Source organism: Rattus norvegicus, chromosome 9, assembly GCF_021556685.1.
Source record: "Rattus norvegicus strain SHRSP/BbbUtx chromosome 9, alternate assembly SHRSP_T2T, whole genome shotgun sequence".
Lineage (NCBI taxonomy): Eukaryota > Metazoa > Chordata > Mammalia > Rodentia > Muridae > Rattus > Rattus norvegicus.
The window spans coordinates 18,840,369-18,984,547 of NC_141542.1; the positions used below are offsets into that span (position 1 = coordinate 18,840,369).

General features: G+C 42.6%; 3 protein-coding genes, 1 long non-coding RNA gene and 1 pseudogene across 20 annotated transcripts; all 5 read right to left on the reverse strand.

The window, feature by feature from the left end:
* Positions 1 to 34,629: 34,629 nt before the first annotated feature.
* LOC148003396 (disks large homolog 5-like) lies at positions 34,630 to 63,038 on the reverse strand. Of its 11 annotated transcripts, XM_087568585.1 has the most exons (6): positions 62,624 to 63,038; positions 44,640 to 44,774; positions 41,904 to 42,063; positions 40,440 to 40,571; positions 39,587 to 39,770; positions 34,630 to 35,420 (listed from the first exon to the last, which is right to left on the reverse strand). In XM_087568585.1, the coding sequence occupies exons 2-6, from the start codon at positions 44,707 to 44,709 to the stop codon at positions 35,415 to 35,417; spliced, it is 552 nt and encodes a 183-aa protein (XP_087424711.1). In that variant the 5' UTR covers positions 44,710 to 44,774; positions 62,624 to 63,038; the 3' UTR covers positions 34,630 to 35,414. The 11 variants fall into 11 exon arrangements, with proteins under 11 accessions (XP_087424711.1, XP_087424720.1, XP_087424717.1 ...); XM_087568594.1 differs by lacking the exon at positions 44,640 to 44,774 and having other exon boundaries at positions 62,853 to 63,038; XM_087568591.1 differs by lacking the exon at positions 44,640 to 44,774.
* On the reverse strand, positions 50,092 to 51,302 carry LOC148003397 (reticulocalbin-1 pseudogene; annotated as a pseudogene).
* Positions 63,039 to 67,997: 4,959 nt separating the features above from the next.
* LOC148003398 (uncharacterized) lies at positions 67,998 to 73,411 on the reverse strand. Its single transcript, XR_015629347.1, has 2 exons — positions 73,169 to 73,411; positions 67,998 to 69,607 (listed from the first exon to the last, which is right to left on the reverse strand). It is a non-coding gene; the product is annotated as an uncharacterized LOC148003398 (long non-coding RNA).
* A 7,026-nt stretch (positions 73,412 to 80,437) lies between these two features.
* Positions 80,438 to 101,563, reverse strand: LOC148003399 (disks large homolog 5-like). Of its 5 annotated transcripts, none has more exons than XM_087568599.1 (7): positions 101,379 to 101,558; positions 91,941 to 92,209; positions 90,416 to 90,550; positions 87,677 to 87,836; positions 86,219 to 86,350; positions 85,367 to 85,550; positions 80,438 to 81,224 (listed from the first exon to the last, which is right to left on the reverse strand). In XM_087568599.1, the coding sequence occupies exons 5-7, from the start codon at positions 86,308 to 86,310 to the stop codon at positions 81,219 to 81,221; spliced, it is 282 nt and encodes a 93-aa protein (XP_087424725.1). In that variant the 5' UTR covers positions 86,311 to 86,350; positions 87,677 to 87,836; positions 90,416 to 90,550; positions 91,941 to 92,209; positions 101,379 to 101,558; the 3' UTR covers positions 80,438 to 81,218. The 5 variants fall into 5 exon arrangements, with proteins under 5 accessions (XP_087424725.1, XP_087424726.1, XP_087424723.1 ...); XM_087568600.1 differs by having other exon boundaries at positions 101,383 to 101,534; XM_087568597.1 differs by lacking the exon at positions 90,416 to 90,550 and having other exon boundaries at positions 101,383 to 101,563.
* A 14,391-nt stretch (positions 101,564 to 115,954) lies between these two features.
* LOC148003400 (disks large homolog 5-like) lies at positions 115,955 to 139,530 on the reverse strand. 3 transcript variants are annotated; one of them, XM_087568630.1, is made up of 6 exons: positions 139,493 to 139,530; positions 138,987 to 139,339; positions 123,210 to 123,369; positions 121,747 to 121,878; positions 120,895 to 121,078; positions 115,955 to 116,748 (listed from the first exon to the last, which is right to left on the reverse strand). In XM_087568630.1, exons 4-6 carry the CDS (start codon positions 121,836 to 121,838, stop codon positions 116,743 to 116,745), a joined length of 282 nt encoding a protein of 93 aa, XP_087424756.1. In that variant the 5' UTR covers positions 121,839 to 121,878; positions 123,210 to 123,369; positions 138,987 to 139,339; positions 139,493 to 139,530; the 3' UTR covers positions 115,955 to 116,742. The 3 variants fall into 3 exon arrangements, with proteins under 3 accessions (XP_087424756.1, XP_087424755.1, XP_087424757.1); XM_087568629.1 differs by lacking the exons at positions 138,987 to 139,339; positions 139,493 to 139,530 and adding an exon at positions 124,098 to 124,290; XM_087568631.1 differs by lacking the exons at positions 123,210 to 123,369; positions 139,493 to 139,530 and having other exon boundaries at positions 138,987 to 139,160.
* Between the last annotated feature and the right edge of the window lie 4,649 nt (positions 139,531 to 144,179).

Genomic DNA, 144,179 nt, shown 5'->3' on the forward strand with positions numbered 1-144,179 from the left:
GCAACATAAACTCATGGATTTTCTAGAGAAACCTTGCCCTTACCTCCCAGTACTACATTCCTTTGATGTGCTCCAAAGGATTTCAAAGCAGATGAGTAGTTTTGCCCACAATCACTTGAAAATCTAACTTTAAAGGTGTTTTTGTGTCCTCATTTTTGGGGGTTGCATTTCTAAAGGACTTTATTGTCCTGCTTCTACACCATAACAAAAAGAGACCTGCAAGCTCCAGGCCTGTACCATTTGTTACCCCTGTGAAACAGGACTCACTTGAACATATTTCCACTCCTTCCCCACACTTCACAAGATAATTCTGTTATGAATTTTTTGAAAACTGAATAAGTTAATAAATTAAGTGTCCGTTTGCTCTACACAGCTAGATGGAGATGCCAAATGACTGGGCAGCTGTATTTCATGTTTCATGGATGTAAAGTGAACTCTTAGAGAACGTTTCTCATGAAACTTGGAAATAGAGGGAAACACAGGTTCACTACTGCAAACACACACACACACACACACACACACACACACACACACACACACACACAAACACACATACACCCTCACACACCCTCCTATATATAAAGTCCCATACCGAAAAGACTTGAAAAATCACCCAGCATTAGAAAAACACAGCATGAACATCAACATGCTCAGCCACTGCTGATAAACACACACACACACACACACACACACACACACACACACACACACACACACACAGACATACAGAGATACACACTCGCAAGCACAAATGAAAACATTGCTGTTACGCAGCACATTTCCTGTTGAGTGAGGAATTAGTGGGAACAATGCTGTGTACAAGTCTCTTTGACTCAAGCAAGCTGTGCTGCCCTGGCCTGTACTCATTTCCACTTCAGGAAACCTTTCTATGCAGATACTTGCTGGTCCTACAAGTAAGTGACATGTTCTGCACAGATAGCCTAAACAACACATCAAATTCCCAAGAGAGAGATTCTAGGAAAAGACTCCATCAAGTGCTATGCTGACTCATCATAGGCCCCACTAAAACTAACCTGTTTCCTTCATAGAAGACCTTGGAAGCATCAGAGAAGACAGTGTCTCATGGTCATTTACCAGGAACTTTTCATCACATTAGATTTCATGTGATATTAAAACAACCTCAATGTCAGTCAGAAGGAGGCTAAAGGAATAACATACAGTGACTTTTCTGAAATGCAGCACTGTGTACAATATTGAGAGGGAATCTATCCTGAAAGAATGCAGTGACCATGATATAGTCATCAGAGCAATGTCAGAAGAGGGATGCACTCTAAGATTCCATGCAAGATCATGGTGAAGCCCATAAGACAAACCAGAGTCTTCCCGGGGGATACCTCAGTTCAGGTAAAGTGAAGAAATCTAATCCTTATTTTTAAAATAAGTGAATGGTTTAAGAATGTGTTGAGAAAATAAGAGAGGGGGCTCCACCTGGAACTGGACCGGTGATGCAAAGACTCCTACTTCCAGCACAAAACAGGAAGCTTCAGGTTTGTTGAGAGACCTAGGCTTAAAGGACTAAGTTGGATAATGACTGGACAAAATTGCTTGTCATTAACTGGCCTCCCCGCATGCTCCCTAAGATGCAGGTCAGCACAGCAATGTACCTTTCTTGGTGAGAATTGGGGGTACATACGGATAACTTTGTTCTTGAAGTCTCAAGTCTCTCATGCCAACCCTCAGCCTTTGAGAAACCTTTTCCACATCCTTGCTCTTCTAACCAGCTTCAGGTTGTAGGCCCAGTTATGAACTCTCCAGGAGCACTCAAATAAGACAGGACTGACATGCTGCTCCTCAGGCTCTGTGGTTACCCAAGATCTATGAAGCATGAACTCACCATCTTCATATAGAGGGGGAGGGGGGTGGAACAACAAAAGCCACCACAAATGACAATGAGAACCATTTCTTTGCCATTTCCACCAGGCTCTCCTCCTTGAAAACTACATACTTCCTGGAGTCTCACACAATCCCTGAAAAGAAAATGAGCTCCAGGCTTTTTCTTCATCCCTCAAAGCCCTGTTCTAGTCTAAAGAGGGACTCCCACATAGCACCCTCCACACATAATGGCATGTAGTGCTGTGCTGTGTGATCAACCTATCTCCCTTAATAAACTGCAGATTCTCAAAGAGCAAGAGCATTTGCTTTCCAAACATGCAGTTTCCTGAAAAGGCGCTGTCTCCACAGAAAGCCTTGTAAACCATCACATGAATGAACACTTGGATGAGACCTAGGTCAGGACATGGATCAGTCAATAGACAGTTACATTGGTTTGTCTATGTTTATGGTAAGACATGAGGACACCCTGACCCTGAGGCCTAACCCTACCTGCTGTTGCTTGGCTCTGGGGTCACAGATGTTCATTCCGGCCTCTTCGCAGAACCTCTTTATCTCCTCAGAGGATGCTGGCAGTTCAGTCTGCTCCACCAGCTGTTCTCTCTTCTCATTCAGCAAAATCTGTATATTGTTCTCCAATTGAGTTTGTTCACGCAGGAGCTGTGAGTGCCTGATGCTGAACCACAAACATAAATGGTAAATCCCAGGCAGCTTCTATTTGCCTGTCACTCTTGCAAGTACAATTATCCCTTCAAGGGTCCTCATCCCCAGAAATCCCCAGACTAGAAGAACATTATACATGTTAGCACCAATTAGAGGAGGTCAAATCCAGAGGACACATTCCACATGAATCAAAGTATTTCTGAAAATCCTGACACTAAGACAGTTTATATAAATCAAGGTAGAAGAAATGGTCCATAAGGGAGCTCATATGTCCATAGTATGCTGAAATCATCTACAAGTAGAGGTCAAATGCCCTCTGAGGGAGGATAGAAGACCCAATAGCTCTACAATCTATCCATGTGTTTCTCATGGATCATAGACATCCTGTCAGAGTCCTAGAGATTCAGAGTTGATTGATATTCCCATCATGGTGCAAACCTTTTCTATCTAGAGGATCCTTAATGGGGAAAATAACAATTGGAGGGTCTTCTACACCCTTCACATGTAGGAAAACTGAGTCCAAGAGCTACAAATCTAAGACCCTTGCCACAAGGCATGCTTCTTGTTAAGAGTCAGACACTACAGAACCAGAGCCCTGACTTTGGTTCAAAGTCACACAGGACAGAAGTATTCCCTGCCTAGTGCTGTGTTCTCATCTCTGTCAGCGACTCACCGGTAAGAACTGTTCACTTGTATGAGCTCCTTGTACCTCTCCATGGCATCACTTATTGAGTTGGTCATCATTTGCATAGCCATCATTCTCATCTCATGTTCGGATTGAAGTACTGGCAATTCGACATCCAGCCTGGGTTAGGTCATGGCCAAAGGAACAAATAACGTTTTGAACTCATGATTTCAGAATTAGGTGAAGTGTAAATAAAAAATATATAATAAAAAAGTTCAAATTCAAGGAATGGTGGAAGGGAAGAAAGTGGCAACCTCAAAAACCAGACCAAAACCCAACAGTGAGACTCAATCCACAGAAAATATTTCCATGTAAATAAGCAAACATTTGTTTTGAAATAAGGACTCCTTGGAATCCTGGGAGATATGGTTCTGCAAAAACTCACTATATAGGAGTGGGCAAGGCTGAGACCGGCCTATTTGGGAATAACAACGGTCAAGACCACAGTGACCATTTCTAGGTCACAATAAACAATCCCTGGATAGTTAAAAACATAAAAAACTAAAGATCAAAGCAGGTGACACAAATTAGGTGAAATCAGACTGTTCTCTCGATTACTTAAACTCAGTATGCAACACATACTTGCTCCTTCAAAGTATTTGTACTGGTTAAGTTTATTATCCTGGGCACAGGACAACAGAGCCACGGGACCAATTGGAGGGACCTGACCTTCAAGAGCTGGCCAGGTGAGCATGATGGAATTGACTAGTTCAGGAAGAAGATTCCTCCAGTCTGTGCCACAGCTTTGGGCCCAAGAGAAAGCTGTGATGACATTTCTCTTGTTTTGAAAGCAGGTATACTCAATCCTTGGTTTCTATCGTTACATGAATTCCCAGAGGGCATAACTAAGTTTGACAGGGAAGAGGATTTATAGCACCTCCTCCCCTCAGGAGAGTCCAGTGTGCCACCAAGGTATACAGAAGGAGCAAAGTGCTCTGCTGAATATGTGGGCCTCCACATACTCATCACTATCATGACCTGCAAACTGTTGATCAAAAAATCCTCAGACCCCATCGAAGGTCCCAGACGTCCTGATCCTGAGTAAAACACCACATATACTTCCACATACATACATACCAACCCATATCCAAAAACATGTAGAATGCCAACTACATGCATGGAGGTGCCATAGAATCAGTGTATAATGAACAAATTCAGAGGAAAGAGTGATGACATGCAGGCATTTCATTCACACACACAGTTGCAGCAAGTGTGAGCAGGTCCTTCCAGCTGCTGACAGAACCAATGCCTCTCCAACCACCTCAGGCTCAACTACAAAACAGGTTGACCCTAAACACACAGCACCTAGCTTACCTCACAAGCCAATGCATGCCAAGGCTCTTTAAAATCCAGGATGAGAGGTGAAACTTCTCGTGCTATGAGGAAATCTGGGGTTAGCAGAGAGAGAGCACAAGTGAGTGAACAGGTTACTGGGCATAATGACTACCTGTGGTCCCAATCATCATAGATATAAAGGTCCAGGATTTGATAAAGTTCATCCCTCTCGAATTGACACTTCTGGATTTCAAATTTGAGTTCCTCCAGTTCCTTTAGACACTCCTCTTGCTTACTGATGACATTTTGGGATGATGCCTTCCTACCAAAACCTGTAGATAGATAAACCCAAGTGAATTTGCATATTTGATGGCCCATGGGAGGAAAAGACCATTCTGAATCCCAAAAGGCACTTGAGGAGGAGGAAATGATAGAGACTGGGTGAATCCCTGAAAGAGCAAAAAAGCTATTTTCAAGCTGGACTTTAAGCTATGTCCCTCTTCCCAACCTCTAATGCCATACACATGCCACACTCACTATTACAGGAACCTTCACCCTGAACAGTATAACCTGACTGATACATAAACATCTGGGACATTGTTATCTCATATCAGATGTGGTGCAGTTAATCCTGGAGTTCATAACACTTAGCACCATCAAGCTCTAATCATGTGTGTTCCAGACCAAAGTGTGTGAGAACTCAATTCATGACGAGGGGTGCATCCTTCCTTGTTCTCACCATCAGAGACTTGTGTAACCTACAGTAATCTAGAGGATGAAGTGCTTCAACTCCCAACCATGGATGGTCACATTGTTAATCTCACAGTGCCTCCTCCTGCCATTCATTGACACTCACAGTTAAAAAGATTCCAGAAAAGAAACTGAAGGATTACCACTTTCTGGCTTTCTCTCAAATTAAGGATGAGGAACTCCTGACTCTTGGTTTGCCTTTGAGAAATTCCAAGGCTCCTGCTTGTAAGGCCTAGTCTTAGAAGGCACATGTCAAAAGTACCTCCTTGAGGATGTTCCCCAACTCTGCCCAGGACTCACCAATCCTTCCCCAGAATGATTTCCTCCTTCCTGTTCCATTAGAGAGGGGGTCAGCTTCCCTCTGACCTGGTGTGTTCTCTCCTTGATCTCCCCTTTTCTTCCAAAATAGCCTGAGCAGCTGGCGAAACATGTCTGTTTGTGAACCCAAAGGGAACTGAAGGAATATCCCAAAGGCAGTTGGTGTCACCACAACACTGGTGACATCACAGAAGATTCTAGGGATCTCTTAGATACAATAGATTGTCCAGTGAAGTGCTTACTGATGATGTCACTGGAAAGTTCTATGGCATACCTACTAACCAGCTTTCCCCACACTGATGAATTTCTGTGGGGACCCTTTCCTCCAGTCGCTCATGTGTCACTGGGAATACCATTGGGCAACCTCTATTTCAAAGCTAGATATTTCTTTCTGCATAATTGGAAGTCAACAATGCTTTTGCTGGGGAGAGTTGCTTACAACCCTGAATTGGAGAACAGATTTTTCTTAGCACCCAAATCTCTAGGGACCAAGGAGGAGGGAGATTTTTCTTAAAAGTAAATCTACTACTCGAGACAATGCATGTGAAACATGTTTCGATTCCTAAGGTTTTCCCTTTTTCTGGAGGCCAATATATTTCTTCTATACCTCTGAGTGTATAAAACCTGGAAATATTTGCTTACTCTGCAGTCCTTGACAGCTGACATTGTTTCCATTTACATATCCATGTATTTCACAAAATCAATGGTCTATAATCCTATTTTTTTGCAATACAAACTCCTTTTTCTTGGAAACATAGGGATCAACTACAGGGCACATATAAAATAATAAATTTCTGTCCCTTTTATATATTAAGAAGGACATCCTCCCTTTCTCAAATATAACAAGACAATTAAATTGGACATCAGTGAGCAAATGTCAACCTGGACCTTGTGTTACTACATTGTAACCACATAGCCATCCCTTCTCCATTATCATTCTTCCTGAATAGTCAAGTCTAGGCATGAGAATATTGGGGGCTGCACCATGATCTTTTACTTCTAGCAAACATAAGAATCAGGAGGATGGGAAGGGAGTGGAATGGCCTGAGGTCAGGTTGAAGCTCAATTTTAATGGGTCCATAAGTTCAGGAGGGTGTCCATTTGGCAGTGTGATATATGGATTCTGTCTTCTTATCCTAGGTGTCATAATTCCACCTGGATGTGTGCTATACTGCCACCCCACCTCACAGATGTAAGGGTGAAAATCATGTTTGACGTTTCTGGGAATATCTCTGTCTTTTACTACCATCTGGAGTTATACCACATCACTATGCAAAGCTCAGAACAGAGGGGTGCAGATGTGCGCGCCTTAGAAGTTGAGGATCTTTTCTTCTGATTAAGGCACTTATTTGTCTTATGTAATTTTTCCCTTGCTCTTTTACTAATGGTGGCTGACTTCTTTCCTGGCCTGAGGTAAACTGGAGTCCAATCTTTTGGATTACCTAAGCTTCTATTTTTGAAATGACAGGCCCACCAAGGGTCCTACTGCATACAGAAGGTGTGAATAAGTCTCAGGGGCTGGAGTAAGTTAAAAACATCTGTGACAACAAAGAACTGATTAAGAAAAGAAGAGCCCAGCTGCTCATCAAGATCACAGTTGTATGAAAGTAAGAAAATGTGAATAAGGCATCAGGTGAAAAGATAAATTAATTAGGAGGTCACAGGCCTAGAAGGGTTATCCTTTGCTCTCAGTGGAGCTGCCATTCTTTCTGCCATTCCTCGCCCTCTGCCACAGGACCAGAGACTTCCCCAAACAACTGGCTGGCCTTGCTCAAAGACCTGACAGGGCTTCTCCCTGTAGAATAGGACATGTAGAGTCCTTGAGGACTCACCAAGAGGTCTCCTCCACACAGGTTCCTTGTTGTCAAAGGGAAATGGTCCTGCAGAATCCTGCCATGGCATCAGGAATTTCAACCTGGCTGCTCTTGGTCCAGCTCACTGGGTGCAGGCCTGAGGCCAAGAGGTATCCGGGGAAAGAAGCAGCATGCACTACCTCACAGCTCTCTCTTTGTTGGATGCAACTGCTAGTACTGTGATAGGATTTTTGTTTCTTTGTGTGTTTATTAGAAATACCTACAAAGCTGATTAAACTTGTAACATGCCTTCATACCCAGAGTCCAGAATGTTTTTACATCGTTGTTGTTCCTGTTTTATGTTTGGATTTTGTTTTTTAATCTCCTCAGGAAATTTCCCTGTGCTGAGAATGTTAATCACAAGCTCAGGAGGGATCGATTGTTCAAGTTAGGCAAACTTTTGTTCTCACCATCCACTCCACAGATGATGCCATTACTTACTTTCAAATAAGAAAACAGTCATAGAGAAGTAAATTAACCGGTAAGCTATCACAGAAGAAACACATCATGATTGTGGAATGGCACCCCAGTATTTGTATTTCCTAAGTAATTTTTAATTTAAACTTTTTTATTGGATTTTTTGGGTACATTTCATTTTTTTTTAAATCCTTAAAGGTATATTTTATTCCTCTTGTCCAATTTACAAGGTGGAATTTCACCCATGATTGTTAGTCCAGATGGTTTGGTCAATGGCTTAGACATCACCCTGGCCTAGTTTCCTTGGCATAAGCTGAGTTAGAAGCAGACTCAAAGGTTCAGGACCAACAAATAATGAATTCCACTACATCTGGATCCCTAGCCTCACACCCAGGAAGGGACTGGATTTCCATTCACTATTTAAAAAAAAAAGATGCAGTTCATTAACATGTAAAAAAATTTCTCAAGTATATTAAAGTGTTTACCATGGTCATACAGTTTTTCAAATACCTGGCATTCATCTTTTTCCAAATCCTAAAATTTCTTTCTTATTCACATTTTCTTTTTTTAATTATTTCTTAGTATTATTATCATTTTTTAAAATTTTAGTTTTTTTAAAAGATATATATTTTTATTTACATTTCAAACGTTATTCCCTTTCCCAGCTTTTGCTCCATAAGCCCCCCTACTGTCACCCACACACCTATGGTCACTTGATTTTTGACAAAGGAGCCAAAACCATCCAATGGAAAAAAGATAGCATTTTCAGCAAATGGTACTGTTTCAACTGGAGGTCAACATGTACAAGAATGCAGATCAATCCATGCTTATCACCCTGTACAAAGCTTAAGTCCAAGTGTATCAAGGACCTCCACATCAAACCAGATACACTCAAACTAATAGAAGAAAAAGTGGGGAAGCATCTCGAACACATGGGCACTGGAGAAATTTTCCTGAACAAAACACCAATGGCTTATGCTCTAAGATCAAGAATCGACAAATGGGATCTCATAAAACTGCAAAGCTTCTGTAAGGCAAGGGACACTGTGGTTAGGACAAAACAGCAACCAACAGATTGGGAACAGATCTTTACCAATCCTACAACTGAAGAGGGCTTATATCCAAAATATACAAGGAACCCAAGAAGTCAGACAACAGGGAGACAAATAACCCTATTAAAAATGGGGTTCAGAACTAAACAAAGAATTCACACCTGAGGAATGCCAAATGGCTGAGAAACACTTAAAGAAATGTTCAACATCTTTAGTCATAAGAGAAATGCAAATCAAAACAACCCTGAGATTTCACCTCACACCAGTGAGAATGGCTAAGATCAAACATTCAAGTGACAGCAAATGCTGGCGAGGATGTGGAGAAGGAGGAACACTCCTCAGTTGTTGCTGGGATTGCAAACTGGTACAAGCACTCTGGAAATCAGTCTGAAGGTTCCTCAGAAAATTGGACATTCCACTACCTGAGGACCCAGCTATACTTCTCTTGGGCATATACCCAAAAGATGCCCCAACATATAAAAAAGACACGTGCTCAACTATGTTCATAGCAGCCTTATTTATAATAGCCAGATGCCCTTCAACAGTGGAATGGATACAGAAAATGTGGTACATCTATACAATGGAATATTACTCAGCTGTCAAAAACAGTGACTTTATGAAATTCACAGGCAAATGGAGGGAACTGGAAAATATCATCCTGAGTGTGGTAACCCAATCACAGAAAAACACACATGGTATGCACTCATTGATAAGTGGCTATTAGCCCAAATGCTTGAACTACCCTAGATTCACAGAACACATGAAACTCAAGACGGATGATCAAAACGTGAATGCTTCAGTCCTTCTTTAAAAGGGGAACAAGAATACCCTTGGCAGGGAAGAGAGAGGCAAAGATTAAAACAGAGACTGAAGGAACACCCATTCAAAGCCTGCCCCACATGTGGCCCATACATATACAGCCACCCAATTAGACAAGATGGATGAAGCAAAGAAGTGCAGGCTGACAGGAACCGGATGTAGATCTCTCCTGAGAGACACAGACAGAATACAGCAAATACAGAGTCGAATGCCAGCCGCAAACCACTGAACTGAGAACAGGACCCCAGTTGAAGGAATCAGAAAGGACTGGAAGAGCTTGAAGGGGCTCGAGACCCCATATGAACAACACTGCCAAGCAACTAGAGCTTCTAGGGACTAAGCCACTACTCAAAGACTATACATGGACTGACCCTGGACTCTAACCTCATAGGTAGCAATGAATAGCCTAGTAAGATCACCAGTGGAAGTGGAAACCCTTGGTCCTCCTAAGACTGAACCCCCAGTAAATGTGATTGTTGGGGGGAGGGCGGCAATGGGGGGAGGATGGGGAAGGGAACTCCCATAAAGAAGGGGAGGGGGAGGAGCTAGGCGGATGTTGGCCCGGAAACCGGGAAAGGGAATAACATTCGAAATGTAAATAAGAAATACTGAAGTTAATTAAAAAAAAAACATGCAGTTCATTAACATGTAAAAAATTTCTCAAGTATATTAAAGTGTTTACCATGGTCATACAGTTTTTCAAATACCTGGCATTCATCTTTTTCCAAATCCTAAAATTTCTTTCTATTTCACATTTTCTTTTTTTGATTATTTCTTGGTATTTATCATTTTCTAAAATTTTAGATTTTTTTAATACATATATATTTTTTATTTACATTTCAAACCTTATTCCCTGTCCCAACTTTCGGTACAGCAGCCCCCCTCCCGTGCCCCTCCAACATATGTATGGTCCCCCAATCCATGCCACTTAGAAACCCCTTCCCGGACATTCCCCTGCACTGAGGGTCCAACATTGTTAAGAACAAGGGCTTCCCCTTCCACAGGTGCCCCAACAAGGCTATTCTCTCCTACATATGCGGTTGGACCCCTGGGTCAGTCGATGTATAGTCTTTTGCCAGTGGTTTATTTGGTTGGCATTGCTGTTCTTATGGGGTTGCAAGCCCTTCAGCTCTTTGAATCCTTCCTCTAATTCCCATAAAGGGTGTCCTGTTCTCAGTTCAGTAGTTTACTGCTAGCTCTGACGTCTTTATTTGACATGCTCTGGATGTGTCTCTCAGGGGAGATGTATATCCGGTCCCTTTCAGTAAGCACTTTTTAGCTTCATCAATCTTACCTAGTTTTGATGGCTGTATATATATATGGGCCACATTAGGACAGACTCTGAATGGCTGTTCTTTCGGTCTCTGCTTTAGATTTGGCCTCCATATCCCCTCCTATGGATATTTTTGTTCCCCATTTTAAGAAGGAGTGGGAACATCTGCACTTTGGTCATCCTTCTTCTTGAGCTTCCTGATATCTGCAGATTGCATCTTGGGTAATTCGAGGTTTTAGTCAATATCCACTTATCAATGAGTGCATACTGTCAACGAGGGGTGTTGAGTACCTGGGAGAGAATGGGGGACTAGAGACTCGAAGAAGCACTACAAGACAAGAGTCTGAGCAAGGTGACAATTTTATTTTTCTCCAAGGCTGAATTTGTACCATAAATGGGTAACAGAGAGAGGGGGGAAGTCAGAAACATTTACCCACACCAAGGACACAATATTCGTGTGGTCAGGGAACCGGCTGATGTTGACAGGTTGTCAGAAAGGTCACAGGTTTGTCATATCTATTAGTCAGCAGGATGTTGGTTTTTCAGAAAGGTTACAGGTCATGACATTGGATATCTTAACGTCACACGTTATCATATGATTTTTCATCTTGACCAGCACATTTGTATTAGTCTTCTGCAGCTGGCTGGGGATTTTCCATGAACCCAGTCATACTTAATGCTAACCATAATAATAATATCAATAATGGAGGGATTGGAGGCCATCGCTCCCAACAGCATACCAAGTGTGCTTTTCTGTGATTGGATTACCTCACTGTGGATGATATTTTCTAGTTCTTTCCATTTGCCTATGAATTGAATGTAGTTATTGTTTTTGATAGCTGAGTGGTACTCCATTGTGTAGATGTACCACATTTCTTGAATCAATTCCTCCGTTGAAGGGCATCTGGGTTCATGCCAGCTTCTGGATATTATGAATAAGGCTGCTATGAACATAGTGGAGCATGTGTGTTGTTGTATGTTGGAGCATCTTTTGGGTATATGCCCAGGACAGGTATAGCTGGGTCCTCAGGTAATGGAATGTCCAATTTTCTGAGGAAGCCCCAGACTGATTTCCAGAGTGCTTGTACCAGTTTGCAATCCCAGCAACAATGGAGGAGTGTTCCTCTTTCTCCACATCCTCGCCAGCATCTGTTGTCACCTGAGTTTTTGATCTTAGCCATCCTGACTAGTGTGAGGTGGATTCTCGGCGTTGTTTTGATTTGCATTTCCCAGATGACTAAGGATGTTGAGCATTTCTTTAGGTGCTTTTCAGCTGTTTGATATTCCTCAGCTGAGAATGTTTTATTTACCTCTGAACCCCATTTATTAACAGGGGTGTTTGGCTCTCTGTACTCTAACTTCTTGTGTTTTGTGTATACTTTGGATATTAGCCCTCTATCAGATGCAGGATTGGTAAAGATTCTTTCCCAATCTGTTGGTTGCCTTTTTCTCCTACTGACACTCTCCTTTGCCTTACAGAAGCTTTTCAGTTTTATGAGGTCCCCCCATTTGTCGATTCTTGATCTTAAAGCATAAGCCATTGGTATTTTCTTCTGGAAATTTTCCTTAGTGCTCATGTCTTTGAGACTCTTCCCTACTTTTTTCTATTAATTTTAGTGTATCTGGTTTGATGTGGAGGCCCTTGATCCACTTGGACTTAAGCTTTTTATAGGGTAATAAGAATGGGTCAACTTGCATTCTTCTACCTGTTGAACTCCAGTTTAACCAGCACTATTTATTAAAACTGCTATCTTTCTTCCATTGGATGTTTTAACTCCTTTGTCAAAGATCAAATGACCATAGGTATGTGGGTTCATTTCTGTGTCTTCAATTATGTTCCACTGAGCTGCCTGTCTGTATGCCAATACCATACACACTATTGCTCTGTAATACTGCTTGAGGTCAGAGATGGTGATTCCCCCAGAAGATCTTTTATTGTTGAGTATAGTTTTTGCTATCCTGAGTTTTATGTTATACCAAATGACGGTAAATTGCACTTTCTACCTTTATAAAGAATTGAGTAGGAATACTGATTTTGATGGCATTGAATCTGTAGATTGCTTTTTGCAAAATGGCCATTTTTTACCATATTCATCCTGCCAATCTATGAGCATGGGAGATCTTGACATCTTCTGAGATCTTCTTCAATTTCTTTCTTCAGAGATTTGAAGTTCTTGTCATACAGATTTTTTACTTGCTTGGTTCAAGTAACAGCAAGTTATTTTATAGTATTTGGGACTATTGTGAAGTGTGTCATTTCCTTAATTTCTTTCTCAGCCTGTTTACCCTTTGAGTAGAGGAAGGCTACTGAATTGTTTGAGTTAATTTTTCACTCAGACAGTTTTCTGAAGTTGTTGATCACGGTAAGTAGTTCTCTGGTGGAATTTTGGTGTTGCTTAAGTAGACTATCATATCATCTTCAAATATTACTGTTTTGACTTCATCCCTTCTAATTTTTATCCCTTTGACCTACTTTCATTGTTTGATTGCTATGGCTAGGACTTTAAGTACCATATTGAAAAAGTAGGGAAAGAGTGGGCAGCCTTGTCTAGTCCCTGATTTTAGTGGGATTCCTTCAATTTTCTCAGTTTAGTTTGATGTTAGCTACTGGTTTGATGTATTTTGCATTTTCCTATATTTAGATATGGGCCTTGCTCTCAGCTGAATGGTTGGCTGCAAGCATCTGCCTCTGTATTTGTCATGCTCTTTACCACACTCCTTTGAGCAGATCACCACAGAGCAGCGAAGATGTATTGTCTTGGAGTGATGATGTATAAACAAATAGATGATTTCTTAATTCCTAATGATGGTTCTATAAGAATTCCTTTAAATAGATTAGTAATTTTAAGCTTTTATAATAGGACTGCTATTATGTTTTCTCTGGTAATCAAAATTGCATTGAGAACCCTGCCATTCTTAAAGTGTCATGAGTGAATTGCTTCTGCAATACCAAGCAGGCATTTACAAATTATAGCCCATCCTAAGAGGGTATAAACCAATTAACCAAACTTCATAAAAAGAGAACTAATGATTTACTATAGGTGCAAGGACTGAACTAAATAATTGACTGGATTTTCATATAGGTAATTTCACTTATTCTTTTCTCATAAAAATTACAGCTTTTAACTCTCCATGAATGTGCAGAGCCAGTAACAGATGGTGACAGTTTATCCTGAGGATTAACCTTCATGGATATGCATGTAAACATTCTCTGTCGTAAACTGATTATCCAACTTATGATTTGAATTCCTGTGCAAACTTGTGGTGAACTTTTCACCATGTGTTGCTGTGTTCAGAAAGATATACAAATGCTGAGGAGAAAGAGAGAGAAGCTTTTTAGACAGAACTGAACTGAAGAGAACAGAACTCAAGAAGAACTTAGAAGTAAAGGCATAGCGTTGAGAGTAAGGCATTGAGAGTAAGGAGATTATTGTGTCATAAGAGCAAGAGGAAAGGAGATAAGAAGAAGAGAGCCAGGAGAACCTTCTAAGTCAAACTTTATGGAGGCAAACTTTTGTAGAAACTTTTAGGAAAACTGAAGAACTTAGAAATAAAGGTTAAAATCACTGCTCTTCAGCCTTCAGCGAGGCTCACTGGCTAGCCTCTGTTCTTCAGTCAGGCTCACTGGCTAGCCTCTGCTCTTCAGTCAGGCTCACTGGCTAACCTCTGCTCTTCAGTCAGGCTCACTGGCTAGCCTCTGCTCTTCAGTCAGGCTCACTGGCTAGCCTGTCCTCTTCAGTCAGGCTCACTGGCTAGCCTGTCCTCTTCAGCTGGGCTCACTGGCCTATGGGGCCCTAGCACATCGCTTATCCATCTGCTCATGACTGCCTGACCACAATGACAACCTGGCTGCACTGACTTCTTAAAGTCATTCTCTAGAAAGAGCACAGGAAACCAAAGACAAACACCATAGGGACCTTTTCCATTGGCTTTGCTTAAGCTTAAGTACTTTCATTATTTCTTTAAAAAAGTGAAATATAATTTCTGCTTTTCACATGGCCAAGAGAGCTGAGCAGTAGTCATTGCTTTATGGAATTTGGTGCGAAATCAAAAGATTCCTTTATTCTATTACGATGTTATCTGTATGCTGTACGATGTATCTTTAGAAAACACAACACCAAATTCCTAAAATCTAGATGATTTAAGACATCAGCTCATGGAGAAACTCGGGCCTGGTCGAAAGGCAGGGTGGGAAGGACACGTGTGCCCACTCCCTGGGGCAGACAACACTAGGAGGCGCGACACCGGGAGGCGCGAGGTGCGGAGCTCCTGGCTCTGCCCACGCCTGTCAGTCCCCTCTCTGGGCTCTGCGGAGGCCAGGGCGGCTTCTTTGGGCCTCCAGGCTCACCGTGACCAACCCGAGGCCATCACAGCCGGATCTTCCAGGTGCCCCAGGCTGGAGGCTTGGGCATGGCGATTGTGGTTGCCACTCTCCTAGGCTGGCTCAGCAGGGCACAAGCCACCACCTGCTGTCCTCACCTGAAATCATCCTGACAGGGCTGAGAGCTCACATCCATCAGGCGAGCCTCAGGGCACGGGGCCATGGTCTTGGCTCTGCACCTTGTTGCCAGCCCCTCACACATATTGCAGCATCACACATATGGCTCCTTCTACCAACCGCCACTAATTACCATTTGGACATTCCATCACAGTGTTCTCAAGAAGAAAGATGCAAACAATCACGAAAAGAATGAAATTTAAAATCTTTTTTATCAGATTGGAGAGATGGCTTGGTGGTTAAGAGCGCTGCTTCTCCAGTGCTCCCAAGTTCAATTCCCAGCAACCACATGGTGACTGACAACTATCTGTAGTGGGATCCAATGCCCTCTTCTGTCTGAAGCTCTCTTCTGACATGCAGGCACACTCGCAGAGTGTTCATGTACATAAATAAATAAATCTTTAAAAATAAAACCTTCTAATCAGTTAATATATCTACATCTAGAAGCTAGAAAAGGGTTACAGCAATATTAAAAATAATTCAGAAATGGTAAAGGGATGTACGAGAGTCACAAAATTCACTGGGCAAGATGGTGTATGCCTGGAATCCCAACACTCACAAGGCTGAGGTAGGTGGATTGCCTTGATTGCAAGGCTAGACTAAAGTGTGAGAACTTGTATTAGAAAACAAAACAATTGGGGAGGGGATGGAGAGAGAGACAGAGAGACAGAGAGACAGAAGAGACAGAGAGACAGAGAGAGACAGAGAGGGAGACAGAGACAGAGGGACAGAGACAGAGAGAGACAGAAACAGAGAGAGACCTCGATGTCATTAACTGCACTGATGACAAGCTACTGAAGAATGTGAATGTCTCCTACCAAGCACTGAGATAATGCCAATGACAGAATGGGTTTCTTATTAAGATATCATAAAATGTAGATGGAAAATTAAAGGAAGGTATAATAATTAAAAGAGAAATCAGACATTGGAAAGCCTAAATTTAGAAGACTGTATATGTTGAAGTCCTAGGGGATGGGATGGGACGATGTGGGGGAGAGAATAATCAGAATAAATTATATATGCATATAAAAGATGTTAACTAAGAGCAACCAATTAAAAGAGAAAAGCAGGTTTATTTTACAATGAAATTGAGTTCCCATATGACACTATGTAACATTTTGTAAATTGATTATATGAATTATCTGCAATAAAAAATTAATTGTTATTAAAGATGTGGTTGTGTTCATCTTAATTACAAATGTTTTAAATTCTTTTTATTTATTTGCTTATTTATTGATTGATTTTTTCAAGATAGGGATTTCCTATATGAACCAGGTTGACCTCAAAAAAGAGATCCACCTGTCTATACTTCCAAAGAGTTAGGATCAAAAGTGTATAGTCACACATGAAAGTTACATTCTTAAAGGGATAAAAAAAGTACAGTTATAAACTTGGTACAATTATTGAACAGTGATCAAGTGAATGGAAATATCAGAAACACATTTAAGGCATTAGGTCACTGTTGTTAAAAGGATCTTGAGCAGCATATGTAATTCAAATCATCCAGGAGACACATTTTGAAAAAAAAAACAAGAAACTGGGTAAAATGATTTAAATATTTTAATCTATTAAAAATTGTAAAGTGCATTCGATATGAAAGCTGTAAGTGATATTCTTCACATTTTTGCTTATATACCATCTTCAATTTTATGTGCATTCTGCAAATATTGTCCATGTTTATTCAGGCTCTTAATATTTCCCCATGACTGATAACATTCACAGAAATCATATTGAGCAAACTGTATATGTTGACGTATAATAGAATTGTATTCTACACAGTACAGCATAGAAATATGTATACATAACTTTCCATATGTGTGTATATACATATGTAAATGGCTCAAGAAAATGAGTATCCCTTTATCATTGTAGTATTATTGTCATCAAAATCCTGAGAACATTGAAATGGCATCAAATAGTGACCAGATCGGCAAAAAAATCCACAAAATAAAACTCTTATAAAGAATCTAACAATACTAGCAAAAGATGCAAAAATATTAAAGTCTCAATGTAATAAAAAGCCCAGATGAAATATTGTATAATATTTTCTCAACTCTAGGATAATGTATTTTTGTAAAACTATCAATAAAAGGCCTGAATTTTGAAGAAATCAAAAGTAGTACAGTATAATTATGCAGTGGTCAATAATGATGCATACCATTTTTACATAACTGCATAAACTGTCTTTCTTTTGTTCCGTGGTCTACCGTCGAACTCGGATAGATTTATGGGGAACCATTACATTGTAGACTTAAACTGGATTAATTTCGAGGTGAGTAAGTCATATTTTGGTAAAGTTGCTTTAAAAATAAACCTTTTGATATTAGTACCGCAAATAATTCTCCCTGAAGGAAAAACCAGACACCAAGAACCTAGACCACTGCTGTCCAGGAGAAATTTCTAGATGATAGAAATATTCTATATCTGCTGTGCTTCTGGCTATGGATTCTGGCTGGCTGTGTGCCTCCTGGTTTGCCTGCTGTGACTAAAGAGGCAGATTTTAGTTCTAAGTTTAGTTCATCTCAAATAGCCATGTGTGACCAGTGGGTGCCATTTGGACAGTGTAGCCACAGAAAACTGAAGCAGTGTAACCAAAGACTCACCTAGGAGTCAGTTGACCTCCTAGAAGTGACTTGGGAAAACGTTGGCAATGATAGCCTCGTGGGGAGCTCAGCTTCACCAAAAGCAAACTGTGAATCCTTTACTCTTCTGCAATACTCATAATGCAACTGGTCTCACACCCACCCCAACTCTCACCAAAGACACTTGAGAGGGAGCTGAACCCACTGTGTGCTTTAGATTTCAGTTTAGAAAGTACTTCCTTCAAAGTGGAGCAGACTTAGATTGCCAAGTCCTTTGTGTGGCTCCAGGGACTTGGGCCTGACCAGTGGTGAGGAGGAAATGAAGAATGACATTGGACACACATACATGGGGAAGGCTGGGTCCGTGGGCTGGAGAAAATGCAGCATCCCAGAAGCTCAGCATGTTTATTGTATAGAGTTGGCCAGGAAGCAGGGCTGTTGCACAGGGCAGCAAGGAGGTGGGCATTACATGCAGATAAACAAGGAGGGGAGGACTATGCATATGCAACTGATAAGGGGCAGATTTAGCTAATCTCAGTAGGAGCAGTCTCTGCAGGGAGCAGTCTTCAGGCTATAAATATCCAGATGGGGCCAGGGAGAAAGGTAGAGTAGATTTTTCTGCACACACTATCAACACCATCCTGAGAAGGCATTGTCATGTCTCTGAGCCTCAAGGGGTATGGGGGCCTTTGCCTTTTCCCCATGGATAAATGGCTTTGGGTCCAAGGCATGGTCATATCATGTTTACAGCACACATGCACTTAGGGCTGTACTTCCTCAGGGCTTCCTCTGCTCCCACAGTGAGATCTCAAAAGAAAAACAGAAACCAAACAAAAAAAAAATGTGCTCAGTGAACTGGTTAATTCCCTTAACTGTACAGATCCAGTGTCCTAAGTCTAGGACTTCCTCCAAGGCTACAGAAAATCCTGTGGACCTAAAATAAGCAAACAAACAAACAAACAAACAAAAAGAAAACCAAAAAACAAAACAAAAACAAAAAACAAACAAAGACCCTTGCGCCCCCCCCAAAAAAATGAATGGGAGAAAAAATTATTAAAGGTTTTCATAGAAAAATGTTTAAGAAAAACACACGGGAATTTACTTAATATAGTTAGTGTCCTGAGATGTGAGGCCCACTCACATCATGCAGCATTTGGAAGTCTCAGACAACTTAACAGAAGAGGACTCCTAAATATTCTTTGTGACCACTCTCCACATACTACTCACAGCTTAATACTAACCTTCATAATTGAGTTGGGGACAGTATTCACCATAGCAGATAATTGAAGCATTAGTGCACACAGACACAGACACAGACACACACACACACTCATACACACACTCACACACACACACACACACAAAACACACACACTCACACCTGCATACACACTCACACACATACACACACAGACACACAGACACTCACACACACAAGTACACACACATACACACACACTCACACCTGCATACACACTCACACACATACACACACAGACACACAGACACTCACACATACAAGTACACACACATACACACACACTCACACATACACATAAAACACACACAAAACACATACAAAACACACACACTCAGGAGCACACACAAGAGAAATGTATATTCTATGAAGTTTCTTGGCATATTTTTATTTGTAATCCTCAATGCTTTAGTATTCTTGGTTTTGCTTAAAGGGGGGAAAAGTCAGGCTTCATTTTCCCCCTTTTGAAATGACAGATATCTGTGTGTTAAACATACTCTGATGGCTGTCCAGGCTGCCTCGGCCTATTTGACAGCATCCAGGTCACCTTGGTCAGGACAGTGGTTGCTCTTCTTATTGGCAACTGGTTTGCATCACAAGAGTTTTCCACATCCTTACCAATATTAGAAGTTTGGTGACAGAAGCAGCTTGAGAAACAGTAAAATTATTGTGGTGTTGTCTTTCTGGAGGACATTAAAATTTACATGGTTTGCATATCACTTTTTTTTCTTAGCATTTAGTCCTGCTTTAGTGTTGTTCAAATGTGGCCATGCAGCCAGCATCCCTTTGCTCCAGGCTTTCAGCACCCCATTCCCGTCACTGATGTGATGCATACTTGGTCCCAGAGATGGACAGCAGAGGGATTTGACACACAGCGTCCACTCTGCTCCACTGCTTTGCTTTTTGTAAATTCTTTACAATGGCTATTTCTTGATTTATTATTAAATAATAATAAATCTTGACTTTTCTTGACATTTTGAGATAGGATCTTATTAGGCAGGGTAATTCTGTACCCTAAGGTCTGGTTGCTTCAAACAAGGAGACCCTCATGTATACTAGATTTTTTTTTTTGCCTCCTAAGTTATCCCTGATTGGTTAATAAAATCCCTACAACACGGGCTGGGCAGAAGAGAGGGGAGAGAGCAAAGTTGCCCTTGGCTTGGGGGCTCAGGCAGGGTCCATGAGGAGAGGGAAAGGACATGGGAGGAGAAGGAAGGAGACACCACCCCATAGGGTAGTTGGATCATGAGTGTATTGCCATGTGGGCCAGTCTTGTTAGAACAGGCGTGGCCCAGGCAGAGCATGGCAAGCAATACCTCAGGGTTATTGACAGGGAAGCAGAAAAAGTAGCACAGAGGGTTGATGTCTGCCCAGTTCTAGTATTTTAAAGCTCATTGTAAATCTAAAAGTTTTGTGTCTTTTATTTGGGAACTAAATGATCTACGGTCGGGTAGAAACCCCCTTATAATATTTACTGTAGCAATGGCCACTCAATTATTGTGGTATTTTAAATATAACACACATTGAATTTCACAATTCAGATGCAAGGCTTTTTATGTTTCCAATGTGACTGTACACCTGAGGTCATGTCTAGGTATAGAGACAGAACATGGCAGAAATGCCTAGAACATTTTAAGGTCATCACACTGACCACATGAAAGCCACAGGCTATACAGACTATGATGGATGAGGAGAAGGCTTAGTGCTCTCTGGGAGTCCCCTTCCCTAGACTTGGGATAAGACTTCCAGTAAGCCAAGACCATATTCCTCTTTCATTTCTCAAGGAGCCAGGGGTAGACCCAGATACATGATTTATTGCCTGCAGGGTTTTTTTTTTTTTTTTCTGCAAGCGCTGCCCTGTTTGAGGACTTGTCAATGGTAAGCACTGTCAGAGGAAGGCCAGCATATGAATTCTGTATAACTCTGCTCTGACAGCATGTAGCACAATCCTATCAAGTACTGGAAGCCTTGCTGGAAAGATTAATCAACCTCTAGGATCAAAAGGAAGCAACCCGAGGGGCACATGGTTGTAAATCAAGTCTGAAACCATAGCCCATTATGGAAGTTCATCTTTGGATCTTATATCAAACAGCGTTAGCCTCTAAAAGAAACACAAAATTAAAATGGCAAGGTGACGGGTAATGACCCCATAGCAAGGATATCTAAGTAATGTGGAAAGATCCCAGTGCAAAGACATCTAGCAAAGATACTTAAAGAGTGTACCCCAAAATGGGGAGCCCCGTCTCTCGCTCCAATCGCGGGCTTGGGTGCCCTCAGGAATCACGAGTAGCCATTCTTGATGTAACAGCAAGAGGTAGCTTTAATTAACGAGATCCCGGGTCTTAGCGGGATCCCGGGTCGAGACATATCTCACACAGGAGACAGAGGAATCGACCCCGAGACTCAAAACTCGGGGGTTTATATAGGGGAGGGTAGGGGCATTCGCGAGGTTACACATGATTGGTCAATTCAAATGGTGCACAGTTACTTTCAGTGTGAAATTACATCAGCAAGGAGTACGTGCTCTCTAGCAGCTCGGCAGGCAGGTAGGGTGGCTCATCTCACTCAGGCGGGTGAAGGAAGGGGAGGGGGTGGCTATAGATAGTCAATGTCCTTGGGGCTGATAGCTGGTCCGGCAAGTCCTATCTCTGGCTCTCCCTCAGGCACGTCCGGCCCTGAACATCCGGACTCTGACAATGAGTATCCTTTTTAAAACTCTAGTTCTACATTCCCTTCTCCTTTTTTGTTAATAGTCCTAATCTTAGAACTTCATGGAGAACTCAGCTTCATCTAGCATAACAGCTTGGTATTGTTGTCTTAACATGAGGATTCTAATCTGGACACTATCTAAGCCTATACACCAAGGTCATGACTAGCTTTTAGAACTTCTAAGCTTGTACAGACTGTGATCCCTGAGGCACGGTCCCAAGAAGTATTAAGAGTACTAACATATGCATTGTTACATCATTTGTAATGGAAATCAAGCCTATCCCACACCTATCTTGATAGAACCCAGGACAAACATGACTGAATTTCCCTCTAGGTCCCAGCTCTCAGCCCCAACATATAGTACACGACTGGTGAGGGCTGAGAATTGACAGCTGTCAGGGTGGTCAGCAGCACCAGGTATGGTCCTTTCCAGCGAGGCTCGAGTGTCTGGGCTCAGTGTAGCTGCAGTCTCCGACCTGGAACTGATGGGATGTCTCAGGGGTCTCCAGGGCATAGGCTGCTGTCAGCTGTGAGCAGATTTCTTTCTGTATCACCTGTAGGTCTTTTAGCCTTGCAAACAAATCATTATTACTATGGCACTATGACGTGTTGGTTCAGTAACATCATCTAATACAGTCAGGGGGGCTGAGGCCCCATATAAGATCTCAAAGGGGGTAAGGCTGAATCTGGAAGGGGTATTTCTTGCTCTGAAGAGAGCAAGAGGGAAGGAGTGTCACCCAGTCTGCGCCAGTCTCCATGGTTAATTTAATTTGGTCAGGGTCTCTTTTAGAGTTTTATTTATTTACTCTACCTGTCCTGAACTTTGAGGTCTGTAGATACAATGTAATTTCCAATCGACCTCTAAATACTTGGCCATACCCTGGCTTACCTTGGCAACGAAAATAGGGCTGTTGTCTGACCAGATCACCTTGGGTACTCCAGACTGGGGGAAGATTTCTTCCAGTATCTTCTTGATGACTATCGAGGCCGTCTCTTGCAGTTGTTGGCTTCACCAGGGCATCCAAGAGATGGTAAAGGCATCTGAAGTGCTGATGTGCTGGGGGGTAGAAGTTCAGCCATCCCAGATGACATCGTGTTGTCCACCATGGCAGCACCCACTTGTCTCTGACCTTCATTCATGAAGAGAACTGTTCCCGTTTGTGGACAAGGTCCTTGGCTTTCAGCAGGGGTCAATCAGCCAGTTGCACAGGTCTTTCCTCCACCCATGGGCTTCTGTCAGTGCTTGACACTCGTGCTGTGGTGGCTCCAGGTCTGGATTGGGCAGCAAGGTGACCAAATTGTCCCCAACCGGTGGAGAACCTAGTACATGGCAGCTGACCGTGGTCCCATCTTTTGGGACACTCTATTTAAAGGCAAAACATCAGCCACTCTATCACAGTTTAAGTCCTGGATTGGGTGATAATTGCCAGTGCCCGGCTGGCAGGAACGGTGTGTTCCAAGCAGAACAGCGCTAAACCACACACCTCCCAGCATCAGGTACTGGTGCACTGAGACAGGTCTTAAGCTCCACATTCACAGTCTGTAGATATGCATACACATGGCCTCACCCAGCGATTTCAGCCCACGCAAGCCAATTTGGAGAGCAATTTTCTCATGAGCAAGGGATAGGGGAAGTCAGGGATGACCATGAATTAGTGGGTGGGTTACCCGGCCCACGCCAAGGTCCACTGTTCTTCGGGCAGTCCATAAGTATTGTTCGTTGCCAGGAACCCCTTGCACTCAAAGTCTTTGGATATTGGCCCACTGGGGGGCATAGGAGCACAGAGCATTGGGTCCCTTTCCAGCACTCTAGGACCAAGAAACTCTCCAGTGGCCCCTCTTGTTCTTTCTTGGGCAGTCCCTGCCCCAGTGCCCTTTTTCTTGGCATTAGGCACACTGATATTTAGCCAGGAATTCTCTTCTGTTGCCAGGTACTATCTTCCTAGGTTCCCTAACTACTGTGGCCAGTATATGTTCCTCTCTCATCTTTTATCTAACTTTAGCTCTCTAACTTCTTCTTCTTTTTGTCTCTTTTCTTCCCTAGCTTCCTGCTCTTTTTATCCTCTTTCTTTCTTTCTTTTTTTCAATCTCTCTGTCTGCACCTTCTTCTACAGCTATTTTTCTCTGCAACTTACAATAACTCTCTCAGTGACTTAGCTTAACCCTTCAAGTTTCTGTAACTTTCTCTTCATATCCTTTCCTTATCTTAGCCAAATTGGTGGGGCATTTTCCAGCCCCTCAGAGACCCACCCTTGGAGCCTGGCGGCAGACCTGGAGCACTCCCTACCTTCAGGCGTCTGAAGAGAGCAGGCAGAAGTGAGGGCCTTCTATCCGTGTCTGGAACATTTTTTCTGGCCTCTAGTAGGATCCCGTCTTTCCTCAGTGGTAAAGAAAACCTGTAACAGGTACTAACAAGCATGAAGAGGGCAAACAGCATTTAGTCACACAGCTAAACCAGGAGGCCTTCTTGGACAAAAAGCCATTGTACAAATAAGCACAAGCTTTGTCTATGAAACGGAAAGGTGAGCAGAGAGGCAGCAGATCTGTTATCGACTATCTCTCTAGACTTAGATTTTTCCCTCAAGGAGTATAACCAAAGGATGGAGAGATGGTTAGAACCTGGGTGCTAGATGCCAGGTGGCTGACAAAAGAATCGTAACCAATTCACCTGGGGCTATCAGGACCTCAGTAGCAGCCCTTTACCAAACTGTCTCACTGGGTTTAAAGGCCCATGGAAAAGAAAACAACAATCCTGACCTTGGCCACCGCCTGATAAGGCAGGCTCCCTTAAAGAACTTCTCTAAATGAGCGCTCTCCTACTGTGAGCAAATGTCAGAAATTCCTTTCTTGTTCTTGTTTTCCTTATAGTCCTCTCCCACCTCGCTCTCAGCCTTTTCACATAGTTCCTCCTGTAGCATTTCTAACACAGCCTCTCTCTCTCTCTCTCTCTCTCTCTCTCTCTCTCTCTCTCTCTCTCTCTCTGTCGATAGCCTGTTGACAGCATTTCTGATCTTTTAGGCAGCTACTCACTAACTGTCAAAACGGCTGAAACTCTGCCTTTAAGATTCCTTACTCACAAGCAAAATTTAAATCTTTCTCTAGCTTATCTCAGCTGCCTGCGAGCACAAGCACAGATAAAAACACTGTTTTAACAATTAACTTTGGCTATCAACCAACACACCGCCACTAGAGCAGGGTCCATAAGATTAAGTTTCTTACTCACTAAGCATTAAGGGGACCAAGTAAAACTCTTCGACGAACAAAGCAAAACATGATTTCAAACACAGTCGTCGGTCCAAGATTTTAAACACAGTCAGATCTTTTTGACTGTCAGTTGCCGGGTCCTCCCTGCAAAATTCAGCTCGTGGAACGTTCTCATGCGTCCCAGATCCTGCGCGATTGGGGCGTCCCCCTGTGCGCTTTCTAAAAAGGAAAAAGAAAAAAAAAAGACTATTTGGAGTAGGAATCCTTCATCTACTCACAGGCGCCTATTCGGGGTGGGGAACCTTCTTCCACACGAGCACAGGGCAGGAATCCTTCATCTGCCCAGACAGTGCACTCTCAAGCTAGCTTTCTACGGAGTGGGAATCCTTCTTCCACCCGTGCACAGGGCAGGAATCCTCCTTCTGCCCAGACAGTGCACTCTCAAGCTAGCTTTCTACGGGGTGGGAATCCTTCTTCCACCCGTGCACAGGGCAGGAATCCTTCTTCTGCCCAGACAGTGCACTCTCAAGCTAGCTTTCTACGGGGTGGGAATCCTTCTTCCACCCGTGCACAGGGCAGGAATCCTTCATCTGCCCAGACAGTGCACCAAGACCTTAAACCGGTACTGAAAAACACAGACTACAAGACTTAATTCACACAAACTCACACACAGCAGCCGCTTTCCAGCACTCACACTAACGTACCTCCAAGTGGCATTGGTGTTTCCGGGGGGTCACGCTCAGATCCCGGACGAGCCCCCAAATGAAAGAGCATACCCCAAAACGGGGAGCCCCGTCTCTCGCTCCGATCGCGGGCTGGGGTGCCCCCAGGAATCACGAGTAGCCATTCTTGATGTAACATCAAGAGGTAGCTTTAATTAACATGATCCTGGGTCTTAGTGGGATCCCGGGTCGACACGTATCTCACACAGGAGACAGAGGAATCGACCCCGAGCCTCCAAACTCGAGGGTTTATATAGGGGAGGTTAGGGGCATTCTCGCGGTTACACATGATTGGTCAATTCAAATGGTGCACAGTTATGTTCGGCGCGAAATTACATCAGCAAGGAGTACGTGCTCTCTAGCAGCTCGGCAGGCAGGTAGGGTGGCTCATATCACTCAGGGGGGTGAAGGAAGGGGAGGGGGTGGCTATAGATGGTCAATGTCCTTGGGGCTGATAGCTGGTTTGGCAAGTCCTATCTCTGGCTCTCCTTCAGGCATGTCCGGCCCTGCACATCCGGACTCTAACAATGAGTAACCTTTTTAACTCTAGTTCTGCAATACATGTCCATGAAGCTTTCACCAAGAATCCCCATTCTGTGTTCTAAAATACTATATATATATATACACACACACAGTGAATCCTCATTTATGGTCAGCTATGGGGATTGATTCTCTGGGAACCTGACTTTGAGATAGAGATAGATGTATAAATGTGTTTGAAAAGTGCCCTTGGGGACCATGGCTGTGACAAAGAGGAGAGAAGAGGATGGGGCGGAGAGCACTCTGGCTCTAATGCAGTCACAAGAGTATGCAGGCAGCCCTGTGTGGGGCTCAGGAGCTGGCCTGACCCTGAAGTCTTAGCCTGCACTGGAACAAGCAGGAGGCCCGGCCTTAAAGTCCCCATTGGCTAAGGACGAGGTTCCTGGTCAGAACCTAGTTACCACATTGTAACCGCATAGCCATCCCTTCTCCAATATCATTCTTCCTGAATTTCCAAGTCCTATCATGAGGATATTTGGGGGTCCACTCTGATCTTTTACTCAGAGCAAACATAAAAATCAGGTGGATGGGCAGGGAGTGGAATGGCCTAAGGTTAAGCTAAACCTCAATTTTAATGGGTCCATAAGTTCAGGAGGGAGTCCATTTGGCATTGTCATCTGTGGCTTCTGTGTCCTTATCCCAGGTGTGCTGACTCTGTGATAAGATGCCACCTCAACTCACATATGTCAGGGTGAAAATCATGTATGACTTTTCTGGGAAGAACTCTGCCTTTTCCTACCATCTGGAGTTATACAACATCTCTATGCAAAGCTCAGAAGAGAGGGGTGGAGATTGTGGAGGCCTTAGAAGTTGAGGATCTTTTCTGATTAAGGCACATATTTTTTCCTGTATAATTTTTCCCTTGCTCTTTCACTAATGATGGTTGACTTCATTCCTGGCCTGAAGTAAACTGGATTCTAAGGTTTGGATTAGGGAAGCCCCTCTTTTTGAGATGATAAGCCCAGCAAGGGATCCCACTGCATACAGGTTCCTATTCCCAAGGAAGTTGTTGCTGCAGAATCACAGCATGGGGGCAGCAGCACAGGATATCTCCCAGCTTTCTCTCCTGCACCTGCTGCAACTGTAATAAGGCTGTTTGTTTGTTTGTTTGTTTGTTTGTTTGCTTTTTATTGGAAATACCTAAAAGCTGGTCAGAGTTAATACATGCCTTTAATACCAGCACCCACAAGGTATTTTTGTTTTTGCTTTTGTTTTTGTTTTATTTCATTTCATTATTTCTGTAATTGTTGTTAGGATTCTTATTGTTTTCTTTGGTAATTCCCTCTACCTCTTCACTCTGTACCCAGAATGTGAAGCCCATGCTCTGCATGGTCCTATTATTCATGTTAAGAATTTTATTCTTACCACCAACACCACAGATGATCACATTATTTACTTTCAAATCAGGAAAACAGGCATAAAGAAGAGAGCTATGTTGTTTGGTTTCAGGTAACCAGCCAATCAGGAGTGTAGGATGGCTTCCCAATGTTTTGGATTAGGTAAGCTTCTGTTATTGAGATGAAAGGCCTCTGTTGAAACCTCCAGTTGAGTAACAGAGAGCCTGGAAAGACTGAAAGAGAGGTTGCACCTTGAAGGTGAAGGCTGGCCCTTCAGTGCCTCTGCAGCCTGAGGCAGAGTTCTGTTGTGAACACAGGAGCACTTGGCCAGAGATCATAGGGGACTGCATTTTGGTTGAGCCCTGAGACCTGGATGAGCAGAGGCCTCCACAGTCCTGATAAAGGGAAGCAGAGCCACATAGATGTGAGGGAACAATGGATCTTTGAACTGCTTGTTCTCCACCTCATTTATCTTGTATACATAATATATGTAAATGACAAGGGCATCCTACTTTATCACATCTAGTCTTTCTATCTGTTAAAGCATGTGCAAATGTAAATACAGTAGAGTTAGTTCAGCAATACATTGTATCCCATTTTGTTAAAGAACTTTGTTTTATTTCTATTTATATATTTTTTCTTTTTCACTTTACGTTCTGCTCACTGACTACTGATACTTAATTCCTCTCCCACAATCCTTCCCCAATTCTCCTGGCACAGTCTTCTCTGAGTGTATGAGGGCCAACTGTCTCAGTACCTCCCTTCTTTAACCAAAGCCTTTCCTGGGGGCATTGGTGAGGATGCTGGTTTTGAATGCCTAGGACTTGGCTTTCTTCATGCTCCAATTTGCTGGCTTTTGGAAGTTTGTGAAGAAATGTCTGTGAACTTGGTCCTTCATCCAGATGGTACACAAGAGGCAATGGTTTTGTTAATATTTTTGAGAGTATATTTCAATCAAACCTATCCTACTAATATCCTAACAATAACAAAGGTAATGGGAGGCTACACATCTATTCCCTTAGTTTTCAGTTCTTCTCAGAGCAGCAGTGTAGAAGCCCACAAAGCTGGCAAAGTGAAGTGAGGTCAGGCAGGGGTCTTAAGAGCACAGTCCTACATTCTTAGAGTAACTCCTAGGGATTTACCATATCCATACACCCGTAGCTCCATATGCACTGGACCCCAGGGAAGTGCTCAACATTCATTGCTTTTGCCACGCAGTTTGCCACAAATGTTAGAAATCTGAAAAGTTCAGGAAAATTGAAAGTGTGAATAACTCCCAGTGACTGGAGTAAGCTCAAACAGTCTGTGACAACGAAGAAATGACTAAGTATCCAAGAAACAAGACGCTCACCAGGATCGTAGTTTTATCCCAGTAAGAAAATTTGAATAATAAGTCTTCAGGTGAAAAGATAAATTAGGAGGTCATAGACCTAAAAGTTTTATCCTTTGCCCTCAGGGGAGCAGCCATTCTTTCAGCCTTTCCTGGCCCTGGGTCACAGGATCAGAGTTCTCACCTGGAAGCAGGGTTATCTGGAAGGCAGATAATACATATCCACAGACTCCCCTTTGGGTACAAACTGATAGGCAACTTCAAGGCTTAAAGTCATTCTCTCTCTCTCTCTCTCTCTCTCTCTCTCTCTCTCTCTCTCTCTCTCTCTCTCTCTCAGCTTGAGGCTGCACACACGCTGCATTCTTTTGTACATTCCGGTTTTTTTATTGCAGTTTTCTTTTCTCAAACTCCCACAATCATGTACACGTCTGTTCATTACCCTTTCATTCTCACACACACTCTTCATACACACCTCGTACATATCTCACACACACCACATGTACTCTCCTGTCACATACACACACATAATCTTCACACACACCTCACACATATCTCACACACAGCACATGCACTCTCCTGTCACGTACATACACATAATCTTCATACACACCTCACACATATCTCACACACACCACATGCACTCTCCTGTCACTCACACACACAGTCTTCACACACACCTCACACATATCTCACACACACCACATGCACTCTCCTGTCACTCACACACACAGTCTTCATACACACCTCATACATATCTCACACACAGCACATGCACTCTCCTGTCATGCACACACACAGTCTTCATACACACCTCATACATATCTCACACACAGCACATGCACTCTCCTGTCATGCACACACACAATCTTCACACACACCTCACACATATCTCACACACACCATATGCACTCTCCTGTCAGGCACACACACACAATCTTCATACACACCTCATACATATCTCACACACACCACTTGCACTCTCCTGTCATGCACACACACAATCTCCACACACCTCACACATATCTCACACACAGCACATGCACTCTCCTGTCACGCACACACACAGTCTTCACACACACCTCACACATATCTCACACACAGCACATGCACTCTCCTGTCATGCACACACACAGTCTTCACACACACCTCAAGTTCTCTCCTCACTCATTCTCAAATGCTCTCCTCATGCTCTCTCCCTGGCTCTCACATTTGTTCTCAGACTCGCTCCCTCATTAGCTCCCTCATTAGCTCCCTCATTCACTCTTCACATTCTCTCTCCTCTCACTCTTCACATGCTCTTGTCATGCTCTCTCATTCGCTCTCACATTTGTTCTCACATTAGCTCTGTCATTTACTCTCTCATTCACTCCCTCATGGTCTCTCTCATTTACTCTTCACATGTTCCGTAGCCTTTCTCTTCTCCCAGTCCTTTATTAATAATCCAAAGGCGGGTAGAAAAAAGAGATTTTATAATCATTGCCAAATCAAATGCAAAGAATGACTACATCTCACCAAGGACTAAGAATTACAACTGTTCTCCAAAGTTTCAGGCTTGCCCTATACCCAGGCCTGTGGCCAATATAATAATAATAATTGTAAACTTATCGTGATTTAAACTTTAACCATTTACTTTTATACTTCAGAGTCCAAAGCTCCGAGATCAGCTAATTGAATTTCATGTGACACTCTAATGATAAATGACATAGGCAAAACTGCCAGGCAGTGGCCAGAAAGAATCAAGGTAACTCTTAGCACACTAATTCCACTAGCTTTCTGTTCCTTGCACACAATGACTCTCATAAGGGTTCCAGTAGTTAGACTTAGTTTACTAGTATATTATTTTATATATTCTATACTTCCTTAACCAGTCTATAATATTATGTAAAACTTACTTCCTAACTTCAATAACTTTTTCCTTTCTTAGGGTCCCAATGTTGGTTCTAATTCATTTTCTCTTATTTTCTTCAAGCTGTCTTTGCAAGTAAAACCCTAATCTAGAACTACAATTCTGCAGTTATTACATTTTTTTCCAAGATGAGAATACACAGTATCCACCTGGGCCACTAGGGCTGTGCTGTGCTGTGCCCCTATGCATCAATTTCCAATTGTCTAAGAATCATAACATCAAGGAACATCTAGTTTCACAGAATTAACCAGAGCAGAAGGAGAAAGAAGTAGGAAAGTCAGATATAATACAATAATTGTGCACACCAAGGCCAACTGATAGGCAGTCACACACAAATGAAATCTATAAAGCCGTTGTCCAGGGCTAAGGTTTTGAGAAATGGAAACAACCAGTTTTTACAAAAAGCTACTGCGGGCTACTGCGATGTCCCCATTGTATGTTGTCCCCAGCATTAGCCAGAACTCAGACAACAAAGGGAGGTCAAAAGGATACAGATTGGAAAGGAAGAAGTCAAAATATCACTGTTGCAGAGGATAGGGTAGTATACATGGGACACCCCAAAAGTTACAACAGAGAACTCCTAAGCCTGATAAACATCTTCAGCAAAGTGGCTGGGTATAAAATTAACTCAAACAAATCAGTAGCCTTCCTCTACACAAAAGATAAACAAGCTGAGAAAGAAATTAGGGAAATGACACCTTTCATAATAGTCCCAAATCATATAAAAATACCTCAGTGTGACTTTTATCAAACAAGTGAAAGATCTGTGTGACAAGAACTTCATGATCTGAAGAAAGAAATTGAAGAAGATCTCAGAAAATGCAAAGATCTCCCATGTTCATGGCTTGGCAGTATGAAGATAGTAAAAATGGCCATTTTCCCAAAGTGACCTACAGTTGCAATGCACTCTCCATCAAAATTCGATTGCAATTCTTCATAGGGTTAGACAGAACAATTTGCAAATTCATTTGGAATAACAAGTAATGCAGGATAGCTAAAACAATCCTCAACAATAAAAGGACTTCCCTGGGAATCACCATCCTTGAACTCAAGCACTTTACAAAGCATTAGTGATAAAACTGTATGGTATTGGTACAGAGACAGGAAGATAGACCAGTGGAATAGAACTGCAGACCCAGAAATGAACCAGCACACCTATGGTCCCTTGATTTTTGACAAAGGAGACAAAAGCATCCAGTGGAAAAAGGATAGCATTTTTAGCAAAGGGTGCTGGTTCAAATGGAGGTCAGCATATGGAGGAGTACAAATCATCCTCTTCTTATTGCCCTGTGTAAAGCTTAAGTCCAGGTGGATCATGGACCTCTACATCAAACCAGATCACTCAAACTAATAGAAGCAAAAGCGGGGAAGAATCTTGAACACAAGGACACTGGAAAAAATTTCCTGAACAAAACACGAATGGCTTATGCTCTATGATCAAGAATAGACAAATGGGACCTCATAAAGGTACAAAGCTTCTGTAAGGCAAAGGAAACTGTGGTTAGGACAAACCAGCAACCAACAGATTGGGAAAAGACCTTTACTAATCCTACAACTGATAGAGGGCTAATATCCAAAATATACAAGAACTCATGAAGTTGGACTGCAGGGAGACTAATAACCCTATTAAAAATTGCAGTTCAGAGCTAAACAAAGAATTCATAGCTGAGGAATATGGAGTGGCTGAGAAGCACCAAAAGAAATGTTCAACATCTTTAGTTATGTGGGAAATACAAATCAAAACAACCCTGAGATTCCACCTCACACCACTCTGAATGGCTAAGATCAAACACTCAGGCTATAGAAGACGCTTGCACGGATGTGAGAAAGAGGAACAATCCTCCATTGTTGGTGAGATTGCAGACTGGTACAACCATTCTGGATATCAGTCTAGAGGTTCCTCAGAAAATTAGACATTGCACTAGCGGAGGACCCAGCTATACCTCTCTTGCACATATACCCAAAAGATGCTCCAACATACAACAGGGCACATGCTCCACCATGTTCATAGCAGCCTTATTTATAATAGTCATAAAATGAAAAGATCCCAGATGCCCTTCAACAGAGGAATGGAAACAGAAAGTGTGGTACATCTACACAATGGAGTACTACAGAGATATCAAAAACAATGACTTCATGAAATTCATAGGCAAAAAGAATGAACTAAAACATATCATCCTGAATGAGTTAACCCAATCACAGAAACACACACGTGGTATGCACTCATTGATAAGTGGATATTAGCCCAAATGCTCAAATTCTCCAAGATTCACAGACCAAATGAAACTCAGGAAGGATGACCAAAATGCTGATTCTTCACTCCTTCCTTTAAAGGAGAAGAAGAATCCCTATTGAAGGGATAGGGATGCAAAGTTTAAAACAGAGCCTAGAGGAATGTCCATTCAGAGTCTACCCCACATGTGGCCTATACATATACAGCCTTCAAACTAGATAAGGTGGATGAAGCTAAGACGTGCAGGCTGATAGGAACTGGATATAGATGTCTCCTGAGAGGCACAGCCAGATCATGTCAAATACAGCGGTGAATGCTAGCAGCAAACCATTGAACTGAGAACTGGACCTCAGTTGGAGGAATTACAGAAAGATTGAAAGAGCTGAAGGGACTTGCAACCCCATAAGAACAACCATGCCTACCAAGCAGAGTTCCCAGAGACTAAACCAGTACCCAACCACTATACAGGGACTGTGCCATGGCCTCATCTGCATGTGTATCAGAGGATGGTCTTCTTGGGCACAAATGGAATGAGCAGCTCTTGGTCCTGCCTAGGCTGGGAAAGTGGATGGCTGGTGAAGGGAATATTTTATAGCAGAGGTGGAGGGCGATGGTATTCGGACTTATTTCTGGAAAACAAGGAAGGAATAACATTTGAATTAGAAATGAAAAATATCCAACTAAAAATCAACAACAACAAAATGGTATTTTGAGCTTCGAATCAAAAAAAGCCACAGTCAGGAAACAGAGAATTGTATGCCTCTGGTTTTCTTCAAATATGCTTGAGGCCCAGGTAGGTTCTGGGCCTAGGCTGAACCAAGAGGGTTCCTGCCACTGACTGCTCCTCTATTCCTGTTTCCAGAGGCACCATGCAGATTAATATTGGGCCAGAGATGTGGGAAGAGCTGGTCAGAAGTGGCTTTATTTCCTGTGGTCTCAGGATTATCTGCATTCCAGGGTGTTCAGCATTTTCTGCCCCAGGATTTGGGTGCAGGGTTCCCGATGGCTTTAAACTCCCTTATACCATGTTTATATGTCCTGGGAGGTATTACAGAAAAATTAATGTTTATCCTACTAATTTGGTCAAAACTCTCATCGACAGAGTATAATTTAGAGGTAACTATATATTTGACAGCAAGCATACACAGTGGGTAATGTATGCATGATGAAGTTGAAATTCAGAGTTGGAAACACAGTGCACAGTGACTGTATAAATGCCTGGGAATCTCAGTCTGACTGGGAAGTGATTTGATGCCCAGTCCCCATGAGAATGCAGAGATCCATCCCTCCCTGATAGCTGTGGGACTTCAGATGTTGACACTAATGATCAATAAAGAAGGTTCTTAAGAGTGAAGAGTTTGAGATTACCCCTTTATTGACCAGAATACATCCAATTTACTGGATAGTAACCAGATGCAGGTAGTCAATATATACAGTCTATATCCTTATCAAAATAGAAAAGCAAATGAACAAAACAACAACAGATAAATAACAAATCTTCAAATGAATAGAAGGAAAACCAAATAACCAAAACAATTAAAAATTAACCAAACTTTAAATAGAGGAATTGCACTAAGCATTTTTTGCTGCTCCTTTTGCAGAATAGACTTATAGCCTGTGGCTTGCCTTGGAGACATAGTAGACAAGCAGTTAGTGATGGTAACAATCTTTTCGAGAGGAGGGGAAGTAGGTCTGATTTGTTGGAGTGGGGGTATTAAGGAAAAAGCCATCCAACACTGAGTATAAATGATATTACAGACTTTGTCACAAAGTCTTTCCAATATTGTGAACTGATCTACATGAAACTCTTCTGGGTGACCCATCAGGACAAGTACAAATTTACACGTGCACGGTCTTTCTGGATGACCAGCAGCTCTTGATTGATGTGCATCAGCACTTCTCTGCGTCCCTCAAAAAGTGCACACTTGCTGGAGAGAGGCAAGGTGAAAATACAGCGTATTCAATCCAAAGAAGTTAAACTAAAGGAGGAAAATGCAGTCCACAATTGCTATGGACATTACAGATGAGACGCAATAGTGGTGTATTTGCTGTGCACACTTAGTTCTCCTCCTGTAGCTCTTCTCTCCAAGGGAGATCTTGTCCTGGTCTGTGTCATGTTCGAGTTTCTGCTGGAGAATTTCAGACCTAGCAGAGCAAGGGAATAAAGATTTAGTGAGTGGTTGTCAATTCAGCTCTCCCTCTTACATCAGCTCTATTCAGTTGGATAATCCAGCATGACCTGTCAGCTGAGGTCAGTCCCTGCGTCCCCAAGTGTCCTAGAGTACCTGCGCTTGGATTTATATCTCACCTTTCAAACTGCTAGAATTTGAACTGTGGACTATGCACTGTACTGGGATTAAGAGAAAAATGAGCATTTTTCCCACTGGTACAGGTATATGACACTGAATAATAACATTGTAGCTATGTCTGAATCTGAGTTCAAGAGAGGTATGAGCAACCTAGAATACCATGTGGATTCCTTCTGGAGAACATGCCCAGAATTGAGGTGAAATTTCTGATTATGTCAGCACTGAAGGAACCCGTCTAGTTTCCATTCGTAACCACTGAATCTGCAAATACACAGAGAAGCCATCTCACTTCAAATTCATGCTCACCGCACAGATCTTGTAATCACTGAGAATGTGCTCCATGCAAATCTTCCCAGCGTACACATGGACATTAAAGGTGATTGTGATGTAGAAACAGAACAGCACCCCTGTAAGTCTATGGCTAGTGCAAGGCAGTTTGTGAGAGGACAGAAGAGAAAATGTCCTCAGATCTTTCCGGAGAGATCACAGGAAGAAAGGAGTAGAACATAGCAAGAAATCCAGAGGATCATATATATATTGTTTCATGGGCAAAATTCACATGAACTGTACCAGAACAATACTCTGAGTAGCTCTTTAACTGCCTGAGGCTGAAATCCAGGTGGGTTGGTCATCCACCCAAAAAGGGTATTTATATAGGGAAGGATATTCAAATGGCCTCTTCCAGCCTATGTTCCTACCTGAACATTAATGCTTAATGTAAAGATTCCCCAGGATTCGCTGGAGGCATAAAAAAAATGTTGAGTGGAATATGTACATAGTGGCCAGAGCCTATAGACAGCTCAGTCAGTGATGTGCTGTCCTCCCATAAACCGTCATAGACTCAGGGTTCTTTCCCCATTAACAATCTGGCTTAGCAAGTCCCAAAGGCTGTGTAGAGCTGTCTTGTTGCTCAGCAAAGGATCATATGTTGGTGGTGGACTAGACTCTTGTTCTTGTTCACTCTTTCAGACTTTCCCCAAAGTGTGCAACTTCTTCTAATCGGAGCTGTCTTTACCATAGCCTGAGTGACTTCATGCCCAAAGCTAGAATCATAGGAAATCTCCATAACCAGGATCCAAATCAACAAATTTTCTCCCCGTAATGTGATTGTTCCACAGATAATTTGAATAAGTAAGTAAAAGCTTGCATGGATTATCTCACACTGAATCAGAATCTATGGAAGGGCTCCATCGTATGTACACTTTTACTCCTTGGCTGATGGACGTCTGGATAGATTCTCCTTCAAGGTTACTCTGGGACCACTACAACACTGATGTGCCCTAGTTGCAATGGCAATACCTACTCCTTGTTGTGGAATCACTGGGTTAACTAAAACTTCTGTTCCACTTTCTGAACATGGCTTCTCATAGGGCTACCTGTTCTTACACTGTCAGACCCATTTGAAGCTCATCATTTCTCCTAACCCACTGAGGCTGAAATTAACTGAGAGAAAATGATGTTGATCGACAGCACTTGCAGAATGCTACACAGATAACATAGAGGAGCGCTTTGGATTATCTGTGCACCTAAAGGGGTTCCTGAAACTGCCCTGTTCTTGCACCACAGCATAGCTATGGGACTTTTTCTGGATGACGATACAATTTCAAGCAACTCAAATTCTCAATGAATAAAATCCAAGCCAAACTCCTAGGGGAAGTTGTAGTGTGCCAAGGTAGCTCGAAAGAAATGGTAGCAGGCAATGTGGAAAGCAACCTTGGAGAAGACACAGTGAGTGACATAACCTTCCAGTGGGCTTTCACAATTCACAAAGAACAGAGAAGCAGAATAAACTCATGGATTTTTCTAGAGAAGCCTTGCCCTTACCTCCCAGTACTCCATTCCTTTGATGTGCTCCAAAGGATTTCAATGCAGATCAGTAGTTTTGCCCCTAATCACTTGAAAATCTAACTTTAGAGGTGTTTTTGTGTCCTCTTTTTGGGGGTTGCATATCTAATGGATTTTATTGTCCTGCTTCTACACCATAACAAAAAGGGACCTGCAAGCTCTAGGCCTGTACCATTTGTTACCCCTGTGAAACATGATTCACTTGAACATATTTCCACTCCTCCCCCAGACTTCACACGATAATTCATTCTGAAATTTTTGGAAAGAATAAATTAGTAATTTAAGTGTCCTTTTGCTGTACAGAGCTAGATGGAGAAACCAAATGACTGGGCAGCTCTATTTCATGTTTCATGGATGTAAAGTGAACGCTTAGAGTACTTTTCTCATGAAACTTGGAAATAGAGGGAAACACATGTTCACTACTGCAAACACACACACACACACACACACACACATATATTCACACACACACATATACCCACACACACACCACACACACACACACACACACACAAACACACACACAAACACAGACACACAGATACACACTTGCATGCACAAATGAAAACTTTGCTCTTATGCAGCACATTTCCTGTTGAGCGAGGAATTAGTGGGAACAATGCTGTGTACAAGTCTCTTAGACACAAGCAAGATGTGCTGCCCTGGCCTGTACTCATTTCCACTTCAGGAAACCTTTCTATACAGATACTTGCTGGTCCGACAAGTAAGTTACATGTTTTGCACAGATAGCCTAAACAACACAACATCAAATCCCCAAGAGAGATTTCTAGGAAAAGACTCCATCAAGCTCTATGCTGACTCATCATAGGCCCCTCACTAAAACTACCCTGTTTCCTTCATAGAAGACTTTGGAAGCATCAGAGAAGGCAGTGACTCATTGTCAGTTCCCAGGAACATTTCATCACATTAGAGTTCATGTGATATTAAAACAACTTCAATGTCAGTCAGAAAAAGGCTAAATAAATAACATACAGTGAATTTTCTGAAATGCAGCACTGTGTACAATATTGAGAGGGTATCTATCCTGAAAGAATGCAGTGCCCATGATATAGTCAGCAAAACAATGTCAGCAGAGGGTTGCACTCTAGGATTCCATGCAAGATCATGGTGAAGCCAATAAGACAATCCAGAAACTTCCCGGGGGATAACTCTGTTCAGGTAAAGTGAAGAAATCTAATCCTTATTTTTGAAATAGCTGAATGGTTTAAGAATGTGTTGAGACAAATAAGAGAGGGGGCTCCACCTGGAACTGGACGAATGATGCAAAGACTGCTGGCCAGCACAAAACAGGAAGCTTCATGTTTGTTGAGAGACCTAGGCTTAAAGGACTAAGTTAGATAATGACTGGACAAAACTGCATGTCATGAACTGGCCTCCCCGCATGCTCCCTAAGATGCAGGTCAGCATAGCAATGCAACTTTCTTGGTGAGAATTGGGGGTACATATGGATAACTTTGTTCTTGAAGCCTCAAGTCTCTCATGCCAACCCTCAGCCTTTGAGAAACCTTTTCCACATCCTTGGTCTTCTAACCAGCTTCAGGTTGTAAGGCCCAGTTATGAACTCTCCAGGAGCACTCAAATAAGACAGGGCTGACATGCTGATACACAGGCTCTGTAGTTACCCAAGATCTATGAAGCATGAAGTCACCATCTTCATATACAGGGACATGAGGGGAGGAAGAACAAAAGCCACCACAAATGACAATGAGAACCATTTCTTTGGCATTTCCACAAGGCTCTCCTCCTTGAAAACTACTTACTTCCTGAGTCTCACACGATCCCTGTAAAGAAAATGGGCTCTGGGCTTTTGCTTCATCCCTCAAAGCCCTGCTCTAGTCTAAAGAGGGGCTCCCACATAGCACCCTCCATACATAATGGCATGTAGTGCTGTGCTGTGTGATCAACCTATCTCCCTTAATGAAGTGCAGATTCTCAAAGAGCAGGAGCATTTGATTTCCAAACATGCAGTTTCTTGAAAAGGGGCTATCTCCACAGAAAGCCTTGTAAACCATCACATGAATGAACACTTGGATGAGACCTAGGTCAGGACATGGATCAGTCAATAGACAGTTACATTGGTTTGTCTATGTTTATGGTAAGACCTGAGGACAACCTGACCCTGAGGCCTAACCCTACCTGCTGTTGCGTGGCACTGGGGTCACAGATGTTCATTCCGGCCTCTTCCCAGAGCCTCTTTGTCTCCACAGAGGATGCTGGCAGTTCAGTCTGCTCCACCAGCAGTTCTCTCTTCTCATTCAGCAAAATCTGTATATTGTTCTTCAATTGAGCTTGTTCACGCAGGAGCTGGGAGTGCCTGATGCTGAACCACAAACAAAAAATGGTAAATCCCAGCCAGCTTCTATTTGCCTGTCACTCCTGCAAGTCCAATCATCCCTTCAAGGGTCCTCATCCTCAGAAATCCCCAGAATAGAGCCACACTATGCAGGTTAGCACCAATTAGAGGAGGTAAAATCCAGAATCCACATTCCACATGAATCAAAGTACTTCTGAAAATCCTGACACTAAGACGGTTTATATAAATCAAGGAAGAAGAGATGGTCCATAAGGGAGCTCGTATGTCCATGGTATGGTGAAACCATCTTCATGTTGTGGGGAAAGCCCCTCTGAGGGGTAGTTGAAGACCAAATAGCTATACAATCTTTCCATGTGTTTCTCATGGATCACAGATCTTTAAATCTCCTGTCAGAGTCCTAGAGATTCAGAGTTGATTAATATTCCCATCATGGTGCAAACCTTTTCTATCTAGAGGAACTTTAACTGGGAAAATAACAATTGGAGGGTCTTCTACACCCCTCACATGTACGACAACTGAGTCCAAGAGCTACAAATCTAAGACCCTTGCCAGGAGGCAGCCTTCTTGTTAAGAGTCAGACACTACAGGACCAGAGCCCTGACTTTGGTTCAAAGTCACACAGGACAGAAGCATTCCCTGCCTAGTGCTGGGTTCTCATCTCTGTCAGCGACTCACCGGTAGGAACTGTTCACTTGTATGAGCTCCTTGTACCTCTCCATGGCATCACTTATTGAGTTGGTCATCATTTGCATAGCCATCATTCTCATCTCATGTTCAGATTGAAGGACTGGCAATTCGACATGCAGCCTGGGTTAGGTCATGGCCAAAGGAACAAATAATGTTTTGAACTCACGATTTCAGAATAAGGTGAAATGTAAATAAAAATATATAATAAAAAATTTCAAATTCAAGGAATGTTGGAAGGGAAGAAAATGGCAAACTCAAAAACCAGACCAAAACCCAACAGTGAGACTCAATCCACAGAAAATATTTCTATGTAAATAAGCAAACATTTGTTTTGAAATAAGGACTCCTTGGAATCCTGAGAGATATGGTTCTGCAAAGACTCACTATATAGGAGGGGGCAGAGCCTGAGAGCTGCCTGTTAGGGAATAACAACTGTCAAGACCACAGTGACCATTTCTAGGTCACAATAAACAATCCCTGGATAGTTAAAAAAATAAAAAAACTAAAGATCAAAGCAGGTGAAACAAATTAGGTAAAATCAGACTGTTCTCTCTATTACTTAAACTCAGTATGTTCCACATACTTGCTCCTTCAAAGTATTTGTACTGGTTAAGTTTATTATCCTGGGCACAGGAAAACAGAGTCACGGTACCAGTTGGAGGGACCTGACCTTCAAGAGCTGGCCAGGTGAGCATGATGGAATTGACTAGTTCAGGAAGAAGATTCCTCCAGTCTGTACCACAGCTTTGGGCCCAAGAGAAAGCTGTGATGACATTTCTCTTGTTTTGAAAGCAGGTATACTCAATCCTTGGTTTCTATCATTACATGAATTCCCAGAGGGTATAACTATGTTTGACAGGGAAGAGGATTTATAGCACCTCCTCCCCTCAGGAGAGTCCTGTGTGCCACCAAGGTATACAGAATGAGCAAAGTGCTGTGTTGATCAATGTGGGCCTCCATGTACTCATCACTATCATGATCTGCAAAGTGTTGATCAAACAAATCCTCAGACCCCATCAAAGGTCCCAGACGTCCTGATCCAGAGTAAACCACCAACAAATATTGCCACATACATACACACCAACCCATATCCAAACACACTTAGAATGCCAACTACATTCATGGAGGTGCCATAGAATCAGTGTATAATGAACAAATTCAGAGGAAAGAGTGATGACGTGCAGGCATTTCATTCACACACACAGTTGCAGCAAGTGTGACCAGGTCCTTCCAGCTGTTGACAGGACCAAGGCTAATCCAGGAGGCTCAGGGTCAAGTACAAAAGAGGTTGACCCTAAACACACAGCACCTAGCTTATCTCCCAAGCTAATGCCTGCCAACTCTCCTTAAAATCCAGGATGAGAGGTGAAACTTTCTCGTGCTATGAGGAAATCTTGAGGTAGCAGAGAGAGAGCTCAAGACAGTGAACAGGTTACTGGGCATAATGACTACCTGTGGTCCCACTCATCATAGATATAAAGATCCAGGATTTGATAAAGTTCATCCCTCTCGAATTGATACTTCTGGATTTCAAATTTGAGTTCCTCCAGTTCCTTTAGACACTCCTCTTGCTTACTGATGACATTTTGGGACGATACCTTCCTACCAAAACCTGTAGACAGATAAACCCAAGTGAATTTGCATATTTGAACCAATGGGCAGAATAGATCATTCTGAATCCGAAAATGAGGTTGAGGAAGGGGAAATGGTAGAGACTGGGTGAATCCGTGAAAGAGCAGAAAAGCTTTCTTAAAGGTTGATTCTTAAGCTATGTCCCTGTTCCCAACCTCTAAAACCATACACGTGCCACACTCACTATTACACAACCCGCGGCACTGAAAGTTATAATATGACTGATACATAAACATCTGCGACATTGTTATATCAGATGTGGTGCAGATCATCCTGGAGTTCATAATGACTTCATAATGTTTAGCACCATCAAGCTCTAACCAAGTGTGGTCCAGCCCAAAGTGTCTGAGAACTCAATTCATGACTAGGGGTGCATCCTTCCTTGTTCTCGCCATCACACACTTATGTAACCTACAGTAATTTAGAGGATGAAGTGCTTCAACTCCCAAACATGGATGGTCACATTGTTAATCTCACAGTGCCTCCTCCTGCAAATCATTGACACTCATAGTTAAAAAGCTTCAAGAAAAGACACTGAAGTCTTACAACTTTATGGCTTTCTCTCAAATTAAAGATCAGGAACTCCTGACTCTTGGTTTGCCTTTGAAAAATCCCAAGGCTCCTGCTTGTAAGGCCTAGTCTTAGAAGGCACATCTCAAACCTACCTCCTTGAGGATGTTCCCCAACTCTGCCCACGACTCACCAAGCCTTCCCAAGAATGATTTCCTCCTTTCTGTTTCACTAGAGAGGGGGTCAGCTTCCCTCTGACCTGGTGCGGTCTCTCCTTGATCAACACTTCCCTTCCGAAATAGCCTGAGCAGCTGGCGAAACATGCCTGCTTGTGAACCCAAAGGGAACTGAAGTAATATCCCAAAGGCAGTTGGTGTCACCACAACACTGGTGACATCACAGAAGATTCTAGGGATCTCTTAGATACAATAGAGTGTCCAGTGAACGGCTTACTGGTGATGTCACTGGAAAATTCTATGGCCTACCTACTAACCAGCTCTCCCCACACTGATGAATTTATGTGGGGACCCTTTTCTCCATTCTCCCATGTGTGACTGGGAATACCATTTGGCAACCTCTATTTCAAAGCTACATATGTCTCTCTACTTCATTAGAAGTCAACAATGCCTTTGCTGGGGAGGGTTTCTTACAACCCTGAATTGGAGAACAGATTTTTCTTAGCACCCAAATCTCTAGGGACCAAGGAGGAGGGAGATTTTTCTTAAAAGTAAATCTACTACTCGAGACAATGCATGTGACATGTATTTCGATTTCTAAGCTTTTCCCTTTTTCTGGAGGCCAATATATTTCTTCTATACCTCTGAGTGTATAAAACCTGGAAATATTTGCTTACTGTGCAGTCCTTGAAAGCCGACATTGTTTCCATTTACATATCCATGTATTTCACAAAATCAATGGTCTATAATCCTATTTTTTTGCAATAAAAACTCCTTTTCCTTGGGAACATAGGGATCAACTACAGGGCATATATAAAACAATAAATTTCTGTCTGTTTTATATATTATGTAGGACATCCTCCCTTTCTCAAATATAACAAGACAATTAAATTGGACATCAGTGAGCAAATGTCAACCTGGACCTTGTGTTACTACATTGTAACTACATAACCATCACTTCTCCAATATCCTTCTCCGTGAATAGACAAGTCTAGGCATGAGAATATTGGGGACTACAACATGATCTTTTACTTGTAGCAAACATAAGAATCCGGAGGACGGGAAGGGAGTGGAATGGCCTGAGTTCAGGTTGAACCTCAATTTTAATGGGTCCATACGTTCAGGAGGGAGTCTATTTGGCATTGTGATATATGGATTCTGTCTTCTTATCATAGGTGTTATAATAATTCAACAAGAATGTGTGCTATAATGCCAGCCCACCTCAGAGATGTAAGAGTGAAAATCATGTCTGACCTTTCTGGGAAGAACTCTGCCTTTTACTACCATCTGGAGTTATACAACATCACTATACAAAGCTCAGAAGAGAGGGGTGCAGATGTGCGGGCCTTAGAAGTTGAGGATCTTTTCTACTGATTAAGCCACTTGTTTTTCCTATGTAATTTTTCCCTTGCTCTTTTACTAATGGTGGCTGACTTATTTCCTGGTCTGAGGTAAACTGGAGTCCAATCTTTTGGATTACTGAACCTTCTAATTTTTGAGATGACAGTCCCACCAAGGGTCCTACTGCATACAGAAGGTATGAGTAAGTCTCAGGGGCTGGAGTAAGTTAAAAACGTCTGTGACAACAAAGAACTGATTAAGAAAACAAGAGCCCAGCTGCTCATCAAGATCACAGTTGTATGATAGTAAGAAAATGTGAATAGGGCTCAGGTGAAAAGATAAATTAATTAGGAGTTCATAGGCCTAGAAGGGTTATCCTTTGCTCTCAGTGGAGCTGCCCTTCTTTCTGCCATTCCTCACCCTCTGCCACATGACCAGAGACTTCCCCAAACAACTGGCTGGCCTTGGTCAAAGACCTGCCACGGCTTCTCCCTGTAGAATAGGACATGTAGAGTCCTTGAGGACTCACCAAGAGGTCTCCTCCACACAGGTTCCTTGTTGTCAAAGGGAAATGTTCCTGCAGAATCCTGCCATGGCATCAGGAATTTCAACCTGGCTGCTCTTGGTCCAGCTCACTGGGTGCAGGCCTGAGGCCCAGGGGTATCTGGGGAAAGAAGTAGCAGGGACTACCTCACAGCTCTCCTTTGTTGGATGCAACTACTAGGACTGTGATGGGATTTTTGTTTCTTGTGTGTTTATTAGAAATACCTACAAAGCTGATTAAAGTTGTAACATGCCTTCATACCCAGCGTGCAGAATGTTTTTAAATCGTTGTTGTTCCTGTTTTATGTTTGGATTTTGTTTTTTAATCCCCTCAGGAAATTTCCCTGTGCTTAGAATGTTAAGCACATGCTCAGGAGGGATCGATTATTCAAGTTCGGCAAAGATTTGTTCTCACCATCACTCCACAGATGATGCCATTACTTACTTTGAAATAAGAAAACAGTTATAGAGAAGTAAATTAACCTGTAAGCTATCACTGAAGAAACACATCATGATTGTGGAATGGCACCCCAGTATTTTGTATTTCCTAAGTTATTTTTATTTTAAACTTTTTTATTGGATTTTTTTGGGTACATTTCATCTTTTTTAAATCCTTAAAGGTATCTTTTATTCCTCTCGTCCCATTTACAAGGTGGAATTTCACCTGTAATTGTTAGTCTAGATAGTTTAGTCAATGGCTTAGATATCATCTTGGCCTAGTTTCCTTGGCATAAGCTGAGTTAGAAGCAGACTCAAAGGTTCAGGACTCAACAAATAATGAATTCCACTACATCTGGATACCTAGACTCACAGCCAGGAAGGGACTGTATTTCCATTCACTATTTAAAAAAAAGATGCAGTTCATTAACATGTAAAAAATTTCTCAATTATATTAAAGTGTTTACCATGGTCATACAGTTTTTCAAATACCTGGCATTCATCTTTTTCCAAAACCTAAAATATCTTTCTTATTCACATTTTTTTGATTATTTTTTGGTACTAGTACCATTTTTTTTAAATTTCAGGTTTTTAATAGATATATATGTTTTATTCAAACGTTATTCCCTTTTCCCAGCTTTTGGTACATAAGCCCCCCTGCCGTGCACTCTCCCATATGTATGCTCCCCCAATCCATGCCACTTAGAAACCCCTTCCCGGACATTTCCCTGCACTCAGGGTCCAACCTTGTTAAGAACAAGGGCTTCCCCTTCCACAGGTGCCCCAGCAAGGCTATTCTCTCCTACATATGCAGTTGGACCCCTGGGTCAGTCCATGTATAGTCTTTTGCTAGTGGTTTATTTGGTTGGCATTGCTGTTCTTATGGGGTTGCAAGTCCTTCAGCTCTTTGAATCCTTCCTCTAATTCCCATAAACGGCGTCCTGTTCTCAGTTCAGCAGTTTACTGCCAGCACTGACCTCTTTATTTGACATGCCCTGTATGTGTCTCTCAGGGGAGATGTATATCCGGTCCCTTTCAGTAAGCACTTTTTAGCTTCATCAGTCTTACCTAGTTTTGGTGACTGTATATATATGGGCCACATGTGGGGCAGACTCTGAATGGCTGTTCCTTCGGTCTCTGCTTTAGATTTGGCCTCCATATCCCCTCCTATGGATATTTTTGTTCCCCATTTTAAGAAGGAGTAGGAGCATCTGCACTTTGGTCATCCTTCTTCTTGAGTTTCCTGAGATCTGTTGATTGCATCTTGGGTAATTTGAGGTTTTGGTCAATATCCACTTATCAATGAGTGCATACTGTCGATGAGGGGTGCTGAGTACCTGGAAGAGAATGGGGGACAAGAGACGCGAAGAAGGACGCCAAGACAAGAGTCTTATCAAGGTGACAATTTTATTTTTCCCCAAGGCTGAATTTGTACCATAAAAAGGGTAACAGAGAGAGGAGAGAAGTAAGAAAATTTACCCACGCCAAGGACACAATATTCGTGTGGTCAGGGAATCGGCTGATTTTGACAGGTTGTCAGAAAACTCACAGGTTTGTAATATCTATTAGTCAACAGGATGTTGGTTTTTCAGAAAGGTTACAGGTCATCACATTGGGTATCTTAACGTCACACGTTATCATATGATTATTCATCTTGACCACCACATTTGTATTAGTCTTCTGTAGCTGGCTGGGGATTTTCCATGAACCCAGTCATACTTAATGCTAACCATAATAATAACATCAATAATGGAGGGATTGGAGGCCATCGCTCCCAAGAGCATATCAAGTGTGCTTTTCTGTGATTGGATTACCTCACTGTGGATGATATTTTCTAGTTCTTTCCATTTGCCTATGAATTGAACGTAGTCATTGTTTTTGATAGCTGAGTGGTACTCCATTGTGTAGATGTACCACATTTTTCGAATAAATTCCTCTGTTGAAGGGCATCTGGGTTCATTCCAGCTTCTGGCTATTATGAATAAGGCTGCTATGAACATAGTGGATCATATGTGTTGTTGTATGTTGGAGCATCTTTTGAGTATATGCCCAGGACAGGTTTAGCTGTGTGGTCAGGTAGTGCAATGTCCAATTTTCCAGGAACGTTCAGACTGATTTCCAGAGTTCTTGTACCAGTTTGCAATCCCAGCGATAATGGACGAGTGTTCCTCTTTCTCCACATCCTCGCCAGCGTCTGCTGTCACCTGAGTTTTTGATCTTAGACATCCTGACTGGTGTGAGGTGGATTCTTAGGGTTGTTTTGATTTGCATTTCCCTGATGACTAAGGATGTTGAGCATTTCTTTAGGTGCTTTTCAGCTATTCTATATTCCTCAGCTGAGAATGTTTTCTTTAGCTCCGAACCCCATTTATTAACAGGGGTGTTTGGCTCTCTGTACTCTAACTTCTTCTGTTTTGTGTATACTTTGGATATTAGCCCTCCATCCGATGCAGGATTGGTAAAGATTTTTTCCCAATCTCTGGGTTGCCTTTTTGTCCTAATGACACTGTCCTTTGCCTTACAGAAGCTTTTCAGTTTTATGAGGTCCCATTTGTCGATTCTTGATCCTAAAGCATAAGCCATTGGTATTTTGTTCAGGAAATTTTCCTTAGTGCTCATGTCTTCTAGACTCTTCCCTACTTCTTATCCATTACTTTTAGTGTATCTGGTTTGATGTGGAGGTCCTTGATCCACTTGGACTTAAGCTTTGTACAGGGTAATAAGAATGGGTCAACTTGCATTCTTCTACATGTTGACCTCCAGTTGAATCAGCACCATTTGTTAAAAATACTATCTTTCTTCCATTGGATGTTTTACCTCCTTTGTCAAAGATCAAATGACCATAGGTGTGTGGGTTCTTTTCTGTGTCTTCAATTATGTTCCACTGAGCTGCCTGTCTGTATGCCAATACCATACAAACTATTGCTCTGTAATACTGCTTGAGGTCAGAGATGGTGATTCCCCCAGAAGGTCTTTTATTGTTGAGTATAGTTTTGCTATCCTGGGTTTTATGTTAACCAAATGACGGCAAATTGCACTTTCTACCTTTATAAAGAATTATGTAGGAATATTGTTGGTGATGGCATTGAATCTGTAGATTGCCTTTGACAAAATGGTCATTTTTTACCATATTCATCCTGCCAATCTATGAGCATGGGAGATCTTTCCATCTTCTGAGACCTTCTTCAATTTCTTCAGAGATTTGAAGTTCTTGTCATACAGATTTTTTACTTGCTTGGTTCAAGTAACAGCAAGTTATTTTTTATTATTTGGGACTATTGTGAAGGGTGTCATTTCCCTAATTTCTTTCTCAGCCTGTTTACCCTTTGAGTAGAGGAAGACTACTGAATTGTTTGGGTTAATTTTATACTCGGACAGTTTGCTGAAGTTGTTGATCAGGTTAAGTAGTTCTCTGGTAGAATTTTGGTGTTGCTTAAGTAGACTATCATATCATCTTCAAATATTAGTGTTTTGACTTCATCCCTTCTAATTTTTTCCCTTTGACCTACTTTCATTGTTTGATTGCTATGGCTAGGACCTTAAGTACCATTTTGTACTTAAGTAGGGAAAGAGTGGGCAGCCTTGTCTAGTCCCTGATTTTAGTGGGATACCTTCAATATTCTAAGTTTAGTTTGATGTTAGGTACAGGTTTGATGTATTTTGCATTTTCCTATATTTAGATTCAGGCCTTCAATTCCTGATCTTTCCAGGACTTTATTAATGAAAGGGTAATGAATTTTGTCAAATGATTTCTCAGCATCTAATGAAATGATCATGTGGTTTTGACTTTGTTTATATGATGAATTTCGTTGATGGACTTCCGTATATTAAACCATCCCTGCATCCTTGCCATGAGGCCTACTTGACCATGATGGATGATTGTTTGGATGTGTTCTTGGATTCAGTTTGCAAGAATTTTATTGAGCATTTTTGATCAATATTCATAAATCAAATAGGTCTGAATTTCTCTACCTTTGTTGTATCCTTGTGTGGTTTAGGTATAAGAGTAATTGTGGCTTCATAGAGGGAGTTTGGTAGTGCTCTGTCTGTTTCCATTTTGCGGAATAGTTTGGACAGTATTGGTATGAAGTCTTCTATGAAGGTCTGATAGAATTCTGCACTAAATCCATCTGGTCCTGGGCTCTTTTTGGATGGGAGATGTTTAATAGCAGTTTCTATGTCTTTATGAGTTATGGGGTTGTTTCGATGGTTTATTTGTTCCTGATTTAACTGTGGTACCTGGTATCTGTATAGAAAATTGTCCATTTCCTCCACAGTTTCCAGTTTTGTTGAATATATGTTTTTGTAGTAGGATCTGATGATCTTTTTAATTTCTTCAGATTTTGTTGTTATGTCTCCCTTTTATTTCTGATTTTATTAATTTGGATACACTCTCTGTGACCTCTGGTTAATATGGCTAAGCGTTTATGTATCTTGTTGATTTTCTCAAAGAACCAGCTCCTGGGTTTGCTGATTCTTTTGATACTCGGTTTTGTTTCTTCTTATTTGATTTCAGCCCTGTGTTTCATTATTTCCTGCCTTCTACTCCTCTAGGGTTTATTTAATTTTTTCTAGAGCTTTTAGGTGTGCTGTCAAGCTGCTGACATATGCTCTCTCCTGTTTCTTTTTGCAGGCATACAGAGCTATGAGTTTTCCTCTTAGCGCTGCTTTCATTATGTCCCATAAGTTTGGGTATGTTGTATCTTCATTTTCATTAAATTCTAAGAAGTCTTTAATTTCTTTCTTATGTCTGCCATGACCAAGTTTTCATTGACTTCAACTTCCATGTATATGTGGGCTTTCTGTCCTATTTGTTGTTATTGATCAGCAGCCTTAGTCCGTGGTTTTTTGATACGAGGCATGGGATTATTTCAACCTTCCTGTATCTGTTGAGGCCGGTTTTGTGACCGATTATATGGTCAATTTTGGAGAAGGTACAATGGGATGCTGAGAAGAAGGTATATCCTTTGGTTTTAGGGTGGAGTGTTCTATAAATATATGTTAAATCCATTTGTTTCATAACCTGTTAGTCTTTCTGTGTCTCTGTTTAATTTCTATTTCCCTGATCTGTCCATTGATGAAAGTGGGGTGTTTAAATCTCCTACTATTATTGTTTGTGGTGTAATGCATGATTTTTTGAGCTTTAGAAAGGTTTCTTATTGTTTAGAGACACAACTGCTATATACTTGACAAATATAGCAATCGGCCAGAATAGAAAGCATGTGACTGTTGGCCACATGAGGATGAGTTTCTTTCAAAGATCATCATGATTTTTGGTAAGATCTTCCCTGTAATTGGTGGCATGGCTTCTCACAAACATGGTCCAGTTGTCTAGAATCTCCTCCTTGGTCAGCATCTCATCCTTGTTTTTATCTGACTCATACACCAGATGCTGGGCCTCAGCCTGTGCATGGTCATAGTCCTGAGGGAGGATCCAATGGTGAATCTCATCCTAATCCAGTTTCCCATCCTTGTTCAGATCTGGGAAATCATTGAACTGCTCCCCAGACAAAACCCAGTCGGTCTCAGGGCAATTGTCCTCGTGAGTAAAAGATGTCCACAATGTACTCATACTCGTCCACAAAACCATCCCCGTTCTTGTCGATATTCTCCAGTGTTTCCAGAACTACAATCTCCTTCATATGTTCTAAATCCTCTTAGTGCAGAAAAGCAATGAACCCGTCCTGAGTAGCTGTCAGGTCACCGTCAAGGCCTTAAACCTCCTCTCATCTCGTGGAGGAAACTTTTTAAAGTTGTGATGATCAGAGCTATCTTGGAATTCAGCAAGGTTTCCCAGGTAGTAGCCATAGGTAGCCTGCTTGTATTCTTCCCAGGAGATTTTTCATCTATGTCCCTATCATAATCCTTCCAGAGTTTAGCCACATTTTGGTTGATGTATCTTTTCTGTACCTGTTTGATCCAAACTTTCAGATCCTCAGTAGTAACAAGGTTGCATTCATCACTGTCAATTGGATCAACAATTTTCCCCAGCCTCTCCTGCTCTCGTCCAGGATTAGCTATCAAAGGTCTTGGAGTCCTCCTTGCCCAGGAAGACCTCATGATCGTACAGGAAGCTGTGCTTATGCTCTGGTGGCCACTCGCCCTGCTCTGAATTGGGACAAACCATGTGCTCCTTGCTCATCATGCTCTTGGCATGAACGCCAGGACCAGTGCCAGCAGCAGCCCATGGAGAGTCCCAGGCTGACACCATGCACCACAGTCGCGATCAAAGGGAGGCAGCAGGGAAGTAGGGGCTCAGAGCAGCTTATCCGCTGTCCCTTCCCCAGAGAGGGCTTTTGTTACATTTCGAATGTTATCCATTTTCCTGGTTTCCACAAAACCCCTTATAAAAACCCCTCCCCCTTCTACTGTGAGGGTGTTACCACACCCACCCAAACACCCAGGCCTATCTGCCTCCCTGTTCTGGTTTCCTCTACACTGGGGCATCAAGCCTTGACAAGACCAAGGGCTTCTCCTCCCATTTGTGCCCAAGAAGGCCATCCTCTTCTACATATGCAGCTGTAGCCATGGGTCTGTCCATGTGTACTCTTTGGATGGTGGTTTCGGTCCTGGGAACTCTGGGTGTTTCTTAGTGTTGTTCTTATGGGACTGTAAACCCCTTCAGCTCCCTCAATCCTTTCTCTTACTCCTCCATTGGGGACCCTGCTCTCAGCTGAATGGTTGGCTGCAAATATCTGCCTCTGTATTTGTCATCCTCTTTACCCCACTCTTTTGAGCAGATCACCACAGAGCAGCGAAGATGTATTGTCTTGGCCTGATGATGTACAGACAAATAGATGATTTCTTAATTCTTATGATGGCTCTATAAGAATTCCTAAAATTAGATTAGTAATTTTAAGCTCCCTTATAATGGGACAGCTATTATGTTTTCTCTGGTAATCAAAATTGCATTGAGAACTCTTCCTTCTTAAACTTTCACGAGTGAATTGCTTCTGCAATACCAAGCAGGCATCTACAAATTAGAACCCAATCTAAGAGGGTATAAAGCAATTAACAAAAGTTCATTAAAAGAGAACTAATGATTTACTATAGGTGCAAGGACTGAACGTAAATAATTGACTGGATTTGCCTATAGGCAATTTCACTTATTCTTTTCTCATAAAAATTACAGCTTTTAACTCTCCATGAACATGCAGAGCCAGTGACAGATGGTGACAGTTTATCCTGATGATTACTCTTCATGGATATGCATGTAAACATTCTCTGTCGTAAACTGATTATCCAACTTATGATTTGAATTCCTGTGCAAACTTGTGGTGAACTTTTCACCATGTGATGCTGTGTTCAGAAAGATATACAAATGCTGAGGACAAAGAGAGAGAAAGCTTTTTAGACAGAACTGAACTGAATAGAACAGAACTCAAGAAGAACTTAGAAGTAAAGGCATAGCGTTGAGAGTAAGGCATTGAGAGTAAGGGAATTATTGTGTCATAAGAGCAAGAGGAAAGGAGATAAGAAGAAGAGAGCAAGGAGAACCTTATAAGTCAAACTTTATGGCGGGAAACCTTTGTAGAAATTCTAGGAAAACGGAAGAACTTATAAATAAAGGTTAAAATCACTACTCTTCAGTCTTCAGCCTGGCTCACTGGCTAGCCTGTGCTCTTCAGTCAGGCTCACTGGCTAGCCTCTGCTCTTCAGTCAGGCTCACTCTCTAGCCTCTGCTCTTCAGCCTGGCTCACTGGCTAGCCTCTGCTCTTCAGTCAGACTCACTGGCTAGCCTCTGCTCTTCAGTCAGGGTCACTGGCTAGCCTCTGCTCTTCAGCCTGGCTCACTGGCTAACCTGTGCTCTTCAGTCAGGCTCACTGGCTACCCTCTGTTCTTCAGTCAGCCTCACTGGCTAGCCTCTGCTCTTCAGTCAGGCTCACTGGCTAGCCTGTTCTCTTCAGTCAGGCTCACTGTCTACCCTGTGCTCTTCAGTCAGGTTCCCGGCTAGCCTCTGCTCTTCAGTCAGGCTCACTGGCTAGCCTCTGCTCTTCAGTTAGGCTCACTGACTAGCCTCTGCTCTTCAGTCAGGCTCACTGGCTAGCCTCTGCTCTTCAGCCTGGCTCACTGGCTAGCCTCTGCTCTTCAGTCAGACTCACAGGCTAGCCTGTGCTCTTCAGCCTGGCTCACTGCCTAGACTCTGCTTTTCAGCTGGGATCACTGGCTAGCCTCTGCTCTTCAGTCAGGCTCACTGGCTAGCCTCTGCTCTTCAGCTAGGCTCACTGGCTAGCCTCTGTTCTTCAGCTTGGCTCACTGGCTAGCCTCTGCTCTTCAGTCAGGTTCACTGTCTAGCCTCTGCTATTCAGTTAGGCTCACTGGCTAGACTCTGCTTCTCAGCTGGGCTCACTGGCCTATGGGGCCCTAGCACATCGCTTAACCATCTGCTCATGACTGCCTGACCACACTGACCACCTGACTGGTCACCCTGACTTCTTAAAGTCATTCTCTAGAAAGAGCACAAGAAACCAAAGAGAAACACCACAGCAAACTTTTCCCATGGGCTCCTCTTTAACCTTAAGTGCTTTCATTATTTCTTTAAAAGAGTGAAATATAATTTTGGTTATTCATATGGCCAAGAGAGCTGTGCAGTAGTCATTGCTTTAGGGAATTTGGTGGTAAATCAAAAGATTCCTTTATTCTATCACAATGTTATCTGTATGCTGTAAGATGTATGTTTGAAAACACAACACCAAATTCCTAAAATCTAGATGTTTTAAGACATCAGCTCATGGAGAAACATAACTGCTTCCTATCTAGACTGGGCTTTTTTGCTATACTGCAGGTACAATCAATTTTCCACACTACTTCCATGATTTTCAAGAATGATTAAGAGAAAAATAAGTTGAACATAATGGCCAGAAAGGGGGTTCTGTCAAGTTGTCTTATGTGGGACAAGATACCAAAGTATGATGGTAAACCTAAAACCACCTGTTCCCAAAACTAACAGAACTTACAGAAAATACATACTTTCTTATCATTCCTCCTCCCCAATGATCAGTGATTTAATGAGCACCTACTACGATCCTAGCACTGTGCATCTAAGTGTGTAATGGTGATTAAAAAACTTAATAAAAAGCCTCATTAGGAATAAAGAAAAATGAAACATAACTTTGAAACTCAGAATTCAATATAAGCAAAACCACCACCATTTCTTCAACTGGTGATTTCTGAAAACTTCATCATTTTTTCCATGGGCTTCTATAGTAATGATACTGAGTCTTGATTTGGTAAATCACAAAAAGCAAGTCACACTTCTTTCTTGGCTCCCACAACTGTCAAAGGGAACAACACTGTTGCTGTCCATTGTGCTTCCCTATCAATCCTTTTATGGATGGTAATGAATTCCAGTCTTTTCAATGTGAAAACAGGCCACCACTTGAGGGCAAAGGTTATTAAAATTACCCAAACCGGTATATTCTGTAAAATTTTCACATAGCATTTTACTGATATCACAATGTAAATTCACCACAAATATTTAACCAATGAAAATATTGAATAGCTCTGCAAATAGGAGCGATAATCATATATACTTGAAATCAACTATTATGGAAACAAAGGACGTACTAGGAGAAAAGATACATCACTAAAAGCTACACAAGCAGCAAAAAAGACACTACATTTCTTGGTTTAAAAGTTAGATGATACACTTGATCTTTAAAGACAGGCAATATACTTGATCTTTAATCCCTTCAACTGTGCCCTGTCCACATAGAAACTGCAGTAGATGACAATCTTTTGTAAGATTTATTTATTTATATGTGAGACAATGCAGCTGTCTTCAGACACACCAGAAGAGGGCATCAGTACTCCTTACAGATGGTTGTGAGCCACCATGTGGTTGCTGGCATTTGAACTCAGGACCTCTGGAAGAACACTTGGTGCTCTTACCCACTGAGCCATCTCTCCAGCCTTCACAATGGCCTCTTACACAGCATCACAGTGGTCTATTTCACTAGATGGCTCCACGGTGATAACAGAGAAACTTTCACAGTTCCTGAGCACTTCTGAGTTCAAACACCACCAGTGCCAACTCTGTGCTGTTGGCACATTCTGACCTTCTCCTAAGGGTTGTCAGCCACAAAAGGGACAGGTTAGCACCACACAGCACTCACTGCCCAATCCTAAAAACCCCCTCGATTCTGAAAAAGCCACATTCCATGCTTGCTCCATATTTGAGGAAGCCAAATGTTGATCCGGCTCAAGGCTCTTCTTTTCTTAGCTCATCAACTTTCTTTTTCCACTTCTTGTCACAAGAAGTATTTTTTTTATGCTGCAACTACACTGCAATGTGTGAAGAAAACCAACATCAACTCTGGGTGTCACCTCTTGAAATTTAAAATTCACAAAACAATTCATGGCTTTCTAATCAGCACCATGAAAAATAAACAAAAACAAGCAAAACCATTCCAAAGGAACTTGCTGATCTGGAGGCCTGCTCATAGCAGGTAGGAAAGAATTAAATTATGCAGAACTGTAATCTCTCAGAGCTTTGGAGGCTAAAAAAGAGGAAATCTCTGTTTATGTTCCCTTTTCCCGAGTAATTGAAGGAGGGTATTTTACATCTTCCAAATACAATCTCTTGCAAGGGGCAACCAATTTCAAAGTAGATCAGAAGAAATCTATTAAATAATACATTCATTGCCTGAGGTTTTAAGAAAATATTTGCCCACGATCCCAGTCCTTTAACAGCACACTCCAGATTACCTCTCCACTCTTTCCCAATGCCATGGGCTTTCCAATCCCTGCTTCAGCTCTCCATACATCCCTGAACCCTCCCTTCCCCTACCCAATGGGCTCACTTTGCATTGCCTCCTTCTGCCACTGCTTTCCCAGGACAGGGGGAAGGGGGGCGGGGGGGCAGGGCCAGAACCAGCCAAGGAGGGACATGGGTCTCCTACCTACCTTGATTCTGCTGCTCTGGCGGTGCAGCCCGCCCTGCTTGCTGCTTGCTGTCCCTGGGGACCAGACCGAGGTCCGGCTAGGGGTCCGGGCAAGCGCCAGGCCTCGAGGTCCCCTGGCAGGGCTGGCCTGGGCTTCTTCCCTGGACACTGCGAGGCTGCAGTCTCTGTTGGAAACCCCACCACTGTCATAGCGCGCCTGCCCCAGGCGGAGCTGACCCCCAAAGCCGCTAAGGTCCCCTTCCCTGGTCTCTTCTTCTGCTTTTTCTTTTCTTTTTTTCTTTCTCTTTTTGTTCGCGACCTGGCGCCTGCGAAGAGCTCGTCTCCAGGAAGGAGGACATCGTGCAGGCAGAATCACCTCTGGGCCCTGCCGGGGTTGGAGAGGGAGAGAGAGGAGTCAGCTTGGGCGGCGGCGCCCCGGCTGCCGGCACCTGCGGAAGGAAAACTCGCCCAGGCACACGCGCTGCTGCGGGCGCCAAATATAACGCGCGCGCCCCGCCCCCTCAGTCCCCGCGCTCACCCACGAGCTCCGCGTGCCCTGAGGCCCGGCTCGGGCGCGGTCGAACGGCGGGGTGGGAAGGACACATGTGCCCACTCCGTGGGGCAGACAACAGGGCGAGGGGCGACACCGGGAGGCCTGTGGTGCGGAGCTCCGGGCTCCGTCCAGGCGGGTCAGTCCCCTCTCAGGGCTCTGAGGAGGCACAGGGCGGCTTCTGCGGCCCCCAGGCCCAGCGTGACCTAACTGTGGCCATAGCCTCAGGAGCTCCCAGCTGCCCCAGGCTGGAGGCTTGGGCATGGCGATTGTGGTTGCCACTCTCCTAGGCTGGCTCAGCAGGGCGCAAGCCACCACCTGCTGTCCTCACCTGAAGGCATCCTGATGGCCATGAGAGCCCACATCCAGCAGGTGAGCCTCAGGGCACAGGGCCATGGTCTTGGGTCTGCACCTTGTTGCCAGCCCCTCACATATATGGCAGCATCACACATATGGCTCCTTCTACCAACCGCCACTAATTACCATTTGGACATTCCATCACAGTGTTCTCAAGAAGAAAGATGCAAACAAACACGAAAAGAATGAAATTTAAAATCTTTTTTATCAGGCTGGAGAGATGGCTTGGTGGTTAAGAGCGCTGCTTCTCCAGTGCTCTCAAGTTCAATTCCCAGCAACTACATGGTGACCTACAACTATCTGTAGTGGGATCCAATGCCCTCTTCTGTCTGAAGTTCTCTTCTGACATGCAGGCACACTCGCAAACAGAGTGCTCATGTACATAAATAAATAAATCTTTAAAAATAAAACCTTCTAATCAGTTAATGTATCTACATCTAGAAGCTAGAAAAGGGTCACAGCAATATTAAAAATAATTCAGAAATGGTAAAGGGATGTACGAGAGTCACAAAATTCATTGGGCAAGATGGTGTATGCCTGGAATCCCAAAACTCAGAAGGCTGAGGTAGGTGGATTGCCTTGAGTTCAAGGCTAGACTAAAGTGTGAGACCTTGTATTAGAAAACAAAACAATTGGGGAGGGGATGGAGAGAGAGACAGAGAGACAGAGAAAGACAGAGAGGGAGACAGAGACAGAGAGCCAGCGCCAGAGAGAGACAGAGAGAGAGAGAGAGAGAGAGAGAGAGAGAGAGAGAGAGAGACCTCGACATCATTTCTTGCACTGATGACAAGCTACTGAAGAATGTGAATGTCTCCTACCAAACACTGAGATAATGCCAATGATAGAATGGGTTTCTTATTAAGATATCATAAAATGTAGGTGGAAAAGTAAAGGAATGTATAATAAGTAAAAGAGAAATCCTAAATTTGGAAAGCCTAAATTTAGAAGACTGTATAAGTTTAAGTCATAGGGGAGGGGATGAGACGATGTGGGGGAGAGAATAATCAGAATAAATTATATATGTGTATGAAAATGTTAACTAAGAGCAACCAATGAAAAGAGAAGAGCAGGTTTATTTTACGATGAAATTGAGTTCCCATATGACACTATATAACATTTTGTGAATGGATTATATGAATTATCTGCAATAAAAAAATCAATTGTTATTAAAGATGTGGTTGTGTTCATATTAATTTCAAGTGTTTTAAATTCTTTTTTTACTTGCCTATTTATTGATTGATTTTTTTTAAGATAGGGTTTTCCTATGTAGACCAGGTTGACTCAAAAAAGAGACCCACCTGCCTATGCCTCCAAAGAGTTAGGATCAAAAGTGTATACACACACATGAAATTTACATTCTTAAAGTCATAAAAAATTACAGCTATCAACTTGGTACAATTATTGAACAGTGATCAAGTGAATAGAAATATCAGAAACAAATTTAAGGCATTAGGTTACTGTTGTTTAAAGGATCTTGAGCAGCATATATATTTCAAATCATCCAGGAGATACATTGTGAAAAAAAAATGAAACTGGGTAAAGATGATTTAAATTTTTTTAATCTATTAAAAATTTTAAAGTGCATTCGATATGAAAGTGTAAGTGATATACTTCACACTTTTGCTTATATACCATCTTCAATTTTATGTGCATTCTGCAAATATTGTCCATGTTTATTCAGGCTCTTATTATTTCCCCATGACTGATAACATTCACAGAAATCATATTGAGCAAACTGTATATGTTGACGTATAATAGAATTGTATTCTACACAGTATAGCATAGAAATATGTATACATAACTTCTCATATGTGTGTATATACATATGTAGATGGCTCAAGAAAATGAGTATCACTTTATCATTGTGGTATTATTTTCATCAAAATCCTGAGAACATTGAAATGGCATCAAATAGTGACCAGATCTGCAAAAAAATCCACAAAATAAACTCTTACAAAGAATCTAAAGATACTGGCAAAAGATGCAAAAATATTAAAGTCTCAATGAAATATAAAGTCCAGATGAAATTCTGTATAATATTTTCTCAACTCTAGGATAATGTATTTTTGTACAACTATCAATAAAAGGCCTGAATTTTGAAGAATTCAAAAGTAGTGCAGTATAAATATGCAGTGGTCAATACTGTTGCATACCATTTTACATAACTGCATACACTCTTGTTCTTTTGTTCCGTGGTCTAGCGACGAACTCGGGTAGATTTATGGGGAACCATTGCATAGTAGACTTGAACTGGATTAATTTGGGGGTGAGTAAGTCATATTTTGGTAACGTTGCTTTAAAAATAAACCGTTGGATATTAGTACAGCAAGTAATTCTCCCTGAAGGAAAAACCAGACACCAAGAACCTAGACCACTGCTGTCCATGAGAAATTTGTAGATGATAGAAATATTCTATATCTGCAGTGTTTCTGGCTATGGATTCTGGCTGGCTGTTTGCCTCCTGGTTTGCCTGATGTGACTAAAGATGCAGATTTTAGTTCTAAGTTTAGTTCATCTCAAATAGCCATGTGTGACCAGTGGATGCCATTTGAACAGTGTAGCCACAGAAAACTGAAGCAGTGTAACCAAAGACTCACCTAGGAGTCAGTTGACCTCCTAGAAGTGACTTGGGAAAACGTTGGCAATGATAGCCACTACTTAACTACTAAATATATTGACTCATCAGTCCCAAAGACAACTCAGTGAATTAAACACTCGTTATCATCCTCACTGTGCAGATAAGGGAACTGAGTCACACAAAGGTAAAATAACTTCTCCAGGGTTGAACATCTAACGGGTGTGAGAGCCAAGCTTTGAGTCCAACTACAAAGTAGATCGGCATATAATGGGTTGGTCTGTGCTGCTGTATATTCAAATGCTAAATTCTGTACCCTAAAGCCTGGTTGCTCCAACACAAGGAGATCCTCATGTATACCAGATTTTTTTTTGCCTCCTATGTTATCCCTGATTGGTTAATAAAATCCTTACAACAAGGGCTGTGCAGAAGAGAGGGGACAGAGCAAAGTTTCCCTGGGCCTGGGGACTCAGGCAGGGTCCACGAGGAGAGAGAAAGGACATGGGAGGAGAAGGAAGGAGACACCACCCCATAGGGTAGGTGGATCGTGAGTGTATTGCCATGAGGGCCAGCCTGTCAGAACAGGAGTGGTCCAGGCAGAGCATGGCAAGCAGTACCTCGGGGTTATGGACAGGGAAGCAGAAAAAATAGCACAGAGGGTTGATGTCTACCCAGCTCTAATGCTTTAAGGCTTATTATAAATCTAAAAGTTTTGTGTCTTTTATTTGGGAACTAAATGATCTACGGTGGGTTAGAAACCCCCTAATAATATTTACTGTAGCAATGGTCACTCATTTATTGTGGTATTTTAAATATAACACACATTGAATCTCACAATTCAGGTGCAAGGCTTTTTATGTTCCCAATGTGACTGTACACCTGAGGTCATGTCTAGGTATAGAGAGAGAACATGGCAGAAATACCTAGAACATTTTAAGGTCACCACACCGACCAAATGAAAGCCACAGGCTATACAGACTATGATGGATGAGGAGAAGGCTTAGTGCTCTCTGGGAGTCCCCTTCCCTAGCCTTGGGATAAGACTACCAGTAAGCCAAGACATATTCCTCTTTCATTTCTCACAGAGCCAGGGGTAGACCCACATATATGATTTCTTTGCCTGCAGTGTATTTTTCCAAGCGCTGCCCTGTTTGAGGACTTGGCAAAGGTAAGCACCGTCAGTGGAAGGACAGCATATAAATTCTGTATATCTCTGCTCTGACAGCATGTAGCACAGTCCTATCAAGTACTGGAAGCCTTGCTGGAAAGATTAATCAACCTCCAAGATCAAATGGAAGCAACCCAATGGCCACATGGCTGTAAATCAAGTCTGAAACCATAGCCCATTATGGAAGTTCATCCTTGGATCTTATGTCAAAGAGCATTAGCTCCCACAACTGTCAAAGGGAACAACACTGTCGCTGTCCATTGTGCTTCCCTGTCAATCCTGCTATGGATGGTAATGAATTCCAGTCTTTTCAATGTGAAAACAGGCCACCACTTGAGGGGAAAGGTTATTACAATTACCCAAACCGGTATATTCTGTAAAATTTTCACATAGCATTTTACTGATATCACAATGTAAATTCACCACAAATATTTAACCAATGAAAATATTGAATAGCTCTGCAAATAGGAGCGATAATCATATATACTTGAAAACAACTATCATGGAAACAAACGACATAATAGGAGAAAAGTTACATCACTTAAAGGTACAGAAGCAGCAAAAAAGACACTACATTTCTTGGTTTGAATGTTAGGTGATACACTTGATCTTTAAAGACAGGCAATGTACTTGATCTTTAAGCCCTTCAACTGTGCCCTGTCCACATAGAAACTGCAGTAGATGAGAATCTTTTGTAAGATTTATTTATTTATATGTGAGACAATGCAGCTGTCTTCAGACACAACCGAAGAGGGCATCAGTACTCCTTACAGATGGTTGTGAGCCACCATGTGGTTGCTGGCATTTGAACTCAGGACCTCTGGAAGAACACTTGGTGCTCTTACCCACTGAGCCATCTCTCCAGCCCTCACAATGGCCTCTTACACAGCATCACAGTGGTCTATTTCACTAGATGGCTCCAGGGTGATAACAGAGAAACTTTCACAGTTCCTGAGCACTTCTGAGTTCAAACACCACCAGTGCCCACTCTGTGCTGTTGGCACATTCTGACCTTCTCCTAAGGGTTGTCAGCCACACAAGGGACGGTTAGCCCCAGACAGCATTCACTGCCCTATCCTAAAAACCCCCTCGATTCTGAAAAAGCCACATTCCATGCTTGCTCCATATTTGAGGAAGCCAAATGTTTGATCTGGCTCAAGGCTCTACTTTTCTTAGCTCATCAACTTTCTTTTTCCAGTTCTTGTCACAAGAAGCATTTTTTTATGCTGCAACTACACTGCAATGTGTGAAGGAAACCACCATAAACTCTGGGTGCCACCCTTGAAATTTAAAATTCACAAAACAATTCATGGCTTTCTAATCAGCACCATGGAAAATAAACAAAAACAAGCAAAACCATTCCAAAGGAACTTGCTGATCTGGAGGCCTGCTCATAGCAGGTAGGAAAGAATTAAATTATGCAGAAGTGTAATCTCTCAGAGCTTTGGAGGCTAAAAAAGAGGAAATCTCTGTTTATGTTCCCTTTCTACGAGTAATTGAAGGAGGGTATTTTACATCCTCCAAATACAATCTCTTGCAAGGGGCAACCAATTACAAAGTAGAACAGAAGAAATCTATTAAATAATACATTCACTGCCTGAGGTTTTAAGGAAATATTTTCCCATGATCCCTGTCCTTTAACATACAATGGAAACATTACAGGGAGTGTGCCACCAGGCTAAGCTGCCTCTGAAATGCCTGTCCTGCCCTGGCAGGTACAGGCCATTTAATTCCAAGTCATCTGGAGAGGTGTGACAGCCCCAAGTTGCTCTGGGGATGTCAGAGCACAGCTCTCATGCACACTCCAGAGCACCTCTACACTCTTTCCCAATGCCATAGGCTTTCCAATCCCTGCTTCAACTCTCCATCCATCCCTGAACCCTCCCTTCCCCTACCCAATGGGCTCACTTTGCATTGCCTCCTTCTGCCACTGCTTTCCCAGGGCGGGGGTGGGGGGGCCCGGAAGGAGCCTAAGGACTGGCGCTGGTCTCCTACCTACCTTGATGATGCTGCTCTTAAGGTGCAGCCCGCCCTCCTTGAGGCTTGCTGTCCCTGGGGACCAGACCGGAGGTCGGGCAGGGGTCCGCGCGGGCGCCAGGCCTCCAGTTCCCCAGGCAGGACTAGCCTCGGCTTCTTCCCTGGAAACTGCTTGGTGGAGTCGCCCTTGGAAACACCGCCGCTGTCTTAGCGCGCCCTCCCGTGGCCGAGGTGACCCCCAAAGCCGTTACCTCCCCCTTCTCTGTCAGCTTCTTCTGATTTTTCTTTTCTTTTTTTTCTTTTCTCTTTTTGTTCGCGACGTGGCGCCTGCTAAGAGCTCGTCTACAGGAAGGAGGACATCGTGCAGGCAGAATCACCTCTGGGCCCTGCCGGGGTCGGAGAGGGAGAGAGAGGAGTCAGCTTGGGCGGCGGCGCCCTGGCTGCCGGCACCCGCGGAAGGAAAACTCGCCCAGGCACACGCGCTGCTGCGTGCGCCAAATATAACGCGCGCGCCCGGTCCCCTCAGGCCCCGCGCTCACCCACGAGCTCCGCGTGCCCTGAGGCCCGGCTCGGGCGCGGTCCTACGGCGGGGTGGGAAGGACACGTGTGCCCACTCCGGGGTGCAGGAACACCGGGAGGCGCGACACGGGGAGGCGCGTGGTGCGGACCCCCGGCTCCGCTCAGGCCAGTCAGTCCCCTCTCAGGGCTCGGCGGAGGCCGGGGTGGCGTCTGCGGCCCCCAGGCCCACCGTGACCTAACCGCGGCCATCGCCTCCGGAGCTTCCAGCTGCCCCAGGCTGGAGGCTTGGGCATGGCGATTGTGGTTGCCACTCTCCTAGGCCGGTTCAGCAGGGCACAAGCCACCACCTGCTGTCCTCACCTGAAGGCATCCTGATGGGGCTGAGAGCCCACATCCAGCAGGGGAGCCTCAGGGCAGGGGGCCATGGTCTTGGCTCTGCACCTTGTTGCCAGCCCCTCACACATATGGCAGCATCACACATATGGCTCCTTCTACCAACCGCCACTAATTACCATTTGGACATTCCATTACAGTGTTCTCAAGAAGAAAGATGCAAACAAACACGAAAAGAATGAAATTTAAAATCTTTTTTATCAGGCTGGAGAGATGACATGGTGGTTAAGAGCGCTGCTTCTCCAGTGCTCCCAAGTTCAATTCCCAGCAACCACATGGTGACCAACAACTATCTGTAGTGGGATCCAATGCCCTCTTCTGTCTGAATCTCTCTTCTGACATGCAGGCACACTCGCAGAGTGTTCATGTACATAAATAAATAAATCTTTAAAAATAAAACCTTCTAATCAGTTAATGTATCTACATCTAGAAGCTAGAAAAGGGTCACAGCAATATTAAAAATAATTCAGACATAACATGGCAGAAATACCTAAAACATTTTAAGGTCATCACACCGACCAAATGAAAGCCACAGGCTATACAGACTACGATGGATGAGGAGAAGGCTTCGTGATCTCTGGGAGTCCCCTTCCCTAGACTTGGGATAAGACTACCAGTAAGCCAAGACATATTCCTCTTTCATTTCTCACAGAGCCAGGGGTAGACCCACATATATGATTTCTTTGTTGCAGTGTTTTTTTATCCAAACGCTGCCCTGTTTGAGGACTAGTCAAGGGTAAGCATCATCAGAGGAAGGCCAGCATATAAATTCTGTATATCTCTGCTCTGACAGCATGTAGCACAATCCTATCAAGTACTGGAAGCCTTGCTGGAAAGATTAACCAACCTCTAGGATCAAAAGGAAGCAACCGGAGGGCCACATGGCTGTAAATCAAGTCTGAAACCATAACCCATTATGGAAGTTCATCCTTGGATCTTATGTCAAACAGCAGTAGCATCGAAAAGAAAAACAAAAGTGAAATGGCAAGGTGACGGGTAATGACCCCATGGCAAGGATATCTAAGTCATGTGGAAAGATCCCAGTGCAAAGAGATCTAGCAAACATACATGTCCATGAAGCTTTCACCAAGAATCCCCATTCTGTGTTCTAAAACATTATATATATATACACACACACACAGTGAATCCTCATTCATGGTCAGCTACAGGGATTGATTCTCTGGGAACCTGACTTTGAGACTGAGATAGATATATAAAGGTATTTGACAAGTGCTCTTGGGGACAATGGCTGTGACAAAGAGGAGAGAAGGGGATTGGGCAGAGAGCACTCTGGCTCTAATGCAGTCACAAGGGCATGCAGGCAGCCCTGTGTGGGGCTCAGGAGCTGGCCTGACCCTGAAGTCTTAGCCTGTACTGGAACAAGCAGGAGGCCTGGCCTTGAAGTCCCCATTGGCTAAGGATGAGGTTCCTGGTCAGAAACTAGTTACCACATTGTAACCACATGGCCATCCCTTCTCCAATATCATTCTTCCTGAATTTCCAAGTCCAATCATGAGGATATTTGGCGCTACACTCTGATCTTTTACTCGGAGCAAACATAAAACTCAGGCAGATGGGCAGTGAGTGGAATGGCCTAAGGTTAGGCTAAACCTCAATTTTAATGGGTCCATAATTTCAGGAGGGAGTCCATTTGGCATTGTCATCTGTGGCTTCTGTGTTCTTATCCCGGGTGTGGTGACTCTGTCCCGCGCTGTCTCTCGCCAGCAAGAATACGCAGGAACCCTTCATGATAAAAGTCCTGGAAAGAATAGGAATTCAAGGCCCATACCTAAGCATAATAAAAGCCATATACAGCAAACCAATTGCTAACATTAAACTAAATGGAGAGAAACTTGAAGCAATACCACTCAAATCAGGGACTAGACAAGGCTGCCTACTCTCTCCCTACTTATTCAATACAGTTGTTGAAGTTCTAGCCAGAGCAATCAGAAAACAAAAGGAGGTCAAGGGGATACAGATTGGAAAAGAAGAAGTCAAAATATCACTATTTGCAGATGATATGATAGTATATTTAAGTGATCCCAAAAGTTCCACCAGAGAACTACTAAAGCTGATAAATAACTTCAGCAAAGTGGCTGGGTATAAAATTAACTCAAATAAATCTGTAGCCTTCCTCTACACAAAACAGAAAAAAGCCGAGAAAGAAATCAGGGAAACGACACCCTTCATAATAGACCCAAATAATATAAAGTACCTCGGTGTGACGTTAACTAAGCAAGTAAAAGATCTGTACAATAAGAACTTCAAGACTCTGAAGAAAGAAATTGAAGAAGTCCTCAGAAGATGGAAAGATCTTCCATGCTCATGGATTGGCAGGATTAATATAGTAAAAATGGCCATTTTACCAAAAGCGATCTACAGATTCAATGCAATCCCCATCAAAATACCAATCCAATTCTTCAAAGAGTTAGACAGAACAATTTGCAAATTCATCTGGAATAACAAAAAACCCAGGATAGCTAAAACTATCCTCAGTATAAAAGGACTTCAGGGGGAATCACTATCCCTGAACTCAAGCAGTATTACAGAGCAATAGTGATAAAAACTGCATGGTATTGGTACAGAGACAGACAGATAGACCAATGGAACAGAATTGAACACCCAGAAATAATCCCACACACCTATGGGCACTTGATTTTTGACAAAGAAGCCAAAACCATCAAATGGAAAAAAGATAGCATTTTCAGAAAATGGTGCTGGTTCAACTGGAGGGCAACATGTAGAAGAATGCAGATAGATCCATGCTTATCACCCTGTACAAAGCTTAAGTCCAAGTGGATCAAGCATCTCCACATCAAGCCAGACACACTCAAACTAATAGAAGAAAAACTAGGGAAGCATCTGGAACACATGGGCTCTGGAAAAAATTTCCTGAACAAAACACCAATGGCTTATGCTCTAAGATCAAGAATCGACAAATGGGATCTCATAAAACTGCAAAGCTTCTGTAAGGCAAAGGACACTGTGGTTAGGACAAAATGGCAACCAACAGATTGGGAAAAGATCTTTACCAATCCTACAACAGATAGAGGCCTTATATCCAAAATATACAAAGAACTCAAGAAGTTAGACCGCAGGGAGACAAATAACCCTATTAAAAAATGGGGTTCAGAGCTAAACAAAGAATTCACAGCTGAGGGATGCCGAATGTCTGAGAAACACCTAAAGAAATGTTCAACATCTTTAGTCATAAGGGAAATGCAAATCAAAACAACCCTGAGATTTCACCTCACACCAGTGAGAATGACTAAGATCAAAAACTCAGGTCACAGCAGATGCCGGTGAGGATGCGGAGAAAGAGGTACACTCCTCCATTGTTGGTGGGATTGCAGACTGGTACAACCATTCTGGAAATCAGTCTGGAGGTTCCTCAGAAAATTGGACATTGAACTGCCTGAGGATCCAGCTATACCTCTCTTGGGCATATACCCAAAAGATGCCCCAACATATAAAAAAGACACGTGCCCACTATGTTCATTGCAGCCTTATTTATAATAGCCAGAAGCTGGAAAGAACCCAGATGCCCTCAACAGAGGAATGGATACAGAAAATGTGGTACATCTACACAATGGAATATTACTCAGCTATCAAAAACAATGACTTCATGAAATTCGTAGGCAAATGGTCGGAACTGGAAAATATCATCCTGAGTGAGGTAACCCAATCACAGAAAAACACACATGGTATGCACTCATTGATAAGTGGCTATTAGCCCAAATGCTTGAATTAGCCTAGATGCCTAGAACAAATGAAACTCAAGACGGATGATCAAAATGTGAATGCTTCACTCCTTCTTTAAAAGGGGAACAAGAATACCCTTGGCAGGGAATAGAGAGGCAAAGATTAAAACAGACACAGAAGGAACACCCATTCAGAGCCTGCCCCACATATGGCCCATACATATACAGCCATCCAATTAGACAAGATGGATGAAGCAAAGAAGTGCAGGCCGACAGGAGCAGGGTGTAGATCTCTCCCGAGAGACACAGCCAGAATACAGCAAACACAGAGGCATATGCCAGCAGCAAACCACTGAATTGAGAATAGGACCCCCGTTGAAGGAATCAGAGAAAGGACTGGAAGAGCTTGAAGGGGCTCAAGACCCCATATGTACAACAATGCCAAGCAACCAGAGCCTCCAGAGATTAAGCCACTACCTAAAGACTATACATGGACTGACCCTGGACTCTGACCTCATAGGTAGCAATGAATATCCTAGTAAGAGCACCAGTGGAAGGAGAAGCCCTGGGTCCTGCTAAGACTGAACCCCCAGTGAACTAGATTGTTGGGGGGAGGGTGGCAAGGGGGGGAGGATGGGGAGGGCAACACCCATAAAGTAGGGGAGGGAGGAGGGGGATGTTTGCCCGGAAACCGGGAAAGGGAGTAACACTCGAAATGTATATAAGAAATACTCAAGTTAATAAAAGAAAAAAAAAAAAAAAGAATACGCGGGAACACATGAATCCTTCTGTAGCCAAAATGCTTATATTTATTAATAATAGAGGGCGGCGGGGCGCCAGCATGGTGCGGCTTATATATACCATAGCGGGGCGCATCCACACCTGATTGGTTGCTTACCCATGATCTCATTAGGCACGCCCCAGAGTGGGCAAAGACCTGGCACAAAGGTACTCTTGCACATGCGCATACAATTAACTTCCTGAAAGGAAGTCGGCTGGCGCCATCTTGTAATGGCGAAACTATCTCGGCTTTCCACATGGGGCACAGTGGAAGCCAGCGCCATCTTGTGGTGGCAAATGTTATTGCGGCCCTCTACATCTACCCCTTATTATTTTATTAATTAATAATAAATTATTTTCTAGGCTGGTCTAGGTCTCTGCAGTTATGTCCATCTGCTGTGGCTCCTGTCTTAGGTCGTTCCTCTATGTCACAGCCTTATCTGTCGAAGGGTAACCCTATCGCCACCGGGCCCCATGTACTGTGCATGAGGAAAGTTGCCCATCTATGGATACCACAGTGCTGTGTGACAGTAACTGTTAAGTGACCTAGGGCAAACTCTAAAAAGAGGCCAGCCAGAAAATGAGTTAGTGGGGAAGTCATGATCACCCTATCGCGTGCAATGAGGAAACCTCAGCGATGTGGAAGGGCTGATCAAAGAATCATTGAGTGTCTCTCATCCCAGTGCAATGGATCCACAGATCCATGGGGTGCAAGAGCAGAGAACTCAGATACCGACTAATTTTTGAAGATAGATAACCAAATTTCAGTGGGGGGGGCCTTGTTCAGTGGCCACAAGTGCTTGAGTGACAACGAACTCGTCAAGTTTCTGTTGAGATCTGATTTTGCAAACCAACCATAGCATGAACACTAATCCACAGCATAGGGCTGCACCAAACAGAGCCACTCCAGATAAGTAGTGGGCACCTCATCTGGTTCACCTCAGCTGTTACCAGCAAGGGCCATAGTCAAGCCGCTCCTATAATAAAATTTAGAATTCCCAATTGTTAACAACTACTCCGGAAAGTTCACCCACTGTGCTTCTCTAACCATAGATTGGGGGAGGGTAACTCCAGACACTGTAGACACAATGGCTATAGCAGTAAATGGCTGCTACAATAGCAGCGAAAGTGTCAAGGTCTTTCCCAGGACAGTTCAGGATCAGTCATTCCTCTCTGGAACAACCAGCAGGCAATGGAACCATGTCTGAGATCTGCATAACCAGGACAGAGTTCCCCAGTCCACAGCAGCTTTATGCAGGTGGCATTCCTCTGAAGGTATAGACTGCAAGATGACAACACCAGTTAAGGCAGCAAGAGTCACCAGGGGAATGAGGGGGGCAGCAACGGCTGGAGTCCAGTCTTTTACAGCAAGCAGCAGTGCACAGAGGGTCAGAGAGCAGGCCACAGTGGGACGGGACACACGCAGCAGTAACACGGACTGCAGCAACGCCAAAATCTCTGTGATGACAAAAGATGAGGGGGAATCTTCCATCTTCTTCTCAGGGCAGAGGAATGACTCCAGGGACCCGAACCAGGAGAGCTGAATTTTTATGTAACCAGGATCAGCAAGTCTCAGCAACCACCTCTGGCAGCTGGCACACTCTTGTAGCATCCTGTAGAAAAAGCACAAACATTCCCTCTTCCCCATATACAATATCTGGACAGGATCATGTCAATATGTGAATCTTTCTATTTCACCTAGGCAGAAGTATGCCTAGTTGTAGGGTGCCATAAAGTTTGGCATCCAAATTTTAAAATTGAAATAAAAGGAGCATTATTTAGCATACAGGGATAACTCCCCCTTTTTATTTATTAAGATATAGTTAAGATATTATTTATTAAGGTAAGTCCTCGAGGATTGAATTGAGGACACTGAGCACTTGTATTTATAAATTGACTTGTATACCAAATTATTGTTTCTAGCATTATTGTTTTGGATATATAAAGAATGAGATTTTTTGACTAATTGTTCCTATGTAAGGCTTATAATCTGACTGGTATCATTGTCCTCCCTTGTTAAGGAGTCTAGGCAATCTAGTTTGAGTTCTTAAATGGTCTGTCAAGGAACAGTACTTAGTGCTCTTAACCACTAAGCCATCTCTTCAGCCCCTCACCAGATTTATTTACCTAAACATAAGCATTAATTAGAAATGTCAAAACCTGTAAATATTGCCTAGATTTAGTTGTACTAGAAATCCCTGAGTTGGGAGGGTGAGGCTGAAAATTGAAAGTAAGCAAATGGAGTCTTCTTCTTTTCATATTAACTCCATTACCATTTTCAAAGAGCTGGGTCTATGGTTTTGTTTAGTTGTCTGAGCCAGAGCACTGAAAGGACAGTGAGTTGTCAGACAATCACACTGAAATCACTCATTGATTTTAAATAGAAAACCTGTCTCTAGTAAAGAATTAAGTAATTGAAATCAATTGTAAACCACAAGCCATACATTGGCTATCAGTATGTGAATTGAAAGCTTGATTTAAAAACAGTGGCTAAACCACAGAAATTAATAATCTGTGTTGAAGCAGCAGAAACTCAAGAGAATAAACAAGTGATCCAATCATACATGTAGCCTTTTCATTTGATGAACCACCTATAAACACAGTAAGCTCATTTCCTATGGGTTGTATGCACAAATATATAGGAAGTACAAAAGCATGTAAAGAGTAAAATTATCAATTTTGCCTGAAAAATTTGTATATGTAATAGGCCAAATATCAGTATTTTGTAATAACCAATTTAACTGTTGTTTGGAATAAGATGTTTTACCAGGTTTCTTTTTAAAATACTTCCATGACTCTAGCCTACAATTTTGTATTAACACAACTGAAGCTTTATCTCCAATGTGGATAACAAAGACCTAAGTCCTCTGGTAAGGTGAGGTACTTAGCCAATTAACATATCCTTAGAAGCTTAAAATTAGTTTCAAATATTCTTTTCTGGAGTAGTGCAACAGCTACTCCCCAAATTTTAAAGCTCATTTTGAGAGCAAAAGTTTGTAGTAAAAGTTTCCATATACACTGAAAGATTTAAAGTTCTGACTTCTTACATTGAAGAAGTGACAAAATTACATAATATAAGGCTATTAGCCATTCTTTTGTAAAAATTTTTAATGATATCACTTTATGGGCTCTCTAAAATTATAAGCAAGCTCACGAAATGGAAACTCACAATCGCCAGGACGTAAATAAATTGCATAAAAACAATCATCTGAATCAATCTTGAAATGGCAGTTGGAGTAAACAAACTGGCTGTAATGCTCTCACAAGTTTCAAAACCTCATCAATCCTTCGTAAATCTTATAACAATCTCTATCTGTTTGATTTTTTCTTAATTACAAATAAATTTGAGTTAGTCAATGTAACACTGGCAATCCTTAATCACAATCTTTAAGTTCTCCTTGTAACACCAGAACACAGCCACAACTTTGGAAAGTCACCTGAGTCCTGAGTATGTGACTAGGCAGCTGTTCTTGGGGCAGTGGAATTAGCATCAAAATACAGATAACTTCAGGGCAAATCACAACTTTGGAAAGCAAAACTCAACTTCTAACAAACTAGCCTCTAAAATCCAGTCTCCAAAACACCGTTACAAGGTTTGACTGCCAATTCCTACAAATGAATGCACGATGGTGTGGTCTCCAATACCTGAACAAAGAGACATTGCCCTAAAATCTTTTAGAAGCCTGGTTTCTAGAATAAGAATTCCATAAAAATATTATCTCAATTTAGACTTGTTTCCCTAGGTTGGCCCATGTCACATGTGGTCTAGAATGACTTTATCCAAATTAGTTTTAAGCCAACTTTCTGTTACCAATGTTATACCTTTTTAACCATATCTAATAACTTGAAAGACAATAGCCCATAACCAAGGCACGTAGAGCATATTTATACATTTAAAACCAATGAGAAACAAAATTGAAGTGGCTACACATATCTTAATATTTAGACCAAACACCATTTTTACCTTTTTAGCTATGATTTTAAGAGAAGCACCTTGTCACCTGTTGAGTCAAAGAAGAAGTCAGGGATTTTTCTAAGAGAAACAGCTATCAGCTCTTGCACCAAAGAAGCTGAGGAGCTGCTGGCGCCTTTAAGATCAGCTCGTGCAGACGCTTAGCCCCTGGGCAGCTTCTCCAGCTGACCTAGACTCCTGGCTACATGTGCAGGGCTTCAAAGGCCGATAGAAGCTGCTTTTTATTCATTTGTTCCTTTTTGAAACGAGTTAAAACCAAATCAAGATGTGAACGATTGACAGATAAAGTTTTCACCATTTTTTCTTTTGAACATGAAACATAAAACATTTAAGCAACAAGAAACAAAAACCACAGACATAAACTGACATACAGGGACAGCTTGGTGCACCAAGGACAGACAATAGACAAAGAGGGGAAAAAACAGATGGTATCAGCAGAGAGGTAGGATTTTCCCTTTCCCACCACTTCCATGGTGACTATCCACTCGAGTGGAGTTGATATGGACGATGGATTGTCTCAATTCCTGGACTAGTCCATCAACGTGTTGAAACCAAATTCCTGTAAGATACTGAGATATATTACGGGATATCTAAGCAGCCCGACTGACATTCACAAATGGTATGGAAGTGAAACACAGTCCTGAATATTTTTACTCACAACCCAATTACATTAACTCCATCAAGCTGTGCGTGGGCGTTGAGATGTCCTTTTGTTTGATTCTCCTGAATAAATTTTCAGGCGGTCTACCTCTATCAAGTCTGATCAGTATGACTCTGTGAAGCTTCCAGAGCCTAATCACACCTTTTACAAGCACAAAGACAAAATTTTTCTCCTAAAATACTGTGTTCCTTTTATCTCCTCCTTTTTTCTCTCCCGGCATTTTTTCCCCAATCTCTCGCCTCTGAAGATCTGAAGTCTTCAGAGAGGACTGTCTGCTTATTATCTTTTTTCCTTGAGCTCTTTAATTTTTTACCCAACGCTGTTTCTGACATGCCGCCTTGTACCTCCTCCAGCACTCTCTGCTTTGCTATTACAGCTGGGCAGCTCCCATGCGACCTCTGACGCCATCTGGCAGTAGCTAGAAACTCAAAGGCCAATAAAGAAAGCCCGAGGGCTGCCAAAATGATAATAAAAACTTCCGCCGCATCTAGCAGGGGAGTGAAGTAGAACAAATCAAGATGCATGTCTCTCAGGGCCTACCTTTTAAACACTACAGTTCTGGATTCCTTCCGCAGGCGGAAGACCCCCTCTTGGCGCCTGGCGATGGCGTGGCGTCCCGGGTTCTCGGCACCAAATGTCCCACGCTGTCTCTCGCCAGCAAGAATACGCGGGAACACATGAATCCTTCTGTAGCCAAAATGCTTATATTTATTAATAATAGAGGGCGGCGGGGCGCCAGCATGGCGCGGCTTATATACACCCTAGCGCGGCGCATCCACACCTGATTGGTTGCTTACCCATGATCTCATTAGGCACGCCCCGGAGTGGGCAAAGACCTGGCACGAAGGCACTCTTGCACATGCGCACACAGTTAACTTCCTGAAAGGAAGTCGATTGGCGGGGAGGAGGCCAGTGCCATCTTGTAATGGTGAAACTATCTCGGCCTTCCACGTGGGGCACAGTGGAAGCCAGTGCCATCTTGTGGTGGCGAATGTTATTGCGGCCCTCTACACTGACTCTGTGAAACGATGCCAACTAACCTCACATATGTTAGGGTGAAAATCATGTATGACTTTTCTGGGAAAGAAATCTGCCTTTTCCTACCATCTGGAGTTATACAACATCACTATGTCAAGCTCAGAATAGAGGGGTGGAGATTGTGGAGGCCATAGAAGTTGAGGATCTTTTCTGATTAAGGCACATATTTTTTCCTATGTAATTATTACTTTGCTCTTTCACTAATGATGGTTGACTTCATTCCTGGCTTGAAGTAAACTGGATTCCAAGGTTTTGGATTAGGGAAGCCCCTATTTTTGAGATGACAGGCCCAGCAAGGGATCCCACTGCATACAGGTTCCTATTCCCAAGGAAGTTGTTGCTGCAGAATCACAGCATGGGGGCAGCAGCACAGGACATCTCCCAGCTTTCTCTCCTGCAACTGCTGCAACTGTAATAAGGCTGTTTGTTTGTTTGTTTGTTTGCTTTTTATTGGAAATACCTACAAAGCTGAGCAGAGTCAATACATGCCTTTAATTTCAGGACCCACAAGGTATTTTTTTTTTTGCTTTTGTTTTTGTTTTATTTCGTTTGATTATCTGTAATTGTTTTTAGGATTCTTATTGTTTTCTTTGGTAATTCCCTCTAGCTCTTCACTCTGTACCTAGAATGTGAAGCCCATGCCCTGCATGGGCCTATTATTCATGTTAAGCATTTTATTCTTACCACCAACACCACAGATGATCACATTATTTACTTTCAAATCAGGAAAACAGGTAGAAAGAAGAGAGCTATGTTGTTTGGTCTCAGGTAACCAGCCAATCAGGAGTGTAGGATGGCTTCCCAATGTTTTGGATTAGGTAAGCTTCTGTTATTGAGATGAAAGGCCTCTGCTGAAGCCTCCAGTTGAGTAACAGAGAGCCTGGAAAGACTGAAAGAGTGGTTGTGCCCTGAAGGTGAAGGCTGGCCCTTCAGTGCGTCTGCAGCCTGAGGCAGAGTTCTATTGGGAACAGAAGAGCACTTGGCCAGAGATCATAGGGGACTGCATTTTGGTTGAGCCCTGACACCTGGATGAGCAGAGGCCTCCACAGTCCTGATAAAGGGAAACAGATCCACATAGATGTGAGGGAACAGTGGATCTTTGAACTGCATGTTATCTACTTCATATATCTTGCTGTGAACATAGTATATGTAAATGACAAGGGCATCCTACTTTATCACATCTAGTCTCTCTAGATTTTCAAATGTGTGCAAGTTTAAACACAGTAGAGTTAGTTCAGCAATACATTGTGTCCCATTTTGTTAAAGACTTTATTTTATTTCTATTTATATATTTTTTTCTTTTTCACTTTACATCTTGCTCACTGACTACTGATACCTAATTACTCTCTCCCACAATCCTTCTCCAATTCTCCTGGCACAGTCTTCTCTGACTGTATGTGGGCCAACTGTTTCAGTACCTCCCTTCTTTTAACAAAGCCTTTCCTGGGGGCATTGGTGAGGATGCTGGTTTTGAATGCCTTGGACTTGGCTTCTTCATGCTCCAATTTGCTGGCTTTGGGAAATTTGTGAAGAACTGTCTGTGAACTTGGTACTTCCTCCAGATGGTACACAAGAAGCAATGGTTGTTAATATTTCTGAGAGTATATTTCAATCAAACCTATCCTACTAATATCCTAACAATGACAAAGGTAATGGGAGGCTACACATCTATTCCCTTAGTTTTCAGTTCTTCTCAGAGCAGCAGTGTAGAAGCCCACAAAGCTGGCAAAGTGAAGTGAGGTCACGCAGGGGTCCTAAGAGCACAGTCCTACTATCTTAGAGTAACTCCTAGGGATTTACCATATCCATACACCCATAGCTCCATATGCACTGGACCCCAGGGAAGAGCTCAACATTCATATCTTTTGTCACTCAGTTTGCCACAAATGTTAGAAATCTGAAAAGTTCAGGAAACTTGAAGGTGTGAATAAGTCCCAGTGACTGGAGTAGGCTCAAACAGTCTGTGACAACAAAGAACTGATTGAGCATCCAAGAAACAAGACGCTCACCAGGATCATAGTTTTATCCCAGTAAGAAAATTTTAATATTAAGGCTTCAGGTGAAAAGATAAATTAGGAGGTCTAGGCCAAATAGTTTATCCTCTGGCCCCAAGGTTGCAGCCATTCTTTCAGACTTTCCTGGCCCTTTGTCACAGGATCAGAGTTCTCAACAGGAAGCAGGGTTATCTGGAAGGCGCATAATACATATCCACAGATTACTCTTTAGGTACAATCTGATAGGCAATTTCAAGGCTTAACGTGATTCTCTCTGTCACTCTCTCTCTCTGTCTCTCTCTCTCTCACTCTGAATCTCTCTCTGTCTCTCTCACTCTGTCTCTCTGTCTCTGTCTCTGTCTCTCTCTCTCTCTCACACACACACATACACACATACACACAGTTTGTGGCTACAGTCACTTTGCATTCTTTTGTGCACTCTGCCTTTTTTATTGCAGTTTTCTTTTCTCAAACTCCCACTCTCATGCACACGTCTGTTCATTACCCTTTCATTCTCACACACACTCTTCAAACACACCTCACATTCTCTCTCCACTCATTCTTCACATGCTCTTCTCATGCTCTCTCATTCGCTCTCACATTTGTTCTTACATTAGCTCTGTCATGTACTCTCTCATTCACTCCCTGATGCTCTCTCTCATTTACTCTTCACATGTTCTGTAGACTTTCTCTTGCCCCACTCCTTTATTCATGATGCAAAAGCGTGTAGAAAAATGACATTTTATAATCATTGCCAAATCAAATGCAAAGAATGACTACATCCCACCAAGAACTAAGAATTACAACTGTTCCCCAAAGTTTCAGGCTTGCCCTATACCGAGGCCTGTGGCCAATATAATAATAATAATTGTAAACGTATCATTATTTGAACTTTAACTCTTTACTTTTATACTTCAGAGTCCAAAGCTCCCAGATCAGCTAATTGCATTTTCCTGTGACACTCTAATGATAAATGACATAGGCAAAACTGCCAGGCAGTGGCCAGAAAGAATCAAGGTAACCCTTAGCACACTAATTTCACTAGCGTTCTGCTCCTTGCACACAATGACTCTCGTAAGGGTTCCAGTAGTTAGACTTAGTTTACTAGTATATTATTTTATATATTCTATACTTCCTTAACCAGTCTATAATATTATGTAAAACTTACTTCCTAACTTCAATAACTTTTTCCTTTCTTAGGGTCCCAATGTTGGCTCTAATTCATTTTCAATTATTTTCTTCAAGCTGTCTTTGCAAGTCAAACCCTAATCTTGAACTACAATTCTGCAGTTATTACATTTTTTCCAAGATGAGAATACACAGTATCCACCTGGGCCACTAGGGCTGTGCTGTGCTGTGCCCCTATGCATCAATTTCCAATTGTCTAAGAATCATAACATCAAGGAACATCTAGTTTCACAGAATTCACCAGAGCAGAAGGAGAAAGAAGTAGAAAAGTCAGATATAATACAATAATTGTGCACACCAAGGCCAACTGATAGGCAGTCCCACACAAATGAAATCTATACAGCCGTTGTCCAGGGCTAAGGTTTGGAGAAATGGAAACAACCAGTTTTTACAAAGAGCTACTGCGGGCTACTGAGATGTCTCCATTGTATGTTGTCCCCAGCATTAGCCAGAACTCAGACAACAAAGGGAGGTGAAAAGGATACAGATTGGAGAGGAAGAAGTCAAAATATCACTGTTGCGTTGCAGAGGATAGGGTAGTATACATGGGACACCCCAAAAGTTACAACAGAGAACTCCTAAGCATGATAAACAACTTCAGCAGAGTGGCTGGGTATAAAATTAACTCAAACAAATCAGTAGCCTTCCTCTACACAAAAGATAAACAAGCTGAGAAAGAAATTAGGGAAATGACACCTTTCATAATAGTCCCAAATCATATAAAAATACCTCAGTGTGACTTTTATCAAACAAGTGAAAGATCTGTGTGACAAGAACTTTATGATATGAAGAAAGAAATTGAAGAAGATCTCAGAAAATGGAAAGATCTCCCATGTTCATGGCTTGGCAGTATGAAGATAGTAAAAATGGCCATTTTCCCAAAGTGACCTACAGTTGCAATGCAATCTCCATCAAAATTCGATTCCAATTCTTCATAGGGTTAGACAGAACAATTTGCAAATTCATTTGGAATAACAAGTAACGAAGGATAGTTAAAACTATCCTTAACAATAAAAGGACTTCCCTGGGAATCACCATCCCTGAACTCAAGCAGTTTACAGAGCATTAGTGATAAAACTGTATGGTATTGGTATAGAGACAGGAAGATAGACCAGTGGAATAGAACTGCAGACCCAGAAATGAACCAGCACAACTATGGTCCCTTGATTTTTGACAAAGGAGACAAAAGCATCCAGTGGAAAAAGGATAGCATTTTAAGCAAAGGGTGCTGGTTCAAATGGAGGTCAGCATATGGAGGAGTACAAATCATCCCCTTCTTATTGCCCTGTATAAAGCTTAAGTCCGGGTGGATCAAGGACCTCTACATCAAACCAGATCACTCAAACTAATAGAAGCAAAAGCAGGGAAGAATCTTGAACACATGGATACTGGAAAAAATTTCCTGAACAAAACACGAATGGCTTATGCTCTAAGATCAAGAATAGACAAATGGGACCTCATAAAGCTACAAAGCTTCTGTAAGACAAAGGACACTGTGGTTAGGACAAAACAGCAACCAACAGATTGGGAAAAGACCTTTACTAATCCTACAACTGATAGAGGGCTAATATCCAAAATATACAAGAACTCATGAAGTTGGACTGCAGGGAGACTAATAACCCTATTAAAAATTGCAGTTCAGAGCTAAACAAAGAATTCATAGCTGAGGAATATGGAGTGGCTGAGAAGCACAAAAAGAAATGTTCAACATCTTTAGTTATGTGGGAAATGCAAATCAAAACAACCCTGAGATTCCACCTCACACCAGTCTGAATGGCTAAGACCAAACACTCAGGCTATAGAAGATGCTTGCACGGATGTGAGAAAGAGGAACACTCCTCCATTGTTGGTGAGATTGCAGACTGGTACAACCATTCTGTATATCAGTCTGGAGGTTCCTCAGAAAATTAGACATTTCACTAGCTGAGGACCCAGCTGTTCCTCTCTTGCACATATACCCAAAAGATGCTCCAACATACAACAGGGCACATGCTCCACCATGTTCATAGCAGCCTTATTTATAATAGTCATAAAATGAAAAGATCCCAGATGCCCTTCAACAGAGGAATGGAAATAGAAAGTGTGGTACATCTGCACAATGGAGTACTACAGAGATATCAAAAACAATGACTTCATGAAATTCATAGGCAAAGAGAACGAACTAAAACATATCATCCTGAGTGAGTTAACCCAATGACAGAAACACACACATGGTATGCACTCATTGATAAGTGGATATTAGCCCAAATGCTCAAATTCTCCAAGATTCACAGACCAAACGAAATTCAGGAAGGATGACCAAAATGCTGATTCTTCAATCCTTCCTTTAAAGGAGAAGAAGAATCCCTATTGAAGGGATAGGGATGCAAAGTTTAAAACAGAGCCTACAGGAATGGCCATTCAGAGTCTACCCCACTTGTGGCCTGTACATATACAGCCTTCAAACTAGATAAGGTGGATGAAGCTAAGACGTGCAGGCTGATAGGAACTGGATATAGATGTCTCCTGAGAGGCACAGCCAGATCATGTCAAATACAGTGGCAAATGCTAGCAGCAAACCATTGAACTGAGAACCGGACCTCAGTTGGAGGAATTACAGAAAGATTGAAAGAGCTGAAGGGACTTGCAACCCCATAAGGACAACCATGCCTGCCAAGCAGAGATCCCAGAGACTAAACCACTACCCAATCACTATACAGGGACTGTGCCATGGCCTCATCTGCATGTGTATCAGAGGATGGTCTTCTTGGGCACAAATGGAATGAACAGCCCTTGGTCCTCCCTAGGCTGGGAAAGTGGATGGCTGGTGAAGGGAATACTTTTATAGCAGAGGTGGAGGGCGATGGTATTCAGACTTATTTCTGGAAAACAAGGAAGGAATAACATTTGAATTCGAATTGAAAAATATCCAACTAAAAATCAACAACAACAAAATGGTATTTTGAGCTTTGAATCAAAATAAGCCACAGTCAGGAAACAGAGAATTGTATGCCTATGGTTTTCTTCAAATATGCTCAGGGCCCAGGTAGGTTCTGGGTCCAGGCTGGACCAAGCAGGTTCCTGCCACTGACTGCTCTTCTATTCCTGTTTCCAGAGGCACCATGCAGATTAATATTGGGCCAGAGATGTGGGCAGTGCTGGTCAGAAGTGGCTTTGTTTCCTGTGGTCTCCGGATTGTCTGCATTCCTGGGTGTTCATCATTTTCTGCCCCGGGATTTAGGTGCAGGATTCCCGATGGCTTTAAACTCCCTTATACCATGTTTATATGTCCTGGGAGGTGTTACAGAAAAATTAATGTTTATCCTATTAATTTGGTCAAAACTGTCATCGACAGAGTATAATTTAGAGGTAACTATATATTTGACAGCAAGCATACACAGTGGGTAATATATGCATGATGAAGTTGAAATTCAGAGTTGGAAACACAGTGAACAGTGACTGTATGACTGCCTTTGAAACTCAGTCTGACTGGGAAGTGATTTGATGCCCAGTCCCCATGAGAATGCAGAGATCCATCCCTCCCTGATACCTGTGGGACTTCAGATGTTGACACTAATAATCAATAAAGAAGGTTCTTAAGAGTGAAGAGTTTGAGATTACTCCTTTATTGACCAGAATACATCCAATTTACTTGATAGTAACCAGATGCATGTAGTCAATATATACAGTCTATATCCTTATCAAAATAGAAAAGGAAATGAAAAAAACAACAACAGATAAATAACAAATCTTCAAATGAATAGAAGGAAAACCAAATAACCAAAACAATTAAAAATTAACCAAACTTTAAATAGAGGAATTGCACTAAGCATTTTTTGCTGCTCCTTTTGCAGAATAGACTTATAGCCTGTGGCTTGCCTTGGAGAAATAGTAGACAAGCAGTTAGTGATGGTAATAATCCTTTCAAGAGAGTGGAAGTAGGACTGTTTTGTTGGAGTGGGGGTATTAAGGAAAAAGCCTACCAATACTGAGCATAAATGATATTACAGACTTTGTCACAAAGACTTTCCAATATTGTGAACTGATCTCCATGAAACTCTTCTGGATGACCCATCAGGACAAGTACAAATTTACACGTGCACAGTCTTTCTGGATGACCAGCAGCTCTTGATTGATGTGCATCAGCACTTCTCTGAGTCCCTCAAAAAGTGCACCCTTGCTGGAGAGAGGCAAGGTGAAAATACAGCGTATTCAATCCAAAGAAATCAAACTAAAGGAGGAAAATGCAGTCCACAATTGCTATGGACACTACAGATGAGACGCAATAGTGGTGTATTTGCTGTGCACACTTAGTTCTCCTCCTGTAGCTCTTCTCTCCAAGGGAGTTCTTGTCCTGGACTGTGTCATGTTCGAGTTTCTGCTGGAGAATTTCAGACCTAGTAGAGCAAGGGAAAAAAGGTTTAGTGAGTGGTTGTCAATTCAGCTCTCCCTCTTACATCAGCTCTATTCAGTTGGACAATCCAGCATGACCTGTCAGCTGAGGTCAGTCCCTGCATCCCCAAGTGTCATAGAGTACCTGGGCTTGGATTTATATCTCAACTTTCAAACTGCTAGAATTTGAACTGTGGACTATGCACTGTACTGGGATTAAGAGAAAAATGAGCATTTTTTCCCACTGGTCCAGGTATATGACATTTAATAATAACATTTTAGCTATGTCTGAATCTGAGTTCAAGAGAGGTATGAGCAACCTAGAATACCATGTGGATTCTTTCTGGAGAACATGCCCAGAATTGAGGTGAAACTTCTGATTATGTTAGCACTGAAGGAACCCGTCTAGTTTCCATTTGTAACCACTGTATCTGCAAATACACAGAGAAGCCATCTCACTTCAAATTCATGCTCACCGCACAGATCCTGTAATCACTGAGAATGTGCTCCATGCAAATCTTCCCAGCGTACACACGGACATTAAAGGTGATTGTGATGTAGAAACAGAACAGCACCCCTGTAAGTCTATGGCTAGTGTAAGGCAATTTGTGAGAGGACAGAAGAGAAAATGTCCTCAGATCTTTCCGGAGAGATCACAGGAAGAAAGGAGTAGAACATAGCAAGAAATCCAGAGGATCATATATATTGTTTCATGGGCAAAATTCACATGAACTGTACCAGAACAATACTCTGAGTAGCTCTTTAACTGCCTGAAGCTGAAATCCAGGTGGGGTGGTCATCCACCCAAAAAGGGTATTTATATAGGGAAGGATATTCAAATGGCTTCTTCCAGCCTGTGTTCCTACCTGAACATTAATGCTTAATGTAAAGATTCCCCAGGATTCGCTGGAGGCATAAAAACAAATGTTGAGTGGGATATGTACATAGTGGCCAGAGCCTATAGACAGCTCAGTCAGTGATGTGCTGTCCTCCCATAAACCGTCATAGACTCAGGGTTCTTCCCCATTAACAATCTGGCTTAGCAAGTCCCAAAGGCTGTGTAGAGCTGTCTTGTTGCTCAGTAAAGGATCATATGTTGGTGGTGGACTAGACTCATGTTCTTGTTCACTCTTTCAGACTTTCCCCAAAGTGTGCAACTTCTTCTAAACGGAGCTGTCTTTACCATAGCCTGAGTGACTTCATGCCCAAAGGTAGAATCATAGGAAATCTCCATAACCAGGATCCAAATCAACAAATTTTCTCCCCGTAATGTGATTGTTCCACAGATAATTTGATAAGTAAGTAAAAGCTTGCATGGATTATCTCACACTGAATCAGAATCTATGGAAGGGCTCCATCGTATGGTACACTTTTACTCCTTGGCTGATGGACGTCTGGATAGATTCTCCTTCAAGGTTACTCTGGGACCACTAGAACATTGATGCTTCCTAATTGCAATGGCAATACCTACTCCTTGTTGTGGAATCACTGGGTTAACTAAAACTTCTGTTCCACTTTCTGAACATGGCTTCTCATAGGGCTACCTGTTCTTACACTGTCAGACCCATTTGAAGCTCATCATTTCTCCTAACCCACTGAGGCTGAAATTAACTGAGAGAAAATGATGTTGATTGACAGCACTTGCAGAATGCTACACAGAGAACATAGAGGAGCGCTTTGGATTAACTGTGCACCTAAAGGGATTTCCTGAAACTGCCCTATTCTTGCACCACAGCATAGCTATGGGACTTTTTCTGGATGACGATACAATTCCAAGCAACTCAAATTCTCAATGAATAAAATCCAAGCCAAACATCTAGGGGAAGTTGTAGTGTGCCAAGGTAGCTCGGAAGAAATGGTAGCAAGCAATGTGGAAAGCAACCTTGGAGAAGACACAGTGAGTGACATAACCTTCCAGTGGGCTTTCACAATTCACAAAGAACAGAGAAGCAGAATAAACTCATGGATTTTTCTAGAGAAGCCTTGCCCTTGCCTCCCAGTACTCCATTCCTTTGATGTGCTCCAAAGGATTTCAATGCAGATCAGTAGTTTTGCCCCTAATCACTTGAAAATCTAACTTTACAGGTGTTTTTGTGTCCTCTTTTTGGGGGTTGCATTTCTAAAGGATTGTATTGTCCTGCTTCTACACCATAACAAAAAGGGACCTGCAAGCTCTAGGCCTGTACCATTTGTTACCCCTGTGAAACACGACTCACTTGAACATATTTCCACTCCTCCCCCAGACTTCACAAGATAATTTTGTTCTGAAATTTTTGGAAACAGAATAAATTAGTAATTTAAGTGTCCTTTTGCTGTACAGAGCTAGATGGAGATGCTAAATGACTGGGCAGCTCTATTTCATGTTTCATGGATGTAAAGTGAACACTTAGAGTACTTTTCTCATGAAACTTGGAAATAGAGGGAAACACACGTTCACTAATGCAAACACACACACACACACACATATACCCACACACCACACACACACACACACACACAAACACACACACACACACACACACAGACATACACAGATACTCACTTGCACGCACAAATGAAAACTTTGATCTTGTGCAGCACATTTCCTGTTGAGTGAGGAATTACTGGGAACAATGCTGTGTACAAGTCTCTTAGACTCAAGCAGGCTGTGCTGCCCTGGCCTGTACTCATTTCCACTTCAGGAAACCTTTCTATGCAGATACTTACTGGTCCGACAAGTAAGTTACATGTTCTGCACAGATAGCCTAAACAACACAACATCAAATCCCCAAGAGAGATTTCTAGGAAAAGACTCCATCAAGCGCTATGCTGACTCATCATAGGCCCCTCACTAAAACTACCCTGTTTCCTTCATAGAAGACTTTGGAAGCATCAGAGAAGACAGTAACTAATGGTCAGTTCCCAGGAACTTTTCATCACATTAGAGTTCATGTGATATTAAAACAACCTCAATGTCAGTCAGAAAAAGGCTAAATAAATAACATACAGTGAATTTTCTGGAATGCAGCACTGTGTACAATATTGAGAGGGAATCTATCCTGTGAGAATGCAGTGCCCATGATATAGTCAGCAAAGAAATGTCAGCAGAGGGATGCACTCTAGGATTCCATGCAAGATCATGGTGAAGCCAATAAGACAATCCAGAAACTTCCCGGGCGATAACTCTGTTCAGGTAAAGTGAAGAAATCTAATCCTTATTTTTAAAATAGCTGAATGGTTTAAGAATGTGTTGAGACAAATAAGAGAGGGGGCTCCACTTGGAACTGGACGAATGATGCAAAGACTGCTGGCCAGCACAAAACAGGAAGCTTCATGTTTGTTGAGAGACCTAGGCTTAAAGGACTAAGTTAGATAATGACTGGACAAAACTGCATGTCATGAACTGGCCTCCCCGCATGCTCCCTAAGATGCAGGTCAGCACAGCAATGCACCTTTCTTGATAATTGGGGGTATATACTGATAACTTTGTTCTTGAAGTCTCAAATCTCTCATGGCAACCCTCAGCCTTTGAGAAACCTTTTCCACATCCTTGCTCTTCTAACCAGCTTCAGGTTGTAAGGCCCAGTTATGAACTCTGCAGGAGCACTCAAATAAGACAGGACTGACATGCTGATACACAGGCTCTGTAGTTACCCAAGATCTATGAAGCATGAAGTCACCATCTTCATATACAGGGACATGAGGGGAGGAAGAACAAAAGCCACCACAAATGACAATGAGACCCATTTCTTTGGCATTTCCACCAGGCTCTCCTCCTTGAAAACTACTTACTTCCTGAGTCTCACACGAACCCTGTAAAAAAAATGAGCTCCAGGCTTTTGCTTCATCCCTCAAAGCCCTGTTCTAGTCTAAAGAGGGGTTCCCACATACCACCCTCCATACATAATGGCATGTAGTGCTGTGCTGTGTGATCAACCTATCTCCCTTAATGAAGTGCAGATTCTCAAAGAGCAGGAGCATTTGCTTTCCAAACATGCAGTTTCTTGAAAAGGGGCTATCTCAACAGAGGGCCTTGTAAACCATCACATGAATGAACACTTGGATGAGACCTAGGTCAGGACATGGATCAGTCAATAGACAGTTACATTGGTTTGTCTATGTTTATGGTAAGACCTGAGGACAACCTGACCCTGAGGCCTAACCCTACCTGCTGTTGCGTGGCACTGGGGTCACAGATGTTCATTCCGGCCTCTTCCCAGAGCCTCTTTGTCTCCACAGAGGATGCTGGCAGTTCAGTCTGCTCCACCAGCAGTTCTCTCTTCTCATTCAGCAAAATCTGTATATTGTTCTTCAATTGAGCTTGTTCACGTAGGAGCTGGGAGTGCCTGATGCTGAACCACAAACAAAAAATGGTAAATCCCAGCCAGCTTCTATTTGCCTGTCACTCCTGCAAGTCCAATCATCCCTTCAAGGGTCCTCATCCTCAGAAATCCCCAGAATAGAGCCACACTATAAAAGTTAGCACCAATTAGAGGAGGTCAAATCCAGAGGGCACATTCCACAAGAATCAAAGTACTTCTGAAAATCCTGACACTAAGACGGTTTATATAAATCAAGGAAGAAGAGATGGTCCATAAGGGAGCTCGTATGTCCATGGTATGGTGAAACCATCTTCACGTTGTGGGAAAAGCCCCTCTGAGGGCTAGTTGAAGACCCAATAGCTATACAATCTTGCCATGTGTTTCTCATGGATCACAGATCTTTAAATCTCCTGTCAGAGTCCTAGAGATTCAGAGTTGATTGATATTCCCATCATGGTGCAAACCTTTTCTATCTAGAGGATCTTTAACGGGGAAAATAACAATTGGAGGGTCTTCTACACCCTTCACATGTACAACAACTGAGTCCAAGAGCTACAAATCTAAGACCCTTGCCAGGAGGCAGCCTTCTTGTTAAGAGTCAGACACTACAGAACCAGAGCCCTGACCTTTGTTAAAGTCATACAGGACAGAAGCATTCCCTGCCTAGTGCTGGGTTCTCTTCTCTGTCAGCGACTCACCGGTAGGAACTGTTCACTTGTATGAGCTCCTTGTACCTCTCCATGGCATCACTTATTGAGTTGGTCATCATTTGCATAGCCATCATTCTCATCTCATGTTCAGATTGAAGGACTGGCAATTCGACATGCAGCCTGGGTTAGGCCAAAGGAACAAATAATGTTTTGAACTCACGATTTCAGAATTAGGTGAAATGTAAATAAAAATATATAATAAAAAATTTCAAATTCAAGGAATGGTGGAAGGGAAGAAAATGGCAAAGTCAAAAACCAGACCAAAACCCAACAGTGAGACTCAATCCACAGAAAATATTTCTATGTAAATAAGCAAACATTTGTTTTGAAATAAGGACTCCTTGGAATCCTGAGAGATATGGTTCTGCAAAGACTCACTATATAGGAGGGGGCAGAGCCTGAGAGCTGCCTGTTTGGGAATAACAACTGTCAAGACCACAGTGACCATTTCTAGGTCACAATAAACAATCCCTGGATAGTTAAAAAAATGAAAAACTAAAGATCAAAGCAGGTGAAACAAATTAGGTAAAATCAGACTGTTCTCTCTATTACTTAAACTCAGTATGTACCACATACTTGCTCCTTCAAAGTATTTGTACTGGTTAAGTTTATTATCCTGGGCACAGGACAACAGAGTCACGGTACCAATTGGAGGGACCTGCCCTTCCAGAGCTGGCAAGGTTAGCATGATGGAATTGACTAGTTAAGGAAGAAGATTCCTCCAGTCTGTGCCACAGCTTTGGGCCCAAGAGAAAGCTGTGATGACATTTCTCTTGTTTTGAAAGCAGGTATACTCAATCCTTGGTTTCTATCATTACATGAATTCCCAGAGGGCATAACTAAGTTTGACAGGGAAGAGGATTTATAGCACCTCCTCCCCTCGGGAGAGTCCTGTGTGCCACCAACGTATTCAGAAGGAGCAAAGTGCTGTGTTGGTCAGTGTGGGCCTCCACGTACTCATCACTATCATGACCTGCAAACTGTTGATCAAACAAATCCTCAGACCCCATCAAAGGTCCCAGACCTCCTGACCCTGAGTAAAACACCACATATACTTCCACATACATACATACCAACCCATATCCAAACACATTTAGAATGCCAACTACATGCATAGAGGTGCCATAGAATCAGTGTATAATGAACAAAATCAGAGGAAAGAGTGATGACGTGCAGGCATTTCATTCACACACACAGTTGCAGCAAGTGTGACAAGGTCCTTCTAGCTGTTGACAGAACCAATGCTAATCCAAGAGGCTCAGGGTCAAGTACAAAAGTGGTTGACCCTAAACACACAGCACCTAGCTCATCTCACAAGCAAATGCCTGCCAAATCTCCTTAAAATCCAGGATGAGAGGTGAAACTTTCTCGTGCTATGAGTAAATCTTGAGGTAGTAGAGAGAGAGAGAGCAAGACAGTGAACATGTTACTGGGCATAATGACTACCTGTGGTCCCACTCATCATAGATATAAAGATCCAGGATTTGATAAAGTTCATCCCTCTCGAATTGACACTTCTGGATTTCAAATTTGAGTTCCTCCAGTTCCTTTAGACACTCCTCTTGCTGACTGATGACATTTTGGGATGATGCCTTCCTACCAAATCCTGTGGACAGATAAACCCAAGTGAATTTGCATATTTGAACCAATGGGCAGAATAGATCATTCTGAATCCGAAAAGGAGGTTGAGGAAGGGGAAATTGTAGAGACTGGGTGAATCCCTGAAAGAGCAGAAAAGCTTTCTTAAATGTTGATTCTTAAGCTATGTCCCTCTTCCCAACCTCTAATGCCATACACGTGCCACACTCACTATTACACAATCACCGGAACTGAAAGTTATAATCTGACTGAGACATAAACATCTGCGACATTGTTATCTCATATCAGATGTGGTGCAGATAATCCTGGAGTTCATAATGAGTTCATAATGCTTAGCACCATCAAGCTCTAAGCAAGTGTGGTCCAGCCCAAAGTGTCTGAGAACTCAATTCATGACTAGGGGTGCATCCTTCTTTGTTCTCGCCATCAGAGACTTATGTAACCTACAGTAATCTAGAGGATGAAGTGCTTCAACTCCCAACCATGGATGGTCACATTGTTAATCTCACAGTGCCTCCTCCTGCCATTCATTGACACTCACAGTTAAAAAGCTTCAAGAAAAGACACTGAAGTCTTACCACTTTATGGCTTTCTCTCAAATTAAAGATCAGGAACTCCTGACTCTTGGTTTGCCTTTGAAAAATCCCAAGGCTCCAGCTTGTAAGGCCTAGTCTTAGAAGGCACATCTCAAACCTACCTCCTTGAGGATGTTCCCCAACTCTGCCCACGACTCACCAAGCCTTCCCAAGAATGATTTCCTCCTTCCTGTTTCACTAGAGAGGGGTTGAGCTTCCCTCTGACCTGGTGCGGTCTCTCCTTGATCAACACTTTCCTTATGAAATAGCCTGAGCAGCTGGCGAAACATGCCTGCTTGTGAACCCAAAGGGAACTGAAGTAATATCCCAAAGGCAGTTGGTGTCACCACAACACTGGTGACATCACAGAAGATTCTAAGGATCTCTTAGATACAATAGAGTGTCCAGTGAACGGCTTACTGGTGATGTCACTGGAAAATTCTATGGCCTACCTATTAACCAGCTCTCCCCACACTGATGAATTTATGTGGGGACCCTTTCCTCCAGTCTCCCATGTGTCACTGGGAATACCATTTGGCAACCTCTATTTCAAAGCTAGATATGTCTCTCTGCTTCATTAGAAGTCAACAATGCTTTTGCTGGGAAGGGTTGCTTACAACCCTGAATTGGAGAACAGATTTTCTTTAGCACCCAAAACTCTAGGGACCAAGGAGGAGGGAGATTTTTCTTAAAAGTAAATCTACTTCTCGAGACAATGCCTGTGACACACATTTCGATTCCTAAGCTTTTCCCTTTTTCTGGAGGCCAATATATTTCTTCTATACCTCTGAGTGTATAAAACCTGGAAATATTTGCTTACTGTGCAGTCCTTGAAAGCCGACATTGTTTCCATTTACATATCCATGTATTTCACAAAATCAATGGTCTATAATCCTATTTTTTTGCAATAAAAACTCCTTTTAATTGGGAACATAGTGATCAACTACAGTGCATATATAAAATAATAAATTTCTGTCCGTTTTATATATTATGTAGGACAGCCTCCCTTTCTCAAATATAACAAGACAATTAAATTGGACATCAGTGAGCAAATGTCAACTTGGACCTTGTGTTACTACATTGTAACTATATAGCCTTCACTTCTCCAATATCATTCTTCGTGAATAGACAAGTCTAGGTATGAGAATATTGGGGACTGCACCATGATCTTTTACTTGTAGCAAACATAAGAATCAGGAGGATGGGAAGGGAGTGGAATGGCCTGAGTTCAGGTTGAACCTCAATTTTAATAGGTCCATACGTTCAGGAGGGAGTCTATTTGGCATTGTGATATATGGATTCTGTCTTCTTATCATAGGTGTTATAATAATTCAACATGAATGTGTGCTATAATGCCAGCCCACCTCAGAGATGTAAGAGTGAAAATCATGTCTGACCTTTCTGGGAAGAACTCTGCCTTTTACTACCATCTGGAGTTATACAACATCACTATACAAAGCTCAGAAGAGAGGGGTGCAGATATGTGGGCCTTAGAAGTTGAGGATCTTTTCTACTGATTAGGGCACTTGTTTTTCCTATGTAATTTTTCCCTTGCTCTTTTACTAATGGTGGCTGACTTCTTTCCTGGCCTGAGGTAAACTGGAGTCCAATCTTTTGGATTACCGAATATTCTATTTTTGAGATGACAGTCCCACCAAGGGTCCTACTGCATACAGAAGGTATGAATAATTCTCAGGGGCTGGAGTAAGTTAAAAACGTCTGTGACAACAAAGAACTGATTAAGAAAACAAGAGCCCAGCTGCTCATCAAGATCACAGTTGTATGATAGTAAGAAAATGTGAATAGGGCATCGGGTGAAAAGATAAATTAATTAGGAGGTCATAGGCCTAGAAGGGGTAGCCTTTGCTCTCAGTGGAGCTGCCATTCTTTCTGCCATTCCTCGCCCTCTGCCACAGGACCAGAGACTTCCCCATACAACTGGCTGGCCTTGCCAAAGACCTGGCAGGGCTTCTCCCTGTAGAATAGGACAGTAGAGTCCTTGAGGACTCACCAAGAGGTCTCCTCCACACAGGTTCCTTGTTGTCAAAGGGAAATGTTCCTGCAGAATCCTGCCATGGCAGCAGGAATTTCAACCTGGCTGCTCTTGGTCCAGCTCACTGGGTGCAGGCCTGAGGCCCAGGGGTATCTGGGGAAAGAAGCAGCACACACTACCTCACAGCTCTCTCTTTGTTGGATGCAACTGCTAGGACTGTGATAGGATTTTTGTTTCTTGTGTGTTTATTAGAAATACCTACAAAGCTGATTAAAGTTGTAACATGCCTTCATACCCAGAGTGCAGAATGTTTTTAAATCGTTGTTGTTCCTGTTTTATGTTTGGATTTTGTTCTTTAATCACCTCAGGAAATTTCTCTGTGCTTAGAATGTTAAGCACATGCTCAGGAGGGATCGATTATTCAAGTTAGGCAAAGCTTTTGTTCTCACCATCACTCCACAGATGATGCCATTACTTACTTTCAAATAAGAAAACAGTTATAGAGAAGTAAATTAACCTGTAAGCTATCACCGAAGAAACACATCATGATTGTGGAATGGCACCCCAGTATTTTGTATTTCCTAAGTTATTTTTATTTTAAACATTTTTATTGGATTTTTTTGGGGTACATTTCATTTTTTTTAAATCCTTAAAGGTATCTTTTATTCCGCTCCTCCCATTTACAAGGTGGAATTTCACCTGTGATTGTTAGTCCAGATAGTTTAGTCAATGGCTTAGATATCACCCTGGCCTAATTTCCTTGGCATAAGCTGAGTTAGAAGCAGACTCAAAGGTTCAGGACCAACAAATAATGAATTCCACTACATCTGGATCCCTAGCCTCACAGCCAGGAAGGGACTGGATTTCCATTCACTATTTAAAAAAAAGATGCAGTTCATTAACATGTAAAAAATTTCTCAAGTATATTAAAGTGTTTACATGGTCATACAGTTTTTCAAATACCTGGCATTCATCTTTTTCCAAATCCTAAAATTTCTTTCTTATTCACATTTTCTTTTTTTGATTATTTCTTAGTATTATTATCATTTTTTAAAATTTTATTTTTTTTAATAGATATATACTTTTTATTCAAACCTTATTCCCTTTCCCAGCTTTTGGTCCATAAGCCCCCCTGCCGTGCCCTCTCCCATATGTATGGTCCCCCAATCCACGCCACTTAGAAACCCCTTCCTGGATATTCCACTGCACTGAGGGTCCAACCTTGTTAAGAACAAGGGCTTCCCCTTCCACAGGTGCCCCAACAAGGCTAGTCTCTCCTACATATGCAGTTGGACCCCTGGGTCAGTCCATGTATAGTCTTTTGCTAGTGGTTTATTTGGTTGGCATTGCTGTTCATATGGGGTTGCAAGCCCTTCAGCTCTTGGAATCCTTCCTCTAATTCCCATAAAGGGCGTCCTGTTCTCAGTTCAGTAGTTTACTGCTAGCTCTGACCTCTTTATTTGACATGCCCTGGATGTGTCTCTTAGGGGAGATGTATATCCAGTCCCTTTCAGTAAGCACTTTTTAGCTTCATCAATCTTACCTAGTTTTGGTGGTTGTATATATATGGGCCACATGTGTGGCAGACTCTGAATGGCTGTTCCTTCAGTCTCTGCTTTAGATTTGGCCTCCATATCCCCTCCTATGGATATTTTTGTTCCCCATTTTAAGAACGAATGTGAGCATCTGCACTTTGGTCATCCTTCTTCTTGAGTTTCCTGAGATCTGTAGATTGCATCTTGGGTAATTCGAGGTTTTGGTCAATATCCACTTATCAATGAGTGCATATCGTCAATGAGGGGTGCTGAGTATCTGGAAGAGAATGAGGGAGAAGAGATGTGAAGAAGGACGCCAAGACAAGAGTCTGATCAAGGCGACAATTTTATTTTTCCCCAAGGCTGAATTTGTACCATAAAAAGGGTAACAGAGAGAGGAGAGAAGTAAGAAACATTTACCCACGCCAAGGACACAATATTCATGTGGTCAGGGAATTGGCTGATGTTGACAGGTTGTCAGAAAGGTCACAGGTTTGTCATATCTATTAGTCAGCAGGATGTTGGTTTTTCAGAAAGGTTACAGGTCATGACATTGGGTATCTTAACGTCACACGTTATCATATGATTATTCATCTTGACCACCATATTTGTATTAGTCTTCTGCAGCTGGCTGGGGATTTTCCATGAACCCCATCATACTTACTTCTAACCATAATAATAACATCAATAATGGAGGGCTTCAAGGCCATCGCTCCCAACAGCATACCAAGTGTGTTTTTCTGTGATTGGATTACCTCACTGTGGATGATATTTTCTAGTTCTTTCCATTTGCCTATGAATTGAACGTAGCATTGTTTTTGATAGCTGAGTGGTACTCCATTGTGTAGATGTACCACATTTTTCGAATCCATTCCTCTGTTGAAGGGCATCTGGGTTCATTCCAGCTTCTGGCTATTATGAATAAGGCTGCTATGAACTTAGTGCAGCATGTGTGTTGTTGTATGAGGGAGTATCTTTTGGGTATATGCCCAGGACAGGTATAGCTGTGTGCTCAGGTAGTGCAATGTCCAATTTTCTGAGGAACCTTCAGACTGATTTCCAGAGTGCTTGTACCAGTTTGCCATCCCAGCAACAATGGACGAGTGTTCCTCTTTCTCCACATCCTCACCAGCATTTGTTGTCACCTGAGTTTTTGATCTTAGACATCCTGACTGGTGTGAGGTGGATTCTTAGGGTTGTTTTGATTTGCATTTCCCTGATGACTAAGGATGTTGAGCATTTCTTTAGGTGCTTTTCAGCTGTTCGATATTCCTCAGCTGAGAATGTTTTCTTTACCTCTGAACCCCATTTATTAACAGGGGTGTTTGGCTCTCTGTACTCTAACTTCTTGTGTTTTGTGTACACTTTGGATATTACCATCCATCAGATGCAGAATTGGTAAGGATTCTTTCCCAATCTGTTGGTTGCCTTTTTGTCCTAATGACACTGTCCTTTGCCTTACAGAAGCTTTTCAGTTTTATGCGGTCCCCCCATTTGTCGATTTTTGATCTTAAAGCATAAGCCATTGGTATTTTGTTCAGGAAATTTTCCTTAGTGCTCTTGTCTTCGAGACTCTTTCCTACTTTTTTTCTATTAATTTTAGTGTATCTGGTTTGATGTGGAGGCCCTTGATCCCCTTGGACTTAAGCTTTGTCCAGGGCAATAAGAATGGGTCAACTTGCATTCTTCTACATGCTGACCTCCAGTTGATCCAGCACCATTTGTTAAAAATGCTATGTTTCTACCATTGGATGTTTTAACTCCTTTGTCAAAGATCAAATGACCATAGGTGTGTGGGTTCATTTCTGTGTCTTCAATTATGTTCCACTGATCTGCCTCTCTGTATGCCAATACCATACAAACTATTGCTCTGTAATACTGCTTGAGGTAAGAGATGGTGATTCCCCCAGAAGTTCTTTTATTGTTGAGTATAGTTTTTGCTATCCTGGGTTTCATGGTATACCGAATGATGGCAAATTGCACTTTCTACCTTTATAAAGAATTGAGTAGGAATATTGATGGTGATGTCATTGAATCTGTAGATTGCTTTTGGCAAAAAGGCCATTTTTTTTGTACCATATTCATCCTGCCAATCTATGAGCATGAGAGATCTTTCCATCTTCTGAGATCTTCTTCAGTTTCTTCAGAGATTTGAAGTTCTTGTCGTACAGATTTTTTTACTGGCTTGGTTCAAGTAACAGCAAGTTATATTATAGTATTTGGGAGTATTGTGAAGGGTGTCATTTCCTTAATTTCTTTCTCAGCCTTTTTACCCTTTGAGTAGAGGAAGGCTACTGAATTGTTTGAGTTAGTTTTATGCTTGGACAGTTTGCTGAAGTTGTTGATCAGGTTAAGTAGTTCTCTGGTGGAATTTTGGTGTTGCTTAAGCATACTATCATATCATCTTCAAATATTAGTGTTTTGACTTCATCCCTTCTAATTTTTATCCCTTTGACCTACTTTCATTGTTTGATTGCTATGGCTAGGACTTTAAGTACCATATTGAAAAAGTAGGGAAAGAGTGGGCAGCCTTGTCTAGTCTCTGATTTTAGTGGGATTCCTTCAATTTTCTCAGTTTAGTTTGATATTAGCTCCTGGTTGGATATATTTTGCATTTTCCTATATTTAGATATGGGCCTTGAATTCCTGATCTTAACAGGACTTTATTAGTGAAAGGGTATTGAATTTTGTCAAATGATTTCTCAGCATCTAAGGAAATGATCATGTGTGTCTTTTTTCCTTTGAGTTTGTTTATATGGTTATTTCGTTGATGGATTTCTGTATATTAAACCATCCCTGCATCCTTGCCATGAGGCCTACTTGATCATGATGGATGACTGTTTGGATGTGTTCTTGGACTCAGTTTGCAAGAATTTTATTGAGCATTTTTGCATCAATATTCATAAAGCAAATAGGTCTGAATTACTCTATCTTTGTTGTATCTTTGTGTGGTTTAGGTATAAGAGTAATTGTGGATTCGTAGAAGGAATTTGGTAGTGCTCTGTCTGTTTCTATTTTGCGGAATAGTTTGGGCAGTATTGGTATGAAGTCTTCTATGAAGGTCTGATAGAATTCTGCAATAAATCCATCTGGTTCTGGGCTCTTTTTGGATGGGAGATGTTTAATAACAGTTTCTATTTCTTTATGAGTTATGGGGTTGTTTAGATGGTTTATTTGTTCCTGATTTAACTGTGGTACCTGGTATCTGTATAGAAAATTGTCCATTTCCTTCACATTTTACAGTTTTGTTGAATATGTTTTTGTAGTAGGATCTGATGATCTTCTTAATTTCTTCAGATTTTATTGTTATGTCTCACTTTTATTTCTGATTTTATTAATTTGGATACACTCTCTGTGACCGCTGGTTAGTATGGCAAAGTGTTTATTTATCTTGTTGATTTTCTCAAAGAACCAACTCCAGGGTTACTGATTCTTTTGATACTTGGTTTTGTATCTTCTTGTTTGATTTCAGCCCTGAGTTTGATTATTTCCTGCCTTCTACTCCTCTAGGGTTTATTTAATTTTTTTCTAGAGCTTTTAGGTGTGCTGTCAAGCTGCTGACATATGCTCTCTCTTGTTTCTTTTTGCAGGCACTCAGAGCTATGAGTTTTCCTCTTAGCGCTGCTTTTATTGTGTCCTATAAGTTTGGGTATGTTGTATCTTCATTTTCATTAAATTCGAAGAAATCTTTAATTTCTTTCTTATGTCTCCAAAGACCAAGTTTTCATTGACTTCAACTTCCATGTATATGTGGGCTTTCTGTCTTATTTGTTGTTATTGATCAGCAGCCTTAGTCCGTGGTTTTTTTAAAGGATGCATGGGATTATTTCTATCTTCCTATACCTGTTGAGGCTTGTTTTGTGACCGATTATATGGTCAATTTTGGAGAAGGTACCATGAGATGCTGAGAAGAAGGTATATCCTTTTGTTTTAGGGTGTAATGATCTATAAATATATGTTAAATCCATTTGGTTCATAACTTCTGTTAGTCTTTCTATGTCTATGCTTAATTTCTATTTCCCTGATCTGTCCATTGATGAAAGTGGGGTGTTTAAATCTCCTACTATTATTGTTTGGTGCAATGTATGATTTTTTTGAGCTTTAGAAAGGTTTCTCATTGTTTAGGGACACAACTGCTATATACTTGACAAATATAGCAATAACCCAGAACATCTGCAGGAAGCCTGTGACCGTTGGCCACATGAATATGAGTGTCTTTCAAAATTCATCACGATTTTGGTAAGATCTTTCGCGTAATTGGTGGCTTGGCTTCCCACAAACATGGTCCAGTTGTCTAGAATCTCCTCCTTGGTTAGCACTCATCCTTGTTTTTGTCTTACTCATACACAAGATGCCAGGCCTCAGCCTTCACATAGTCATAGTCCTGAGGGAGGATCCAGTGGAGAATCACATCCTAGTCCAACTTCCCATCCTTGTTCAGATCTGGGAAATCACTGAACTGCTCCCCAGACAAAATCCAGTCTGTCTCAGGGCAATTGTCCTCGTGAGGAAAAGATGTCCACAATGTACTCATCCTGGTCCACAAACCCATCCCCGTTCTTGTCGATATCCTTCAGGGTTTCCAGAACTACAATCTCCTTCATATGTTCTAAATGCTCTTAGTGTAGAAAAGCAATGAACCCGTCCTGAGTAGCTGTCAGGTCACCGTCAAGGCCTTAAACCTCCTCTCATCTCATGGAGGCAACTTTTTAAAGTTGTGATGATCAGAGCCATCTTGGAAATCAGCAAGGTTAACCAGGTAGTAGCCATAGGTGGCCTGCTTGTATTCTTCCCAGGAGATCTTTTCGTTTATGTCCTGTCATAATCCTTCCAGAGTTTAGCCACATTATGGTAGATGTATCTTTTCTGTACATGTTTGATCCAAACTTTCAGGTCCTCAGTAGTAACAGGGCCGCCTCCATCACTGTCAATTGGATCAACAATTTTCCCCAGCCTCTCCTGCTCTCGTCCAGGCTTAGCTATCAAAGGTCTTGGAGTCCTCCTTGCCCAGGAAGACCTCATGATCGTACAGGAAGCTGTGCTTGTCTTTTGGTGGCCATTCGCCCAGCTCTGAATCGGGACAAACCATGTGCTCCTTGCTCATCATGCTTTTGGCCCTGAACGCCAGGACCAGTGCCAGCAGCAGCCCATGGAGAGTCCCAGGCTGACACCATGCACCACAGTCATGATCAAAGGGAGGCAGCAGGGAAGTAGGGGCTCAGAGCACCTTAGCAGCTGTCCATCCCCAGAGAGGGCTTTTGTTACATTTCAAATGTTAACCGTTTTCCTGTTTTCCCATCTACAAAACCCCTTATAAAACCACCTCGTCCTTCTACTATGAGGGTGTTACCACACCCACCCCACTACCCAGGCCTACCTGCCTCCCTGTTCTGGTTTCCCCTACACTGGGGCATCAAGCCTTGACAAGACCAAGGGCTTCTCCTCCCATTTGTGCCCAAGAAGGCCATCCTCTTCTACATATGCAGCTGTAGCCATGGGTTTGTCCATGTGTACTCTTTGGATGGTGGTTTCAGCCCTGGGAGCTATGGGTGTTTCTTACTGTTTTTCTTATGGGGCTGTAAACCCCTTCAGCTCCCTCAATCCTTTCTCTTACTCACCCATTGGGGACCCTGATCTCAGCTAAATGGTTGGCTGCAAGTATCTGCCTCTGTATTTGTCATGCTCTTTACCCTACTCTTTTGAGCAGATCACCACAGAACAATGAAGATGTATTGTCTTGGCATGATGATGTACAGACAAATAGATGATGTCTTAATTCCTATAATTCTTATAATTCTATAAGAATTCCTAAAATGAGATTAGTAATTTTAAGCTCCTTTATAATGAGAATGCTATTAAGTTTTCTCTGGTAATCAAAATTGCATTGAGAACTCTTCCTTCTTAAAGTGTCATGAGTGAATTGCTTCTGCAATACCAAGCAGGCATCTACAAATTAGAGCCCATCCTAAGAGGGTATAAACCAATTAACCAAAGTTCATAAAAAGAGAACTAATGATTTACTATAGGTGCAAGGACTGAACATAAATAATTGACTGGATTTGCCTATAGGTAATTTCACTTATTCTTTTCTCATAAAAATTACAGCTTTTAACTCTCCATGAATGTGCAGAGCTAGTGACAGATGGTGACTGTTTATCCTGATGATTACTCTTCATGGATATGCATGTAAACATTCTCTGTCTTAAACTGATTATCCAACTTATGATTTGAATTCCTGTGCAAACTTGTGGTGAACTTTTCACCATGTGATGCTGTGTTCAGAAAGATATACAAATGCTGAGGAGAAAGAGAGAGAAAGCTTTTTAGACAGAACTGAACTGAAGAGAACAGAACTCAAGAAGAACTTAGAAGTAAAGCATAGCGTTGAGAGTAAGGCATTGAGAGTAAGGAAATTATTGTGACATAAGAGCAAGAGGAAAGGAGATAAGAAGAAGAGAGCAAGGAGAACCTTTAAAGCCAAACTTTATGGAGGCAAACTTTTGTAGAAATTTTAGGAAAACGGAAGAACTTAGAAATAAAGGTTAAAATCACTGCTCTTCAGCCTTCAGCGAGGCTCACTGAGTAGCCTGTGCTCTTCAGTCAGGCTCACTGGCTAGCCTCTGCTCTTCAGCCTGGCTCACTGGGTAGCCTCTGCTCTACAGTCAGGCTCACTGTCTAGCCTGTGCTCTTCAGTCAGGCTCACTGGCTAGCCTCTGCTCTTCAGTCAGGCTCACTGGCTAGCCTCTGCTCTTCGGCTGGGCTCACTGGCCTATGGGGCCCTAGCACATACATCACTTAACCATCTGCTCATGACTGCCTGACCACACTGACCACCTGACCGCCCTGACTTCTTAAAGTCGTCTTCTAAAAGAGCACAAGAAACCAAAGAGAAACACCACAGTAAACTATTCCAATGGGCTTTGCTTAACCTTAAGTACTTTCATTATTTCTTTAAAAGAATGAAATATAATTTCGGCTATTCATATAGCCAAGAGAGCTGTGCAGTAGTCATCGCTTTATGGAATTTGGTGCTAAATCAAAAGATTCCTTAATTCTATTACGATGTTATCTGTATGCTGTACGATGTACGTTTAGAAAACACAACACTAAATTCCTAAAATATAGATGTTTTAAGACATCAGCTCATGGAGAAACATAACTGCTTACCTATCTAGACTGGCCTTTTTTGCTATACTGCAGGTTCAATCAATTTTCCACACTACTTCCATGATTTTCAAGAATGATTAAGACAAAAATAAGTTGAACATAATGGCCAGAAAGGGGGTTCTGTCAAGTTGTCTTATGTGGGACAAGATACCAAGCTGTAACTGGTCAACCTAAAACCACCTGTTCCCAAAACTAGCAGAACTTACAGAAAATACATACTTTCTTATCATTCCTCCTCCCCGATGGTCAGAGATTTATTGAGCACCTACTACAATCCTAGCCCTGTGTATCTAAGGGTGTAATGGTGAATAAAAAACTTAATAAAAAGCCTCATTAAGGAATAAAGAAAAGTGAAACATAACTTTGAAACTCAGAATTCAATATAAACAAAACCACCATTTCTTTAACTGGTGATTTCTGAAAACTTTATCATTTTTTCCATGGCCTTCTACAGTAATGATACTCAGTCTTGATTTGGTAAATCACAAAAAGCAAGTCACACTTCTTTCTTGGCTCCCACAACTGTCAAAGGGAACAACACTGTCACTGTCCATTGTGCTTCCCTATCAATCCTGCTATGGATGGTAATGAATTCCAGTCTTTTCAATGTGAAAACAGGCCACCACTTGAGGGTAAAGGTTATTAAAATTACCCAAACCGGTATATTCTCTAAAATTTTCACATAGCATTTTACTGATATCACAATGTAAATTCACCACAAATATTTAACCAATGAAAATATTGAATAGCTCTGCAAATAGGAGCGATAATCATATATACTTGAAAACAACTATCATGGAAACAAACGATGTAATAGGAGAAAAGTTACATCACTTAAAGGTACAGAAGCAGCAAAAAAGACACTACATTTCTTGGTTTGAATGTTAGGTGATACACTTGATCTCTAAAGACAGGCAATGTACTTGATTTTTAAGCCCTTCAACTGTGCCCTGTCCACACAGAAACTGCAGTAGATGACAATCTTTGTAAGATTTATTTATTTATATGTGAGACCATGCACCTGTCTTCAGACACACCAGAAGAGGGCATCAGTACTCCTTACAGATGGTTGTGAGCCACCATGTGGTTGCTGGCATTTGAACTCAGGACCTCTGGAAGAACACTTGGTGCTCTTACCCACTGAGCCATCTCTCCAGCCCTCACAATGGCCTCTTACACAGCATCACAGTGGTCTATTTCACTAGATGGCTCCAGGGTGATAACAGAGAAACTTTCACAGTTCCTGAGCACTTCTGAGTTCAAACACCACCAGTGCCCACTCTGTGCTGTTGGCACATTCTGACCTTCTCCTAAGGGTTGTCAGCCACAAAAGGGACGGGTTAGCCCCAGACAGCATTCACTGCCCAATCCTAAAAACCCCCTCGATTCTGAAAAAGCCACATTCCATGCTTGCTCCATATTTGAGGAAGCCAAATGGTTGATCTGGCTCAAGGCTCTACTTTTCTTAGCTCATCAACTTTCTTTTTCCACTTCTTGTCACAAGAAGTATGTTTTTATGCTACAACTACACTGCAGTGTGTGAAGGAAACCACCATAAACTCTGGGTGTCACCTCTTGAAATTTAAAATTCATGGCTTTCTAATCAGCACCATGGAAAATAAACAAAAACAAGCAAAACCATTCCAAAGGAACTTGCTGATCTGGAGGCCTGCTCATAGCAGGTAGGAAAGAATTAAATTATGCAGAACTGTAATCTCTCAGAGCTTTGGAGGCTAAAAAAGAGGAAATTTCTGTTTATGTTCCCTTTTCCCGAGTAATTGAAGGAGGGTATTTCAAATCTTCCAAATACAATCTCTTGCAAGGGGCAACCAATTACAAAGTAGATCAGAAGAAATCTATTAAATAATCATTCATTGCCTGAGGTTTTAAGGAAATATTTTCCTATGATCCCTGTCCTTTAACATACAATGGAAACATTACAGGGAGTGTGCCACAGGGCTAAGCTGCCTCTGAAAAGCCTATCCTGCCCTGGCAGGTACAGGTCATTTAATTCTAATTCAATCTGGAGAGAGGTGACAGCCCCAAGTTGCTCTGGGGATGTCAGAGCACAGCTCTCATGCACACTCCAGAGCACCTCTCCATTCTTTCCCAATGCCATAGGCTTTCCAATCCCTGCTTCAGCTCTCCATACATCCCTGAACCCTCCCTTCCCCTACCCAATGGGCTCACTTTGCATTGCCTCCTTCTGCCACTGCTTTCCCAGGGCGGGGGAGGGGGGGGGCCCAGAAGGAGCCTAAGGAGGGACGCGGGTCTCCTACCTACAATGATGATGCTGCTCTTAAGGTGCAGCCCGCCCTGCTTGCTCCTTGCTGTCCCTGGGGAGCAGACCGGAGGTCGGACTAAGGGTCCACGCACAGGTCCCCTGGCAGGGCTGGCCTGGGCTTCATCCCTGGACACTGCAAGGCTGCAGTCTCCGTTGGAAACCCCGCCGCTGTCTTAGCGCGCCCTCCCGTGGCCGAGGTGACCCCCAACGCCGTTACCGCCCCCTTCTCTGTCAGCTTCTTCTGATTTTTCTTTTCATTTTTTTCTTTTCTCTTTTTGTTCGCGACGTGGCGCCTGCGAAGAGCTCGTCTCCAGGAAGGAGGACATCGTGCAGGCAGAATCACCTCTGGGCCCTGCCGGGGTCGGAGAGGGAGAGAGAGGAGTCAGCTTGGGCGGCGGCGCCCTGGCTGCCGGCACCCGCGGAAGGAAAACTCGCCCAGGCACACGCGCTGCTGCGGGCGCGAAATATAACGCGCGCCCGGTCCCCTCAGGCCCCGCGCTCACCCACGAGCTCCGCGTGCCCTGAGGCCCGGCTCGGGCGCGGTCGAGCTGCGGGGTGGGAAGGACACGTGTGCCCACTCCGAGGCGCAGACAACACCGGGAGGCAGGACACGGGGAGGCGTGTGGTTTGGAGCTCCGGGCTCCGCTCAGGCCCGTCAGTCCCCTCTCAGGGCCCACGGAGGCCCGGGCGGCTTCTTCGGGCCTCCAGGCCCACCGTGACCAACCTGAGGCCATCACAGCCAGAGCTTCCTGGTGCCCCAGGCTGGAGGCTTGGGCATGGTGATTGTGGTTGCCACTCTCCTAGGCCGGCTCAGCAGGGCACAAGCCACCACCTGCTGTCCTCACCTGAAGGCATCCTGATGGGGCTGAGAGCCCACATCCAGCAGGCGAGCCTCAGGGCACAGGGCCATGGTCTTGGGTCTGCACCTTGTTGCCAGCCCCTCACACATATGGCAGCATCACACATATGGCTCCTTCTACCAACGCCACTAATCACCATTTGGACATTCCATTACAGTGTTCTCAAGAAGAAAGATTGCAAACAATCACGAAAAGAATGAAATTTAAAATCTTTTTTATCAGGTTGGAGAGATGGCTTGGTGGTTAAGAGCGCTGCTTCTCCATTGCTCCCAAGTTCAATTCCCAGCAACCACATGGTGACCCACAACTATCTGTAGTGGGATCCAATGCCCTCTTCTGTCTGAAGCTCTCTTCTGACATTCAGGCACACTCGCAGAGTGCTCATGTACATAAATAAATAAATCTTTAAAAATAAAACCTTCTAATCAGTTAATGTATCTACATCTAGAAGCTAGAAAAGGGTCACAGCAATATTAAAAATAACTCAGAAATAGTAAAGGGATGTATGAGAGTCACAAAATTCACTGGGCAAGATGGTGTATACCTGCAATCCCAACACTCACAAGGCTGAGGTAGGTGGATTGCCTTGAGTTCAAGGCTAGACTAAAGTGTGAGTCCTTGTACTAGAAAACAGAACAATTGGGGAGGGGATGGAGAGAGAGACAGAGAGACAGAAGAGACAGAGAGACAGAGAGACAGAGAGGGAGACAGAGACAGAGAGAGAGAGAGAGAGAGAGAGAGAGAGAGAGAGAGAGAGCTTGATGTCACTTCCTGCACTGATGACAAGCTACTGAAGAATGTGAATGTCTCCTATCAAGCACAGAGAGTGCTAATGACAGAATGGGTTTCTTATTAAGATATCATAAACTATAGATGGAAAAGTAAAGGAATGTATAATAAATAAAAGAGAAATCAGACATCGGAAACCTAAATTTAGAAGACTGTATATGTTTAAGTCACAGGGGAGGGAATGGGACGATGTGGGGGAGAGAATAATCAGAATAAATTATATATGTGTATGAATATGGAAACTAAGAGCAACCAATGAAAAGAGAAAAGCAGGTTTATTTTACGATGAAATTGAGTTCCCATATGACACTATGTAACATTTTGTAAATTGATTATATGAATTATCAGCAATAAAAATCAATTGTTATTAAAGATGTGGTTGTGTTCATATTATTTAGAAATGTTTTAAATTCTTTTTATTTATTTGCTTATTTATTGATTGATTTTTTTTAAGATAGGGTTTTCCTATATAGACCAGGTCGACCTCACAAAACAGATCCACCTGCTTATGCCTTCAAAGTGTTAGGATCAAAAGTGTATACTCACACATGAAAGTTACATTCTTAAAGTGATAAAAAAGAAAGTACAGTTATCAACATGGTACAATTATTGAACAGTGATCAAGTGAATGGAAATATCAGAAACACATTTAAGGCATTAGGTCACTGTTGTTAAAAGGATCTTAAGCAGCATATATAATTCAAATCATCCAGGAGACACATTTCGAAAAAAAAAAACAAGAAACTGGGTAAAGATGATTTAAATTTTTTAATCTATTAAAAATTTTAAAGTGCATTCGATATGAAAGTGTAAGTGATATACTTCACATTTTTGCTTATATACCATCTTCAATTTTATGTGCATTCTGCAAATATTGTCCATGTTTATTCAGGCTCTTAATATTTCCCCATGACTGATAACATTCACAGATATCATATTGAGCAAAATGTATATGTTGAGGTATAATAGAATTGTATTCTACACAGTATAGCATAGAAATATGTATATATAACTTCCCATGTATGTGTGTATATACATATGTAAATGGCTCAAGAAAATGAGTATCACTTTATCATTGTAGTATTATTTTCATCAAAATCCTGAGAACATTGAAATGGCATCAAATACTGACCAGATTGGCAAAAAACAAAAAAAAAACCAAAAAACAAAAAGAAAAAAAAACTCCAAAAAATAAAACTCTTATAAAGAATCTAACGATACTAGGAAAAGATGCAAAAATATTAAAGTCTCAATGAAAAAAAAAAGCCCAGATGAAATACTGTATATTTTCTCAACTCTAGGATAATGTATTTTTGTACAACTATCAATAAAACGCCTGAATTTTGAAGAATTCAAAAGTAGTGCAGTATAATTATGCAGTGGTCAATACTGTTGCATACCATTTTACATAACTGCATACACTCTCGTTCTTTTGTTCCGTGGTCTAGCAACGAACTCCGGTAGATTTATGGGGAACTCGGGTAGATTTATGGGGAACCATTGCACTGTAGACTTAAACTGGATTAATTTGGGGATGAGTAAGTCACATTTTGTTAAAGTTGCTTTAAAAATAAACCGTTGGATATTAGTATGGCAAGTAATTCTCCCTGAAGGAAAAACCAGACACCAAGAACCTAGACCACTTCTGTCCAGGAGAAATTTCTAGATGATAGAAATATTCTATATCTGCTGTGTTTCTGGCTATGGATTCTGGCTGGCTGTTTGCCTCCTGGTTTGCCTGCTGTGACTAAAGAGGCAGATTTTAGTTCTAAGTTTAGTTCATCTAAAATAGCCATGTGTGACCAGTGGGTGCCATTTGGACAGTGTAGCCACAGAAAACTGAAGCAGTGTAACCAAAGACTCACCTAGGAGTCAGTTGACCTCCTAGAAGGTGACTTGGGAAAACGTTGGCAATGATAGCCTCTTGGGGAGCTCACCTTCACCAAAAACAAACTGTGAATCCTTACTCTTCTGAAATAGTCATAATGCAACTGGTCTCACACCCACCCCAACCCTCACCAAAGACACTTGAGAGGGAGCTGAACCCACTGTGTGCTTTAGATTTCAGTGTAGAAAGCACTTCCTTCGAAGTGGAGCAGACTGAGATTGCCAAGTCCTTTGCCTGGCTCTAGGGACTTGGGCCTGACCAGGGGTGAGGAGGAAATGAAGAATGACATTGGACACACTTACATGGGGAAGGCTGTGTCCATGAGCTGGAGAAAATGCAGCATCCCAGAAGCTCAGCATGTTTATTATATAGAGTTGGCCAGGAAGCAGGGCTGTTGCTCCAGGCAGCAAGGAGGTGGGCATTACATGCAGATAAACAAGGAGGGGAGGACTATGCATATGTAACTGACAAGGGGCAGATTTAGCTAATCTCAGTAGGAGCAGTCTCTGCAGCTGGCAGTCTTCAGGCTGTAAATATCCAGATGGGGCCAGGGGGAAAGGTAGAGTAGACTTTATCTGCACACACTATCAACACCATCCTGAGAAGGCTTTGTCATGTCTCTGAGCCTCAAGGGGTATGGGGGCCTTTGCCTTTTCCCCATGGATAAATGGCTTTGGGTCCATGGCATGGTCATATCATTTTTACAACACACATCCTCTTAGGGCTGCAGTTCCTCAGGACTTCCTCTGCTCCCACAGTGAGATCTCAAAAGAAAAACAGAAACCAAACAAAGAAAAAATGTGCTCAGTGAACTGGTTAATTCCCTAAACTATACAGATCCAGTGTCCTAAGTCTAGGAATTCCTCAAAAGCTACAGAAAATCCTGTGGACCTAAAATAAGCAAGAAAAAAAAAGAAAAAAGGAAAAAAAAACAAAACAAAGACCCTTGTCCCCTCCACAAAAAATGAATGGGAGAAAAAATTATTAAAGGTTTTCATAGAAAATTGTTTAAGAAAAACACACGGGAATTGTACTTAATAGAATTAGTATGCTGAGACGTGAGGCCCACTCAAAGCATGCAGCATTTGGAAGTCTCAGACAACTTAACAGAAGAGGACTCCTAATTATTCTTTGTGAACACTCTCCACATACTACTCACAGCTTAATACTAAACTTCATAATTGAGTTGGGGATAGTATTCACCATAGCAGATAAGTGAAGCATTTGTGCACACAGACACACACACACACACACACACACACACACACACACACAACCATGCACACAAAACACACACACTCACACACACACTCACACATACACTCACACAGATACACACAGACACACACACATGCACACAAAACACACACACACATTCACACACATACACACAGACATACACACATGCACACAAAATACACACTCACACACACACTCACACATACACACACACTCACACATACACACCCACAAAACACACACAAAACACAAACAAAACACACACACTCAGGAGCACACACAAGAGAAATGCATATTCTATGAAGTTTCTTGGCACATTTTTATTTGTAAGCCTCAATGCTTTAGTTTTCTTGGTTTTGCAAAAAGTGGGGGGAAAAGTCAGGCTTCACTATCCCCCCTTTGAAATGACAGATATCTGTGTGTTAAACATACTGTGATGGCTGTCCAGGCTGCCTCGGCCTATTTGACACCATCCAGGTCACCTTGGTCAGAACAGTGGTTGCTCTTCTTATTGGTAACTGGTTTGCATCACAAGAGTTTTCCACATCCTTACCAATATTAGAAGTTTGGTGACACAAGCAGCTTGACAAACAGTAAAATTATTGTTGTTTTGCCTTTCTGGAGGACATTAAAATTTACATGGTTTGCATATGGCTTTTTTTCTTAGCATTTAGTCCTGCTTTAGCACTGTTCAAATGTGGCCATGCAGCCAGCATCCCTTTGCTTCAGGCTCTCAGCACCCCATTCCCGTCACTGATCTGATGCATACTTGGTCCCAGAGATGGACAGCAGAGGGACTTGACACACAGCGTCCACTCTGCTCCACTGCTTTGCTTTTTATAAATTCTTTACAATGGCTATTTCTTGATTTATTATTACTACGACCATGACTTGTCTTGATATTTTGAGATAGGATCTTATTACGCAGCCCAGGCTGGCCTTGATTTCCCAATTCTCTGGCCTTAGTCTTCCACCATTCCCTGATTCTCAATTTGTTATTAGATGTAGTTGTATGGCCCCATTTCCAAATTAAATGTTCTTCTGGCTTTATTACTTTGCCCTTTCCACAGACTTTTATTAATTATGCAAAGTAGATGGTGCTTAATGTTTAAATACTAGATATATTAACTCGTCAGTCCCCAAGACAACTCTGTGAATTAACACTCCTTATCGTCCTCACTGTGCAGATAAGGGAATTGAGTCACACAAAGATAAAATAACTTCTCCACAGTTGAACATCCAATGGGTGTGAGAGCCAAGCTTTGAGTCCAACTACAAAGTAGATCGGCCTATAATGTGTCTGCTGCTGCTGTATATTCAAATGCTAAATTCTGTATCCTAAGGTCTGGTTGCTCCAAAACAAGGAGATCCTCATGTATACCAGATTTTCTTTCTTTCTTTCTTTCTTTCTTTCTTTCTTTCTTTCTTTCTTTCTTTCTTTCTTTTTTTGCCTCCTAAGTTATCCCTGATTGGTTAATAAAATCCCTACAACATGCGCTGGGCAGAAGAGAAGGGACAGAGTAAAGTTTCCCTGGGCCTGGGGGCTCAGGCAGGGTCCACGAGGAGAGGGAAAGGACATGGAGGAGAAGGAAGGAGACACCACCCCATAGGGTAGGTGGATCATGAGTGTATTGCCATGAGGGCCAGCCTGTCAGAACAGGCGTGGCCCAGGCAGAGCATGGCAAGCTATACCTCAGGGTTATTGACAGGGAAGCAGAAAAAATAGCACGGAGCGTTGATGTCTGCCCAGTTCTAGTACTTTAAAGCTTATTATAAATCTAAAAGTTTTGTGTCTTTTATTTGGGAACTAAATGATCTATGGTTGGGTAGGAACCCCCTTATAATATTTACTGTAGCAATGGCCACTCAATTATTGTGGTATTTTAAATATAACACACATTGAATTTTACAATTCAGATGCAAGGCTTTTTATGTTTCCAATGTGACTGTACACCTGAGGTCATGTGTAGGTATAGAGACATAACATGGCAGAAATACCTAGTACATTTTAAGGTCACCACACCGACCAAATGAAAGCCACAGGCTATACAGACTATGATGGATGAGGAGAAGGCTTAGTGCTCTCTGGAGTCCCCTTCCCTAGTCTTGGGACAAGACTACCAGTAAGCCAAGACCATATTCCTCTTTCATTTCTCAAGGAGCCAGGGGTAGACCCAGATATATGATTTATTGCCTGCAGGGTTTTTTTTTTCTGCAAGCGCTGCCCTGTTTGAGGACTTGTCAAGGGTAAGCACTGTCAGAGGAAGGCCAGCATATGAATTCTGTATAACTCTGCTCTGACACCATGTAGCACAATCCTATCAAGTACTGGAAGCCTTGCTGGAAAGATTAATCACCCTCTAGGATCAAAAGCAAGCAACCCGAGGGCCACATGGCTGTAAATCAAGTCTGAAACCATAGCCCATTATGGAAGTTCATCCTTGGATCTTATGTCAAACAGCGTTAGCATTCAAAAGAAACACAAAATTGAAATGGCAAGGTGACGGGTAATGACCCCATAGCAAGGATATCTAAGTCATGTGGAAAGATCCCAGTGCAAAGACATCTAGCAAAGCTACTGAAAGAGTGTACCCCAAAACGGGGAGCCCCGTCTCTCGCTCCGATCGCGGGCTGGGGTGCCCCCAGGAATCACGAGTAGCCATTCTTGATGTAACAGCAAGAGGTAGCTTTTATTAAGGAGATTCCGGGTCTTAGCGGCATCCAGGGTCGACACATATCTCACACAGGAGACAGAGGAATCGACCCCGAGCCTCCAAACTCGGGGGTTTATATAGGGGAGGTTAGGGGCATTCGCGCAGTTACACATGATTGGTCAATTCAAATGGTGCACAGTTACTTTCGGCGCGAAATTACATCAGCAAGGAGTACGTGCTCTCTAGCAGCTCGGCAGGCAGGTAGGGTGGCTCATCTCACTCAGGGGGGTGAAGGAAGGGGAGGGGGTGGCTACTGATGGTCAATGTCCTTGGGGCTGACAGCTGGTTTGGCAAGTCCTATCTCTGGCTCTCCCTCAGGCACATCCGACCCTGAACATCCGGACTCTGACAATGAGTAACCTTTTTAAAACTCTAGTTCTACATTCCCTTCTCCTTTTTTGTTAATAGTTCTAATCTTAGAACTTCATGGAGAACTCAGCTTCATCTAGCATAACAGCTTGGTAATGTTGTCTTAACATGAGGATTCTAATCTGGACACTATCTAAGCCTATACACCAATGTCATGACTAGCTTTTAGAACTTCTAAGCTTATACAGACTGTGATCCCTGAGGCACGGTCCCAAGAAGTATTAAGAGTACTAACATATGCAATGTTACATCATTTGTAATGGAAATCAAGCCTATCCCACACCTATCTTGATAGAACCCAGGACAAACATGACTGAATTTCCCTCTAGGTCCCAGCTCTCAGCCCCAACAGCTAGTACACGACTGGTGAGGGCTGAGAATTGACAGCTGTCAGGGTGGTCAGCAGCACCAGGTATGGTCCTTTTCAGCGAAGCTCGAGTGTCTGGGCTCAGTGTAGCTGCAGTCTCTGACCTGGAACTGATGGGATGTCTCAGGGGTCTCCAGGGCATAGGGTGCTGTCAGCTGTGAGCAGATTTCTTTCTGTATCACCTGTAGGTCTTTTAGCCTTGCACACAAATCATTATTACTATGGCACTATGACGTGTTGGTTCAGTAACATCATCTAATACAGTCAGGGGGGCTGAGGCCCCATATAAGATCTCAAAGGGGGTAAGGCTGAATCTGGAAGGGGTATTTCTTGCTCTGAAGAGAGCAAGAGGGACGGAGTGTCACCCAGTCTGCGCCAGTCTCCATGGTTAATTTAATTTGGTCAGGGTCTCTTTTAGAGTTTTATTTATTTACTCTACCTGTCCTGAACTTTGAGGTCTGTAGATACAATGTAATTTCCAATCGACCTCTAAATACTTGGCCACACCCTGGCATACCTTGGCAATGAAAATAGGGCTGTTGTCTGACCAGATTACCTTGGGTACTCCAGACTGGGGGAAGATTTCTTCCAGTATCTTCTTGATGACTATCGAGGCCGTCTCTTGCAGTTGTTGGCTTCACCAGGGCATCCAAGAGATGGTAAAGGCATCTGAAGTGCTGATGTGCTGGGGGGTAGAAGTTCAGCCATCCCAGATGACATCGTGTTGTCCACCATTGCAGCACCCACTTGTCTCTGACCTTCATTCATGAAGAGAACTGTTCTCGTTTGTGGACAAGGTCCTCGGCTTTCAGCAGGGGTCAATCAGCCAGTTGCAGAGGTCTTTCCTCCACCCATGGGCTTCTGTCAGTGCTTGACACTCGTGCTGTGGTGGCTCTAGGTCTGGATTGGGCAGCAAGGTGACCAGATTGTCCCCAACCGGTTAAGAACCTAGTCCAAGGCAGCTGACCAGTGGTCCCATCTTTTGGGACACTCTATTTAAAGGCAAAACATCAGCCACTCTATCACAGTTTAAGTCCTGGATTGGGTGATAATTGCCAGTGCCCGGCTGGCAGGAACGGTGTGTTCCAAGCAGAACAGCGCTAAGCCACACACCTCCCAGCATCAGGTACTGGTGCACTGAGACAGGTCTTAAGCTCCACATTCACAGTCTGTAGATATGCATACACATGGCCTCACCCAGCGATTTCAGCCCACGCAAGCCAATATGGAGAGCAATTTTCTCATGAGCAAGGGATAGGGGCAGTCAGGGATGACCATGAATTAGTGGGTGGGTTACCCGGCCCACGCCAAGGTCCACTGTTCTTCGGGCAGTCCATAAGTATTGTTTGTTGCCAGTAGCCCCTTGCACTCAAGGTCTTTGGATATTGGCCCACCGGGGGGCATAGGAGCACAGAGCATTGGGTCCCTGTCCAGCACTCTAGGACCAAGAAGCTCTCCAGTGGCCCCTCTTGTTCTTTCTTGGGCAGTCCCTGCCCCAGTGTCCTTTTTGTTTGCATTAGGCACACTGATCTTTAGCCAGGAATTCTCTTCTGTTGCCAGGTACTATCTTCCTAGGTTCCCTAACTACTGTGGCCAGTATATGTTCCTCTCTCATCTTTTATCTCTCTTTAGCTCTCTAACTTCTTCTTCTTTTTGTTTCTTTTCTTCCCTAGCTGCCTGCTCTTTTTATCCTCTTTCTTTCTTTCTTTTTTTCAATCTCTCTGTCTGCACCTTCTTCTACAGCTATTTTTCTCTGCAACTTACAATAACTCTCTCAGTGACTTAGCTTAACCCTTCAAGTTTCTGTAACTTTCTCTACATATCCTTTCCTTATCTTAGCCAGATTGGTGGGGCATTTTCCAGCCCCTCAGAGACCCACCCTTGGAGCCTGGCGGCAGACCTGGAGCACTCCCTACCTTCAGGCGTCTGAAGAGAGCAGGCAGAAGTGAGGGCCTTCTATCCGTGTCTGGAACATTTTTTCTGGCCTCTAGTAGGATCCTGTCTTTCCTCAGTGGTAAAGAAAACCTGTAACAGTTACTAACAAGCATGAAGAGGGCAAACAGCATTTAGTCACACAGCTAAACCAGGAGGCCTTCTTGGACAAAAAGCCATTGTACAAATAAGCACAAGCTTTGTCTATGAAACGGAAAGGTGAGCAGAGAGGCAGCAGATCTGTTATCGACTATCTCTCTAGACTTAGATTTTTCCCTCAAGGAGTATAACCAAAGGATGGAGAGATGGTTAGAACCTGGGTGCTAGATGCCAGGTGGCTGACAAAAGAATCGTAACCAATTCACCTGGGGCTATCAGGACCTCAGTAGCAGCCCTTTACCAAACTGTCTCACTGGGTTTAAAGGCCCATGGAAAAGAAAACATTAATCTTGACCTTGGCCACCGCCTGATAAGGCAGGCTCCCTTAAAGAACTTCTCTAAATGAGCGCTCTCCTACTGTGAGCAAATGTCAGAAATTCCTTTCTTGTTCTTGTTTTCCTTATAGTCCTCTCCCACCTCGCTCTCAGCCTTTTCAGATAGTTCCTCCTGTAGCATTTCTAACACAGCCTGTCTCTCTCTCTCTCTCTCTCTCTCTCTCTCTCTCTCTCTCTCTCTCTTTTTTGATAGCCTGTTGACAGCATTTCTTTTAGGCAGCTACGCACTAAATGTCAAAACGGCTGAAACTCTGCCTTTAAGATTCCTTACTCCCAAGCAAAATTTAAATCTTTCTGTAGCTTATCTAGGCTGGCTGTGAACACAAGCACAGATAAAACACTGTTTTAAAAATTAACTTTGGCTATCAACCAACACACCGCCACTAGAGCAGGGTCCATAAGATTAAGTTTCTTACTCACTAAGCATTAAGGGGACCAAGTAAAACTCTTCGACGAACAAAGCAAAACATGATTTCAAACACAGTCGTCGGTCCAAGATTTTAAACACAGTCAGATCTTTTTGACTGTCAGTTGCCGGGTCCTCCCTGCAAAATTCAGCTCGTGGAACGTTCTCATGCGTCCCAGAACCTGCGCGATTGGGGCGTCCCCCTGTGCGCTTTCTAAAAAGGAAAAAGAAAGAAAAAGACTATTCGGAGTAGGAATCCTTCATCTACTCACAGGCGCCTATTCGGTGTTGGGAACCTTCTTCCACCCGTGCACAGGGCAGGAATCCTCCTTCTGCCCAGACAGTGCACACTCAAGGTAGCTTTCTACTGGGTGGGAATCCTTCTTCCACCCGTGCACAGGGCAGGAATCCTCCTTCTGCCCAGACAGTGCACTCTCAAGGTAGCTTTCTACGGGGTGGGAATCCTTCTTCCACCCGTGCACAGGGCAGGAATCCTTCTTCTGCCCAGACAGTGCACCAAGACCTTAAACCGGTACTGAAAAACAGACTACAAGACTTAATTCACACACACTCACACACAGCGGCCGCTCTCTAGCACTCACACTAACGTACCTCCAAGTGGCATTCGGGTTTCGGGGGGGGGGGTCACGCTCAGATCCCGGACGAGCCCCAAATGAAAGAGCGTACCCCAAATCGGGGAGCCCCGTCTCTCGGTCCGATCGCGGGCTGGGGTGCCCCCAGGAATCACGAGTAGCCATTCTTGATGTAACAGCAAGAGGTAGCTTTATTAAACGAGATCCCGAGTCTTAGCGGGATCCAGGTCGACACGTATCTCACACAGGAGACAGAGGAATCGACCCCGAGCCTCCAAACTCGGGGGTTTGTATAGGGGAGGTTAGGGGCATTCGTGCGGTTACACATGATTGGTCAATTCAAATGGTGCACAGTTACTTTCGGCGCGGAATTACATCAGCAAGGAGTACGTGCTCTCTAGCAGCTCGGCAGGCAGGTAGGGTGGCTCATCTCACTCAGGGGGGTGAAGGAAGGGGAGGGGGTGGCTATAGATGGTCAATGTCCTTGGGGCTGATAGCTGGTTTGGCAAGTCCTATCTCTGGCTCTCCCTCAGGCACATCCGTCCCTGAATATCCAAACTCTGACAATGAGTAACCTTTTTAAAACTCTAGTTCTACAATACATGTCCATGAAGCTTTCACCAAGAATCCCCATTCTGTGTTCTAAAATACTATATATATATATACACACACACACAGTGAATCCTCATTTATGGTCAGCTATGGGGATTGATTCTCTGGGAACCTGACTTTGAGATAGAGATAGATGTATAAATGTGTTTGACAAGTGCTCTTGGGGACCATGGCTGTGACAAAGAGGAGAGAAGAAGATAGGGTGGAGAGCACTCTGGCTCTAATGCAGTCACAAGGGTATGCAGGCAGCCCTGTGTGGGGCTCAGGAGCTGGCCTGACCCTGAAGTCTTAGCCTGCACTGGAACAAGCAGGAAGCCCGGCATTAAAGTCCCCATTGGCTAAGGACGAGGTTCCTGGTCAGAAACTAGTTACCACATTGTAACCACATAGCCATCCCTTCTCCAATATCATTCTTCCGGAATTTCCAAGTCCAATCATGAGGATATTTGGGGCTACACTCTGATCTTTTTCTCAGAGCAAACATAAAAATCAGGTGGATGGGCAGGGAGTGGAATGGCCTAAGGTTAAGCTAAACCTCAATTTTAATGGGTCCATAAGTTCAGGAGGGAGTCCATTTTATCATTGTCATCTGTGGCTTCTGTGTCCTTATCCCGGGTGTGCTGACTCTGTGATACGATGCCACCTCAACTCACATATGTCAGGGTGAAAATCATGTATGACTTTTCTGGGAAGAACTCTGCCTTTTCCTACCATGCTCCACCATGTTCATAGCAGCCTTATTTATAATAGTCAGAAAATGAAAAGATCCCAGATGCCCTTCAACAGAGGAATGGAAACAGAAAGTGTGGTACATCTACACAATGGAGTACTACAGAGATATCAAAAACAATGACTTCATGAAATTCATAGGCAAAGAGAATGAACTAAAACATATCATCCTGAATGAGTTAACCCAATCACAGAAACAAACACATGGTATGCACTCATTGATAAGTGGATATTAGCCCAAATGCTCAAATTCTCCAAGATTCAAAGACCAAATGAAATTCAGGAAGGATGACCAAAATGCTGATTCTTCACTCCTTCCTTTAAAGGAGAAGAAGAATCCCTATTGAAGGGATAGGGATGCAAACTTTAAAACAGAGCCTAGAGGAATGTCCATTCAGAGTCTACCCCACATGTGGCCTATACATATACAGCCTTCAAACTAGATAAGGTGGATGAAGCTAAGAATTGCAGGCTGATAGGAACTGGATATAGATGTCTCCTGAGAGGCACAGCCAGGTCATGTCAAATACAGTGGCAAATGCTAGCAGCAAACCACTGAACTGAGAACTGGACCTCATTTGGAGGAATTACAGAAAGATTGAAAGAGCTGAAGGGACTTGCAACCCCATAAGAACAACCATGGCTGCCAAGCAGAGTTCCCAGAGACTAAACCAGTACCCAACCACTATACAGGGACTGTGCCATGGCTCGATCTGCATGTGTATCAGAGGATGGTCTTCTTGGGCACAAAAGGAATGAGCAGCCCTTGGTCCTGCCTAGGCTGGGAAAGTGGATGGCTGGTGAAGGGAATACTTTTATAGCAGAGGTGGAGGGCGATGGTATTCAGACTTGTTTCTGGAAAACAAGGAAGGAATAACATTTGAATTCGAAATGAAAAATAACCAACTAAAAATCAACAACAACAAAATGGTATTTTGAGCTTCGAATCAAAAAAAGCCACAGTCAGGAAATAGAAAATTGTATGCCTCTGGTTTTCTTCAAATATGCTCGGGGCCCAGGTAGGTTCTGGGCCTAGGCTGAACCAAGCAGGTTCCTGCCACTGACTGCTCCTCTATTCCTGTTTCCAGAGGCACCATGCAGATTAATATTGGGCCAGAGATGTGGGAAGAGCTGGTCAGAAGTGGCTTTCTTTCTGTGGTCTCAGGATTATCTGCATTCCAGGGTGTTCAGGATTTTCTGCCCCAGGATTTGGGTGCAGGATTCCCGATGGCTTTAAACTCCCTTATGCCATCTTTATATGTCCTGGGAGGTGTTACAGAAAAATTAATGTTTATCCTATTAATTTGGTCAAAACTGTCATCGACAGAGTATAATTTAGAGGTAACTATATATTTGACAGCAAGCATACACAGTGGGTAATGTATGCATGATGAAGTTGAAATTCAGAGTTGGAAACACAGTGCACAGTGACTGTATAAATGCCTGTGAATCTCAGTCTGACTGGGAAGTGATTTGATGCCCAGTCCCCATGCGAATGCACAGATCCATCCCTCCCTGATAGCTGTGGGACTTCAGATGTTGACACTAATGATCAATAAAGAAGGTTCTTAAGAGTGAAGAGTTTGAGATTACTCCTTTATTGACCAGAATACATCCAATTTACTTGATAGTAACCAAATGCAGGTAGTCAATATATACAGTCTATATCCTTATCAAAATAGAAAAGCAAATGAACAAAACAACAACAACAGATAAATAACAAATCTTCAAATGAATAGAAGGAAAACCAAATAACCAAAACAATTAAAAATTAACCAAACTTTAAATAGAGGAATTGCACTAAGCATTTTTTGCTGCTCCTTTTGCAGAATAGACTTATAGCCTGTGGCTTGCCTTGGAGACATAGTAGACAAGCAGTTAGTGATGGTAATAATCTTTTCAAGAGGAGTGGAAGTAGGTCTGTATTGTTGGAGTGGGGGTATTAAGGAAAAAGCCTACCAATATTGAGTATAAATGGTATTACAGACTTTGTCACAAAGTCTTTCCAATATTGTGAACTGATCTCCATGAAACTCTTCTGGATGACCCATCAGGACAAGTACAAATTTACACGTGCACAGTCTTTCTGGATGACCAGCAGCTCTTAATTGATGTGCATCAGCACTTCTCTGAGTCCCTCAAAATGTGTACACTTGCTGGACAGAGGCAAGGTGAAAATACAGCGTATTCAATCCAAAGAAATCAAACTAAAGGAGGAAAATGCAGTCCACAATTGCTATGGACAGTACAGATGAGATGCAATAGTGTTGCATTTGCTGTGCACACTTAGTTTTCCTCCTGTAGCACCTCTCTCCAAGGGAGATCTTGTCCTGGACTGCGTCATGTTCGAGTTTCTGCTGGAGAATTTCATACCTAGCAGAGCAAGGGAAAAAAGGTTTAGTGAGTGGTTGTCAATTCAGCTCTCCCCCTTACATCAGCTCTATTCAGTTGGATAATCCAGCATGACCTGTCAGCTGAGGTCAGTCCCTGCATCCCCAAGTGTCCTAGAGTACCTGCGCTTGGATTTATATCTCACCTTTCAAACTGCTAGAATTTGAACTGTGGACTATGCACTGTACTGGGATTAAGAGAAAAATGAGCATTTTTTCCCACTGGTCCAGGTATATGACATTGATAATAACATTGTAGCTATGTCTGAAACTGAGTCCAAGAGAGGTATGAGCAACCTAGAATACCATGTGGATGCCTTCTGGAGAACAGGTCCAGAATTGAGGTGAAATTTCTGATTATGTGAGCACTGAAGGAAGCCGTCTAGTTTCCATTTGTAACCACTGTATCTGCAAATACACAGAGAAGCCATCTCACTTCAAATTCATGCTCACCGCACAGATCCTGTAATCACTGAGAATGTGCTCCAGGCAAATCTTCCCAGCGTACACATGGACATTAAAGGTGATTGTGATGTAGAAACAGAACAGCACCCTGTAAGTCTATGGCTAGTGTAAGGCAATTTGTGAGAGGACAGAAGAGTAAATGTCCTCAGATCTTTCCGGAGAGATCACAGGAAGAAAGGAGTAGAAAATAGCAAGAAATCCAGAGGATCATGTATATTGTTTCATGGGCAAAATTCACATGAACTGTACCAGAACTATACTCTGATTAGCTCTTTAACTGCCTGAGGCTGAAATCCAGGTGGGGTGGTCATCCACACAAAAAGGGTATTTATATAGGGAAGGATATTCAAATGGCTTCTTCCAGCCTGTGTTCCTACCTGAACATTAATGCTTAATGTAAAGATTCCCCAGGATTCGCTGGAGGCATAAAAACAAATGTTGAGTGGGATATGTACATAGTGGCCAGAGCCTATAGACAGCTCAGTCAGTGATGTGCTGTCCTCCCATAAACCGTCATAGACACAGGGTTCTTTCTCCATTAACAATCTGGCTTAGCAAGTCCCAAAGGCTGTGTAGAGCTGTCTTGTTGCTCAGCAAAGGATCATATGTTGGTGGTGGACTAGACTCTTGTTCTTGTTCACTCTTTCAGACTTTCCCCAAAGTGTGCAACTTCTTCTAATCGGAGCTGTCTTTACCATAGCCTGAGTGACCTCATGCCCAAAGCTAGAATCACAGGAAATCTCCATAACCAGTATCCAAATCAACAAATTTTCTCCCCGTAATGTGATTGTTCCACAGATAATTTGAATAAGTAAGTAAAAGCTTGCATGGATTATCTCTCACTGAATCAGAATCTATGGAAGGGCTCCATCGTATGGTACACTTTTACTCCTTGGCTGATGGACGTCTGGATAGATTCTCCTTCAAGGTTACTCTGGGACCACTACAACATTGATGCTCCCTAGTTGCAATGGCAATACCTACTCCTTATTGTGGAATCACTGGGTTAACTAAAACTTCTGTTCCACTTTCTGAATATGGCTTCGCATAGGGCTACCTGTTCTTACACTGTCAGACCCATTTGAAGCTCATCATTTCTCCTAACCCATTGAGGCTGAAATTAACTGAGAGACAATGATGTTGATCGACAGCACTTGCAGAATGCTACACAGATAACATAGGGGAACGCTTTGGATTATCTGTGCACCTAAAGGGGTTCCTGAAACTGCCCTGTTCTTGCACCACAGCATAGCTATGGGACTTTTTCTGGATGATGATACAATTCCAAGCAACTCAAATTCTCAATGAATAAAATCCAAGCCAAACTCCCAGGGGACGTTGTAGTGTGCCAAGGTAGCTCAAAAGAAATGGTTTAAGGCAATGTGGAAAGCAACCTTGGAGAAGACACAGTGAGTGACACAACCTTCCAGTGGGCTTTCACAATTCACAAAGAACAGAGAAGCAGAATAAACTCATGGATTTTTCTAGAGAAGCCTTGCCCTTACCTCCCAGTACTCCATTCCTTTGATGTGCTCCAAAGGATTTCAATGCAGATCAGTAGTTTTGCCCCTAATCACTTGAAAATCTAACTTTAGAGGTGTTTTTGTGTCCTCTTTTTGGGGGTTGCATATCTAATGGATTTTATTGTCCTGCTTCTACACCATAACAAAAAGGGACCTGCAAGCTCTAGGCCTGTACCATTTGTTACCCCTGTGAAACACGACTCACTTGAACATATTTCCACTCCTCCCCCAGACTTCACAAGATAATTCTGTTCTGAAATTTTTGGAAACAGAATAAATTAGTAATTTAAGTGTCCTTTTGCTGTACAGAGCTAGATGGAGATGCCAAATGACTGGGCAGCTCTATTTCATGTTTCATGGATGTAAAGTGAATGCTTAGAGTACTTTTCTCATGAAACTTGGAATTGAGGGAAACACGCGTTCACTACTGCAAACACACATACACACACACACACATATACCCACACACACACATGACACACACACACACACAAACAAACACACACACAAACACAGACATACAGATACACACTCGCATGCACAAATGAAAACTTTGCTCTTATGCAGCACATTTCCTGTTGCGTGAGGAATTAGTGGGAACAATGCTGTGTACAAGTCTCTTAGACTCAAGCAGGCTGTGCTGCCCTGGCCTGTACTCATTTCCACTTCAGGAAACCTTTCCATGCAGATACTTGCTGCTCCGACAAGTAAGTGACATGTTCTGCACAGATAGCCTAAACAACACAACATCAAATCCCCAAGAGAGAGATTTCTAGGAAAGGACTCCATCAAGCTCTATGCTGACTCATCATAGGCCCCTCACTAAAGCTACCCTGTTTCCTTCATAGAAGACTTTGGAAGCATCAGAGAAGACAGTGACTCATGGTCAGTTACCAGGAACATTTGATCACATTTGATTTCCTGTGATATTAAAGCAACCTCAATGTCAGTCAGAAAAAGGCTAAATAAATAACATACAGTGAATTTTCTGAAATGCAGCACTGTGTACGATATTGAGAGGGAATCTATCCTGAAAGGATGCAGTGCCCATGATATAGTCAGCAAAGCAATGTCAGCAGAGGGTTGCACTCTAGGATTCCATGCAAGATCATGGTGAAGCCAATAAGACAATCCAGAATCTTCCCGGGGGGTACCTCTGTTCAGGTAAAGTGAAGAAATCTAATCCTTATTTTTAAAATAGCTGAATGGTTTAAGAATGTGTTGAGACAAATAAGAGAGGGGGCTCATCTTGGAACTGGACGAATGATGCAAAGACTGCTGGCCAGCACAAAACAGGAAGCTTCATGTTTGTTGAGAGACCTAGGCTTAAAGGACTAAGTTAGATAATGACTGGACAAAACTGCATGTCATGAACTGGCCTCCCCGCGTGCTCCCTAAGATGCAGGTCAGCACAGCAATGCAACTTTCTTGGTGAGAATTGGGGGTACATATGGATAACTCTGTTCTTGAAGTCTGAAGTCTCTCATGCCAACCCTCAGCCTTTTAGAAACCTTTTCCACATCCTTGCTTTTCTAACCAGCTTCAGGTTGTAAGGCCCAGTTATGAACTCTCCAGGAGCACTCAAATGAGACAGGACTGACATGCTGATACACAGGCTCTGTAGTTACCCAAGATCTATGAAGCATGAAGTCACCATCTTCATATACAGGGACATGAGGGGAGGAAGAACAAAAGCCACCACAAATGACAATGAGAACCATTTCTTTGGCATTTCCACCAGGCTCTGCTCCTTGAAAACTACTTACTTCGTGAGTCTCACACGATCCCGGTAAAGAAAATGAGCTCCAGGCTTTTGCTTCATCCCTCAAAGCCCTGTTCTAGTCTAAAGAGGGGCTCCCACATAGCACCCTCCATACATAATGGCATGTAGTGCTGTGCTGTGTGATCAACCTATCTCCCTTAATGAAGTGCAGATTCTCGAAGAGCAGGAGCATTTGCTTTCCAAACATGCAGTTTTTTGAAAAGGGGCTATCTCCACAGAAAGCCTTGTAAACCATCACATGAATGAACACTTGGATGAGACCTAGGTCAGGACATGGATCTGTCAATAGACAGTTACATTGGTTGTCTATGTTTATGGTAAGACATGAGGACAACCTGACCCTGAGTCCTAACCCTACCTGCTGTTGCTTGGCTCTGGGGTCACAGATGTTCATTCCGGCCTCTTCACAGAACCTCTTTGTCTCCACAGAGGATGCTGGCAGTTCAGTCTGCTCCACCAGCAGTTCTCTCTTCTCATTCAGCAAAATCTGTATATTGTTCTTCAATTGAGCTTGTTCACGTAGGAGCTGGGATTGCCTGATGCTGAACCACAAACAAAAAATGGTAAATCCCAGCCAGCTTCTATTTGCCTGTCACTCCTGCAAGTCCAATCATCCCTTCAAGGGTCCTCATCCTCAGAAATCCCCAGAATAGAGCCACACTATACAAGTTAGCACCAATTAGAGGAGGTCAAATCCAGAATCCACATTCCACATGAATCAAAGTACTTCTGAAAATCCTGACACTAAGACGGTTTATATAAATCAAGGAAGAAGAGATGGTCCATAAGGGAGCTCGTATGTCCATGGTATGGTGAAACCACCTTCACGTTGTGGGGAAAGCCCCTCTGAGGGGTAGTTGAAGACCCAATAGCTATAGAATCTTTCCATGTGTTTCTCATGGATCACAGATCTTTAAATCTCCTGTCAGAGTCCTAGAGATTCAGAGTTGATTGATATTCCCATCATGGTGCAAACCTTTTCTATCTAGAGGATCTTTAACGGGGAAAATAACAATTGGAGGGTCTTCTACACCCTTCACATGTACGACAACTGAGTCCAAGAGCTACAAATCTAAGACCCTTGCCAGGAGGCAGCCTTCTTGTTAAGAGTCAGACACCATGGAACCAGAGCTCTGACTTTTGTTAAAGTCATACAGGACAGAAGCACTCCCTGCCTAGTGCTGGGTTCTCATCTCTGTCAGCGACTCACCGGTAGGAACTGTTCACTTGTATGAGCTCCTTGTACCTCTCCATGGCATCACTTATGTAGTTGGTCATCATTTGCATAGCCATAATTCTCATCTCATATTCGGATTGAAGTACTGGCAATTCGACATCCAGCCTGGGTTAGGTCATGGCCCAAGAAACAAATAACCATCTGAACTCATGATTTCAGAATTAGTTGAAATGTAAATAAAAAATATATAATAAAAAAGTTCAAATTCAAGGAATGGTGGAAGGGAAGAAAGTGGCAAACTCAAAAACCAGACCAAAACCCAACAGTGAGACTCAATCCACAGAAAATATTTCTATGTAAATAAGCAAACATTTGTTTTGAAATAAGGACTCCTTGGAATCCTGAGAGATATGGTTCTGCAAAGACTCACTATATAGGAGGGGGCAGAGCCTGAGAGCTGCCTGTTTGGGAATAACAACGGTCAAGACAACAGTGACCATTTCTAGGTCACAATAAACAATCCCTGGATAGTTAAAAAAATAAAAAACTAAAGATTAAAGCAGGTGAAACAAATTAGGTAAAATCAGACTGTTCTCTCGATTACTTAAACTCAGTATGTACCACATACTTGCTCCTTCAAAGTATTTGTACTGGTTAAGTTTATTATCCTGGGCACAGGACAACAGAGCCACGGTACCAGTTGGAGGGACCTGACCTTCAAGAGCTGGCCAGGTGAGCATGATGGAATTGACTAGTTCAGGAAGAAGATTCCTCCAGTCTGTGCCACAGCTTTGGGCCCAAGAGAAAGCTGTGATGACATTTCTCTTGTTTTGAAAGCAGGTATACTCAATCCTTGGTTTCTATCGTTACATGAATTCCCAGAGGGCATAACTAAGTTTGACAGGGAAGAGGATTTATAGCACCTCCTCCCCTCGGGAGAGTCCTGGGTGCCACCAAGGTATACAGAAGGAGCAAAGTGCTCTTTTGATCAGTGTGGGCCTCCACATACTCATCACTATCATGACCTGCAAGCTGTTGGTCAAACAAATCCTCAGACCCCATCAAAGGTCCCAGACGTCCTGATCCTGAGTAAAACACCACATATACTTCCACATATATACATACCAACCCATATCCAAACACACTTAGAATGCCAACTACATCCATGGAGGTGCCATAGAATCAGTGTATAATGAACAAATTCAGAGGAAAGAGTGATGACGTGCAGGCATTTCATTCACACACACAGTTGCAGCAAGTGTGACCAGGTCCTTCCAGCTGCTGACAGAACCAACGCTAATCCAAGAGGCTCAGGGTCAAGTACAAAAGAGGTTGACCCTAAACACACAGCACCTAGCTTATCTCACAAGCAACTGCCTGCCAAATCTCCTTAAAATCCAGGATGAGAGGTGAAACTCTCTCGTGCTATGAGGAAATCTCAGGTTAGCAGAGAGAGAGCACAAGACAGTGAACAGGTTACTGGGCATAATGACTACCTGTGGTCCCACTCATCATAGATATAAAGATCCAGGATTTGATAAAGTTCATCCTTCTCGAATTGACACTTCTGGATTTCAAATTTGAGTTCCTCCAGTTCCTTTAGACACTCCTCTTGGTTACTGATGACATTTTGGGATGATGCCTTCCTACCAAAACCTGTAGACAGATATACCCAAGTGAATTTGCATATTTGAACCAACGGGCAGAATAGATCATTCTGAATCCGAAAAGGAGGTTGAGGGAGGGGAAATGGTAGAGACTGGGTGAATCCCTGAAAGAGCAGAAAAGCTTTCCTAAAGGTTGATTCTTAAGCTATGTCCCTCATCCCAACCTCTAATGCCATACACGTGCCACACTCACTATTAAACAACCCGCGGCACTGAAAGTTATAATCTGACTGAGACATAAACATCTGCGACATTGTTATCTCATATCAGATGTGGTGCAGATAATCCTGGAGTTCATAATGACTTCATAATGCTTAGCACCATCAAGCTCTAACCAAGTGTGGTCCAGCCCAAAGTGTCTGAGAACTCAATTCATGACTAGGGGTGCATCCTTCCTTGTTCTCGCCATCAGACACTTATGTAACCTACAGTAACCTAGAGGATGAAGTGCTTCAACTCCCAACCATGGATTGTCACATTGTTAATCTCACAGTGCCTCCTCCTGCCAATCATTGACACTCACAGTTAAAAAGCTTCAAGAAAAGACACTGAAGTCTTACAACTTTATGGCTTTCTCTCAAATTAAAGATCTGGAACTCCTGACTCTTGGTTTGCCTTTAAAAAATCCCAAGGCTCCTGCTTGTAAGGCCTAGTCTTAGAAGGCACATCTCAAACCTACCTCCTTGAGGATGTTCCCCAACTCTGCCCACGACTCACCAAGCCTTCCGCAGAATGATTTCCTCCTTCCTGTTTCACTAGAGAGGGGGTCAGCTTCTCTCTGACCTGGTGCGGTCTCTCCTTGATCAACACTTTCCTTCCGAAATAGCCTGAGCAGCTGGCGAAACATGCCTGCTTGTGAACCCAAAGGGAACTGAAGTAATATCCCAAAGGCAGTTGGTGTCACCACAACACTGGTGACATCACAGAAGATTCTAGGGATCTCTTAGATACAATACATTGTCCAGTGAGGGGCTTACTGATGATGTCACTGGAAAATTCTATGGCCTACCTGCTAACCAGCTCTCCCCACACTGATGAATTTCTGTGGGGACCCTTTCCTCCAGTCTCCCATGTGTCACTGAGAATACCATTTGGCAACCTCTATTTCAAAGCTAGATATGTCTTCCTGCTTCATTAGAAGTCAACAATGGTTTTGCTGCGGAGGGTTGCTTACAACCCTGAATTGGAGAACAGATTTTTCTTAGCACCCAAATCTCTAGGGGCCAAGGAGGAGGGACATTTTCCCGAAAAGTAAATCTACTACTCGAGACAATGCATGTGACATACGTTTCCATTCCTAAGCTTTTCCCTTTTTCTGGAGGCCAATATATTTCTTCTATACCTCTGAGTGTATAAAACCTGGAAATATTTGCTTACTGTGCAGTCCTTGAAAGCCGACATTGTTTCTATTTACATATCCATGTATTTCACAAAATCAATGGTCTATAATCCTATTTTTTTGCAATAAAAACTCCTTTTACTTGGGAACATAGTGATCAACTACAGGGCATATATAAAATAATAAATTTCTGTCCGTTTTATATATTATGTAGGACATCCTCCCTTTCTCAAATATAACAAGACAATTAAATTGGACATCAGTGAGCAAATGTCAACCTGGTACTTGTGTTACTACATTGTAACTATATAGCCATCACTTCTCCAATATCATTCTCCGTGAATAGACAAGTCTAGGCATGAGAATATTGGGGGCTGCACCATGATCTTTTACTTGTAGCAAACATAAGAATCAGGATGATGGGAAGGGAGTGGAATGGCCTGAGTTCAGGTTGAACCTCAATTTTAATGGGTCCATACGTTCAGGAGGGAGTCTATTTCACATTTTGATATATGGATTCTGTCTTCTTATCATAGGTGTTATAATAATTCAACATGAATGTGTGCTATAATGCCACCCCACCTCAGAGATGTAAGAGTGAAAATCATGTCTGACCTTTCTGGGAAGAACTCTGCCTTTTACTACCATCTGGAGTTATACAACATCACTATACAAAGCTCAGAAGAGAGGGGTGCAGATATGCGGGCCTTAGAAGTTGAGGATCTTTTCTTCTGATTAAGCCACTTGTTTTTCCTATGTAATTTTTCCCTTGCTCTTTTACTAATGGTGGCTGACTTCTTTCCTGGCCTGAGGTAAACTGGAGTCCAATCTTTTGGATTACCGAACCTTCTATTTTTGAGATGACAGTCCCACCAAGGGTCCTACTGCATACAGTAGGTATGAATAAGTCTCAGGGGCTGGAGTAAGTTAAAAACGTCTGTGACAACAAAGAACTGATTAAGAAAACAAGAGACCAGCTGCTCATCAAGATCCCAGTTGTATGATAGTAAGAAAATGTGAATAGGGCTCAGGTGAAAAAATAAATTAATTAGGAGTTCATAGGCCTAGAAGGGTTATCCTTTGCTCTCAGTGGAGCTGCCCTTCTTTCTGCCATTCCTCACCCTCTGCCACATGACCAGAGACTTCCCCAAACAACTGGCTGGCCTTGCTCAAAGACCTGCCTGGGCTTCTCCCTGTAGAATAGGAAATGTAGAGTCCTTGAGGACTCACCAAGAGGTCTCCTCCACACAGGTTCCTTGTTGTCAAAGGGAAATGTTCCTGCAGAATCCTGCCATGGCAGCAGGAATTTCAACCTGGCTGCTCTTGGTCCAGCTCACTGGGTGCAGGCCTGAGGCCCAGGGGTATCTGGGGAAAGAAGCAGCACACACTACCTCACAGCTCTCTCTTTGTTGGATGCAACTGCTAGGACTGTGATAGGATTTTTGTTTCTTTGTGTGTTTATTAGAAATACCTACAAAGCTGATTAAAGTTGCAACATGCCTTCATACCCAGCATGCAGAATGTTTTTACATCGTTGTTGTTCCTGTTTTATGTTTAGATTTTTTTTTTAAAGATTTGTTTATTTCATGTATGTGAGTACACTGTAGCTTTCTTCAGATACACCAGAAGAGGGTATCAGATCCCATTACAGATGGTTGTGAGCCACTATGTGGTTGCTGGGATTTGAACTCAGGACCTCTGGAAGAGTAGTCAAGGTTCTTAACCACTGAGACATCTCTCCAACCCTGGATTTTGTTTTTTAATCCCGTCAGGAAATTTCCCTGTGCTTAGAATGTTAAGCACATGCTCGGGAGGGATCGATTATTCAAGTTCGGCAAAGCTTTTGTTCTCACCATCACTCCACAGATGATGCCATTACTTACTTTGAAATAAGAAAACAGTTATAGAGAAGTAAATTAACCTGTAAGCTATCAAAGAAGAAACACATCATGATTGTGGAATGGCACCCCAGTATTTTGTATTTCCTAAGTTATTTTTATTTTAAACTTTTTTATTGGGTTTTTTTGGGTACATTTCATCTTTTTTAAATCCTTAAAGGTATCTTTTATTCCTCTCCTCCCATTTACAAGGTGGAATTTCACCTGTGATTGTTAGTCCAGATGGTTTGGTCAATGGCTTAGATATCACCCTGGCCTAGTTTCCTTGGCATAAGCTGAGTTAGAAGCAGACTCAAAGGTTCAGGACTCAACAAATAATGAATTCCACTACATCTGGATAACTAGCCTCACAGCCAGGAAGGGACTGTATTTCCATTCACTATTTAACAAAAAGATGCAGTTCATTAACATGTAAAAAAATTTCTCATGTATATTAAAGTGTTTACCATGATCATACAGTTTTTCAAATACCTGGCATTCATCTTTTTCCAAATCCTAAAATTTCTTTCTTATTCACAGTTCCTTTTTTTGATTATTTCTTAGTATTATTATCATTTTTTAAAATTTTAGTTTTTTAAATAGATATATATTTTTTATTCAAAACTTATTCCGTTTCCCAGCTTTTGGTCCTTAAGCCCCCCTCCCGTGCCCTCTCCCATATGTATGCTCCCCCAATCCATGCCACTTAGAAACCCCTTCCCGGAAAATCCCCTGCACTGAGGGTCCCACCTTGTTAAGAACAAGGGCTTCCACTTCCACAGGTGCCCCAACAAGGCTATTCTCTCCTACACATGCAGTTGGACCCCTGGGTCAGTCCATATATAGTCTTTTGCTAGTGGTTTATTTGGATGGCATTGCTGTTCTTATGGGGTTGCAAGTCCTTCAGCTCTTTCAATCCTTCTTCTAATTCCCATAAAGGGCATCCTATTCTCAGTTCAGCAGTTTACTGCCAGCACTGACCTCTTTATTTGACATGCCCTGGATGTGTCTCTCAGGGGAGATGCATATTCTGTCCCTTTCAGTAAGCACTTTTTAGCTTCATCAATCTTACCTCGTTTTGGTGGCTGTATATATATGGGCCACATGTGGGGCAGACTCTGAATGGCTGTTCCTTCAGTCTCTGCTTTAGATTTGGCCTCCATATCCCCTCCTATGGATATTTTTGTTCCCCATTTTAAGAAGGAGTGGGAGCATCTGCACTTTGGTCATCCTTCTTCTTGAGTTTCCTGAGATCTGTAGATTGCATCTTGTATTTTGAGGTTTTGGTCAATATCCACTTATCAATGAGTGCATATTGTCAATGAGGGGTGCTGAGTACCTGGAAGAGAATGAGGGACAAGAGACGCGAAGAAGGATGCCAAGACAAGAGTCTGATCAAGGTGACAATTTTATTTTTCCCCAAGGCTGAATTTGTACCATAAAAAGGTAAGAGAGAGAGGGGTGAAGTAAGAAACATTTACGCATGCCAAGGACACAATATTCGTGTGGTCAGGGAATCGGCTGATGTTGACAGGATGTCAGAGAGGTCACAGGTTTGTCATATCTATTAGTCAACAGGATGTTGGTTTTTCAGAAAGGTTACAGGTCATGACATTGGGGTATCTTAACGTCACACGTTATCATATGATTATTCATCTTGACCACCACATTTGTATTAGTCTTCTGCAGCTGGGGATTTTCCATGAACCCAGTCATACTTAATGCTAACCATAATAATAACATCAATAATGGAGGTCTTCAAGGCCATCGCTCCCAACAGCATACCAAGTGTGTTTTTCTGTGATTGGATTACCTCACTGTGGATGATATTTTCTAGTTCTTTCCATTTGCCTATGAATTGAACGTAGTCATTGTTTTTGATAGCTGAGTGGTACTCCATTGTGTAGATGTACCACATTTTTCAAATCCATTCCTCTTTTGAAGGGCATCTGGGTTCATTCCAGCTTCTGGCTATTATGAATAAGGCTGCTATGAACTTAGTGCAGCATGTTTGTTGTTGTATGTTGGAGCATCTATTGAGTATATGCCCAGGACAGGTATAGCTGTGTGCTCAGGTAGTGGAATGTCCAATTTTCTGAGGAACGTTCGGACTGATTTCCAGAGTGCTTGTACCAGTTTGCAATCCCAGCAACAATGGAGGAGTGTTCCTCTTTCTCCACATCCTTGCCAGCATCTGTTGTCACCTGAGTTTTTGATCTTAGCCATCCTGACTGGTGTGAGGTGGATTCTTAGGGTTGTTTTGATTTGCAATTCCCAGATGACTAAGGATGTTGAGCATTTCTTTATGTGCTTTTCAGCTGTTCGATATTCCTCAGCTGAGAATGTTTGCTTCAGCTCCGAACCCCATTTATTAACAGGGGTGTTTGGTTCTCTGTACTCTAACTTCTTGTGTTTTGTGTGTACTTTGGATATTAGTCCTCTATCAGATGCAGGATTGGTCAAGATTTTTTGCCAATCTGTAGGTTGCCTTTTTGTCCTAATGACACTGTCCTTTTCCTTACAGAAGCTTTTCAGTTTTATGAGGGCCCATTTGTCGATTCTTGATCTTAAAGCATAAGCTATTGGTATTTTGTTCATGAAATTTTCCTTAGTTCTTAAGTCTTCGGGACTCTTCCCTACTTTTTTTCGATTAATTTTAGTGTATCTGGTTTGATGTGGAGGCCCTTGATCCACTTGGACTTAATCTTTGTCCAGGGCAATAAGAATGGGTCAACTTACATTCTTCTACATGCTTACCTCCAGTTGAACCAGCACCACTTGTTAAAAATGCTATGTTTCCTCCATTGGATGATTTAACTCCTTTGTCAAAGATCAAATGACCATAGGTGTGTGGGTTCTTTTCTGTGTCTTCAATTATGTTCCACTGATCTGCCTGTCATTATGCCAAAACCATACAAACTTTTGCTCTGTAATACTGCTTGAGGTCAGAGATGGTGATTCCCCCAGAAGTTCTTTTATTGTTGAGTATAGTTTTTGCTATCCTGGGTTTTATGGTATACCAAATGATGGCAAATTGCACTTTCTACCTTTAGAAAGAATTGAGTAGGAATATTGATGGTGATGGCATTGACTCTGTAGATAGCTTTTGGCAAAATAGCCATTTTTTACCATATTCATCCTGCCATTCTATGAGCATGGGAGATCTTTCCATCTTCTGAGATCTTCTTCAACTTCTTCAGAGACTTGAAGTTCTTGTCATACAGATTTTTTACTTGCTTGTTTCAAGTAACAGCAAGTTATTTTATATTATTTGGGACTATTGTGAAGGCTGTCATTTCCCTAATTTCTTTCTCAGCCTGTTTACCCTTTGTGTAGAGGAAGACTACTGAATTGTTTGAGTTAATTTTATACTCAGACAGTTTGCTGAAGTTGTTGATCACATTAAGTAGTTCCCTGGTGGAATTTTGGTGTTGCTTATGTAGACTATCATATCATCCTCAAATATTAGTATTTTGACTTCATCCCTTCTATTTTTTTCCCTTTGACCTACTTTCATTGTTTGATTGCTATGGCTAGGACTTTAAGTACCATATTGAAAAAGTAGGGAAAGAGTGGTCAGCCATGTCTAGTCCCTGGTTTAGTGGGATTCCTTCAATTTTCTCAGTTTAGTTTGATGTTAGCTACTGGTTTGATGTATTTTTCATTTTCCTATATTTAGATATGGGCCTTTAATTCCTGATCTTTCCAGGACTTTATTAATGAAAGGGTAATGAATTTTGTCAAATGATTTCTCAGCATCTAATGAAATGATCATGTGTTTTTTTTTCTTTGAGTTTGTTTATATGGTGAATTTCGTTGATGGATTTCTGTATATTAAACCATCCCTGCATCCTTGCCATGAGGCCTACTTGATCATGATGGATGATCATTTGGATGTGTTCTTGGATTCAGTTTGCAAGAATTTTATTGTGCATTTTTGCATCAATATTCATAAAGCAAACTGATCTGATTTTCTTTATCTTTGTTGTATCTTTGGGTGATTTAGGTAGAAGAGTAATTGTGGCTTCATAGAAGGAGTTTGGTAGTGCTCTGTCTCTTTGTATTTTGCGGAATAGTTTGGGCAGTATTGGTATGAAGTCTTCTATGAAGGTCTGATAGAATTCTGCACTAAATCCATCTGGTCCTGGGCTCTTTTTGGATGGGAGATGTTTAATAGCAGTTTCTATGTCTTTATGAGTTATGGGGTTGTTTCGATGGTTTATTTGTTCCTGATTTAAGTGTGGTACCTGGTATCTGTATAGAAAATTGTCCATTTCCTTCACATTTTCCAGTTTTGTTGAATATATGTTTTTGTAGTAGGATCTGATGATCTTTTTAATTTCTTCAGATTTTGTTGTATGTCTCCCTTTTATTTCTGATTTTATTAATTTGGATACACTCTCTGTGACCTCTGGTTAGTATGGCTAAGTGTTTATTTATCTTGTTGATTTTCTCAAAGAACCAGTTCCTGGGTTTGCTGATTCTTTTGATACTCAGTTTTGTTTCTTCTTGTTTGATTTCAGCCCTGAGTTTGATTATTTCCTGCCTTCTACTCCTCTAGGGTTTATTTAATTTTTTTCTAGAGCTTTTAGGTGTGCCATCAAGCTGATGACAGATGCTCTCTCCTGTTTCTTTTTGCAGGCACTCAGAGCTGTGAGTTTTCCTCTTTGCACTGCTTTTATTGTGTCCCATAAGTTTGGGTATGTTGTATCTTCACTTTCATTAAGTTCTAAGAAGTCTTTAATTTCTTTCTTATGTCTCCAAGGAACAAGTTGTTATTGACTTCAACTTCCATGTATATGTGGGCTTTCTGTTCTATTTGTTGTTATTGATCAGCAGCCTTAGTCCGTGGTTTTTTGATAGGATGCATGGGATTACTTCTATCTTCCTGTACCTGTTGAGGCTTGTTTTGTGACCGATTATATGGTCAATTTTGGAATAGGTTCCATGAGATGCTGAGAAGAAGGTATATCCTTTCGTTTTAGTATGGAATGTTCTATAAATATAAGTTAAATCCATTTGTTTCATAACTTCTGTTAGTCTTTCTATGTCTCTGTTTAATTTCTGTTCCCTTGATCTGTCCATTGATGAAAGTGGGGTGTTTAAATCTCCAACTATTATTGTTTGTGGTGCAATATATGATTTTTTTTGAGCTTTAGAAAGGTTTCTCATTGTTTAGGGACACAACTGCTATATACTTTACAAATATAGCAATAACCTAGAACATCCGCAGGAAGCCTGTGACCATTGGCCACATGAGGATGAGTGTCTTTCAAAGTTCATCATGATTTTTGGTAAGATCTTCCGCATAATTGGTGGCTTGGCCTCCAATAAACATGGTCCAGTTGTCTAGAATCTCCTCCTTGGTTAGCATCTCATCCTTGTTTTTGTCAGACTCATATACCAGATGCCAGGCCTCAGCCTGTGCATGGTCATAGTCCTGAGGAAGGATCCAATGGTGAATCTCATCCTAGTCCAGCTTCCCATCCTTGTTCAGATCTAGGAAATCACTGAACTGCTCCCAGACAAAACCCAGTCTGTCATAGGGGAATTGTATCATGGGAAAAAGATGTCCAAAATGTACTCATCCTGGTCCACAAAACCATCCCCGTTCTTGTCGATATCCTCCAGGGTTTCCAGAACTACAATCTCCTTCATATGTTCTAAATCCTCTTAGTGTAGAAAAGCAATGAACCCGTCCTGAGTAGCTGTCAGGTCACCGTCAAGGCCTTAAACCTCCTCTCATCTCGTGGAGGCACCTTTTTTTTTTTTTTTTTTTTTTTTTTTTTGGCTTTGAATCTTTTTATTGGATAATTTTAACTTACATTTTTTTGTTGTTTTCAGCTTTTTTTTAATTTATTCAATACTTAATAATAATTCTTTGGTTTCCGGGCAAACATCCCCCTCCCCCCTCCCCTTCCTTATTGGTGTTCCCCTCCCAACCCTCCCCCCATTGCCGCCCTCCCCCCAACAGTCTAGTTCACTGGGGGTCAGTCTTAGCAGGACCCAGGGCTTCCCCTTCCATTGGTGCTCTTACTAGGATATTCATTGCTACCTATGGGGTCAGAGTCCAGGGTCAGTCCATGTATAGTCTTTAGGTAGTGGCTTAGTCCCTGGAAGCTCTGGTTGCTTGGCATTGTTGTACATATGGGGTCTCGAGCCCCTTCAAGCTCTTCCAGTTCTTTCTCTGATTCCTTCAACGGGGGTCCTATTCTCAGTTCAGTGGTTTGCTGCTGGCATTCGCCTCTGTATTTGCTGTATTCTGGCTGTGTCTCTCAGGAGCGATCTACATCCGGCTCCTGTCGGTACGCACTTCTTTGTTTCATCCATCTTGTATAATTGGGTGGCTGTATATGTATGGGCCACATGTGGGGCAGGCTCTGAATGGGAGTTCCTTCAGTCTCTGTTTTAATCTTTGCCTCTCTCTTCCCTGCCAAGGGTATTCTTGTTCCCCTTTTAGAGAAGGAGTGAAGCATTCACATTTTGATCATCCGTCTTGAGTTTCATTTGTTCTAGGCATCTAGGGTAATTCAAGCATTTGGGCTAATAGCCACTTATCAGTGAGTGCATACCATGTATGTCTTTCTGTGATAGGGTTAGCTCACTCAGGATGATATTTTCCAGTTCCAACCATTTGCCAACGAATTTCATAAAGCCGTTGTTTTTGATAGCTGAGTAATATTCCATTGTATAGATGTACCACATTTTCTGTATCCATTCCTCTGTTGAAGGGCATCTGGGTTCTTTCCAGCTTCTGGCTATTATAAATAAGGCTGCGATGAACATAGTGGAGGACGTGTCTTTTTTATATGTTGGGGCATCTTTTGGGTATATGCCCAAGAGAGGTATAGCTGGATCCCCAGGCAGTTCAATGTCCAATTTTCTGAGGAACCTCCAGACTGATTTCCAGAATGGTTATACCAGTCTGCAATCCCACAAACAATGGAGGAGTGTTCCTCTTTCTCTGCATCCTCGCCAGCATCTGCTGTCACCTGAGTTTTTGATCTTAGCTATTCTCACTGGTGTGAGGTGAAATCTCAGGGTTGTTTTGATTTGCATTTCCCTTATGACTAAAGATGTTGAACATTTCTTTAGGTGTTTCTCAGCCATTCGGCATTCCTCAGCTGTGAATTCTTTGTTTAGCTCTGAACCCCATTTTTTAATAGGGTTATTTGTCTCCCTGCGGTCTAACTTCTTGAGTTCTTTGTATATTTTGGATATAAGGCCTCTATCTGTTGTAGGATTGGTAAAGATCTTTTCCCAATCTGTTGGTTGCCGTTTTGTCCTAACCACAGTGTCCTTTGCCTTACAGAAGCTTTGCAGTTTTATGAGATCCCATTTGTCGATTCTTGATCTTAGAGCGTAAGCCATTGGTGTTTTGTTCAGGAAATTTTTTCCAGTGCCCATGTGTTCCAGATGCTTCCCTAGTTTTTCTTCTATTAGTTTGAGTGTATCAGGTTTGATGTGGAGGTCCTTGATCCACTTGGACTTAAGCTTTGTACAGGGTGATAAGCATGGATCAATCTGCATTCTTCTACATGTTGCCCTCCAGTTGAACCAGCACCATTTGCTGAAAATGCTATCTTTTTTCCATTGGATGGTTTTGGCTCCTTTGTCAAAAATCAAGTGACCATAGGTGTGTGGGTTCATTACTGGGTCATCAATTCTATTCCATTGGTCTATCTGTCTGTCTCTGTACCAATACCATGCAGTTTTTATCACTATTGCTCTGTAATACTGCTTGAGTTCAGGGATAGTGATTCCCCTGGAGGCATCTTTTTAAAGTTGTGATGATCGGAGCTATCTTGGAATTCAGCAAGGTTTCCGAGGTAGTAGCCATAGGTGGCTGCTTGTATTCTTACCAGGAGATCTTTTCCTCTATGTCCCTATCATAATTCTTCCAGAGTTTAGCCACATTATGGTAGATGTATCTTTTCTGTACCTGTTTGACCCAAACTTTCAGGTCTTCAGAAGTAACAAGGCCGCCTCCATCACTGTCAATTGGATCAACAAATTTCCCCAGCCTCTCCTGCTCTGGTCCAGACATAGCTATCATAGGTCTTGGAGTCCTCCTTGCCCAGGAAGACCTCATGATTGTAAAGGAAGCTGTGCTTGTTCTCTGGTGGCCACTAGCCCTGCTCTGAATCGGGACAAACCATGTGCTCCTTGCTCATCATGCTCTTGGCCCTGAACGCCAAGACCAGAGCCAGCAGCAGCCCATGGAGAGCTCCAGGCTGACATCTGGCACCAGAGTCGTGATCAAAGGGAGGCAGCAGGGAAGTAGGGGCTCAGAGCACCTTATCCGCTGTCCCTTCCCCAGAGAGGGCTTTGTTACATTTCAAATGTTATACCTTTTCCTGGTATCCCATCCACAAAACCCCTTATAACATGCCTCCCCCTTCTACTATTAGGGTTTTACCACCCCCCCAAACACCCAGGCCTACCTGCCTCCCTGTTCTGTTTTCCCCTACGCTGGGCCATCAAGCCTTGACAAGACTAAGGGCTTCTCCTCCCATTTGTACCCAAGAAGGCCATCCTATTCTACATATGCAGTTGTACTCATGGGTCTGTCCATGTGTACTCTTTCGATGGTGATTTCAGCCCTGGGAGGTCTGGTTGTTTCTTATTGTTGTTCTTATGGGGCTGTAAAGCCCTTCAGTTCCCTCAATTCTTTCTCTTACTTCTCCATTGGGGACCCTGATCTCAGCTGAATTGTTGGCTGCAAGCATCTGCCTCTGTATTTGTCATGCTCTTTACCCCACTCTTTTGAGCAGATCACCACAGAACAACGAAGATATATTGTCTTGGAGTGATGATCTGTAGACAAATAGATGATTTCTTAATTCCTAAGGATGGTTCTATAAGAATTCCTAAAATTAGATTAGTAATTTTAAGCTTTTATAATAGGACTGCTATTATGTTTTATCTGGTAATCAAAATTGCATTGAACTCTCTTCTATTCTTAAAGTGTCATGAGTGAATTGCTTCTGCAATACCAAGCAGGCATCTACAAATTAGAGCCCATCCTAAGAGGGTGTAAACCAATTAACCAAAGTTCATAAAAAGAGAACTAATGATTTACTATAGATGCAAGGACTGAACATAAATAATTGACTGGATTTGCCTATAGGTAATTTCACTTATTCTTTTCTCATAAAAATTACATCTTTTAACTCTCTATGAACGTGCAGAACTAGTGACAGATGGTGACGGTTTATCCTGATGATTACTCTTCATGGATGTGCATGTAAACATTCTCTGTTGTAAACTGATTATCCAACTTATGATTTGAATTCCTTTGCAAACTTGTGGTGAACTTTTCACCATGTGATGCTGTGTTCAGAAAGATATACAAATGCTGAGGACAAAGAGAGAGAAAGCTTTTTAGACAGAACTCAACAGAACAGAACAGAACTGAAGAAGAACTTAGAAGTAAAGGCATAGCGTTGAGAGTAAGGCATTGAGAGTAAGGAAATTATTGTGTCATAAGAGCAAGAGGAAAGGAGATAAGAAGAGAGCAAGGAGAACCTTTTAAGCCAAACTTTATGGAGGCAAAACTTTGTAGAAACTTTTAGGAAAACTGAAGAACTTAGAAATAAAGGTTAAAATCACTGCTCTTCAGCCTTCAGCCTGGCTCACTGGCTAGCCTCTGCTCTTCAGCCTGGCTCACTGGCTAGCCTCTGCTCTTCAGTCAGGCTCACTGGCTAGCTTCTGCTCTTCAGTCAGGCTCACTGGCTAGCCTCTGCTCTTCAGTCAGGCTCACTGGCTAGCCTCTGCTCTTCAGTCAGGCTCACTGGCTAGCCTCTGCTCTTCAGTCAGGCTCACTGGCTAGCCTCTGCTCTTCAGCCTGGCTCACTGGCCTATGGGGCCCTAGCACATTGCTTAACCATCTACTCATGACTGCCTGACCACGCTGACCACCTGACCGCCCTGACTTCTTAAAGTCGTCCTCTAGAAAGAGCACAAGAAACCAAAGAGAAACGCCACAGCAAACTTTTCCCATGGGCTTTGCTTAAGATTAAGTACTTTCACTATTTCTTTAAAAAAGCGAAATATAATTTCCGCTATTCATATGGCCAAGAGAACTGTGCAGTAGTCATTGCTTTATGGAATTTGGGGCTAAATCAAAAGACTACTTTATTCTATTACGATGTTATCTGTGTACTGTACGATGTATCTTTAGAAAACACAACACTAAATTCCTAAAGTCTAGATGTTTTAAGACATCAGCTCATGGAGAAACATAACTGCTTCCTATCTAGACTGGCCTCTTTTGCTATACTGCAGGTACAATCAAGTTTCCACACTACTTCCATGATTTTCAAGAATGATTAAGAGAAAAATAAGTTGAACATAATGGCCAGAAAGGGGGTTCTGTCAAGTTGTCGTATGTGGGACAAGATACCAAGCTATGAATGGTAAGCCGAAAACCACCTGTTCCCGAAAGTAACAGAACTTACAGAAAATACATCCTTTCTTATCATTCCTCTGCCCCAATGGTCAGAGATTTATTGAGCACCTACTAGAATCCTAGCCCTGTGCATCTAAGGGTGTAATGGTGAATAAAAAAAATTAATAAAAAGCTTCATTATGGAATAAAGAGAAATGAAACATAACTTTGAAACTCAGAATTCAATATAAGCAATACCACCATTTCTTTAACTGGTGATTTCTGAAAACTTCATCATTTTTTCCATGGGCTTCTACAGTAATGATACTCAGTCTCGATTTTGTAAGTCACAAACAGGCAACTCACACTTCTTTCTTGGCTCCCACAACTGTCAAAGGGAACAACACTGTCGCTGTCCATTGTGCTTCCCTATCAATCCTGCTGGATGGTAATACATTCCAGTCTTTTAAATGTGTAAACAGGCCACCACTTGAGGGGAAAGTTATTATAATTACCCAAACCGGTATACTCTCTAAAATTTTCACATACATTTTACTGATATCACAAAGCAAATTCACCACAAATATTTAACCAATTCAAACAGAAACATTGAATAGCTCTGCAAATAGGATCAATAATCACATTCACTTGAAAACAACTATCATGGAAACAAACGACGTAATAGGAGAAAAGATACATCACTAAAAGCTCCACAAGCAGCAAAAAAGACACTACATTTCTTGGTTTGAAAGTTAGGTGATACACTTGATCTTTAAAGACAGGCAATGTACTTGATCTTTAAGCCCTGTCCACATAGAAACTGCAGTAGATGACAATCTTTTGTAAGATTTATTTATTTATATGTCAGACAATGCAGCTGTCTTCAGACACACCAGAAGAGGGCATCAGTACTCATTACAGATGGTTGTGAATCACCATGTGGTTGCTGGGATTTGAACTCAGGACCTCTGGAAGAACACTTGGTGCTCTTACCCACTGAGCCATCTCTCCAGCCCTCACAATGGCCTCTTACACAGCATCACTTGGTCTATTTCACTAGATGGCTCCAGGGTGATAACAGAGAAACTTTCACAGTTCCTGAGCACTTCTGAGTTCAAACACCACCAGTGCCCACTCTGTGCTGTTGGCACATTCTGACCTGTCTCCTAAGGGTTGTCAGCCACAAAAGGGACGGGTTAGCACCAGACAGCATTCACTGCCCTATCCTAAAAACCCCCTCGATTCTGAAAAAGCCACATTCCATGCTTGCTCCATATTTGTGGAAGCCAAATGGTTGATCTGGCTCAAGGCTCTACTTTTCTTAGCACATCAACTTTCTTTTTCCACTTCTTGTCACAAGTAGTATTTTTTTTATGCTGCAACTACACTGCAATGTGTGAAGTAAACCACCATAAACTCTGGGTGTCACCTCTTGAAATTTAAAATTCACAAAACAATTCATGGCTTTCTAATCAGCACCATGGAAAATAAACAAAAACAAGCAAAACCATTCCAAAGGAACTTGCTGATCTGGAGGCCTGCTCATGGCAGGCAGGAAAGAATTAAATTATGCAGAACTGTAATCTCTCAGAGCTCTGGAGGCTAAAAAAGAGGAAATCTCTGTTTATGTTCCCTTTCTCCGAGTAATTGAAGGAGGGTATTTTACATCCTCCAAATACAATCTCTTGCCAGGGGCAACCAATTTCAAAGTAGATCAGAAGAAATCTATTAAATAATACATTCATTGCCTGAGGTTTTAAGAAAACATTTTCCCAGGATCCTGGTCCATTAACAGCACACTCCAGATTACCTCTCCATTCTTTCCCAATGCCTTGGGCTTTCCAATCCCTACTTCAGCTCTCCATACATCCCTGAACCCTCCCTTCCCCTACCCTGCCTCCTTCTGCCACTGCTTTCCCAGGACAGGGGGAAGGGGAGGGAGGGGAGGGGAGGGGGCGGGGCCAGAACCAGCCAAGGACAGACGCGGGTCTCCTACCTACCTTGATTCTGTTGCTCTGGCGGTGCAGCCCGCCCCGCTTGCTGCTTGCTGTCCCTGGGGACCAGACCGGAGGTCGGGCTAGGGTCAGCGCGAGCTCCACGCCTCGAGGTCCCCTGGCCTGGGCTTCGTTCCTGGACACTGAGAGGCTGCAGTCTCCGTTGGAAACACCGCCGCTGTCATAGCGCGCCCTCCCGTGGCCGAGGTGACCCCAAGGCCGCTAAGGCCCGCTTCCCTGGTCTCTTCTTCTGCTTTTTCTTTTCTTTTTTTCTCTCTCTTTTTGTTCGCGACGTGGCGCCTGCGAAGAGCTCGCCTCCAGGAAGGAGGACATCATTCAGGCAGAATCACCTCTGGGCCCTGCCGGGGTTGGAGAGGGAGAGAGAGGAGTCAGCTTGGGCGGCGGCTCCCCGGCTGCTGGCACCTGCGGAAGGAAAACTCGCCCAGGCACACGCGCTGCTGCCGGCGCCAAATATAACGCGCGCGCCCGGTCCCCTCAGGCCCCGCGCTCACCCACGAGCTCCGCGTGCCCTGAGGTCCCGCTCGGGCGCGGTCGAATGGCGGGGTGGGAAGGACACGTGTGCCCACTCCGTGGTGCAGGCAACACGCGGAAGTGCGACCCGCGGAGGCGCCTGGTGCCGAGCTCCCGGCTGCGCCCAGGCCCGTCAGTCCCCCTCAGGGCTCTGCGGAGGCCCAGGGCTGCTTCTGAGGCCCCCAGGCCCACCGTGACCTAACCGCGGCCAAAGCCTCCGGATCTTCCAGGTGCACCAGGCTGGAGGCTTGGGCATGGGGATTGTAGTTGCCACTCTCCTAGGCCTGCTCAGCAGGGCGCAAGCCACCACCTGCTGTCCTCACCTGAAGGCATTCTGATGGGGCTGTGAGCCCACATCCAGCAGGCTAGCCTCAGGGCACCGGGCCATGGTCTTGGCTCTGCACCTTGTTGCCAGCCCCTCACACATATGGCAGCATCACACATATGGCTCCTTCTACCAACCGCCACTAATTACCATTTGGACATTCCATCACAGTGTTCTCAAGAAGAAAGATTGCAAACAAACACAAAAAGAATGAAATTTAAAATCTTTTTTATCAGGCTGGAGAGATGGCTTGGTGGTTAAGAGCACTGCTCCTCCATTGCTCCCAAGTTCAATTCCCAGCAACCACATGGTGACCCCGAGCCTCCAAACTCGAGGGTTTATATAGGGGAGGTTAGGGGCATTCGCGCGGTTACACATGATTGGTCAATTCAAATGGTGCACAGTTACGTTCGGCGCGAAATTACATCAGCAAGGAGTACGTGCTCTCTAGCAGCTCAGCAGGCAGGTAGGGTGGCTCATCTCACTCAGGGGGGTGAAGGAAGGGGAGGGGGTGGCTATAGATGGTCAATGTCCTTGGGGCTAATAGCTGGTTTGGCAAGGCCTTATCTCTGGCTCTCCCTCAGGCACGTCCGGCCCTGCACATCCGGACTCTGACAATGAGTAACCTTTTTAAAACTCTAGTTCTGCAATACATGTCCATGAAGCTTTCACCAAGAATCCCCATTCTGTGTTCTAAAATACTATATATATACACACACACACACAGTGAATCCTCATTTATGGTCAGCTATGGGGATTGATTCTCTGGGAACCTGACTTTGAGATAGAGATAGATGTATAAATGTGTTTGACAAGTGATCTTGGGGACCATGGCTGTGACAAAGAGGAGAGAAGAGGATAGGGTGGAGAGCGCATTGGCTCTAATGCAGTCACAAGAGTATGCAGGCAGCCCTGTGTGGGGCTCAGGAGCTGGCCTGACCCTCAAGTCTTAGCCTGCACTGGAACAAGCAGGAGGTCCGGCCTTAAATTCCCCATTGGCTAAGGACGAGGTTCCTGGTCAGAAACTAGTTACCACATTGTAACCACATAGCATCCCTTCTCCAATATCATTCTTCCTGAATTTCCAAGTCCAATCATGAGGATATTTGGGGCTACACTCTGATCTTTTACTCAGAGCAAACATAAAAATCAGGTGGATGGGCAGGGACTGGAATGGCCTAAGGTTAAGCTAAACCTCAATTTTAATGGGTCCATAAGTTCAGGAGGGAGTCCATTTGGCATTGTCATCTGTGGCTTCTGTGTCCTTATCCCGGGTGTGCTGACTCTGTGATACGATGCCACCTCAACTCACATATGTCAGGGTGAAAATCATGTATGACTTTTCTGGGAAGAACTCTGCCTTTTCCTACCATCTGGAGTTATACAACATCACTATGCAAAGCTCAGAAGAGAGGGGTGGCGATTGTGGAGGCCTTAGAAGTTGAGGATCTTTTCTGATTAAGGCACATATTTTTTCCTGTATAATTTTTCCCTTGCTCTTTCACTAATGATGGTTGACTTCATTCCTGGCCTGAAGTAAACTGGATTTTAAGGTTTGGATTAGGGAAGCCCCTCTTTTTGAGATGATAGGCCCAGCAAGGGATCCCACTGCATACAGGTTCCTATTCCCAAGGAAGTTGTTGCTGCAGAATCACAGCATGGGGGCAGCAGCACAGGATGTCTCCCAGCTTTCTCTCCTGCACTTGCTGCAACTGTAATAAGGCTGTTTATTTGTTTGTTTGTTTGTTTGTTTGTTTTTTTATTGGAAATTCCTACAAAGCTGGTCAGAATTAATACATGCCTTTAATACCAGCACCCACAAGGTATTTTTGTTTTTGCTTTTGTTTTTGTTTTATTTCATTTCATTATTTCTGTAATTGTTAGGATTCTTATTGTTTTCTTTGGTAATTCCCTCTAGCTCTTCACTCTGTACCTAGAATGTGAAGCCTATGCTCTGCATGGTCCTATTATTCATGTTAAGAATTTTATTCTTACCACCAACACCACAGATGATCACATTATATACTTTCAAATCAGGAAAACAGGCATAAAGAAGAGAGCTATGTTGTTTGGTCTCAGGTAACCAGCCAATCAGGAGGGTAGGATGGCTTCCCATTGTTTTGGGTTAGGTAAGCTTCTGTTATTGAGATGAAAGGCCTCTGTTGAAACCTCCAGTTGAGTAACAGAGAGCCTGGAAAGACTGAAAGAGTGGTTGCACCTTGAAGGTGAAGGCTGGCCCTTCAGTGCCTCTGCAGCCTGAGGCAGAGTTCTGTTGTGAACACAAGAGCACTTGGCCAGAGATCATAGGGGACTGCATTTTGGTTGAGCCCTGAGACCTGGATGAGCAGAGGCCTCCACAGTCCTGATAAAGGGAAGCAGAGCCACATAGATGTGAAGGAACAATGGATCTTTGAACTGCATGTTCTCCACCTCATTTATCTTGTATACATAATATATGTAAATGACAAGGGCATCCTACTTTATCACATCTAGTCTCTCTATCTGTTAAAGCATGTGCAAATGTAAATACAGTAGAGTTAGTTCAGCAATACATTGTATCCCATTTTGTTAAAGAACTTTGTTTTATTTCTATTTATATATTTTTTCTTTTTCACTTTACGTTCTGCTCACTGACTACTGATACCTAATTACTCTCCCACAATCCTTCCCCAATTCTCCTGGCACAGTCTTCTCTGAGTGTATGAGGCCAACTGTCTCAGTACCTCCCTTCTTTAACCAAAGCCTTTCTTGGGGGCATTGTTGAGGATGCTGGTTTTGAATGCCTTGGACTTGGCTTTCTTCATGCTCCAATTTGCTGGCTTTCGGAAGTTTGTGAAGAAATGTCTGTGAACTTGGCCCTTCATCCAGATGGTACACAAGAGGCAATGGTTTTGTTAATATTTTTGAGAGTATATTTCAATCAAACCTATCCTACTAATATCCTAACAATGACAAAGGTAATGGGAGGCTACACATCTATTCCCTTAGTTTTCAGTTCTTCTCAGAGCAGCAGTGTAGAAGTCCACAAAGCTGGCAAAGTGAAGTGAGGTCACGCAGGGGTCCTAAGAGCACAGTCCTACTTTCTTAGAGTAACTCCTAGGGACTTACCATATCCATACACCCGTAGCTCCATATGCACTGGACCCCAGCGAAGTGCTCAACATTCATTGCTTTTGTCACTCAGTTTACCACAAATGTTAGAAATCTGAAAAGTTCAGGAAAATTGAAGGTGTGAATAAGTCCCAGTGACTGGAGTAAGCTCAAACAGTCTGTGACAACAAAGAACTGACTGAGCATCCAAGAGACAAGACGCTCACCAGGATCATAGTTTTATCCCAGTAAGAAAATTTGAATAATAAGTCTTCAGGTGAAAAGATAAATTAGGAGGTCATAGACCTAAAAGTTTTATCCTTTGCCCTCAGGGGAGCAGCCATTCTGTCAGCCTTTCCTGGCCCTCGGTCACAGGATCAGAGTTCTCACCTGGAAGCAGGGTTATCTGGAAGGCGCATAATACATATCCACAGACGACTCTTTGGGTACAAACTGATAGGCAACTTCAAGGCTTAAAGTCATTCTCTCTCTCTCTCTCTCTCTCTCTCTCTCTCTCTCTCTCTCTCTCTCTCTCTCAGCTTGAGGCTGCACACACGCTGCATTCTTTTGTGCACTCTGCTTTTTTTATTGCAGTTTTCTTTTCTCAAACTCCCACAATCATGCACACGTCTGTTCATTACCCTTTCATTCTCACACACACTCTTCATACACACCTCGTACATATCTCACACACACCACATGCACTCTCCTGTCACGCACACACACAGTCTTCATACACACCTCATACATATCTCACACACACCACATGCACTCTCCTGTCATGCACACACACAATCTTCATACACACCTCATACATATCTCAAACACACCACATGCACTCTCCTGTCATGCACACACACAATCTTCACACACACCTCACACATATCTCACACATACCACATGCACTCTCCTGTCACGCACACACACAGTCTTCACACACACCTCACATTCTCTCCTCACTCATTCTCAAATGCTCTCCTCATGCTCTCTCCCTGGCTCTCACATTTGTTCTCAGACTCGCTCCCTCATTAGCTCCCTCATTCACTCTTCACATTCTCTCTCCACTCACTCTTCACATGCTCTTGTCATGCTCTCTCATTCGCTCTCACATTTGTTCTTACATTAGCTTTGTCATTTACTCTCTCATTCACTCCGTCATGCTCTCTCATTTAGTCTTCACATGTTCTGTAGCCTTTCTCTTGCCCCAGTCCTTTATTAATAATCCAAAAGTGGGTAGAAAAAAGAGATTTATA

What these genes read in the sequence shown, in the direction of transcription:
- LOC148003396 (XM_087568595.1), bottom strand. Translation starts at nt 42,916, where the DNA reads ATGTTTCGCCAGCTGCTCAGGCTATTTCGGAAGGGAAGTGTTGATCAA. An exon ending in TATGATGAGTGGGACCACAG is followed by an intron (nt 40,572 to 41,903) that starts GTAGTCATTATG and finishes GACCTAACCCAG; the next exon opens with GCTGCATGTCGAATTGCCAG. An exon ending in CAAGTGAACAGTTCCTACCG is followed by an intron (nt 39,771 to 40,439) that starts GTGAGTCGCTGA and finishes TTTGTGGTTCAG; the next exon opens with CATCAGGCACTCCCAGCTCC.
- LOC148003399 (XM_087568597.1), bottom strand. Translation starts at nt 92,031, where the DNA reads ATGGAGGCCAAATCTAAAGCAGAGACTGAAGGAACAGCCATTCAGAGT. An exon ending in TATGATGAGTGGGACCACAG is followed by an intron (nt 86,351 to 87,676) that starts GTAGTCATTATG and finishes GGCCTAACCCAG; the next exon opens with GCTGCATGTCGAATTGCCAG. An exon ending in CAAGTGAACAGTTCCTACCG is followed by an intron (nt 85,551 to 86,218) that starts GTGAGTCGCTGA and finishes TTTGTGGTTCAG; the next exon opens with CATCAGGCACTCCCAGCTCC.
- LOC148003400 (XM_087568629.1), bottom strand. Translation starts at nt 124,227, where the DNA reads ATGTTTCGCCAGCTGCTCAGGCTATTTCGGAAGGAAAGTGTTGATCAA. An exon ending in ATCATTCTGCGGAAGGCTTG is followed by an intron (nt 123,370 to 124,097) that starts GTGAGTCGTGGG and finishes ATCTGTCTACAG; the next exon opens with GTTTTGGTAGGAAGGCATCA. An exon ending in CAAGTGAACAGTTCCTACCG is followed by an intron (nt 121,079 to 121,746) that starts GTGAGTCGCTGA and finishes TTTGTGGTTCAG; the next exon opens with CATCAGGCAATCCCAGCTCC.